General features: G+C 42.6%; 2 protein-coding genes and 1 long non-coding RNA gene across 3 annotated transcripts; 2 read left to right on the forward strand and 1 right to left on the reverse strand.

Moving 5' to 3' along the window:
- Positions 1–47,697: 47,697 nt before the first annotated feature.
- LOC115597890 lies at positions 47,698–48,729 on the reverse strand. The gene is made up of 3 exons (XR_003987232.1): positions 48,636–48,729; positions 48,270–48,352; positions 47,698–48,162 (listed from the first exon to the last, which is right to left on the reverse strand). It is a non-coding gene; the product is annotated as an uncharacterized LOC115597890 (long non-coding RNA).
- A 377-nt stretch (positions 48,730–49,106) lies between these two features.
- Positions 49,107–50,331, forward strand: FOXQ1 (forkhead box Q1). The gene is made up of 2 exons (XM_030444659.1): positions 49,107–49,949; positions 50,047–50,331. Exons 1-2 carry the CDS (start codon positions 49,107–49,109, stop codon positions 50,329–50,331), a joined length of 1,128 nt encoding a protein of 375 aa, XP_030300519.1.
- A 36,503-nt stretch (positions 50,332–86,834) lies between these two features.
- FOXF2 (forkhead box F2) lies at positions 86,835–92,002 on the forward strand. Its single transcript, XM_030445662.1, has 2 exons — positions 86,835–87,858; positions 91,836–92,002. The coding sequence occupies exons 1-2, from the start codon at positions 86,850–86,852 to the stop codon at positions 92,000–92,002; spliced, it is 1,176 nt and encodes a 391-aa protein (XP_030301522.1). The 5' UTR covers positions 86,835–86,849.
- The last annotated feature ends 52,177 nt before the right edge of the window (positions 92,003–144,179 follow it).

The raw sequence follows: 144,179 nt of genomic DNA on the forward strand, positions 1-144,179 counted from the left end.
TTTGGGTATCAAAGGTGGGACCTGGAGGAATTTATGCACCTGAGAAGGGGGAGCCCAGAGATGTGGCCTTGCTCCCCTGATCTTTACATCAAGCAATAAGATACATGAACAAACCTAGAAAGAGGGATCAAAATCCTGGAATCCTACCCCTGACTTCCCTAACTACAAGACTACAAACTTCCCTCTATGGCTCCCTTGAATTATTACCTGCACTAGCAGAATAATTTTCACAGTAGCAGTGGAGAAGCTTCCCACACTTCCCTTGGAGATGAGTCAATGGTAAGAATATTTCAAGCAAAGTAGGGAGCTGAACTTGGATCTGCCAGATCTTAGATGCACCTCAGCCATTAAAGCGTTGTATAAAATGTGAGCATACAGCTCTTCCACTCAGATTTCCAGAGAAGTGAGTCTTACTCAGCACTTCGGGGACCAAAGGGGTAGCAATCTATCACACCTGGAAAAACTTCAGGTCTCTGTACCTAGCTCTTCAGGATACCAGGTGAGTTCATGGAGTAATGTTTGATTGGAATACTGTGTCTGGTTCCCTAGTCCAAGAGAGCTGTAAGTTTTCAGACAAATTCTCGTTTTCAGTATTTGTTTTAGCTGACACCTGGCACTTTTTGAGCCTGATGTCTATTTTGGATCCCATTCTGGCTAATTGTCCTTAATTACTATACAGGGCTCTAAAGCACTAGACAAAGGTCTGGTTTGCACTCAAGGTGGTTCAAGGCACCACAGAGGTCATCACAAAAACTAAGTGAGGACCTACAACTGACTGCACATTATTATTTTTTGTTGTATTCATGTACACTGAAAGCTGTTCAGTAGCATTTCAGACTGGTGAAAAGAAATACTATAACAGAAGCAGCAGACACTGGAATGCTTCTTGAGCACTAAGGTCTCAGCCACAGCCTTGTCCTGATCCCATCCAGGAAAGATCTGCACCACCCAACACCACCTTGGCTGCTTTAAAGGAAATTTGGTTCACATGCTGGACAGTCAGAAGAACAAAGTGCCAGAGCACGTCATGCTGCTCACCCATCTCTTGGCTTAATCTTATCCAGAACAGGTAATAGTATGAAGCCAACCAACGCCCCATTCCAAAGAGCTCTCACCATACTCCACACAGACCCAGTGACTTAGATCTATTAGCAAGGCCCTCACAAAAAACAGACTGCACAGTCAACAAGCAGTACTGCTCAGTTGTCCTACTACTCAGATCACTTTGGGGAAAAAGACTAAAGCCAATTATTTCAGATTAACTGTGGACTTAGTAGCCTAATTTAAGTGGTGTTCACACTGGAAAATGAACTGCAAAGTACAGCTGTAGGAAACAAACCCCTTATAATTGAAGAAGTTAATTTGTTCATTTCAGCTCAGTAGTCATTGAAATGCCTATCTTGTACAAATATGTCTGATATACTGATATACAAATATAATTTCACAATATTAGCTGGAGCACTAATTAGATTAATAGCTATATTTGCTCTGAAAAGGTCTCTCTTGCTGAAATCAATTAAAAGTGCATGATGAAATATTAAGCTCTACAATATGTTTTTCCATCAACTGCAAAGTTACTATCTTCCAGCTATCTTATTATAACAGTGCATGATAGGACTCCCAAATAGATTCAGAAATCACTGTGCCAACACTGTTTTGTACTTCATTATCAGTAGGCATGGATTATTTTTTTCCCCACCTCCTGAAGGAAAATATTTGCGTTGCATGAAAGCAGCACTGAACTTGTAAACGCAGGAGTAAATTTACTGAGGGATATACTGTGGTTAATCTCAACCCTGCACTGCCCAGGAGGGTTCTCTTGTGCAAAGAAGCACACGTTTCATGGTGTAACAGGCTTTCCTGGGTCACAGGATCTCCCTTCAGCTACCTACCCCATGATGGGGTGGATGATAACCACCATCCTCTTTACACCTGGCAAAATGTACTCTATAAACTATGAAACAGAAATAGGACCTTTACAAATGTATATATATTTACACATTGCTCAAGAAGTGCTACCAAAGAACAAAGGAGCAACAGAAGCTAAGGACAGAGGCCTGAGCTAACCTGAGGGGCTCAGAAGCCAAGGAATACACATAGCTCCTTCCCCAGAACAATCATTACATTTCATATGAGGCAGAAGAGCCTTGTGAAAGAATACAAACAGAAAAACAAAGAGAGAAGAGATGGAAAAGCCATTCTTAGACCTAAGGATGGTGCCATCACCTGCACACACAGAGGCAATGATCTGTAGCTGTTTCTCTTCCCAGTGGCCTTTCCATTCTCGCTTCCCCAAGCCTCATTCTAAACAATCCATTTGGTTTGTCATAACCACATGATTTGGGAAACTACGTCACTACTTTGCTTCCAAACTTCCTCCATGTCTTGTCTCTGTTTCTTCACATTGCCAACTAACACATATTGCAGTGGTGAGCACAGAAGAAATTCTTTCATAAGCTAGACCAACCCTGCTGAACAGCAATGGGTTTTATCCTAGGTCCAATACCAGGTATTCTGTGCTTCTCTAAGATTTTTCGTGCTAGCACTCTGACTGCCTCCAATGTTCAAGACTGAAAAGGAAAACAAGAGGATAGAAAAACAAAAAAGAATGCATGTTGAGATGTGGCCCAGAGATACTGAAAGAAGGTAGATCTCTATGCTATGGATCTGTGCTCATCTGGAGAGGGAACTAGAAAGCTCCTGGTAAAAGCAGGATCCTTACAAACATAAAATGGCCAAAACAAGGATGAAAGACAGTTGAATGGTTCTGCAGTCAAGAGTCTGGTCTCACACCACTGAAATCTGGGGAGCTGCTCTTAATGGCAAAACTTAAGCAGGTGCCTAAGTAGTTACCCAGAGAACTGACTCGTGCTGTAATTTTGCAGTTCTTAGCTTGTAAGTGGGACAGAATGGCTTTCTTCACCGAAAGATCCTAAAAAGGACTAAAAAATTACAGATTTTATTAAGGGCACAAATATCTATTTAACATTTTTGCTAACACAAACAAGAACTGGCATATTTATAAAAAGTTTTAAAAACTTTTAGATAGTATGTTTAGGACACAGCGGTGAGAAATATGACACTGCTTGTGAGTTTTATTCCATCAATGGCACTACCACCCACCTAAGTCTGTCCATGTGTTGGTGTGGAAAAGTGCCACATCTTCCTTCAACACTCAGGTCTGAATTAAAATACCTTGCATTGCAGACGCATTAAGGAGGACTTTATCATGCTCAGCTGATGGACACAGTAGCTCATTATGATTGAGTAACTCAGCCATTAAGCTCTACAATAAGCCCATGCTGAATCCTAAAAAGGGACCCATATATTGGCTATGAAGGTGTTGAGTAAGGGAAGATTTACTGCACCATAATTAATTTTGCCTTCAATCTTTCTGGCATTTTTTAGCTAAGCAGCTAGCTGAACACATGGAAAAACATCCCTTCTATAATTTCATTGGTCATCTTCCAGCTTGACTGAGTTCAGACTGTTAATGCCTCTCCCTCAAAGAATTCAAAATCCTTTAGCCTAGGTAGAGAGGAGAAATATAGATTTATTTTTTTTTTTAATGCACTCTTGAGGCTTCTGGTTACTCTGGACCAGGATTAGGCATTGCAACAGACTCAGTTTACTCCAGATCACCTATGTCAGCAGTTGTCTATTTTCTTACTTCCAGGAAGTATGGAAGAAACAGCTTTTGGACAAGAACCACGACAAAATAGAAAACAAAACCAAAGCCACTAAAGGGGAGGGAAAGAAAAAGAAATAGCAAATGAATGAAAGAGAGAGAGACTGGGACCATTTGCACAAAAAGACTGGAGCTGGAAGCCAGAAAAGAAAAAGGCCAGAATTAGGTTAGCTGCTAGAAGGAGTATACTACATCAAACACAAGGGGAGAGCTCACAACCAACTAGCCAGAGGCCAGAAGGAAGAGCCAGGCAGTGGTATTAAAATGGATGAGGTGTGTGACATCAGTTTAGCATTGCTTGGAAACAAGAACGAATGTGGGCCCCAGAGATAAAGGACCGGATATGGGGTTAACCTTGCTTAGCTGCATAGGGATATCATGCTATTTTTGCATTATAGTACCTTGGTTTCTCTATTCTACCTCAAATTACAAAGCAAGGCTTTGCTGTAACCCTTTATGATAAAAAAATAAAAAATAAAAAAAATTGCAGATGGCAAAACTAAGGGTTAATAACTTAAAAAATAGCAGTGCACTGTTAATGTGTCCCTCTTGTGTACCAGGCCTCCTAACACACCTGTATTAAGATGACTGCTCACTGTTGTTTTCCCCTACTTATTCTTGTGCATTTTCTTTCATGGCTGTGGTATGAATCTTTCCAGCATGTGTCTTTAATTCATAAATACTAGGTAGGGCTGTTTCATTCCAAATGATTATAAGTGCAATTAAATGTATTCTTTCAAATGAAGTTCTTAATATTCATCACCAGTGTAATGCATATCTCTAGAATGTGTGCACCTGCTAAAACAGATAATTTTTCAATGGAATCCTCACTGTGTATAAAGATTGGCTAAATATCATGGCAAGCAGATCCATTTACATCCCACCATATTGAATGATATATTGAGTTGCTCACCTGGTAACCCTAGAACAGTTCAAAGAAGTAAAGGAATGAAGAGCAGATGCTCATATGAGGACAGCATGGCTACTGCTATGTTTCTTGCAGTGTGTAATGGGTACTTACAGCTGTTTCTTTTTCCTGAAGCTGAAAACCAAAGATCAGCCTGTATAAACAGAGAATCTTATGAGTGCCATAGTTTTAAGCCTAACTAACCAAAAAGCAAACGAACTCATCACTTGGGAAGAAGAGATGAGAGCGCTAGGAAGCGAAGCATGAAACGCAGTATAAATTGTGTGACCACATGCATTATAAGACAAAATGATACTCTCTGGTAGAGAAGGCACAGTTTATATAAGGGATAGGAGTTGCATTAGCAAGAGGGCTATTCAGACAAATAAGACCCATGGACCTGATCAACTAAAAATACTGAAATGTAGTAGCCTGTATCTCTTACGTTACATAAAACTTGGGCACATATTTAAAGAACAAAAAAACACAAACAAAAACAAAAAACCCAAACAAAACCAACCAAAAAAAAAAACAAACAAAATACCCCACACCAAGCCAACCAGTCAACAAAAATAATGTAAAATAAAAAATAAATTAAAAAAACAAACCAAAACTACAGCCTCTCAGGGACTGGGACATTCTACTGACTTTACCCACTGCCAAGAGGAAATTTTCATCACCACCAGCAGCCCACTGGATACTAAGGGAGGCAGCTGGGGAAGTTTTGGTTGAATTTATCACCAAAATACATCTTCTACAGGGATTAAGCAAGTAAATAGAATGGTCAGGTCTTTCATAAATAAACACCCTCACCATTTGTCATCTCTATTTGTCAGCAGTTTGCACTGTGATTCTTTCACATACTTTTACATAACTTGAATAACTGAAGCATATTAGAAGGGTTGCATCTGTTCTAGACTCATGACCCATTTATTTCTTTTCCAGGCACTAATTTGTCCCAAATGCTCCTTAAACTGAACAGTTTCTGGCAGCTTCTCTATGGATTTTGTTTCAGCATCCGATTACAAAAGGTCAAAGGTGAAATTTGACTTGAGGACGAATCAGAAAGATGAAATTCCCTTTACAAAATTATTTGTAATTAAGACGTATTTAAAACAATAAGGAAAAGAACAGGGTGGAAAAGAAACCCCCGAGGGTATGATTGCCTAGAACTTAAATTGCAGTCCTCTGCTTCTTGGGAGGTTGAAAAGTCTTTGTCTTTGCTCACATTGGGGATCAAAGCAGGGCACACAGCACTACATCAGCAACTAAATCCACCCAGTTAAAGAATCCTTGGGTTACATAGAGGAGAAACTGCTTGGATCCATTAAACCTAATGGACCATGTAAAAGCTGGCCAGTGATATTTCTCAGACAGATATTTGTCATCACAAGTTATCAACAGAAGATGCACCTCTGGCATTTCCTTCACAATCATTTTCAAACAACTCCAATTTTCCTGGCACATCCTCAAATGTTCCTTTCAAAAGCATACCAGGTGCTCAAAAAATATAAAAATAGTTTCTTTGGGTGTCCTCATCACCCAGACTGATGGAGAATGATGAACAGGTAGAAGATGAATACAAATTCACAGTGGAACAGTTGGAAGACTATCCCTCCTGATCTAATCCAGCTAATGTGATCAAGCAAGCAGGGCTCTGCCTCACAGGGTGAAATGCCTGAAGCACAACAGGCAAGATGTGTTTCACCCTCAAATTCCAGGAAAGCATTGTGCAAATACTCTGCGTGGGAAGGATGTCTTTACAGGGCCCATGTGACTGAGTACAGTAAAAATGTCCCAAGTTTCTCCCTGGTCTAACTGCATTGCACCCCGTGGGGTTACACCAGAAACACACTGCCTTACAAACATAATGATCTCTCACAAAGGAATGGTCAATAAGGCAGTCTCAGGAGAGAGATGGGGAGGCAGGAGTCATTCCCAAAACTGAAGTCTAGTAGCTTCTTGTTACTAGATCTGTTCTCTGGACATCTGTGGCCTGGATTCATCTCTTGTACCCATTCACCTCACATCGCTGCAACCCCACTGACTCTGATTAGTAAACTGATCCTGATGAAGGTAAGTGTATGGCCTGTGACAGATGTAACTGACCATCCAGGGCTGGCAATATCCAAGTCTTTTGTTTCTTTCACATAAAGCAATATGAAGGACCTGGTCTGAAGACCAAATAGCCTGTAGAACACAACTGCCAATGACTTGGATAATGGCAGTTCAAAGCAGCAGAGATGTTTTCCACTCTTAACCCTCTCATTCATCTAATGGATTACCTACCTCTGCAAATTGTGCCAAAATATTGCTTCAATACCTATGAGTAACAACTCTATATTTCATATAATACCCTCCTGGGCAAATATTCACAGATGAGCAGTTAAGGCCAGTTGGTCTGTGTCTTCTGTCCTCAAAGATGAATATATTCTATTGCAAACTACTAACATTTCTCACAAACTATCATATAAATCTTCTCAGTTGACTTTCTTAATTGAAAACAGTGTTGAAAGCACTGTTAAGCACCACTAATAGTTCAAAGACTTCCTTCGCTTTTTCCCCATCTTGTAATTCCTGCCACAGGACAGTCAGTATATGTTTATTAGCCTCTTGCTGGATCCAAATGAGATGTCTGGCTCTAGACAAACAGCACAGAAAAAAACAGAAACAATGAAACAAAGACCTTTCAAATATAATCCAGGGAAAAAAGTGCTGAGTAAAAAGTCAACAATATCATTCATTCAAACACTCCCCCAGAGACAAACATGGAGCATAGAACTGGCATTTTTTGGTTTGGGTGTTCTGTTTTGTTCTTTGGGGGTTTGGGGCTTTGTTTGGGTTTTTTTGTTTCGTTGTTTTTTGTTTTGGTTTGGGTTTTTTTTGTTGTTTTTTCTGTTTGGGTTTTAAAAGCACATAGTACAGATGCACACACATTAATGGCAACCGAACTTCGTTTGCTTCCGCACTTGACTGTGTATTTACTGCTCTGTGGACTGGACGCAGGAATAATAAAGACAGATCAAGAAAACAAGCAGTCCTCCAACTTCCACAACTCTTGCTGTAAAAAGAGATCCAAATGTTACTCCACTGAACTGCAGGCTTTAAAGCTCTTATGGCTGCTAGGTAAATCAAAAAGTAAATAATGGAATCCCACTTTAAGCAGTTGTTCAGCCGGGGCTGCTGTCTGGCAATGCTGCACCACCTGACAGAGGCTTTTGTCTTGAAACACATCAAAGAGAGATGAAGCTTCATGGTACTCAAAAGAATAGCTTTACCAAAGGGCATCTCAAAGCTCCGAGTCTATAAGTAAACTGAAGCTTGAATTACAGTTCCCTCTCTTTGGTATGTTATCCCAACCACATTTGGTAAACAAATACCAAAATATCTTGAAATCTCTACCAGTGTGCTAAATGCAGTCCCATAAGCCTGTAAAAGATGGGTTAATGAACTGGCTGAGTGCAAGATGGTGTCTAACTATAATTGCAGAGCAGTCTAACATCTCCACATCTACTGGGCATGTTGATGGTAAACACAAACTTCTCAGTGGGGATACTGATGATTATTTTTTTATTCCCACTAAATTAACAAAGATCCTTGACACGGTTGAATAGTACACTAATTAGACAAGTACAATAGATATGCTGCAGGGGTAAGATGAAGGACTCTAATTACCCTAATTTGGTCAAGATTGTTTGAATATCTTGCCTTTAGAGAGTAAAAAAGCCTAAGGGAATTCGGTCCCAAATCCCACATCTACATTGTTTAGACTTTTTTTAAAATACAGTTCATGAACCCTAAAGTCTCCTAAATGTCTTTTGAGACATCTGCCCAAGTGTCTGAAGGCTTAGTACCCAGCCACTTTGGGGATGTTCAGCACACCTGAGCAAAAATGGCTGCCCAAATAAGGCAAATATGGAGGACACAGTCAGCAGTGATTCACTAGGTTAACATTCTCCCTATTGTTCTTCAGGTTCTCACAGAAAGGAGTGGAGAATTAGAGAACTAATAGGCATAAGGTCAATGATCTACACAGCTGATAGAGCTGAGTTTCCTGCAGATGTGTGGCCCTGTATTTCCCAGTTACAACCACTTTCCTTTGTCACCGTGGAACCCCTCTGTTCCCTTCCAAATGCTCACCTGTTCAGTTGCCTCCATGCAGCACCTGAGTTGGAGCTACACCTCCTGACTGGTCAGCAGGCTTCAGTCTCTGGCTGGGTAAGGGATTGATCATCCATGCCAGTTCTTCACTTTATGAGGAAAGAATAGGGCATTCTAATAGGAATAAAGCATTAACAGGAATTCCTCTTTTTCAACCACCTTTGATAGTCATTAAACTGTGGGCACCTAATAGCTTTTTGTCTTTTATGCCATGACACTACCCGCTGTATAATTTCACCAAGAAACTAAAAATGAAAATAAAGATGTGCCTTTTGTCATAAGGTCTTGATTCCCAGGAACCAGGCATTGTATAAGCCTGAGAAAGACTTATTGTAAGTGGACAAACAGATGATTCATAAAAACAAAAATCAAAGGGACATTCAGAAAAGCACATTTTTCTCTTCTTAAAGCTAAATTGATCAGTTGCCCTAGAAGCATGGTTAACGATCAATAAAAATTATCAAATACTTTTCATTTTTAAGTCTCCCAGTTAATTCAGTGCCATCTGAGCCACCCCCACACAGAACATGGATTCTGGCAACAGAAGTTGCTTGTTGCCAGTTCCCTGCCAAGTGTTACAGAAAAAAAGGAAATTTTTTTTTTTTCTGAATGAGCATCATGCACAGCACATTCCAGATGGTAAGGGAAGAAATGGAGAAGGCCTAGTCAGCAAGGGTTTAGCTAAGGAAAGTTCTTTGCACCCACAGTTTTGACAGGATCCAACAGAAGCTGCACCTCTCAGCATAAACTTCAGAGATCAAATTCCTTTACAAGAAATATGAGTACCTTACTATAATGTCTTCTCTGGAAAGTATAGAAGTGAAAGGTGATAAACCAAAATTCTAGCAATCTACCAATCAGCAGCAGAATGATAATTTAAGGTTTTAATTTGTTACATTCTGTGCTTTCTTTTGTCTGTGCAGCACAATGTGATCCAGAATACTATTCAGTGTTTGTAGATACTATTGTATTAAATACAACATACACATCAGAGAATGGGAAAGAATTACTAACACAGTAAGATCAAAGTATACAGCTACCTCAATATGTAGTACAGTGCTGGCTAGATGGTTTCCACAGATCCCAAAAGATTTCATTAAAAGCCAACAATGAAATGCAGACAACTTTAAGAGAAGTCAACAGAAGGATAGTTTTGATTCTTAGCTGCAGAACACAGGTAAGAAGAGAAAAAAAATATTCTATATTATCATTGCTGCTACCAAATTTTGTGTCTTGACTTCCAACACCAGATTAAGTCACTTGAAGAGCTGGTAAAGTTCCTGCCACTCCAGCAACTTAGCACTATTGGAGTATAAAGGCTGTGACTATCTTCTCTGCATCTCCTGAGATCATCCACACAAACTGAATGTATGTCTATAGCTATCTATGCAGGAATCATTTTTCATTAGCCAACTTTACATTGTCTTTTACAGTGCCATGAGGTAACAAAACTGTAAGAGAGGAGTGCCTAATGCTGTTAATCCCTAGTAAAAGCATCAAGAAGCAAAATCTGATCAGCCTGCTATATTAAATGACTCAAAGATAAGATTAATTCACCATGGAGCTATATGAAACACATGACAGTAACATGAAATAGGCAATTTACCTCAGTCTGTCAGGGCACTCACTACAATCATGGATGTGAAAATAAATGCTACTGATGGATTTAAGAAAGGGAGGAATTTTTAATCCCACCATTCTATGGATGGCACCTGGAGGGAGAATTTAAGCTTCTTATCCAAAGGTGTAAAGTAATCCCCAAAAAATCTTGGGAAGCCATGTTCCTTATGTTCACTGTCATGAACAATGACACTGCATATTCTTCCCCTTTATCCAGCATCATTTGAACCAGCATTGCCCACAAGTTCAGTGAGCAGAGAGGACAGGGAAAGCACAGGACAGAGTACAGGTAAAATTAGCTACAGGAGAGGTGGGAGTGTAAAGGATTAAGCCAGGGGGACTTCAGCCATCTCTGAATCATAGTGCCTTAATTTAACTATAGGCAGCACACCATGCTTGAAACCTTAATGATCTGCATTGACATGGCTAACCTCATGTTACAGAAAACAAAGAGCAGGGCAGAGCCCCTTGAGGCATAATGAGAATTCTCAATAACAACAAATCCATTCTCATCTAAAGGAAAGTTTCCGTGTTGTATGGAGCACCTCACCTTCCCCAGCAGTAGCTGGCCATTGCGCTGGGGACCACAGAGGCACATTGTACATTGTGTAACTGTTGACATTTCATTATACCATTGGAGATGATGACAGAAATCACAATTTATTATAGGGCTAGGAAACCAGTATGAGTTTTCTGTTATGAGCAAAGCTAAAATCAGACTGGAACTTTTCCCAGAGTATGGGATGAACAAGAGGAGCCTGAAGCTGAGTTGTCACCACCTTCAAATACAGATGACTTAATTAAAATAAAAAGAACATATCTGATTTGACTGTTTTTCCCCCTCACCCTAAAGTCAGCACATTGGAAAGTGAACACAATTTATTTTACTGAAGAAGCACATGTCCAGGGTAATCCAAGGGAGGGGCTGGAAAGGCTTGGTAATGAGCCTTGGTGGGACGTGGTAATAAAACCTTCTTTGCACGTCAGAAGCTTAGCTCCTCCTTATTCTCTGACTGCTCTCTGCTACCTTAGTATTGAGTAGAGTCCCTCAGTTGGGAGCAAATAACATTTATTCCCCTCACTGAGATTCCCCTATGCTGCCACAGCAATGCAGGTTGCCTTACTGCTGGTCCGTACCAGTAAAATGGCAGCAATAGAAGTACACCAGCCAGGATGAGGATCAGCCCTCACAAGAATAGTTGCACTAGTATCAGGGCATCTCACCCCAGCAGAACTTATTCCACTCCTTCAAACAGAATAAGATACCCCTGGAGAATCACTTTCATCTCTGGACAGATCTGTCCACCCTGTGTATACTATGCACCTCACAGAGGGCAACCTCAAAGCCCTCTTCAAAACTAGCTTCATGACCATACAAGCAGCAAGGTAGTACACAGAGGTGCTGACACAGCTGAAACACGTAGACCTGAGCATGCCTGGACACATAAAGGAGGTTAGCGGGCTATTAAACATGTCTGACAGGCTGTCCACAAACCAGTCCTGTGGACATGAGGTGAGGAGTAGATACATGCTGCTACAGTTAAGATGGTGCACAGGCAAACGGAGGCAAAACTGTAAAAATCAATAAAGATCAGGCAAGATACACATCATGGATCAGCCCTAAATTTTAAATGCAACTGATTCTGCAAACCACCTTGAACTACACCTTCTTGTGAGAAAAACAATTTCCAAATCACAAAACTTACTTCTTTTGTGTCCCTGAAATTACTTAAGTTCTTTGAGCCCACAGAGCCAGAGCCAGAGGTCTCTTCTTTGAGCTGAAGAGACTTGCGCTGGCCCTAAGCATGGCAAAAGAGACACATGCTATTACAAGTAATAAAGATCCCCTTCGTTTCTCCTCAATGTCCTACTCCTGGATATAGCACAAGCCAGTTTTGAAAAAGTAAATGTGACTGTGCAAAGAACATTGACGCTTCACATTCACAAAAAAAAACCCAAACCCAAACACTCTTTTATTTATAGCATACGGTTGCCATATGAACTGACAGCTAAGACAAAAGCACTCAACAAGTTAATGATTTTTTTCTTTTCTGTGAAGCATCCACAAGATGAAATCCCATCTGAATCTCAGAGTTTCACAGCCTTGCCTTATTTAAACAATTCATCTTCTTTTGTCTCTCATTTGTACTTCACTTGGTGCGTCATTCTGGGTTGTTTCACCGCCTGTTGCACAATTGTGAATGTTCAAACATACAGAAGGCAAGAATAGCTCAGGCCTGTTTCGGTTGCCTTACAATCAATACCTCTGCCTCAGGCACCGAAGAATGTATGAGAAAATGAGTTTTCTGTTTTTATAAACTTTGTCTATCTGCAAGCTCACTTTGATCCATTCTTCTACACAAATGAATAGGGTGGGGCCATTACAGAACAAGTAGAGACAACATCAACGTTCTGTTAGACTGAATCTCAACAGAGGTGACCACACCAAAGGCCACCTTCTTAATGATCGTGCTTTTATTCTCCAATTCATTTGAAATCTTTATTCTCCCTTCCTGCACTGAACAAATGCAGGCTTTGTGATAGCTGTTCCTTTTTACTCTGTGGCAGCAATGTTGGTTTTTTGTTGTCTTTTGGTTGGTTTTTTTTTGCTTTGATCTGATCCAGTGTGCAATGCTCTGAAGGTACTATCTTCTAAAATAGGAAAAAACTATGCAGTTTATGATTGCTGGAAGTTAAAGCTATTTGTGGAGGTGTTTTCTGATAACATGGTAATTCAAACCATATCCTTACCCAAAACAACTGGGAGAGAAACAGTGTATTATTACAATGCCGAAAAACTGAGCAGTTTCACCACAAGACTGTGGTTTACATAAATGAGGATTTACCAGCCTAAGGAAGAATTGCAGACGTTTTAAGAGTAGCACAACATTTTTTATCTCCCTTTCAATTCAGTCAAAAAAGTAGTTGCATCTTCAATGTGCCAACCCTTTTGGAAAGCCAGCATTTTTATGAACTCTGGATATTTGAAAAAAAAAAATCTCCCTTAAGAATCAAAGCTTATTTTGATCACCTTTTGGCTGAGATAACATGAGTTTGCCAGAATATGTACAAAGAGCAAAACATCAAGGAAAACCATAAAGAGGGGGTACAGAATTCCTTTACACCACAAGCTATTTCACATACAGAACTCAGTCTTCAGCCTAGATCTAAACATCAACACAGCAGACTCCCATCTCATCTTCATCCTCCAGTAAAAGGAAGTTTAGATTCTCAAAGGCAGCAATAGCATTAATCCAGTTACAGCTAGCTGAGAAAAATATCTTTTGGTTCAATCTGAACAAGCCCAGCTAAGCACACTGCTGTATATTCCTTCACAGAGACCTCTCCTACAGTTCACTTTGAGATTGATCTTTCTCCCATTGATGTAATGAAAAATCTCCCTCTGATATCAATGTGGCCAGGAGGGGCTGGCATATGCAAAAATTTACTTGTGTGTGGTTGCTCTACCTTTTGTGCTTTGTTAGGTGTTCAGTGGGTATTTTTTGCTCTCTTGCCAGTTTCCAGTTTTCACCAGGGTATGTTGCAATTTTTAATGGGAAATAACCATTGTATTTAATCGTATTTTGAGAAATACCCTCTGGCTTTCATCTACAAGCGTCATATAAAAATGTATCTGTGTTCTATTATTATTATTAATAATGCCACTGAATCAAGAGCAGCCTAGAGTCTACACATGGCCTCAGCTAACTTGAGCCAGTGAAGATGGATGACTTTTGTCTAATGCCAGGAGGTGGTAGTCTCTCCACTGCTAAATCTGAGTTTTGTAGCTGAATATTCCTGACTATGTAGACTGGACAAGAAGGATCACTGAAATTTCCTCTTACCAGTGTGGGGATAATTTAAAGACTTATTTCTAATCCAATATCTTAATCCAAGTGAATGGAAAGCAACCATTGCAAGGACATAAGGCATAATTATAAGCTTGTTACAGTTTAGCACTCATATCTAACTACTGTTAAGCTTGTACCTTATATTATATTAGACAAGATCCAACTTTCAAAAGCAGCCCTTGGGTTAGAAGGAGCAGAACTTGTAGGCTACTTAGTGATGAAGTTATGCTATATTTCAAATGCATTTGTTCATTATAGTTATCAAAGACATATCCAAACACAGACATGTTCTCCAGGAAGCTGTTCATTAATTTGGAAGCGTAAGAATCACTATAAAGGAAACTGAGGCTATATCACAAGCAGATGCAAGGTAGTGTGGTCCAATAGTCTGGGGAGCAGGGGATGTAATTAAATGAAATTCAAAATGCTGACTTCAGCTCATTGATGATTTGTAAGATCACATTTTTTTTTCCTTCCTAAGTGTATTCGGAAAACTGCCAAGTATTTGGAAAAAAGGTATCATGAATTTTAGCACAAATGACAGGTTCTCAGAACATTTCTGAACTGCCTCAATTGCTATTCATTATTATTCTTAATAAAAAAAAAAAAGTTCAGGCATCAGGGCTTTAAGACTGTAGGAAAATGTTGTGACCCAGCAGGTAATGCAAAGAGCAATAGCTGGAACAGGATCTTCAGTAATGGCTTACAGTCTGACAACTAGTAATATGAGCTGAAGCAAGAGGGGCAGAAACAAGGGGGATTTAGGAGTGTTTTGCCAAGAGAAGATGACCTTATACTTTACTGTCTCTTCTGTAATTGCAGCTGACCTGAAAGCTTGGTAAAATAACTCTTCCAACATGGAACCATAGTTTCTCCATCTGACTGGGCAAATGAAGCAATAACAGCACCTACACCACAAGAGAAGTACTTCTCCCTGGCTTTGGGAGAAGAGACAGTATATGAGAGGTAGGATTCTCACAACTCTAGAACAACTACACTTCTAGAGTCTGATTCATCTGACCTATTTATAAGTTTGCTTTAGCCTGAAATAATATCATTCTAGAAATGCTTCTTTCTGTACAGTAACTAAAATGGACCTCGGAGTGACATACTCAGGTGAGGATGTCTACCTCATAAGATGTGACATTTGGTCATCTGGATCACAGACAGATGAATGTGCCGCAACTTCCTTGTGCCATTTCAGACCCTCGGAAAAAAAACCCCACAAACAATAACTTATACCAGCAATGTAAATTTTTCAACTGTAATTTCCTGGATTTTTTTATTCCTTAAGAACTTGAACATTAGTTTTTTTGCCCCAGCTGAGGTTAGATGTAAATTTTCATAATAGAAAAACATTCTTTTTGTTCAGTCTTACTTGTAGAAGATTTTTAAGCCAACCATGCCTCAAAGGCCCTTTAAGGGCTTCACTTTATAAAAGCAGTACGAAGTTCTGATTGCTGCAAATGAAGAAGTATTTCTCAAAGATAGCAATGATACTTTCAATGATACTAAATATCTCTGCTTCCCAAGATCCCATTGTACTCAGTATATACTGTCTGATGACACTAGCATATAATGACATAAAGACAGGGCCAAGAGTGCGAGGTTAGACTTTGTTGTTTGGTTCTGTCTATAACACCCTTTGATATTAAACACAGTGGGTGGCTAATTCTCTTTCAAATATCATTCCCTTCACTTGGGCTGCTTTCAGATACTGGTTTGAAAGAAGTTGTAATGTCTTGAAACAGCCAGATGACTAGAACAGAATGCTAAACTCATAGCACTAGAGTGATACAATTTTCAGAGAACTGTGAGCTGAAAGTTGCTGAACCAACCAAATTGGTAACTGCTACAGACAAACAATCATCTTGCTAAGAATGTCCAAAGGCACATCGATCTAGTAAATCATGACGTGTTTCATACTTAACTTCTGTCAACACTTCCTGCTAGGAGGACTTCAGAGTGTGTGCAAAAACATTCTGTGAACAAACATTAGCTAACACTGCTTTGTGTGCCTGAAATCTTATGGTACATATTCACTCAAGACATAAACATTTTGTTTACACACTCCTAGAGGTGACTTTAATGATTGGATACAAGACAGGAATGTATATCCAAAAAGGACCAAAACACTAAATTACAGCAAAATCCATGACCATGGATCCATAAACCCCTATTCAGCAGCTACTTAATGACTGCATTCTACAGTGCTTCCGTATGTGAACTTCAAGTTGTAAGGACAGCTAAAGCTCTGCTTTTCTGTCTGCCAGGAAGCCTTAATAGCACTGAGTATCTCCTATCTGAACTAAGCAAAACCCAAAAGTTGGTCATTTTCCTCTCTTCCCATTGCCTTGGTTCCTATTCCCTGCATGGAAAATGCATGTTAAAGGAAATGGCCCTTAGAGAGAGAAGTGGCTGTGCTCCTTGGAAGCACTATCTTATTCTTGGTTTCTAGCCCAGTTCGCCTTCAGTTCTCCTTAATTCTTTAATTCCACAGCAGGGTCAGCATCTGCACTGCAGAGAGCAGATAGACACATTATTTAAGAAACTCTCTGGGAGGTGAGTATGAGTTCCCTCAGGCAAAGCAATAACTGAGTGAGATTTCCCACAACCTGGGGGAGTGCTTTAATCACTAGGCTCCTGTTCCAAAGGCCCACCCCCACCTACTTTTCTGCCATGTTTTAAGAGAGAGAGGGAGAGACAAGCTCTGTTTTTGGAATAAAGGGTGTAACAGGTGGCTACGTGCTGGTAAAGCTCCCACAGTACCCTCAGCATTTCCTAAGAGGCAGCTAACTACCTGATCCCAATGTACCTCACTCTTCCCACATACCTGTATGGGGAAGAGAGGTGTCTGCTTACCTTGGGCCAGCCACATAAAAGCTCAGCAATATAACACTCAGTGTTGCAGCATCAAAGTCCCACTTTGGACCAAGCCTGAGGGTGCTACCAGAGGGAATTTACAATGTCAGGACTTAAAACCATATGTGATGCTCATTACTGTAACAACTGGCTCTAGTCTAACAAAAGCAGCAATGCCACAATAGTTATTGTTAAGCAATTTAATTGATCCAGACATTTATGCAGAGCCATTTACCTGTTGGGGCTCAAGGCAGAGGCTAAGCTACCCTTTTTTTAATTCCCACATTAGATGACTTGTAATTGCTTAACTCAGCCTGATGGGATGTCCCCAGGCAGAGGAGCCTTCAGCAGCTCTTCTGGTTGCTCACCTCCAAAACCAACTCTGCATGTATATTGGTATATTGTGCTAGTCACCAGAGGTGACACCCTTTATTTTTGGGTGCAAACACTTTACTTTAATTGTATATGCAAGTCATTGGTCCCTGAGGCTCACCTTACTTCACCTCCAATGATTTAGTGAGGTAATATGGTTTAGTGAACTTCAAAGATTTTTGCAAACTACATTGAAACAGTTTCGTCTTCTGCTTCCCCCTTCTTGTCCCCACCTTCCTGGCCTCCCTCCTACCCTACCTCACCCCTGGCCTCCCCACTATCTATAAAGAAATCCAGTGAATTCATAAGTGTAATAGGAATCTATCAGTAATCCCAGTTGAAATTCTTTACCTTGCTTTTTCATCAGAAGAAATAGATGACAAACAGTAGGCTGGTCTATGGGCCAGGTAGGAAAATCTGATGACTCTCTTGAACAAACTTGAATAAAATTTTATTTTTATACATCACTCCAAAATACTGAATTTGCTTCCTAAAACTAGTCCCCCAAACTACCTACCTGTAACCTACATTAAATGGGAAGAGACAGCAAGCAACTCCAAGGATTGATGTATTTTCAGGTAGAAGTCTGACTCAGCTAGAAGAAATCTTGCTCTGTTTAACACTGATTTTGCCAACAGTCACCACTCCTGTGCACAGAAGAGAAAAGCCAACGCATGCAGTTTTCCAAATAACTTAGCTAGATAGATGAATGGATTTTGAAAAGTTAGGGACAAATCAAAAGCTAGCCACTTCAGATGACAGTCAAGGTGTGAGACTTGATTACTTGAGCTATGGAGTGCACCCAATACTAGAAGAGCTTCAAAAGGCAAAAAGAAGCAAAAGGCATCATTTCGTATTCTGACTATTCACAGAGTTCATGCACCCATTTAATTCTATGTATTTTCCCCTTCTTGACAGCATAAGATTCTACATGTGTACTTTACATGGAAATAATAAAGGGAGAATATACATTGTGGTGATAATAAACAATCTCTTAGACATTAAGTAGCCTGTATAAAATATTCTGACATCAGCTAAGTCTTGGTTGTACAAGTTCCTAGCAACTTAGTGGGTAGAAATTAACATCTTTAGACTCATTCTTCAGATGTCTTGTGAAATCAAACATGAGCAACTTACACTTTTCCTTCACTCTGAAACAAAGTAAACCTTCTAGGTACTTTGAGGCTAAAGAGGAACTCATCTTTTTTACTAATCTAGTTAAACTAGATAAGTATCTTTCTACATTTATACATTTATTTCTTGCTTTTAATAGCTGCTTACACAGACATACTAATAAAAAAAAATATATATAGCACAAAATCTGAAGTCACTTCTTCCCCTTGTCTGTTGATGTAGTGGCAGAAGAACAGATGGCTGAAATTAAAGAAGCACTTGGAGATCTAGCAGAGCATGTCAGAGAAGGAAAGCAGACAGTATTTCTTTTTGAAAAAAAGAAAACCAAGAAAAACCATTCCTTTGAGCAAACCAATGAACATACCTAGGTAACTAAGGTCTTCCTTGAAGAAATTAAATCCAAGCAAGTATCCACTAAAACCAAACCAGGCATTCAACTTACGTGGGTAGAGATTCGTGCTTTCCCTCCCACTACCAGGATCAGGTTGTTGCATTTCTGCAGCACTTAAAAAATAATAGTCTAAAATATACAAATGCTTTCCTTCCAGTAGCTATACTGAAAAAAGTACACCCATGATGTAAATCACTTAATGCCAATAGAAATTTATAGCTCGGGTGAATTTGATCCAGAATGTTTCATTCCCCGTGTTCCTACCAAACAAGATGTACACAAAGATGCGTTGGCGCAAAGTACAGTGAGTGAAAAAACTCTTCCAGCCCTGTTGACTGATACCACACTCATCCTATTGTTAGTAATGACATACCTCAAGAGAAAAACAAAGATACATTACATATATTATTAGAGAAAGTGTGAGATCATCCCTGTGGATGGACAAATTCTTAATTCCCCAGCCTCTTCTCTCTTGGATCTTCACATAAAATACCTCTTCCCATGTTTCTATTTAGAAGTGCTCTCAGCTCTTGAACCTCCTTACCTGTGACTACTCCAATGAATAATAATACCCTGGTTATATCCATCATAACAATATGACATATGTATCTGGTTTTTTGTTTTGTTTTAGCTCATACTAAACATTTCTAAAAATCATACTATACATACACAGAATTGCCTGTGCCAATTTAGAAGTACAAGAAGCTAACCAAAGAAACAATACTTTCCCACTTCCCATTCTCTCACATTACACTTAACTAAATTGCACTTAAAATTTTAATAAAAATCAGGGTAATGTTAATTAAACCTCCTTTCTTCACCCTCTTCTATTTCAAAGAGGAGTACAAACCTATTTGATTCAACTCTCCGTCTGTAGCCTCTTTAACAGGCAATTTCTGAAGTGCTCCAGAAACCAAGGTGTGTGTCAAGTTGATCAAAGAATGTGCTCAAGGGACAAACGAATCCTTGCACAACTAAATACAGGTGAGTGATAGCCAGCACCATGAAAGAAGGACAAAAGGAAAGTCTGGTCATTTTTTGTGAGAAAATGTTGAGATTATTTATGAAACAATCCATACACGTCCTCAGTTTCATCCTTTGAAACACTAAGCCCACACACACTAGACTGAAATTCTACAGTTTTGGCACTTCTGGTAGTTCTGACAAATAAATCCATAAGCAGCAGGAGTGGTGAGAGAAGTCACTTGAAGCACCTCTCATGCTCTGTTTGCTGTAGACAGTGTCTGGGACACAGAAGTAAATCTAACACATGAAAGTCCAATGATTTGCCCTTGATTTCTGTTGGAAGAGGAGCAAGGACAAACTCAACTGAACCTATTTATTCTACCTGTCAGTCCTCTTGGGTGCAGAAAAAGGTGCTGAACCTCAGAAGTATTTGGGAAGTTAAATCACCTTGGTATTGATGAGCACTGGGTGCCTAATAACAAACAACACCAGTTCAATTCACACAGTACACACAAAACAAAGAAATTGTAAAGGAATAGTTGGGGCTACTGAAAAAGCTCCAAGATCCCAAGCAACCCATGCAGCTCAGGACTGACTGAAGCTAATGCTCATTAAAACCTTTTATTAAACTTACAACTGTTTCAGGGCAGACAGCACAGGCAGTTACTAAAAAATATGTTTTTCATCACTTGAGACAGTGACCAAAGAGATATTTCTCTCTCCAGGATAATCACAGTAAAACTACACAGAGGATGTGACATTGCAGAAGGCAAAAGAGATACAGTGAAAGTATTGACTTAGAACCTACAAACCTCTCACAGTTCCAGGTTTTGCAAGCTCCTAAGTAAAATATGTCTGCAAAACTTGTTTGACTAGAATGGACCTTACTTTTGTAACTTAATCCTGTATTTTTTTCAGAGGCGGTTCAATTAAACAGGGAAGAGAAAAAGCAACATTTTTCTACATGAATGAAAGGCATCAAAGTAAATGCAATGAGATGATCTGTTACATCTAGGAGGTAATCTTCCACAATGCATGGTACTCTTCAAAGATGTCTGACACACTCCTTTTTCTTAATCTGCTTGCCCCTTTATTATCTTTCTATGTTTATTCCTCCCTGTGACCAATACCTGTTCCATTTTCCACATATTTTCTCTCTTCTTTTTTTCATTTTCCTGTTTTCCACCTTTTTGCAACCACTTCCCTGTTTCTCTTGGAAAACAATTCAGTAGCAAAATGCCTCAAAACCAACAGCACTCAAAGTCTGTCATATCATTGCTGTTTAAAAGTAGTGCCACTACCACAAAAGAAAGGAAAAGAAGAAAAAAGGAAGGAAAAAAGAAAAAGGAAGGAAAAAAGAAAAAGGAAGGAAAAAAGAAAAAGGAAGGAAAAAAGAAAAAGGAAGGAAAGAAGAAAAAGGAAGGAAAGAAGAAAAAGGAAGGAAAAAAGAAAAAGGAAGGAAAAAGGAAAAAGGAAGGAAAAAAGAAAAAGGAAGGAAAAAAGAAAAGGAAGGAAAAAAGAAAAAGGAAGGAAAAAAGAAAAAGGAAGGAAAAAAGAAAAGGAAAAAAAAAAAGAAAAAGGAAAAAAAAGAAAAGGAAAAAAGAAGAGAAAAAGAAATGCTGATTAATACATAAACACAAAATATCTTTGAGAAAGGAAGAGCTGTGCTATGCCTGTCAGAGCGACCAGAGCTGAGACACCAGTGTATCTCAAAATTACCCCCTAAATTTGCATTCTAGGCTCAAAATCTATTTTTTTTCCCAAAGATTTTTGCAAGGATTTAATGTTTCAAGCTTAGCTCCTACTTACATATGGACTACTCCAGGGCATCATTCAATTGTTGCCGGAACCTCTAAACCTTTTTTCTCATGGTCTAGCTCTGTTCCTGAAGCAATGGACACCCACTCTAAGGATAGTAATCACTATCCTTATCACTACAAACTATTCCTGAATAACCACCCTATTGTATAAGATATTGCATACTGTTCTCTTAGAGTATCTCTCTTATACTCAAATATGCCACACCTTCTTAATACCTAATTTTTCTACTCTCCATCCTTTTAGTGCAGGGTTTTGTGGGTTTTTTCTGGTACCTTCTTCTGTGTATACAGGCTGTGCCTCTTTATACATAAATACAAATTTATAAACTTGTACCACACAGACATTTCCTGTTTCCACAATCTGCAGCACAAACCTTTATATCTTTAAGAGAGAATTTTGGATAGCTGGTTGCTGTCCTCTGCATGGGCTGGTTAAAGGATCATTCATCAGATACATTATACATCTGCCAAAAGATAACAGAGGACTTGCCAAGTTTGGAAGCTCTGAAGTCTAATTTTTAAGAATTTTTCTTTCCATTTCTTACTCTACAGCCTCTTTAACCTTAATGACCAACTACAAGTATTCTTCTACCAGGTCTTCTTGCAGGGTCCACAAAAGGGATGCAGCTAAAATCAGGCCAGCTTGCCAAGTTAAGTTTCAAGCCCTTGCTCAAAAGCAAAAGACAAAGTGAAAACTCAGTATATTTCCTCTTCTAGTTGAATCATTTTTTGCCTAATGTTCCTCAAAAATAACAATAACAACGTACAAATAGCTGACATGGAAAATCTGAGCCTAAGTGGCTTAAGCTTTGGCAATGTTATCAGTAATTGCAACAAAAGTCTTATAATGAAAAAAGTTAGTCAGTCTTAATTGTCTGTGTCATTACCAGGTCTGCCTGTAATAACATGGTAGCTCAGTCTCCTGGCCTCTTCTAGATGACACTTGACTTACAATTCTGTGGGAATTTTTTATGTGTTACTATATATTTATGTATATCTGTCATCGTTTCATTATGAGATTAAAATTATATCCCCATTTATATTCTCATCAGAAATAATGGCCTGAGAATATCCACTGTTATTGCTGCAAATTGTAAATCATGCAATAAGAAGAAGGCCAATTATCAGACTGAAATTGCTTTAAAAGAAGGATCTCATTTTGTCACACAGCTGAGTACACTCTTCAAAACTTTCCACTGTTTAGTTATCTATTTGCAATGTTGCATTTTCATGCAGAGAGGTGGGATTTTCTGGTCAGTACCCCATGAAACATTCATGGTAATGATGACTGTGAGGCAAAGAAAAGCTGTTATCCTATCTACACATGGAGCACAGAGGCACAGGAAAACTGAACTCCCACACAAATGTCACAGGTGAAGTCTGTGACTCTGAAGTCCCACCCTGACTCCTTAAGCATCTACCAACTTCTTTTTCCCTTTTATGTGTAGGTCTCAGATTTTACTGAAAGATGTCCTATTTTGCATTTGATTTTTAAAACCTCTTTATTAAAGCTAACCTGGATGCTTTACATTCGTGGAAATGTTAGGAGAAGAACTGAAAGAAAAACAGGATTTGAAATGTTCTGGTTTTAGCTAAACCTGCCTCTTTGGGAAAAGATGGTTGTTTCTGGTAATTTTTGGCACAATGTGATAAACTGGTTAAACTCAGCCCAGCAGCCAATTCAGTTCAGAAAGGTCACAAGAGTAAATCCTTATATTTATCACCACAACTATTTAATTATAGAGGATAATGTTAATGACAATGCTGGCATATAATGCTGAGTGCACCTCTATTCTGTCATGAGGATTGGAAACATATGTGTTACCTTTCCTCAAATGCTTTTGCTTCCTATTGGATAACTGTCTTTCATCATGTTCACATCTCAAGCAATCTGAAAAGCCAGTAGCTTTACTAGAGAGACTGAGGTTACAAGAAAGCCTCTTCCTCCTTCTGCATGCTGGGAACAGCAAGATGAGTGGCTCCATTAGTTATTTTTATTAAGCAATATCAAATGATTTTTTTAAAAAGTTATGATAGTTTCTGAAGAAAATAAGTTTCAACATCTGGCATTCCCCAACTGCTTATTTAAAGGCCAAGTCCTGCAGCAGTTTTTTTTGTTTTTTTTTTTTTTTGTCTGGCTTTTAATCACATATAGGACTTCCTGCATTTGGCTTTTGTACATGCAACTCTTAGTGTAGCTCTTTAGCACACTTTCAAGGTCTTTCTGCCCAAATCTCTAAAAAAAACCAAGATGAAACCAAAAGGTAGAAGCATGATATCAAGCAGCTGAAACACAGGTGCAAACACTGCAAGGAGCTATGTAGCCACAGGACCAGTACTCTCCCTGGGATCCGTACTGGGTCTTTCTGGGGGGGGGGAGTTACCTTCCTTCAGCTCTGTCAGCGGAGGGTTATGTTGGATATTAGGAAAAGAATTCTTTACAGAGAGGGTGATCAGGCATTGGAATGGGCTGCCCAGGGAGGTGGTGGATTCTCTGCCCCTGGAGGTTTTTAAGAAGAGACTGAATGTGGCACTCAGTGCCATGAGCTGAGAACCACAGTGGTAGTGGATCATGGGTTGGACTTGATGATCTCAGAGGTCCTTTCCAACCTGGATGATTCTGGGATTCACAGCAGCCCCCATGGTGCTGTGCTTTTGCATCTCTGGCTCAAAGGGTTTTGGTCACACACCAATGTTTTGGTTGCTGCTAACCAATGCTTGCACAACATCAAGGTTTTCTCCCTTCCCCATAAGCCAGGAAGCAGGCTGGGAGCGGGCAAGGCACAGCCAAGACAGCTGACCCCAACTGGCCAAAAGGATATCACATACCATATTGCCAACATACTCTGCAATAAAAATTCCAGGGAAAGTAGGAGAGAGGGGAGGAAGTTCATGGTAATGACATTTACCCTCTCAAGCAAGTGTGACCCATGCCCATAGGAACCATTGAATTAACTCCTCTTTTTGCTCTGCTTGCATGCTCAGCTCTTGCTTTTCTTAAGCTGTCAGTATCATGACACACCAGTCTTTTCACCTTTCTTCTTTTTTCCTCCCCATCACACAGAGGAGTGAGAAAAGAGTGAGGGTGTTTGGCTGCTGTTCACAGTCAACCCACCACAGGATCCCATGTAATAGGTGTGACCCACCTGACATTTTTCTAGTAGGCTGGGCAAATGCATCTCTTCAGAACTGCAAAGTAGGGATATAAAGGCGTCATCCAGTCATTTACCACTATACATGGTACAGAACAATTTTAAAACTTAAAATCAGACAACCCACTCATCTCTGTATGCTTTTTGAAGTAAGCAAAACAGTTGATAGCTGCTGTGCAGCATTGTGTTTCATTCTCTTGCAAAAAAAATATAGTTGTTCAGATATGCAGCCTTTTGCCCTACAAACCAGCAACGTCATCTGCACTTTTTCTTCTCAAGAAGAGCTATCAAGAGAATTGTTTTCCTCACAGGAAATAATATCTGTCAATAAAACTTCCACTTTGTGCCAAAGTACTGAAGATTTTCATATATCACCATAGAGCTTTATTACTACATTTTAGGTACTAGTATACATTTTTCTTTATCAGACTGACTGACCAGAATCCCTCTCTTTTAATACCTGATGATCTCACTTTCTGCCAAGATACAGTGCTGTAGAGAAACATCTGGCCAGAAACCTCAACTCCCAAGTATAATAGGGCACATTCCCCAAGGACTCAAAATACAGCCCTGAAATGACATGTTCAATAAACTTATTATTTCCTGCAAACAAAAGCTGTTAGATTTCTGGTATTTATTTTTTATGAAACGTTAAAATTTCCAAAGAAATCCAGCTCTCCCATCTATTTTAATCAAAACCTGCTATCAACTTCCTCCTTATCTTCTTGCCCCTCTTGCATACCAAGCCCCTGTTTCCCTGTCCCTCCGTCCCTCCCTCCCTGCCCCCCCAAAAAAACAGAGGTAAGTTTCCAAAGAATAGTCCTAGCTCACTGCCAAGAAGGTTGCTTAGTTTCAGGTTCTGGTTTTCCCTTATTTGCTGGCACTAAACATATTGATGGTTTCTACACACTTAAGACAAGTTCCTAGTTGCATTTGCAAGTAGCAGTTTATGTACAACATGTAGCCAATACCCAGTCAACTTTTTTTCAACCCATTTCAGCTAAATTTTTATGTGTTTTCTTAAAAAGAAAAAGAAAATCCCATGAATTATTCCACTTCAAGATGCTGTAGACAAAACATTTTGAGATTAATCATACCACATCTCCTAGGCTGTGCAAATACCACCCTGTGACATTCTTCTTTTACCAACCCATACATTATTATGTTACTCAGTTTGGTGCTCCAAGAAAAAAACATTAGCTCATACATCATTCATCAAAGATATTTACCCACCTTTTCTAAAAGATCTCCTCTCACAGAAACTCTGCTACTTCTCCAGGTAATCACTATCCTTATCACTACAAATTTTTCCTGAATAACCACTCTATTGTATAAGATATTGCAGTAAGAGCCAGTTATGTTATATACAATTATATGCTGATATGGATTCTTTGTCAGAGTTTTTTACATATTTGAGGACCCTTATTAAACTGTTTGAAACACTGTTTCTTTGGGCCAAAACACCCCCAATTCATTCAATCTCCCATAAACATTAGGTTTTCCAGCCTTTTGATCATTCCCCTGTTCACTTTGGATTTTCTCCAATAACCACACTCCCTATTAGAAAGGCACAGCCCAAAATGAGATCCAGTGCTCCAGCTGATGCCTTATCAGCATTGAGTGAAGCAGAATTACTTCATGTGCTTGTCAGCTACACTTCTGTTTATATGTCCCAGGTTGGCAAATTTTTTAAACTATTTTTTTTAAACAGCATTCTCAACTCATGTTCACACTTGTGATCTTCTACAACCTGCAAGGCTTTTTTTCTGAAGAAGTATTTCCCAGGTACTTACTCATGTGAACTGATGACTCGGTGATGTTCTTCACCAACAGACAATCCCAATGTAACACCCCTAAAGGGCAAACTATCCCTTTGACCTATCCAGGTAAAAGCCTCAATGCAGAGTTATGGGAGAGATCTCTCATGTTACTTTTGTGTGGCCTGGGTGATGTTCTTTTTTTTCTTGTTTGTTTGGTTTGTTACTTTGCTTTTAGGTGTTTTGTCGCTATTTTTTGCAAAGAAAACTGGTGGACAGGAAGAGGGTAAATACAGAAGACGGATGATCCCATTCAGTAAGTGTTCTTGCTGACTAGAACACGCTTTCATAGCTGCTCTGGGTTCAGTCACTATCACTTCCACGAGGCCACGGGGACTGTGTCTCTCAGCTCACCTTTGGTGCTACATTCCCTGTGTTCTGACAGAGCCACTTTTCCTGACCATCTGTATACAAATTGCACCTCCTTTGTACAACTCACTTGCACTGTATTTGAATGTATGACCCAAAAGTATTATCACATAGGATTTTAAAGTGATAGTCCAGCAGTGCCAAGTTTCCTAGATCTAAAGGGATAGTCCTTTATATTAAGGTTGACCAACATAATTTAGACTGACCAACATGATCTGAAGTGATAGTCCTCTTAATTTATACTGACCAAGATATCCACTGTACACTTCTACTACCACTAACAGACTACTATTGTTTAGGAACCACAGCAGCTGATGACCTGGAGATCGAAGATATAATTTGGTTTGCATGGTCATTCCTGAATTTCAAACCACACGGCCACTGTAGAGGAGAGGCAGAAGCTTAGGGAGAGAGCCCTTATATAAGAAAACAAAGTCTGAACTGCTTCACAGACCAATTACCACTATGACCATAGCTGCTGGACTCACTGAAGTTAACCCAAGGTCATTCCACTCAAGTCTGTAGAGGTTTTAGGCTGAGCCTATGCTTACTAATGCATCTCCAGGGCTCCAGTACTGCCTGTGGCTTTGCTCCCTTTGTAAGACTTGCATCTCTATTACTGGACATTTTAAACACCGATGCTTGAGGTGGAGCCTTTGCAGCATTTCTCAGTTAGAGAAGTTTAAGGTCTCTAGGAGTTATGAGGTTGACCTTTGCAAGGTGTATGCCTTTGGACACCATTAAAGAGGCTTGAGAGGCAACAAATGCCTTCAAGAGACATTCAGAATGGCCCTGTTCATAGATTTAAATTAGATAAAACAGCATAATTCACAAGAATAAGGGTGAGGGGAAAAAATAATCTTTTTCACAACAGGAAAACCTGCTTAGTCTTTGGTGGCCTTCCTGTATCAGAAAGGATACCAACAAGTTTTTTCCTCTTCAAGAGAACTTCCATGAAACCAAAAGAATCCTCCCTGTTTATCAAGCAGCAAAAAATAACCAATGACTTCAAATACTTCTTTAATCTCTACCATACCTACAGAAGACTTTTCTTTTTACATATTTCAGCTCGTTTATTGCATAAATATTATGTTAGCAGTCATTCTTCAGTGTGTAGGTGGGATCGCCAGTAGGCAGAGACAGTGATAAATGAGTCTCCAGGTGTTGCTGCTCTTTTTAGAAAATCCTTTAACAAGCAGTTATGAAGATTGAGGTCATTTTGCAAACTTAAGAGTTACAGTAAGTTGCTTCACAGACACTTTTTCTTATTTATTTTAAGAGATGCTGTCAAAGTTGGCAATACCAAAGTGAATTGTATCTTTCTACTTAGCTCTGTTTACAAAACTAGATAATTATTTATATGTGTTTTGTTTTGTGGATGCACTGAAGAGGTCAGGGCTGGGGATGATTGCAGTGATGCTTTCATTAATTTCTGTTCTGGCTGCAGTAAAGCAAATCTTGCAGTCCTGAACTCTCCAACAACCATTTTGCACACTTGATGACAGCAAGTAGATGATAATCTGATTTGTTAAGGTAATTATTGTAAACACCACGAAGCCAGGAGAGAGACTGCACAGCTCAATAGATAAGAGTCTAAAGTCTTTCACCTTCAGACTGCAGAGCCTACCAAGAGCCAGGCTGAACAGGTTCATTCAAGTATTCAGCCTACACGAAAGCATCCTCACCACCATCAGCATCTATCAAACCTAGTAGTAACTGGCTTGCTGATTGATGAGGCTCCACAGGGAAGGGGAGGACTGAGCCCCATTGCCATGCAAGAAGGAGCAGTGGGGTCTATCAGTCCCCATGCAGGCACTGCTCCCTTCTCACTGTGGTGATTCTGCAGACAGAAGAATGTTGGCAGCTTTCCTGTGTATCAAATGGGTGCAAACTCTTCTGTGAAGCACACCAAAGGAAGAGGAGGAAAAGCAATATTTCAAAGCTTGTTCAAAGCACTGTGCCACTGTCCTTATCAACATCATCCTCTGGCATGAGGAAAAGCACTGAGAGCAGGTAATTCCAGGCAAACACCACCCAAAATACCATCCTGGATTCTGAACGCTCCCGTGCCAGCACTTGGAATCAGGTAGCAAAAAGGAGAGGTGTTGCACAGACAGGATCAGCACTGAAGGCCTCAGCTCTCAGGATGGAATAAACACCATATTGAGGGAGCAGAGCTGTGGAAAACCGTTTGGCATTTCATAACCAAGTCCCCCACCTTCACACTTAAGTAATATTTTATCGTCTAGCATCGTGTCTTGGCAGAGGATTCCACAAGCTGAGACGCTTTTGTAATTCTCGTGCTCTACAATGATGTGTTTTTTTCCCCCCCAAAGACACCTTTGTCCAAAGGTGAAACACAAACAAGCTCCACTCTGAGTCATAAAAACATAACACATGCGTAAGTGCATGCAATAATCTTGGTTTAATTTGCCCCTTAGTCATTGTCTAGTCCTATTATGTAAATTTGAAACATGCATTTTTGAAAATAAAGGGCTTCAGTAAAATAATTACTGTTGTAATCCTGGAACCACACCCAAAAACAGTTTAGCAATCAACTGGCTCCATATATGTGAAAGCTATAAACAGATTAGTAGAAAATTAAAGCAGTAAGGGACAAAATCTCAGCTGCTGGTATGAATTAGTACAGTTAGACTAAATCAAATTAGCAGTTTGATTGACTTCAATTAAGCTGCACTAATTTACAGCAGGCTGTCATCTTTATGTGTATGCATCTCAGAGTATGTGTATATGATTTTTTTTCTGTGTTCTAGAGAGATAGTGATCTTTAGCACAATAATCTCATTTCTCTCTCTGCATATGTAGATTTGCAAAACTTAAGTATGGCTTCAGGCACTGTGGGGTGAGGAATTGAAGCACTACTAGAAAAGAAAGAAGGGATGACTCCAATCTAATAATTTCAATAAACCCCTATTCATTTTCTTAAAAAGAAATTTGCTTGACTACAGAAGACAGACTGAGACTGCCTGTAGCAAGCTTCATTTCAAGCAAACCTAGAAATTATTATCCATTTACAGTTTTTGCACAATTTGGAATAATAGGCAATTTTTCTAAAACCATTTCTGCTAACTTCACAATTTTCCAGGACAGAAGTTCCACCTTTTTACACACCTCCCTACAATTCACAACAGGACTTTGGTCTCACAGTAGAAATAAACCTTATTTCAACAGTTTCTAATGGCATAGAATTGGCCATTGGATACTGCACTTTCATTATAAGCCTTCTGAAATGTGAGTCCTTGCCATTATCCCCAGGCTGCAGGATGAATAACTGGGGCACAGAGTCAAATGATGTGCTTAGGCCAAGGAATGGGACAATAAGAAACCAGATTAGGAAACTAAATCTTGTGCCTTAGCTGTGTACCCGAAGTCAGGCTTTTCCCTTAGACCATCTGAAGTGCATCACACTGCCAAATTAAAAATAATCTCTTCATTACAACTGCTTGTTGGTGTTCTGTGTAGGCTACCCTTTTATGATAGGGGCAGGAACACAGGGGGCATGGGGAACTGGGGAAAAAAAGACTGTGGCCTTGAAACAAACATTGCCTCTGGGTGACAAGAAGGAGAAACTCCTAAATGGCCTTTACACCAAAAGGAACAATATTGCTAATGAAGAAACAACATAAGGTGGAAAAAACAGTCCCACATAGTTCAAAAAAAGCAGAATGAGAAAGTGAGGAAATGAAACCTTGATCTAATTCTTTCCAAGCCATACAGAAAAAAAATACTTTTATATTCTCTCTTCATAACTTATATCCATGTAAGTAACTGTAGCAATTTTGGTACTGAGTGGACATAAAAGGATTAAGGCAGACCTCTCCTCCAGGTCTTGGGACAAGGACAACAGGGACAGAAGAGGTAGAGCAGCCCATAATACTACCACCATGGCCAGGCTTCCACCAGGCACAAAAGAGAGCATTTGCCCATCCTGGATTTCCACTGCACAATTCCCTCCTGAACACACAACTACGTGACAGGAACATGGCATCCAGAAGTAAAGGGAAATGGAGAAAGCAGCTGCTCTGGAGAGTGAGCAGCCATCCTAGTGGAGGAGATCCAGGCCTTGCACTTTTCCCATGTTGGTGGCTGGTGCCAATGGCCATACAGATCCCAGATCCAATTCAGTTTCCATTTTTTGGAAGGTGTAGCTAACCAGACCTATATTCCTTAACAAGATTCACACAGTCAGAGAGAAAGAACCTCTCATATGCCCAAGGGCAGCTGAAAACAGATACTGCCATTTGTGACTGCATTATTATCTACCACACATTGCTGAGTCTAAAGCCCAACAACACATGTCCCTAACACGTCAGCAGATAGGAGCTTGGTTCTGCAGTCTTCATCTTTGCTGGCTCATTTCACCTCTTTGCTCTGCTGTAAACGCACCATGTAGCTGGGCAGTCAGCAAAATGCTTTCCAAGCACCTAGGTTCATCCTTCAAATACTAAGGAGTGCTACATTATTGACTAACAGGGCAGAATATTCACATTAAATAAAAAACAAGCAGTAAGCTGCTGATTATTCTGTTTTCCATATGCTCTTTCACTTGTTTTATGCTATCGGTCACAAATCCCAACAAGTTTAAGGGCAGCAATATTTGTAGAAAGTATGACTGCTCAAGTGAATGCTCAAGGAATTAAATAAAACTCTTAATTCAAATACCTGAAAACACATTCTTGAAACTATGAAGGGTTATTTCCATCTCTCAAGTAACACAGCTGAACCTTAAAACTGCACATAGCTGGTCAAACTGACTGGGTATGTCACATTTAGTTGACACTACAAAGCAGCCTGCCATGCCATAGAGAAAGGATTTTCTAGGATCCTTCAGCATTACACTTGAGGCTAAGATTTTTCTTTCACTTTTTTTCCTCTCCACAGAACTTCAGGCTTTAAAAAGCAATATTTAAAACCTCATTGGCAAGTCTTAGAGTTTTCAGAAAAAAGTTTCACCATTTATCTTTTCTGATCTAAGTTTTAACTGCCATGTACCATGGAAGTGCAGAGTTGGGTTTCAAAAGTCATGTCAATGCCTGAACAGACTGAGAAATATATGTTGGTACTGTCAAAATACCTGGGTACTCCTTCCAAAATCCACAGGTGATGCTTACCTAGGAACTTCTGAAAATCTCTATCAGTATTTCCAAGCTCTTAAATAATTTTGCCAGAAAACTGAGCACTCTTGAGGCTGAGAGCCTCAAGAATCTCAGAGACGAGACTCCAGCACTTGCTCACTGGGTGACAGAGCAAACCCCTTAATTTCTGAGTGTTTCTGTTTGTTCTCTGTAGCAACACTAAGAGTGCTGGCTGCCAGAGCAGATGTGCTTTTCATCAGCTGATCTTGAAGTGCACTAGACGAGCTAGGTATTGGGAAGCTTGCCTTTGCAGGGTAAACTAATTAGGCAGCAAGGGGACCCTTTGAAGTTGCTAGAATGATTTCCATTGGCTTCAGCGGATGCTGAATCAGGTCTAACAAGTTGAGAGAAATGATAGGAGCCTTGAAAATACCTATATACAAAAGTACACAAACATAACTTGCCCATCTGTGTCTCAATTTCCTCATCTCTGAAAAATGGATAACAGATATTTACCCATCTTTACAGAAGGCCTGATAATATTTAAGGCAATTGGTGTCATGACTAATTAGTTAATATTTGAACAGGGATTTGACAATTCAAAGTACTACATAACTGCTAAGTACTATTACTAAATTAAGCCAACTGTCACTAATGGCAGACAGTATGATCTTCGTTGCTTGTTGACACAAGACCAATTAAAAATAATGAGTTCCATAAAGTCTAGAATATGTCATACATTGAAAAATTAATGAACATTAAGAAGAATAAAATGGTCTCTAATCATTCAATATTAAACTTATTTATTGGATTTCAGAATTTTAATCAGCAATGCCTACAGCAATTTCCCTTTCTATATGCGTTGTATAGCTAAATAAAGCGTACACTCTTCTTTCATTGTAAATAAGGTCTGGGTTAACCTTGTGTCATTAGACCATCTCCTGGTACTCTTAGCTCCTGCATCAGTAGCCCTGTTCATCCGTTCATGAAGCTCCAGTTAGATTTACTGATCTTTCTACTCCAGCTGGGAGGTTATTAGAGAACCTCAGTTTTAGTAACCTTCTAATTAAAAACCTAATCCATTAATGACCAGTCTATTTCCATTTGGCTTTTCCCATATTGCACCAGAAGCTCAGAGTTATTCTGTAGCCAATTAGTATATCCATATCTTTCTCCAACAAATTCTTTCCTGCATCATGCTCTATTGGCTTGTAGGGACAAACAATTTCCAGTAAAGGCAGAAGTCCTCAGCTTTTAAACTTTTAGTCTGTTTGCATCATTCCTGCCCTGATATTCGCTGTATGGAAAGAACTGGACATTATCTCTACATTTACAATGCCTCCTCGTCTCATGTCAGCAGAGAATTTCATCAGCCTTTTCAACCTTCTACACCCAAGGCATTAATGAAAATGTTAAGTAAGATCAGTCCCAGGCTGGCCCATGAGGATTTCTACCAATAACCTTCCACTAAACTGGCAGAACCTGTGCCATCTCCCTGGTCCCTGCCCACCTTCTACCAGCTCACAGAGTTTAAGAAGAGAGGTGTAGTTTGCAATCCTATTGTTTCACTCCTGACAAAGCAATTTAGGAGATGAAATCTGAATATTTACTTTATGCAGACATTCTCTGGTATGTTTATAGAAAAAATCTAGTTTTTCAGATTCCAGAGTCATACAAAACAAGTATAGTATTCTGTGCTCATCTTCAGAAACGTAGAGGTAACTATAGGTCTTCATAGACATTCAGTTAAATAATTACCTAAAATTTTTTCAAAAAATTGTGGAGAATTATTCCTTTCCAACTGTTCTAAACAATTACTTTTTGTTAGCTCCATTGTGACAGAACCGGTTTAATACATCTTTTTTAAAAAATACACAACTTATTCTTTTTGATCATCATGAGAGGTCACAAGCCTACCACAAATATTGTAATAAATAACTCTGCACCACAAAGGAACGTGATCCTCTAAACGCTGAAACGACTAAGGAGGTGTGCATCAAACCAAGTCATCTCAGCATATAACTGATCCCCCAGTGTGAAGCAAACAAACAAGAAAAGAGAACATCTTACCTTTGAAATTCCAGTTAATTCAAAATTACCTTTGAAATGCCAGTTAATACAGCTCTGTAGACCCACCTTTTTTCTCTAGTATATACCACCTGCAAGGAAGCTGAGGGAGTCACAGAGCTGCTCAAGCAAATGGCCTGGTCTACAGCTCTCAGCAAGGGTGTTTGCTTGTCACACAGCAATCAGGGACCCTGCACCTCTTCCCACCAAGCCAGGAAGAACCAGGCACTTCCTCCTCTCCTCTTCCTTCTGGTTTTTGAGGCCACACACAACTCTTTTGTCTCCTTCTGGGAAGCTGGATCATTTTGAGATGGCAGCTCCATTCAGCCCAGATACTCCATAACATCAACAGCACACAGGCTCCTGACTCTTGTGTCTCAGAAGAACACAGGTAAAACTACTCTGTTAGGGGAAATTCCCTCCCTGGTTGTAAAAATCTCCTCCCTCAAGAAAAAGAATGTCCCCCCTACACATTTTGCCTGGAGGCAAAAACCAGCATCCTATTTTCTCAGTTTTATCCTTTCCTTCCCAGAAAAAACATTAAATCAGCCAACATTAAATCAGGTCCTTCCACTGGAAAGGGAGAAAGCAACAATTAAGGAGAAAATACAGAAAGAAAAGCATGACTGGCAAAAAAGAAGTGGTAGCGCTGACCTCCTTGCTTGAGGGCAGTGTGGAAAGGAAAGCAGCTCAGAGTGGGAGGGAAGAGGCAGAGGAAAAAATAGTATGCATATGTGCAGACACACAGGGCAGATAGGGATTTACCAAGGACTAGTGAGAAGGCATCAGCCTCCTTCTTGGCACCAGTTTGTGGAGCACACATTCCTGCATCTTGTGGTGCAACCACAGCAGCATGGTTCAGCTGACCTTCACCCTACTCAGGAAAGGGCATCACTTATCCCAAACAAATGCCATCAACATCTACGTGTTCACATGTGAAGGTGCCAGCATTGCAGAAGAACATTAAGTTTACATGTGCTGTTTTCTGTTAAAATGAAGCACTATTTATAAACTGACATAAGGAACGTGATCTTGCATTTTGACCACTGCATGTGTCAGACTCTAAAGCTGAAAGCTTGATTTTTCTGCAATAAAAAAGTCATTCCAAAACCTTTGTATTCTTTGCACTTACAAGGGCAGATCTCCTTGCACCAGATACTGCTCTTTCAGCAGATCTTTTGGGTGGAGATTTCATATCAGCATGTCTGCCAGTTCCTTGCCAGAGTTTCATCCAAGCCACCAACATACAGAGTCAACATTAATTAGCATTAATTTATATTTATAAGAAGCAATACTATCTGCAGTGCTATCACTCACACTTATTTTTTGTGTCTTACATAGGGCTCATGTGCATGGTACCACACTGCCCAAAACAGACAGAACAAGGTCCCATGGAATCTGCAGACTAATGCACAACATTGACATCCTTAGATCATTTTGAATAGATCATTGCAGAAGTTAGGAGAATCCCCTTTTTCTTCATTCCCATGAACTTGCCTTCCAGTTTCTGGACTATAGCTGGGACAAGATTTTTTTTTTTTTTTAACAGACAGGAAGAAATATATATATATCTGCAGATAATATTTTTCTTTCTAATCCGGAAAGCAGAAAAGAACCAACACAAGAACAGCATCCTCCTAAACCACTTGGAAGCATCAAAATACATTGTTTTTAATATAGAACTGTCAAGTGAACCTTTTGGACTTTACCAGAATATATTTGGTTTGTATAAATAGAAAACACGCTGAGTGCATTTGTGTTGACTTCATTCCTCTATCCATTTTGTTGGCTCAAGCAGAACCTTTCTCAACCACTTCTTTACTCTGGTTCAAACCCCGACTTCAAACCCAGAATCATATTCTATGAACCAGAGTTTTGTGTTAGGCACTGAGGCCGCTTTTGTTCAGGTCCAATAAAACTGCAAAAACTTGCAAATATTACAAAATTCAATTCAAAACAGTTAATTAGTCCAGATCACTATTATTACTAGCATTGAAGTTATTAGGATTGTTGATAATAACTGCTCGCAAATAATCATTTGCATACATTAAATTTAGCTGGAGGAACTTGTGAGCATTAGCAAATCCTATAATGAATGCAGTGCATATTCTCTTTTTAATGAAATCTGCCTCACTTCTAGTTTAAACAATATTTTTTGCCACTTTGTTTCTTGCTTATTCTGTTGCTTGATGCAATACAAAATAGCACAGACACAAAGATTAGTGCAATGAATTCAATTTAGAAAGTCACTTTAGCACAGGCCAAGGTTAATGAAACCACTTGAGTATGCTAAAGTGAACTTTCTGAGTCAATCCAGGCTTGTCAGAGAAACTATTAATAATCAGCTGGAACTGCTGAGTCAAAGTTATGAATGAGATGGAAACACTGAGCACATTTTATGCACCCCCATTGTTTGTATCCTATTTGGGACTGTTGCAATCACAAATTATGCATACCTTTGAAATCCTGCATACTTTGACCAATATATTTTGCAACATTTCGTTAGGGAGAGTCACAACACCTTGTGTCACACTGCGTACACCTTTCAGTGAGAAGCATCAACCAGAGTAGGGTAACACCGGTCAGCCATTTGCTCTTAAAAGCCAACTTCCATCTGGAAACCTTTCTAGATAGGTTGATTTCTATCAATAGGTACATTTTATTTGCTTTTCTCAGAGGCCAGACTCACTTCAATTGTCAAATACATAAGAAAAACAACTTTAAAACTGTATGTTGTTGGCATATGTGTAATTTTCTCTTTTATTCACATATGCATTATATTTATCCCATGAATTATCTACTCAGAAAGGAGAAACCATACCTTTTATCTTACAGAACTAGCAAGCCTGAGCATTACAAGGCTCTTTTTGTTGTTCTTTTGGCCAAAATAAGTCATAATTAATTTGGGTAATAGCACACCTGAGAACATTGCTCACAGCTCACAGGCAACTACTATATATGTGACTTTTTTAAGCAATAAAACTTTTTCACATAGGTTCCCAACTTTGAAATGTCATGCTCATGACAGTAGGATTCTCCTCATGAGAAGACAAGAGATGTGCTTCCAGGATAACAAAAGCATTCCACGTGAAAAAAAAAATTGATCTTTTATTGTATCTATAACCAGTAATTGGCTGTCATATTATATTTCTACCAAGAGTCAAGCACCTCACTGGCTTAAACAGATACCTCTTTGGTAATAGAGTTACAAGCACATATGCTAGCAGTTAATCTTCATCCAAAATTCAGAGAGAGAGTTAAATATGAAGAATGTATAAATTACTGTCCAGATCTTTAGCTAATTTATCACAAAAACACTTCACTGAAATTAATACTGCCATACCCTCTGATAACATATCCTATTATTCACCAATCTAATTAAATTTCACAAAAAAGAGCTAAACCAACCAATGCAAAACTCAGTGAGGCAAATTTAAGTTAGCTCTATTAGCAATATATTACTAACATGGAAAGAACATTTTTGGAGGCTCACCATGTCAATAGAAGATATCCTCTTATACTATTGATTAAGCAAGGTAACCATTTAGGACCATAAAAGCCTGTATTAACTCACCTTTTCCTGGAGCAAGCCGGGGTGTTCTATCATTTCATGGAAAGAGATTACAAAACAGTCTAATGTGCAATGTCCTTTTGTGTAAGTCATATCAGAAAGCATGATAAGAAAGTGGTAGCCAAGCAAAAGAAGGGCATAACTACAACAGTTGAGGTGCAACCCAGGGTACAACTTTTAGGCACAAAATGAATTCTGAGGGACAATCCCTCTCTGTAAGAGAATGCTTTTGTCTAGCCCACCACACTTAGAAGTATCATCACATCAGGATAAAGTTTTATCCATGGCAAAAGTAGCTTATCTTTTTCCAATTAATTAACTTCTATAAACAGTGTTAAGCAAAGTATCTTAAACATCAAAACCTGAGGTACTTCCTAAAGAAGACAAGCAGCCTCTAATTCACCTTAAATACTTTTAGAGCTCTGTAATAAATCCCAGGTGATCACCTGGGAAGCCTTAGGCTTCCTTTCAGATAGCAGAAATGGGCACTGCAAGGTGGAAATCACTTCTACTACAAGCCCCTGCTCTGGGCTGAGGTGCTGATAATTCCCTGGTGTGACAGCATGTGCAGGTATTTAGAATTTCAGGCAGCAGCTCTGAGAGCTCAGTGTGTGCAAAGCAGAATCTAGATAGTTAGAAATTGTCAAAGCTACAAATTTTCAGTTCAAACTGACTATTATGTCTTCAGTGCACAGGTTTTATTTTCTTCTTGTCTGTGAATTTCTCCACCTTTTCCTCTATTCAAAATAAAGCCACACCCCTTAGTACTAATACTTTCCAACTCTTTAACACCAACAGTCTTTTTGTGACAGACTGAAGTGGTGTTTATAAAAAAAATATGAAAAAGATTACTTAGGCTGTTATCAGATCTTACATTTGGAAAGGAAGATGCACAACACACTAAAAAGACAGTTTACCTGCAACATTCTTGGGCAAAACCCTTCAGCATCACTGGAACAAACACCCAGCCAACACATCCCCAAAAGTCAACTGCTGAAAATAACAAGAGCGCTGCTGTTTTCTGTAAAGAACAGATGAGATCAATAACACTTAATCAAAGCTTCAAGATCTGACATGAACACAAGTATTCATTTAAGTTACAGCTCGCATTTGCAAACTAACAGGAGCCTGGCTCTGGACTCAAGAGCTGGCATGTTACTATCCACATTGTTTAACTTGCAGCAAGCTTCCCAGCATGGGATTTACCCTGTAACCTCGCACTCTCTCGTGCAACACACAGGCATGATTCAGGAGATAACATGGACAAAGGACAATTCCCTCTAGGCAGAACAGATGAGGCCACTTCTCTGGAAGGAAGAGAATTTAGCCATGTGGACACAAGCCTTCAGGGGCAAAGATTGGGTGCTGACCTGGTTTATTTACTAGTGCTAGGGTAGCCATAAAGACCGGACAGGACATTGTGGGCATCTTTAACTATAAGACCAAGATATTATCTGCAAGACTCACCATACTAAGACCATGATGTTTCAAATACTAATGAATACATTCATGCACAAGAGTAATTTTCTCAAATTAATTAGGATTACTCCTATGTTTAAAATTATACCAGCGTAGGTGTTTGCAGAAGAGGTTTTGGAATGTCAGTCATCATATACCCATCAGTTAAAGTACACTCATAAATGCTTTCACTTGGAAGATTGTATTAACCTTAATATAAAATACATGTTTTCTGGGTCTGATGACTCAGGAAGAACTTGCAAGTCTATACCTCAACCCATTAATCCTATATAAATAAACTTTCCCCTTGTGAAAGGGAGTCCCATAGCATTAATAAATTGGGATCTTTCCCACCATAATCAGATACTGTAAGAAACATTTAGATTAATTATTTGTTGTGAATTATTCACTTAGCGCTGTCTCTTCAATCAAGAAGCATGGCTCTATTTCTTTCAGCAACATGAGCTAGTATAATAGAAGACAGAGTTTCCACATTTAACTCTCACATCCAACACCATTTAATTAAAGTCTCAACTGTGAATAATCAAGAGCCTGGCCAAAGTTTTGAAGGTTTGAATTGAGGCCCACTGGAGTGAAAGCTTCACCTATTCAGTTTGCCTCTTCACTTGACTCCACCTAACTTCATCAAGGGTCCAAACTTTAATAGTACACTTAAAGGCCAAACTAGGGGTAAGAGGGTACAGGGTGTACTGGTTCACATCCTGCCTTCAAAATAAACTGTGTCCTAGTCACCAAGACTGACTTACAGAGAGCTGACAGGTATTTAAAGTAGCATGCTGGGAAGGCATTTTTCCCACACTTTAATAGCTCTTACAAGTTTTAGTATATGTTGGGCTTTGCTATGTTTCTGAGAACTGTCATTTTCCATCTCAAGTGGAGAAAGTAAAAATGGACTGTTTTCCAAACCCTTATGGCATAGATAAAATGAGTTATGATTAAGGACTCTTGTAAGCGATGAGTAAATATCTCCATAGTTTGACCCATCAGCATCAAATGCTGGAGCTTACGCTTTCCTTGATATGAATACTGAAGTCTGCAATTTTTAAAAATGTTAAACCACCTTCTTGAAAATCCCTGTGTGCATCGGTCTTGCTCTGATTCTGTTTCAGAATGTCCTGTTCTTCACAATTGATGGAGATTTTCCACAGAAAAAAATTCATAGCAGTCCCTTTCAGGAATTCTACACTGGTGTTCAACCTTCACTTTTGCATTTTTCAATATTTTTTTTTATATATAATAGTAATAAAAAATAATAACAAATGGTAATAAAAACCCACCAAGCTCCTCAACCACTCCTAGCCATGAAAGACAGGAAAAATATACTCCAAGGGAGAAAATGCAGATGAAAGACAATTGGTTCCAAACGCATCATGGGAAATGAAACCCAGAGAGAACTCCCTAGCCTGAGGAAAGCTGTAGAGGGTGAGCAGTCCAAGAAATTCCACCAGCAGAAGCAGCCAAATCAGAGATCTTTGGGCATCCTGGAAATTTTTCTACAGGCTGAGTGGAACTGCTCTGCAATGTGCTCTCAGTTAGAGCTATCTACTCTGATTTTCTCCACAACTCCATCTCACCTCAGCTGTGCTCTAGTCCCTTTTCCTTTTCCTCTGCTACCTTTACCCTGCTTTCTGCCCTTCCGCACAGGCTTCACTTGCCCTTTTTTTTAGAGTAAAAAGCTCTGAAATGTCATTTCCATCACAAAAAAAAATATCCAAAACCCCTCATGTTTTCAAAAAGGAAAATGACACATGTAAAAAGAAATCCAAACAAGCAGCTGAGTGTCAACAGAAGCAATTACATGCCCCAGGGAAGTGAAGGTACTGTTTTTGCTAGACTGTCCACATGCATGTATCCTAGCTCCCTCCTCATGATCCTGACTGACTTATAGGTAAGTAACCAATGCATTAAAGCAGATTCTGAGATATTTAGTAATACCTGGTCTTAACCAAACAAATCAGAACTACTGACAGATTTACAGGGGAGAAGGCACTGGGTGTGACACGCCAGAAAATCGCTAACAGACATTAAACTGGCTCAAGTCTGTGGACTGTGTTTTACTTCCCAGTCTTGGGCTAACACCCAGGACTTTTCTTTCTTTGCAGAGGTATGATGTCAGGCACATGGCAGTTCTTGAGATTCTGTACAAGCCAGCATTGCCAGAGGCTCTGTGCAGGTGTGGTTAACAGTTATTTAATGATTCTTCACAATTGCATGTATCTGTCTGAACATAAATACAGTGTGATCATAATCTTTCTTTTCACACCATGAATTTGTGCTCTAGTGCTTCCACCTTTACAGGTTCTCAAATGCCTGATCACAGTTACTACAGATGTGAGACTCACTGGATCATTTCAAACCTTTCGAGAGCACTGTGCTGTCCTGTTGGCTTGGTAAGGGGAAGAGACTGAAGGCAGCATATTTAATATGCTGCAGTGAAGAACTGTAGTTTTTCACTTAAATTCTCTAAGTTCGGCTTCCTAATGACTCACAGGACTCTCCTCCCTTCCCTATGTTTGTACACTGATGACAAGTACTGTTAAGTTTCTGAAAGCACAATTATCAAAAAAAACAGAACACTGGCAACTCCTGGTAAAAGCTCTGTCTTTTTCCTTTTCCCAGCAGTTTCACAAGCCTTTATTCAGCATAAGTACTAGCACAGTTCAATTAGTTAAAATAATTTTGAGTGATAATTCAACTGTTTCTTTTCCAAAAGCTAATAGTTTTCCTAATTAGTCACTTGCTTTGATAAGGCACTGACTTTTGCTCTAATCTAAATTAACAAGACTTTATCTACCTGCATCATTTAAACACGCCCTACTTGCAAATCTGGTATGACTAAAAACCAAGACAAGTGTTTGGTTTCATTTTACATTTGCTTCAAAGTGCCCCACTTGGAGGTTAATTATTAATCTACTCAAGTATATGTAAAGGTTCAGGGAAACAACGGGGTTAGTAGGTAGAGCCGTAGTTGAGGAATTAGGAAACCCAGCTCCTATTCCCGTCTTAGAACATGTAAGTTTGCCCAAAACATTTAAACCTGTGTACCTTCACTTAGAGAACAGAAATAGCAACACCCTTTGCACAAAGCACTTTGACATCTTTAGGGAAGAAACTTTATGTGTGTGAAGCAACAGCATGTTTGTTCGCACCTTTAAGAGACTGAAACTCATCTAATCCCTTAAGAACTCAGCTAGGAACTGGAGATTAGATACTCAACCCATGCAACTCAAAAAAAATTAATGATTTTGTCAGATCTGCAGCAGCTGAAGAACCAGCTCCTCAGGCTTCTACCACATTTCTCTGCCATCTGAAAAGTGGTGAAAACACACGTCACTTCTGGAACGTTGTTTGGAGATTATAAACCCCCACACCTCACCACTCCAAGGTACTCTGATAGATGTACCCTTGGTGTAACTATACTACCTTTCCCAGAAGTAAGCAGCCACCATGGATCAGAGAAAAATTACTTGCAGATGATGATTCAGATCCTGAGGCAGGCAAGAAAAATAGAAAACAGCAAAATGGAGGATGGAACACATACAAGAGAGACATAATTTGGAGGCATTACTGCCAATCCTGCCTAGCAGAGGTAGGCCTGGCTGTCAGCAGCCTGCTTCTGAATAGCTCTATTATAATGCAATTTGATGTGATCTCAGAAAAAAAAAATCAAGAAGTTTTTTACACTATTAATCTATTTATATATTTTGGTTAATGTTTACATTAAATCATGCAATTCCATCCAGAAATAGCTATTTTGAAAACAAAGAAACAACAAAAAAAAAACCAACCAAAAACCACCCCCACAAAAAAAAAAAAAAAAAAGGAAAGAAAGAAAAGAAAAACCCAACCCAGAAGTAAGAATGTTGAATACTTATTGCTGTTCAGCTGAAATATTATTGGCAAGGTGATTCATTTGTTAATCCACAGTGCTATAAATAGTACTTTAACCTAGCTGAATGGAAACATATCCTCCGTATCTCTAGTCACTTGTTTACCCATGTAAAATATATGTGTTTTTAAGTTGACATAGTTGTATTGCAGGAAGGGCTAGCAAAGTTCAATGACTCTCCATCACACTTTGAAAGCCCTTCAGCTCTCAGTCAATTTCGCTGTACTTCTCTTACAAAGTTGTTCACTCTGCTCCATCAATGCGTGGACTTGAAGGCAAGAAGAGGCTATTGTAACAGCTCAGCCAGTGTTTCCTCATATCATGGGCCAGTGATAGCAAGCCTCTGGCATCAATACCAAGTTAGGCGCCAACAGATATTTGGTCTGGCACCAGCAATAACAAGCTACGATGGTTTCTTTTTAAGTTTGTTTGGCACCAGTAGCAAGAAACATTCACTATTCCTGGCAGAGAGCCACAGAATTTCACCAAATGGCTTCTGCATCACAACCTCATAACAAACACAACTTCTAATTGCGGTGAAGCCTGTCTCTTAGCAAGCAATTCCATCCTGACAATTACATCCAGACTTATCAATACCTGTGGTGCCTTCCCATACCAACTACTTTCTTTATTACCATAAGAATAATCTCCTTGAAGAGATTCACAAACCTGTAAGTCTATCAGCACTTGGATTTTCTCTCTTTTTATGCAGTTATATGGAAATAGGTAATCATCTACAAGAAAAGCCTATGGGGAAAGCTACAAAATTAAGTCATCACAAAATATGTTGTAAATACAGTGTTGACTTAACCTCACTCCTCACCCTGAACTCTTTTCTGTCATGTACTCTCTCAGACTGCAGACCTGCAATCTATTCCACTGCAGTTCATCGTATGCCTGAGTGGAGCACCATTCAAGCCCCTGAGGCTTAACATAGCACTAGTAAAAGGAGAGGATTGGCTATAAATTACCTGAGTCTCAGGACAGAGCAATCTCCCTTTTGACAGCTCCTTGCTAAATGGTACAACACTTCAGATGAGGCCATGTGGTGGAAACCTCAGTGAACACAGCACAAGTCAAGGACTCCAAAGAGCTCAGTTCTACAGAAAGGGTTGCAACCAACTTGCCCAAAAGTTTTCAGCAGGGACTCTTTTTTCACTTTGCCTGAAAAAAAGGGAGATCTGAGATCTCTGGATGGAAAGGATAGTCTAGGAATGAGGAATTACTTTTCTAGTACTAAGCATTAGTAAAGACAGGAATAATATCCTTCTCTTCACAAGAGAAAAGTTGTCCCTGCCCATCCTGCTACAATCCAGTACAGCAGAGAAAAGAAATTTTGTTTAAAGGTAGACTATTTTTATGGGACATGGAATAGGCACAGGGAGGAAGTGATTACTAAGCTCTAGGCATGGAAAACTTTCATTTGGAGCAAACAGCTTCTGAGAAAATAAAGACAGTACAAAGTTGAAATGGAAGTCCCCATTATAAATTCAGCTCTTAGTACCTGCCAATGACATGAGAAAATCTCTGCCCACAGGGAAGGGTTGTCCTTGTGTAAAAGTACAAATCTGTAGAATTCCCAGTGAGGGAATTCATGCAGACAATAATTCAGTGATCAAACTCTTCCTCTTCAGACCCTCTCCAGACCCTTGAGGGTCTGAAGGAATTTCCACTAACCTCCTTTCTTAAAGCTCAGTCTTTAGTTGGATTTCCTTCAACTATAAAAACATACACAGTTCAATTAGCCAACCTTCACAGACTCTGTAGTTCATTTATGCATGCTAGGGCACGTCTCCTGCTGTGAGCAGTGCATCCAAAGGGAACTCTTTGAACTAGTCTATTGTTGCTCACGTAGTGTATTGCATTGTCCAATTTTCATTCATTCCTGGCAAGGCAGAGCACTCCTGCAGCTTGCTATAAGAGAAGGAGAAGAGATGATGAAGCACTTTGTCCAGCTGGTGTGCTGGACATCTCAGATGTACAAATAAGCTTGCCTACCACTAACTAAAGTATTTACCCAGTCACCACAGACAGACCTTTACTGACCAGTTGTGCTTATATGATCTTACCTGGAAGCCCTCTCTAGTCTAGTTAGCAGTCTGGAGGGACAGAAGACAGAAAAGATGGTAAGAAAGAATTGGGTTAAAAAAAAAAAATAAAAATCTGTATTTTGCTTAAGTGTAAAACCAAATCATAGTTTAAAATACCACGGAGGATCAAGCAAAAAAACCACCCACAATCACCAGACAGCGTAGCATTTTGCTGCATTTAGTAAGGAATATTTTTAGAATCCGTAGCTTGAACAAATTGCAAAGGACTACACTGCCCTACATCCAAATTCCCATTGGCACATTCTTACTATTTCTGAATTAAATGGGTCAAATACTACAGAAAATAGAAAGCAAAGCTGAGCGTGTGTTTTTCAAGCAACCATTCACATATCTCCCCTTTTTCTTTGACTAGGTACTCCTCTGGATAGGAAAAGAGGAGGTCATACCCAAAAAAGTCCTGCTCAGCTGCTCTACAGAGGAGAAGAACAAAGATTCATTTTAGAACAAAGATTTAGATTTATTTTCTTTTACATTGCTTCACTAGAGGTTTTTTGAGAGGTTTTTCTTGGGGTGATGGGGGTGGATTGTTTGGCTTTGCTATAATACTGCACATCAAAGTGCTTTTGATGTGAAGTTTACTTAACAGAATCAGTTTTTCCGATGATTGTGTTAATCTTTATAAACCTGAAGGCGATACCGTGCCTTTTAAAAAACTATAGCAGGAAAAGACTTGAGGTTACATATACTCTCGTTGCTGAGAGATGGGAGTAGTTGGATTATTTTGCCACTTCTTACAACTTCACTCGTTGGTGCATGGGCAGCACTAACAATAGGCTTGACATTTCTCTCACTTAGGCCAGGATGGCTCTATTTAAATCATGCACAGTCCTTCACATAAGCACCTTCATGTTTTCACAGGTAAGAGCCACCAGATTTGAAGGGCCAGTTTACAACAGGCACTTGCTCAGAGGCAGTGAAGGGGCCTTGAGCTGCAATAAGAATGAGCACTGATCTTAGAAATGCTCCCTGCTCCCAGCTGTTAATAGCTATCTTTGTAATTGTATTATTTTGAGCACAAGCTTCAGTCCCCTCTTCAATCTTGCAAAACCAGCTTTGCCATCCACTCCTAGTCTTGAAGTATGGCTGTAAAAATGCTTCTGTTATGTCTGACGTGTTTACCTACAGCATCTGAATGACTTTTTAAGTCCTTTGAATAAAGATAAGAGACAATGTGTACATTTTCCACACAAATAGTGGAACTGTAATAAAATAAACATCAAAGGTAAGCTCGCAAATCATCGCTACTTCACTGCTATTTACAACAAAAACAGGAAGAGGAAAAAAACCTACCCTCACCATTGGCATCATCTTAGAAAATACAAGTTTTGGAAGGAATGATAGCTTTTTCCCATACCCTTAAACACAAACATTGGCACCTACAGGTAATGCAATGTTTTACTGAAAGATATGAGTTTACATCAGATGGAGACAACAACAAGGAACCAAGAGAGGTCTCCCTCCTCTTATTTTTGTCTTTCTGAATTACCAGCTTTTCTGAGCTTACGAGCTTACCAGCTCTAGTGGGAACAGGAAGATATCAACCCTTTTTCTATTAAAGTCAGCAAGAGTACAACCAGAAGGACAGGAGAACCTCTCATTGTTCAGTATTTACTCTTTAAGACTTACACAGACTGGAGAAACTGCAAAGCTTTGAAATAAAACGCAGGTGTGTCTAGGAACGTATATTCTATTCAAGGCAGACCAAGTCGGAAAGTAGTGCTGTTTGTTTATTCTGTTGGTCTTTCAAACTTTGTGTTTTTCTCATGTTCATCTCCAACACTCCTTCAAAATCAGACTGCAACAGCATAGTCCTGACCAGAGTGACTTTGCCATTTCTAAAATAAGGTCTGATTTAGAAAGACCGCTCTGGGAAAATATGGATCAATCTAACTCTTACTCCAGGACACAAAATTCAAAGTGTACCTATGAGAAATAAAATGTAAGCACCATACTAGATTTCTGCTGATGTCTTTGTTTTGTTATTGTTTTGCAGACACGAGCGCTACTGCCTAATGAAACTGGCATTTTGCAATTGACTTTGAACAGCAGGCAGGATAGGACTGAACAGGGAGCTTCCAGAGAAGCTACTGCCATATAACTATCTTCATTGAGTTGTTCTGTCCAGCACACCACTGAATGAGGCAAAGCCTCTGAAGAAGCACGTGATTCTGACAATTTAAACCTAAAACCAAACCACAAAACACAACTAACTTTTCTTGAAATGAAACGGTCCAGGTAAAATTACAGAAAAAAATTTTGTCCCAGGTTTTATGGAAAATGCATAGATCTACAATGCCCAAAATCATGGTAAAGGCACTATTAAAAAAAAGAAAAAAAAAAATTTAAAACGCACAATAAAAGATTGTATTGGAGAGTGACAGGAGAGTGACATTTACAACAGAGATGTTATAAACACACCATCTGAAAAAGATCAAGCCATGCACATTAACACACTTTCAGCTAAGATTAAGGCTTTTGGACTAATTCTCTCGTAGCAAAAGTCCACAGCATTGCTTACTTGTTCCCATTTTCCCCCTGCACCAGGTGTGGTTATGACAGAAGGAAAGAGGGGCCAGGACTGAAACGATTTTGTTAGGCTACATAAATCATTAGGAATTCACAACTCGTGAAGCCGTGTATCATTTTCCAACAGGTTGTTGAGCTGTCACATTACAACTATTTGCTATATACGGCGCTATTAAAATAAATCACTGCATGTAACAGGTTCTGCTCTGCCACCTATACGTCATTCTGCATTTTACACCTGGGAGGCGGGCCCGGCTCTGCGAAGTCGCGCCGAACTGCGGCTTCATTCGAAATACCTAGGAAGGGGAAGGACCTGGCAGGAGAAAATAAAAACAAGTTTCGTAAAATAACTTTCCAACAAGACCTCGCTGTCATCTTAGCTAATTACGGCTCTGATACGGCTTATTAGCGAGTACCCACCTTTGCTACCTTGCTTCTCCACCCACCACCCTTTCAGATCTTCGTCCTGGCTCCGCCTCTCGCCGGCGTTATAATGGGCTGGTCTGAAAGTAGTGGAGAGACACAGAACCACAGGGGAAGAGAGAGATAATGACAATAACGCTAATAACCCTAATAACCCGGCTGCTGCCCGCGCCGCAGCGAGGAGCCAGCCCGGCGTCCCGGCACTGACGGGAGCCGAAGACGGAGAGAGAGGAGTAACCCCCGACGTCCCTCGACAGCTTCTCCCCGCGTCCGGGGAGCGTCGGACGGTAACAGCGGCAGCATCCCCAAGGAGAGCCGGGCTCGGGGGGACGCGGAGAAGAGCCGGGTCCAGTAGCCACCTACCCACTTACACCAGCTCTGCGGGGTGTCATCGCCCCTGTCCTCCGGCCCCATGGAGCGGCGAGAGTAAAGAGCGAGAAGGACTCGCCGGGGGTGGGGGGGGGCGGGAAGAGACCGAGAGCCCCAGTGGGGGAGAAGGAGGTGGAAGCCGGAGGAAGCGCCCCGTTCCCCACCTCGCCGTCTAGGGCGACTGGGCACTGCTGCCTGTCTTCGGCGTCCCCCGGTGGGGAAGGGCCAAGACCTCTGCCACCGAAACCCAGGGAGCGGAGGCCGGGTGAGGCGGGCGTGGAGCCCCCCTGCCCTCCCCTGCCTGCCCTGCCTGTCGCTCCGGGAGCTGTCCAAGCCAGCGCGGGGGCAGACACCCCCCCGAACACCTCGCCGCCCCCCGTCGCCTTTCAGGCTGCGCTGAGGGGCGGGGGTCGCGCCCGCCCAGCGGAGCCGCGGGAAGCGCGGGGGGCTACCGGAGCCGTCGCCATGAAGCTGGAGGTATTCTCGCAGCACTACGAGGACAAGCTGAGCGCCGGCAGCGACCAAGAAGGCAGCGGCTCCCTTTCCCCGGCGCCGGCTGAGAGCGAGCTGGGCTCGGACGGCGACTGCGCCGCCAACAGCCCAGGCGGCGGGGCCGGGCGGCCGGGACACCCTCCGCCGCCTCCCCCCGCCCCGCAGCCGCCGCCGGCGCCGCCGGCCGAGAGCGCAAAGGGCAAGCCGTATACGCGGCGGCCGAAGCCGCCCTATTCCTATATCGCGCTGATCGCCATGGCCATCCGCGACTCTGCCGGCGGCCGCCTGACCCTGGCCGAGATCAACGACTACCTGATGAGCCGCTTCCCCTTCTTCCGCGGCGCCTACACGGGCTGGCGCAACTCCGTGCGCCACAACCTCTCCCTCAACGACTGCTTCGTCAAGGTGCTGCGCGACCCGGCGCGGCCCTGGGGCAAGGACAACTACTGGATGCTCAACCCCAGCAGCGAGTACACCTTCGCCGACGGTGTCTTCCGCCGCCGCCGCAAGCGCCTCAGCCGCGCCGCCCCGCCGCCACAGCCCGCCCGCCCCGCCGCCGCAGCCCCGCCGCCGCCGCTGCAGGAGGCGGCCGGAGCGGGCGCCGCGTCCCCCGGCGGTTCCCCCGCGCTGCTGCTGCGCTTCCTCGCCCTGCAACTGTGCGCCGGGCCCTGCCGCCAAGGAGGCGGCGGAGGGGGGCGGCGGGGCGGCGGCGGCTGCAACGGGCAGCGGCGGTGCCAAGTTCTCCAGCTCCTTTGCCATCGAGAGCCTCCTCCGGCGGCCGGCGGGGCCCCGCGCCTCCCCGCAGCCGCCTCCGCCGCAAGCCCGAGGCCTTCTCTGGCCGGCGCCGTCCGCGCCCCCGCACCTGCTGCCCGGTCCCTACCCGATGCTCCCCTACCCACCTGCCGCCCCGCAGCCCCCGCCCGCCGCCGCCCTCTACGGCGGAGGTCTCCTGCAGCTCTGCGCCTACGGGCTGGGCGAGCCGCTGCTGCTGGCGGGCGGGCGGCAAGCTCTGGCCCACGGCGAGCCGGCGGAGCGGCCGCGGGCTCCGCTCTTCCCCGCCGCCCTCCCCAAAGGCGGGCGGGGGCCGGCACCCGGCTCCCCGCTCTACGGATCCCTTCGGCTGGCCGGGCCGCTGCAGCCGGCGGCGGGGGGCTCGGCCTCGTTCCAGCCGTACGCCGTGGAGACCCCCCTGGCTTAATGGAGCCCCCCCTCCTCCCCTACAAGGGGCTGGCCTGCCTGCCCGGGGAGGCGGGGAGGGGGAAAGGAGGAGGCTCTGGATCCCGCACTTTACTCCAGAGGCGACCAAAGCCTCCAAGCAAAAGCCTTGGTGACTGTGCCTTAGTGAAATGACAGTGGGTTTAACTTAAACCAAAAAAAAAAAAAAAAAAAAAAAAAAAAAGAAAAAAACAAAAAAGAAAAAAAAAAAAAAAAAAGATTTAAAAAATAAAGGAAAAAAAAGAAAAGGGAAAAAGTAAAAAGAAAAGAAAAGAGAAAAAAGAAACAGCTGTCGTTTTGGACATAGCCATGAGCCTCAAGTGCTTCTTACTCTTCGTTGAGACTACTTGACTTCAGCCATTCCCTCGCCGCCTCCTTTCTTCCCCCCCTTTCGTCCTCACCTCTTCTGCCACCAAAGCCTGAGGCAGAGGATGCCCCTGCGGCAGCGGCAGGCTGGGGATGCGCTGTGCACTTGGGAGGGCGGGGAGGAGGGGGGCGGGGGGCCCGGGAGGAGCAGGGAGAGAGAGAAAGGGAGGGGGCTGGGGGCTGCTGTCGAGCCGTAGGTCTGTACTGCAAAGCAATGCATCACTGTGCCAAAAGAAACCTTTTCTCCTGTCCGGCAACTAGCATTTCGTGGGAAGGGAGGACATTAAATTATTTATAAAGTAGTGTTTTTAACACAAAGAGAGTGCAGCTTTTTAAATTAATTATTGTTCGGGAGGTCGGAGGGACGGAAGAGGGGCTCAAAAAATATCAGGCGTTGTCTCCTGTACTTGGTTGGTGTTTGTACATTTAAGGCCGAGGCCACTGCTACTGGAAAGAGAAGAGTAATTTTTTTTCGTATTTTATTTTTGTGTTTGTATATAATATATATGTGCAAGTGCATTTTATTGATGCTCAGCCACCATGGGTTTTTTTCCCTTTTTTTTGTGTTTTTTGTTTGTTTTTTTTGTTTTGTTGTTTCTCTTTTTCCTCTTCCTCGAATAAAAGCTGCCCCCTAAATAAAGACGGTAATAAGGCGATGAGCGTGATGTCTGTGCAGGAGAGGAGGGAGGGGCCCTGCCGTGGGGCAGCCTTGGCCGAGGAGAGCTCGGGTTGCGGGGGCAGCCAGGCTGCCCGCCCTTTCCTACCCACCCTTCCCAGCGGGTTAGGGGTGCCACGTACTGATCGGCCTTATTTTGACCAAGGAAGGTGAGAGATGTTCTCTTGGGCAGCCGCCAGGTTTAGAACTCTTCAATTCCTCGAGTCAAATCAGGTTTCCCCGACGATGCTCAGCCCCGCAAAAAGGCTGGCGATTTGTGGTCAGGCAGATCTGCATGCTGCCTGCCTTACTTGGGGGCAGCCTGCGGAAGTTCTGCCCATCTGCCCTTTTTTAAATAATTTTTTCTATTTTTCCCCTTCTTTCCCACCGAAGGCCAGCAGACGAAATATAATCCTGTTGTCATCTCTCAGTCCAAAGACAACTCTCTTCAGGAAGGCTGTTGGCACGGCCGGGCTCCAACTGCTTCTGGTGGAGGCAGACCCGCTGGCAACTGTGGAGGGGGAAACCTCTGCAGAGTGAACGCTATTCAGTATTTGCTGGTAATAAAAAGTTTACATACCTTGCCTTCTCCCGACGCGTGTTTTGTTAAGGCTGTTTCGGATTGTCAGAAGGTTAGAGTCGGAAAAGGGAAAGGATGTGATTTTAACTGCTCCTGGTACTAAATTATAATTTAGTGGCGTCCCGGACCTCCTTGAGCTTTAAACAAACGCCGAAATGGTAATTCGGCGCTTGTATGTTCGTTCGTTTGTTTTAATTTTTAAAAGGATGAAAATAGGCAAGTTTTTTTCCCCCTCCAAGTCTCCTGTAAGCACAGATCACCTAAACAAACGGTGGCAAGCAGAATTTTGGGCGCTGGTTGTTCTTTTATCTGATTATTCTTATTTCAGACCTTGCACTTTCTCCTTCATCTCCTTTTCCCTCAGCCACCGGGGTTCAGCCTCTGAATAGCTTCTATCCTCCTCGCAAAAATGTTGCCGAATAGGGAAGGTGTGTTGGGAAAGAAAAGCTTCAAACAGAAAAATATGCGGGCAAATACACCGACTTGTTTCAATAAAGCTCAAGCAGATTTCACGGTGTGTTTAGCTCAGACCATAACATTCATCAGAACATTGCGAGAGATTAGTGACTAATGTATGAAGTAATCCAGCCCTTGAAGGAATTGGTTTTTATGTACACACACGCATACACACATACACGCACACACACAATTTCGACATCGTTCTGCCTTCAAGGCTCTGCTCAGATAGTAATCCACCCTTCTATAATCTACCCTTTCCTCTGCCTTGTATTTTAACATCTCTTTCTTTATTGGAGTCCACATGAGCCGTCAGTATGCATTTGCTAATATCTTTTGGTTTTGTCAATCCCTAATCTTCGAATTTCAGGTTTTGTTAAGAGCACCTTGACAGAACGTAGAATGTGTTATTATAGCCACAAGCACGTATTTAATCGGATGTACTAAAGAATGACTACGGATGAATGTGTGTATGTAAAAGTATGCATAATAGGATGGCATTCGGCTTTTACTTTTAGAGAAGTCCCTTTTTATTAAAAATAATTTAACATTAAAAAAGAAAATCCGCTCATAGAATTCGACACGTGCCTCATTAATAAGTACTTATCTTCTTTGAATCTCGATTTTTCGATACGTCGGGAAATGTACGTCAGCAGGACAGATAAAGGTTATCCGTGTCCTCCAGGTCCTTTCCCAGTGACTGCTCGGGTTTCCCAGAGGGTCGAGATCAGAATTTGAGGGGACCCCATGGCATCCGGGCTGCAGGGGGAGGCGATGGGGAGGAGGGCAGGGCGGGCAGTGACTGCTCTCTGTCCGCAGCCTGTTGGGGGTCTGTCTCTTGCTGAAGGGTCGCATCCTCACCGCCTTTCTGCGGGACAGCATCGGTTACTGTTCCCATCCCCTGAAAAGGATACCTGGGACGATTTTTCCCTCGTTGACCTTTGCATGGAAATCTCCCCATCGCTAAACTGCTCAGACCACGCCTGCGTTTCTAAACAAGGGAGCTGTGACAGCAGCTTCACACGCAGGTGAATCTACGGGGGGGGGGGGAACAATTTTTTAACCAACCGGCTGCGTCTCGGTTGTCATCCTGCCCGGCGTACAAGAGCAGAGGCATCCACACGGCAGCACCGCGGTGCCGGTGAGGAGGCGGGAGAGCGCTGCCCGCTGCCCCCGCACGGGGCACCCGGCTGGCCGGGGCCCGGAGCCGGACCGGAGCCGGCGGAGGCTGGGGGGCGGCTCTGGCGTACAGCTATAAATCCGGGCTGTCAGCTGTGACAGACGGCTGGTGAAATACAGCACCTGTCCAAACACTTTCCAGCAGCAGGTAATCAGAGAACCGACACTTTACATTTTTGTGTGGAACAAGCACATTAACCATTTCACAGACCTTCCCGAAACAGCGACGTTTGTATGTCTGGGTACTTTGTCTTTCTTAACGTCTAATAAATCAGGATGACAGAAGAGAGACAAAGCCTTTCTCCTTTTGATATTTGACACATTAGCAGTAAACTGATACTATTGTACCCTGTTCTTTCAGCCTGTAGCGGGTCTACATCACCCAGAGTATCTGAGTGCTTGTTGGATGGGTGAACTTTTGAGATACTTGAAGAATTTTTACATGCCATAGATGCCAAACTGATGCCAGTGGCACAGGAAGCCTGGCTGGAACAAAGTGTGTAACAGTCTGTTCATCAGCGTGTGAGAGGATCTGCAAACATCCCATGTTGGCTGCACCATGCTCTCCAGACTTTCTTTGAGCAGCACTTGGTGAAAATCCCAGCTTGAGCAGAATTGCACATTAATTCTGGTCCAGCTGGGCTCTAGTTTTAACTGTATTTTTTTAAAAGAGACTTCACTTCTCAAATAAAAGTATTTTGTTTCAGAGACCGTTTGTTCTATAACTGTTTCAACCCTTGCAGGTTCTGAATGTCTTAGTATGCTTTGAAGAGGAAAAAAAAATATATTCCTGTCAAATTATTTTCATCAAACTTCTTTTACAATCCGCCCCTCCCTCCACTGAACATTGATAAAACATTGAATAATGGTAGTCCTAACTACTTTCTTAAATCTCTTAAGAACGTAGCCTATGGAGCAACAGAACTGCTTAAACTCCTCCTTTGGGGATTAGGATCAAATTCATACAAAGGAGAAGTTTAAGTAGTTTGGGAGTTAATGGTTGCTGAATATGAACTCGCAAAAGAAACAAGCTTGCAAAAGTGACATTTGGATAATTGCTTGAATATATTACATGGATCTCATGCAACCGGAGAAAAGAGTAATATCGTTCCTGTTCTTCTACTGGAGTCAAAAAGTTTTAGATTAGTGGAGAGATTTGATTGTGTTATCTTCCTATCACAGTAATTAATAGTATTTTTCACCACCCAGATCTGATGGAGCTTGAAACCTTCTCAGCTGTTGCAGTCCTAGAAACCCATAAGACAGGATAAGTAGCCCTTCAGTATCCCTAACCCTTACTTGGGAAGAAGTCCACTGGCATCAGTCACTTCACCCAAGAACCATCTCAGCACAGCAGTGTGAGCTATGAGGCTCAGTTGAACACAGATCCTCAGTGAAAGCTCCTGAGCAAAAGTGAAGCCCTGGATAACAGCTTAATTTCAGACTAGATGGTGAGAGGGTTGGAAGAGGAATGGTGTAATTTCTCCTCAGGACATTGTTCATTTTTTTCTGACCCACATTCTTTTTCAAAAGATTGACTCTTAAGTACCTTGAGAAGGTATATAGACACTGAAGACCCTTAACAAAAAGAAATTTCACCCCAGAAAAAGGCACATACAAAGGACTCAGATTCACAGACAGCATCATCTTTTGCACCTTGCCTTAAAGCAGCCCAAGGTGCAACTTCCTACACAAGAGCAAGGAGAATGACACAGCCCCACACAGAAGGGTAGAGCTTCTGAACCAAAGTCTAGATTTTTCACAATTCTTCATTAAGCTGGGGGAGGTGTTTCATTTAATAACAGACAAGATATTCCCTTAATTGTGCCAGGTTTTTCGACTTTTAAGTCTGGAGTAGGCACAAAAACAAAGTTGAAATCCACCTCGAGAGGAATTCAAACAGCTAAAGAGTAGTTGCATCCTGTTGCAACTTTTCCTAATACTGCTGTAACTCTTTAATAAGGGGGTAAACATGGCTTCATTTTTCATTTATGCTCTGGAGAGGAAACATTTTGCTCTCTAATAAACTTCCCTGTCTTCACTGACACTTTTAGAAGTCGAAATCAGCTTCAGAAAAACCATCTATGAAGCCCATCATAAAATCAAACAGATACCTAGAGAAAGCCTGCTCCACTCTAGACATTCAACCTGTATTAACGCATCATTATTTAGGTTACAAAGATTGCCAGCTCCAGAAAAGCTAGTAATTTATGTAGTCTGCAGCCCTGCATAGGACCTAAACATTGTTATTGCCTTCAGGAAGTTTTACCTCCCTACATCTGGGTGGACTAGGCCTGTGTCCTCTTTTCCAGAACCAGAGGGGGGATGTATGAGGAAGGACAGAGAGAACACACTGTCATAATATTTGTGATCTTGCACCATGGTATTGTTTTCTTTGTTATGACATGTTTCGAAATTTCAGAACTCTTTCAAGCAGGAGTGCAGACTAATAGTCTTCTTTGCTATGGGGAAAAGCAATGCCTCTGTGGGTTCTGTCCTTAATAGCAGAGCAGAAAAAATTCAGGATGGAGCAATACACCTTTACTCTTCAGTATAATGTCTTGAGCAGAGTATATTGGACCTAGAAACAAGGACTACTGGGTAGAAAAACATGTGAGAGATAAAAAAAGGTAAAATGGGGGGGATTAGGGGGAGTGTCCTATTTTTTTTCCTTTAATTTTCAAATTTCTACTGTAGCTGCTTCCTGATCATAGCTATTAATCAAGTCCATGTTTGCAAGCAGAATGCAAGTGTTCATAAATATTTTAATAAGTATAATTGAGCTGGTTTAGGGTCTAGTGGGTTTATTTTAGCTGTGTGTGAACTGCTGTTATTTAAAATAATAATAATTTAGTACTGGAGTAATACTAAATACTCCAATCATATATGACAGCCAACTTGTAAACCTTCACGTAAATAGTGCGTTTCTGTTATCCTTACCACTACTGAAGTAGTTTTAGTCTGCTGTAGAGAAACAATGTTAATATCATGCCAAACCGGGCTTACCTACTTGTATTTTGTGGCTCCATGGTGCATCCCAGGCTACCTCACTGGAAAAAATGTCTCAAGCAAGATTGCTTCTGAGAAATTCATATTACTTTGGCAGAACTTTTCGGCACTTGACTTAGAGATCTTAATTTTTCAGAAGAAATGTGATAGTCTGATTTTCTAAACTTTTATTTTTTACCAGTAGCTGTTGCAAATGGCCAGATAAAAATCAATAATCTAAATAGAAGCTGTCAATCTTACTCCAAGGTTTTGTACAGATAGTTTTCTGTAAGACCTCAAAGGTTACCTATAGGATTTCAAAACAGACATGTGACGCCAAACTTTTTCTTTCAATTCATTCCACAGCACTTGCTGTTGAAAACTGTGGCATCTCACTAGAGATGTAGTTTTCCCTAGATTTCCAGTAAGTATCTATGGAATTGCAGGCATGAGATACTTCTAGACTTGCTTAATTCACTTTCCTTCCTGTGCAGTTTTTTCCAGTTTATTTTTAATAACTTATGAAGCAAGGCAGTATCGAGTAGCCTCATTTAAAACATCCTAAGCTATGAAGAAAAAACATCACAGAAAATATGGGTTTACTTCTAAGAAAAGTTGCATCACTAGGTAATAACAGTTTTTAGTATTTTATATTTGCAAAACAACTGCCTAATGCAATTCTCTTTCACCATCAAGCAAGTGTTATTACTCTGGGTACTTCATCCAGCCATCTTCAATACAGTAGTATGCACTCATTACTCATCCTCATCATACAAACACCAAAGTAATTCCCCTCTCTTTGGCATATACAGTCCTCAATTAGTCGTGTGTTATCATCACATTCCCCATTAATCACTTAGCAGAACCATAAAGAAGCACAGCAACAGCTTTCTCACTTCTGTCTCATAAGTCAGTCCAGGCCTCCCCCTAGTAATTTCTGTTTTTTTCTGAACTTCTCCAGAGTATCTCTTTCTGACTTATCTTAAGACATAGTGAAGGCATATCAGGTTCTTCCCACACCCCCCAGCTCCAGAAGAAGCAGGTTAAAAAAGGACAAAAGTCATAAGGTGTATTCCAAGAGCCAGACTAACACATGACAAGAGTACAGACTGCCGTTACCCAACCTTCTAGCAAGAGCCATCCCCAAGACCCCCTTCGGCGTAACATTTCAACAAAGCCTTGTTCAAGCAGAGAAACAACCTTCCCCTTTCACCTCCTTCAGCTCCTTTATCTTACTTGCCCTTATCCAAGGCTACCCTTGAGGAAGCAGAAGCAATTTCTCCCTTGAGCCCACAAAGTATCAGGCACAGAAAGACAGAATTTGACATAGACTCTTCTGATACCAGCATCTCTTCCTGAGACAGCTTTGCCACAAGTCTCCTGCAGGCACCTTTCCTCACAAACCCTGGTTCAAGAAGATAAGGAAGGCATAGAAACAGCATTCATCCTGGTCAGACTCCCTAGCTCAGCTCAATGCACGCATGCTGTCACAAAGTCAGTGCTGAGACTTATGGCAAAGCAAAATAAATGTATCTCACTGCTACTGCCAGTTCCCAAGGAGGTGGTGGGCAATCTCTGGGTCTTCTACAGCTAGCAAAATGAAACATTTGTCAGAGCTCTACAGGAACACTCAGTTTTAACTTTTCCTGTTCCCCGTTGGCTAGGAACTGCTCCCCATTATTTTACTTTGTATAAAAGACATTGGTTTTAGCCATTGCTGGGAATAAGTTTCTCCCACTCCACACTGTTCTCAGTGACTGCAAGAGAGAACATGTCCTGTGCATTATTGTGTCACAACAAATGAAGGGCTCAAATCTGACCAGTTGACTCGACAAGCTCAGCACGTTATCTTGTTACCATTTCTTCTTCTCCAGCAAAACCAAGTAGAGCAAGGATAATAAGGCTACCCAAATTATCTTTAATTAAAAATCAGTAAAAATTGAATTAGGCACTTTTTTTTTCTTGTATAGTTGAAATCTCAAGACCAAAGGATCCTGTAACTAGCTTAAAGAGAACTGAGAGACATATACTTTCATAGTTTGATTTAAATGTTGGGGAATTATATCAGGTTTTCCTGGAGGGCAGAGATGATTCCTCAGACTCAGAAACAACATCTGAAGTAGCTAGAAACTGATCAGTTCACGTGCAGGTTTGTGGATTCTGAAATGGTGCTAAAAGCCTGTTAGTTGGATACGTAGGTTGGTCTAGCAGAGAGTATGGGATAAATAGTACCAGAACGAGTGCTTGTGGTAATTAATAGACATTACTGTTTACTGTCTTAGTTAGAGATACCATACAGACCTTTCTATTTTCAGCTCATGTGGTGGAACCAGCAATTAGTATATATTTTCATTCTATATATATTAGTGTTACATAAAAAACAAACTCTACAATAAAGGATCTTAAAGCTAATAATTCAATAACTAGGACCATTGTTCTCATACTCCATAATTTTAGCCCCTTTTAATTCAGTACACATACCATTGTAGCACAGTGTTTAAATTGCAGGATGACACCATTTTTCTTCCTATAGAATTCCTGAATAATCCAATAACTATTGTGGGAAGGAAATAGTCTTGTGCCATTAGAAGGAATATTGTTCTCAGGGCCCTGACTCAATTGAAGTTAGTAGGTTTAGTCCAAGTGATATAAACGATCTCTGGAAAATAATGGATTTTTAAAATATTTAAGTCATAGGATTCTGGATGTCAAAATCTTTTCAGCTAGCTTGATAAAAATCTGTTTAAACTAAGAGGTATTTTTTGCATTTGGAGTACTTGTGGTAGGTAGCATTATTAGGAACACAGTCATTACATTACCAGAATCTGCCCTAGTACGGGGACATCACAATGAAGAAGACAGACTCTGTGATATTCTGCATACTCTGTCACAGTATCTTTTTAGAAAGGAGGTTTTGCAATTTCTGAGCAGTCACATGTATCTGACATGGAGTCTAACTCAGATAATAATCTAAGCCTTGGGACCCTTCCCTTTGGCACAGTTCTGCCCTTTCTCACCAAGGCAAGAAGCCCAGCTATACACGCTGGTGCCTACAGGTCTCCCATATGTGATGAGGTCTGACAAAACTGTACCCTCATACTCATTCTTATTTAATTGCTTGCAAAACTGGATTGAACACTGCTTGAGTTCAATTTATTTTGGTTGGTGTCCTGGTTTTGGCTGGCTTCCTAGAAACCAGCATAGTACTGTGGCTTGGATTTAGGATGAGAATAATGTTGATAACAGTGAATTTTTAGTTGTTGCTATGCAGTGTTTGTACTAAATTACAGATTTTTCAGCTTCTCATTCTGCCCTTCCTGCCAGCAGGGACTGGGAAGGCACATGAGGCTGGGAGAGGACACAGCAAGGACATTTCTCCTCAAATAGTTATTCCTTACAATATGACAACATGTCCCGTATAATCTGGGGGACTTTTCCAGGAGGCACCACAGCCTGGGGACTGGCTTGGCATCAGTTGGTGGGTGGTGAGAAATTGCATAGTATTGTGCATTGCATATTTTGTATTTTCTTTTATCATTATCGTTGTTATTATTTCCCCTTTCTTTTCAGTCCTATTAAACTGTCTCTATCTCAACCCACAAGTCTGGTTTTGTTTTGTTTTCCAGATCTGCCTCTCATCCCCCTGGGAGCCTAGGAGTGAGCCAGGGGCTGTGTGGTGCTTAATTGCTGGGTAGAGTTAAACCATGACAGTTGCTTTCACAAGCACCATCCAGCTATGTCCTCTGATGAAAAACCAGCAAGCAGTATCCTACAACCAGAGATTAGGCCTATAACCTGGATCTATCAGCCACCACCATACCAAGTGCAGCACAGGAGCATCACAGGGATTTATGACACCAGGAGGAGGACTTGGTACCTATCACATCACAAGAGTATGGATGTATAACTACCACCTCCCAAAAAGACTGAGAATCTGAGAATGGATGCATGTAATGATGAGCTCACTTCTATTTCCTTATTAAGTTTCCTATTCTGTCGCAAACAGAGAAACACTGAAGATATACTTCCATGCATTAACTGGAAGGTATATTATCAGTTTAGTTTCAGCCTCACAGTTTAATGTCACAACAGCAAAAAAAAAAGTTAATGATACCAAAAAAAAAAAAAAAGACCCATTTGTTTTCTGGGTATACACATCTACATGACAGACAGCTCCAGCTGATTTCAGCAGGAGTTCTCATAGACACTGAATATCTCTCTCATCCAGCTCTCACTGGGAGTGGCTCAAAACACACCAGAGCCAGGTACTAAATGGGAGCAGCTTTACATACAATCTTAATTGCTGTTCTATAAATAGTCTGGGAAAGGAGGCAATGGGAAACCCCAGCCAAATTGAGCAACCAGAGTCATCAAGGGGCATTTTTGTGTCCACTGCACTATTAAAAGGCCAAATAAGTATTCAAATTGGCTCAAACACCATCATGAAACTTTGAATAAGAGGCTCATTTTGGCACAAAGCCAAAAAAAAAAAAAAAAAAACCCAACCATAAAACTAATTTTACCTTTCTCCACACCATATCTTTAACTCTCCTATATAAGCCAGATTTGAAGCCTTCAGATGCTGAACAAGATGTGAGGGACTTGTAGGATTTCAGGGTGCTAGGCTTACCATTTGCCAGGCTGCAGCCAGTTTCTCCAATGTTTTCAGCACGTAGCAAAGAGCAGGTTAAACCACCAAGTATTCTTGCTTTTATGCATATACAGCCCATCCTAAACTCTGCAAAGTTCTGCCCCAGACAGGCAGAAAGAGTCTTTGTCTCATGAAATCCCATTCCTACCATAAACAGAAGTAGGTAGCCCTTTTACTTCAGTGTAAGGCAAAACAAATGAGCAACATCTGGAAGATCTAATAGACCAGGTCTCCCCAAAAAGCACATCCTGTTGATGGGCATAACCCCAACAACCTAAGATTTAAAAATACTGAGTCATCATTCAGGAGGATTCATTATCATTAGGAGTTACTCAGGTGCCCATCGACAGTGCCTGACTCATCATTCTCTAGCAAAGCAGAGGAAAGTCATTCTCTTATATATGAGGACAGATTTAATCAACAGTCCTGAGGTCCAGAGTGATGAATTCACATTTCTCTAACCAAAGCAGCTCCACAGACTGCCTGGAGTGATACCAGCTTTGCCCAGGCCACTGCTGCCTCTCAGGATGATCAATTATTATCCACAGCAGCAACTGCAAAAAGCCTGAAAAAGGAGAACAGCTCAGACTCTCCCAAAGGTCTTGCTGCAGCTCTGACAGTCCTAAGTCAAAAGGTTTAGAAGTTTCCAACTTAAACACTCTTATCAGCTCTGAGAGCACCGCCCCGAAGGTTCCTGTCTGCCCATCAATGGACAGATACATTATCATCATTTTCTATCATGTAAACTCAACTACTGTTCAAGCTACACTGATATCTGATAATGTGTTGATCATCCCTATCAAGGTTAAAACATACCTGAGCTCTTCACTGTCTACATGTACAGACTGGTAGAGAAGTTTGACTGGAAGGCCTGTTTGCATAAGGATCTCTCGCCTTACTCTTAGTTGTAGAGATTGGGCACGCAGAAAAAAAATATAATACATAGATAGAATTTACATAGTTTCATTAAAATATAATTATAGTGGGGACATAAGACAGATGATAGATATAAATTAGTTTGCTATTAGGATGAAAAAACCCTATTTTAAATTATCCACGTATTTTTTTTTTCCATTTTTTATTTTTCAGACTTGATTGACAATGACAAACATACTGCTGCTTTCCATTTGCTTTATTTCCTGCAGTATATATTATTTTATATACCTTTACTTATATACACCTGCTTTACCTTCCAAAAAAACAGGGAGAAAAATTGCAAAACCTTAATTCTTATAAATACGAGCAAAGAAATATCAAAGGGGGTCACTCATTTCATCAATACACACAATCTGAAAAATGCATCAATATTTTACCTACAAATAAGTCTCCTTTTACTAACAACTCATCATTCACACTTACATGACAAAAAACCTGAATAGTGTAGTTTTCTGGCTGCATAGTAAACACATATGTGTATTCACTGAAATAACAGGTTTGTCCTGGTTAAAAACAATACAACACTACTAAAAAGAAATGTAGTTTAAACTGAACACAAGGCTCATAGCAAAAACAACAACAAAATCTTAAACCTGCAAGTACTGTTTCACTGGTGTAAGTGGGACCATGGAGAATAAAGGTTCTCCATGAAAAAAAATTTGCAGAACAAGTTTCTTGCTCTACAATCAAACAAAGATCTACATACTACAAGAGGGAAGGAACAGAGCCTAATAATGTAGGAAAGAGAAGGAGCAATTTCTTTCTGGACATTAACATGCACCAGCACTGGTGACCACACCATTCATCACCCCAGGGGCCCACACTATTAAGGGAGAAGCCCCTGCCTGAGCATCCATGTGCCGTTCAGAGTTCCACACTAGCCACTCAGGACTGTAACTATGGGGACCACAGTCCCTTTGCAGTGGGCAACTCCAGCAAGCTGAGAGCTGCCCTTTTCAGCTTCTTGCTAACACACACGCAAACTCCCAGGTGCTTCCTCCTCCTTCAGGTTCAAGCCTAGGTTTCCTGGAGCAGAGCCCCAGATATCAAATTTTATATATATAAAAAAAAATATTATTCAAATGGTAGAATTCAAAAAAACAGCTCAACTAGTTGCCTCCTGGGAGAAACTCCAGATGAAGAAAACCAAGAGCAACTATACCTTTACAATTTATGCACCCACTCCTCACACTCACTTCACGCTCTGTTTTGGTCCTGCATTGATTTCTCATTTGGGGTCTTCTAACACTTTATTTGACTCTGTCTCTGGCCAGGCCATTAACTATTCTTATCTGAGTCTCAGCTTCTGCTGACAGCTGAAGCCTCCTTATCTCCTGGTTTGCACTTCTGGTGCACCTGCTCACTGGCAGAGCATGGAAAGCTCAAAAGTACTAGACTTAGGATAAGCACTACTTGGCAACAACTAAAACATCAGTGTGCTATCAACATTAGTCTCATACTAAATCCAAAACACAGCTCTGTACCACCTACTAGGTAGAAAATAACTCTGTCGCAGCTGAAAACATACCTGGATGAAAGTGTGCACAGCTTGCACCCTGTGGTGTCAGCAGATCTAGCTTATGCTAAATGATTGATTCTGAGTGATTCATTCTGTTTAGAACTTAATGACTTAAGCTAATCAACTAGTATTTCTTAAGAACATGTTTCACTTAAACCTGGGAGCTCTGGCAACATCACCTCTCAGCCTGTACTTGTACAGGATGCTGAAAGAACTAAGCTGGGCAGACTGGTTTGCTGGACTATGACCAGCACGCCCTGCCAAGAGCATTAGATCTTCCCTGGCGGCTCCATCCAAGAGGGCTCCGGCACATATTAAATAAGATGTATTTGATGTGCATAAAGTCCAAGTTTACATCCCACCCACATAGATTTTTCCAAGAGTGGACACATAATTAGTGAAAATACAACTTAGAAATACCAAATTAGATCTTGTGAATTGTTATGCATCTTTTCGTAGGAAGTAATTGATTCCCAAATCCCCTTAGATATGTCCAATTTAAAATTCTACCTCCCCCATGTCAAAGCAAGAGTCTAATTAGCCTACTGTCCTGTCTCCAGCACACTTACTCTCCATAGCTTAAACAATGTACAACAGCAGGTAAGCACATTCACAGAATCATAGAATGGTTTGGGCTGGAAAAGATCTTAAAGATCATCTAGTTCCAACCTCCCTGCCATGGGCAGAAGCATGTCCTGCTATTTTGCTCTGCATGTGCCACCTGATAACAAAGCACAGATCAACAGACATCATCTGGGAAAGATGTGAAGGAAAAGTCATCAGGGGAATGGTTACCTTTGTCATACCCCCTTTCAAGTAATCTAATGGTTATAGCAAGCTCTTGATGTCTCTCTTCTATCTTTACTGTGACTTCTTTTGTAAGGTAGAGGCGGCAAATGCACAGGGGTGAGAGGCCTGCAACCACCTGCAGGATTTGAGAGCCAAGTATACTAGGGACCAACATTATCCAAATACAAATGAGCTGATATTCATGAACAAGTTCTCTTTACTTGATACTATTGTGTTTTTTCCAACTACAGCTAATTATGGATCTTTGGTTTTTATTAGAAAAATTGAAGCCTCACTCCTGTGTAGTAAATGTTGTTTCAAAGCTTACCTGCAGCTATTTATTTTTTGGTTGGTTTTCTTTTGTTTTTAAAGTTTCAGGTGCTATATTTCAAAAATCCAGACATACCCCAGCTTTGGTAGGTCAGCTCGGACCTGTGTATGTCATTTGTAATAGGTGTGTAGCTTTGTTCCTTTAAGTAAGAGGCATGAGGTCATGAAAGCTACTGGAAAAAGATGAGGTTAACACTGAGCCACACTTAAAACCCTTACAGGTGACACACCCCACAACCTCATCTTTACCAGCATCATTTGTAGTTGTATGTACCATTTTTGGAGCCTTGTCTATCACCTCTGAAAGCAGAAGCAATGGCCCAGCTGAAGACTAACTTCAATTTTACACACATACACACAAAAATCTGCTTTGGATCTGTTCTCCTGACCCTGAAATGATATCACAGATGTTTTTAATAGGTAAGAAGAAAAATCTTTATTTTTAATTAGAGCAGGCAGATAAATATTTCATGATTTAGCATCATGGGACAAAACCATCAGGAACAAGAACTATCTTGTCCACCTTGATTATTGCAGAGAGGCTGAATTCTTCAGATCTTCTATATTGGCCTAGATGCTTTCTATAGGCAGAAGACCTTCTTTGCTTTAAGAAGATTTTGTCTAAATCTTTAGTCTTACTAGGCAAACCTACTATCTATAGGAGTTATCTACATAATATACAAGAGCAATCTTCCTAGCAAACTTGCACACTCACCATTGCCCAATCTGGGAAATGTGTTGTGTTCCTGATCAGCCAGAAAAGCACATAAATAAAGGCTTTGGAAGAAATGTCTATTTCATATTTGTATTTTCAAACCAGCTGAAAGTTATTGAAGCAAGGAAAAATCACTTTCAGAAGTGCTAAACATCTGTCACACCTCTTCCTCTTTCCCCATCATCTTTTGTTTAATACTAACTTCAGTAACAAAAGTCATTACAACTTACCCAAGCTACAAGGTAGCTTAAATATTAACAAGGATGTAAAGCCACTGGAGTTAAGAGCCCGGAGCTGTATAATAATAAGGCAACACTCAGCAAGATTTCATAATTATTTGTTACACAACCAAAGAAACTATCTAGAGCATTCTAAGATTATACACCTCTTGTATATGATGTCTAGCCATGCCAGAAATTACATAACACTTTTAACTTAATTTGTCATTAAAAAGACAGAACAAAGGGCCTTTATGACCAGAGGTGACAATCCAGCAATTAGTTTACTTAGGGCCTGATTAAAACCCATCCTTGTGATTTGCATACATTTCAGTGTGTTTTGGATATGACATTCAGTATTCTCCATGTTTGAGTTTAATTTTTGATTTTTGTAGAGCTAGAGGACTTGAGCAGTAGAGATCATAAAAGCAGGAATTTGTTCTTGTCAGAGCTGAGAACTCAAAACTGGCACTGATTTTGATAGTAGGAGCATCTGCTTTACATCCTTTAAATAAAAGAAACAGAAACAAAACAAACAGATAAAACCAACTACAATAACAACAAAAAAACCCCAAATCTGGCCACCGATTGAGATTCTCAAATAGGGGTTCAAATGCTTTCTAAGTATTTCAGTTCTGGAAATTTTGACCTATACAGCCAGCCCTAGCAGGATTTGCAGACAATATCTCAAGCAGTTCTGCTGGGTATATCTATCCCTATGCATTTATACGTCAAGAAAAATTCAACACGCTTAACTAGCTGTGAAGTTACAACAGGAAAATGACATCTATGGCATGGAAACAGTTGTCAGCTGTGAACCTAGCCCTATCCATCAGGAAGCCCCTTTGTAAAAGATTGGACACCTTAGTGAGGCACTTCATTGCAGGTGAGGACTCTACATTACATTTTCCCCCTCCTTCAGGCATGGTAAAAGCTGTGGAGAAGACACAGATCAGTGGGGAAACACTATAGCCAGGAAGAAAAAAGAAAGTATTATTGAATACATAATCATGCATGTTGACCTGGTAAGCACAGAACTCCTACAGAAGAAGCAAAACAACGGCTTCAGGTTGACTTGGCAGGGAGAAATCTGCAAGACCTAATTTTAAAAATTTCACTGCAGAAGCACTGCTCTCAACAGTTAACCATAATATACCCAGAATCAACATACTTTATAGGCAAGGGAGAAAAAACACCACAAAAAATTATAGAAATCTATAGAGTCTTGAGTATAGTGATGAATATGAACTGAATCCAGTTGTTAATTGCCTTTTCCTAATAACCCAAGGGCCATTAGATGAAGCTTGTATGATACAGGTGTTTTGTTTTGTTCCAGAAAAGAAAGTTTCATAGCTCCCATCATGGAGGTCACCTTGTAACTCAGCAGGGCATCCCCACTGGGCAGACTTCCATGGGATTTAGCTTGGCTTCTGGACCTCTAACTTTGTTGCAACATCCACACCTCCATGCCCAGCTCTGACATTCATGCCACTTGGGACTGATAGAGTATACTTTGGTCTCTCCACATTCATAAATTTCTCCTTTAGCACACAATCCAGTCACTGTTCTTCATAAGCCTCAAGCCTGACTTTATCCAAGGGCTGCACAGTGCTTTTCCAACATGCACTCTATTTTCCAAACACAGAAACAATACCTGGCAAATACTTCAGGTCAGCAGTCACAGGGACCACCTTTCAGCAAAGCATCATTTTTCTTGCTCAACTTTTTTCTAGGTAGAAGGACTTGGAATAGCATGGGCTAGTCCAGCATCCTGCCAAGGTGTTTAAATTAGAATTGTATATTGTTGGTTCCCAACTTCAGGGATCAGCAGAGCAGAGACCAGAGGCACAATAAGGTGCTGGTCTGCATGCCTTGATTCGTGACTGTACCAGCCCTGGGGGCTGGATCTACCAAAGACCTGCCCAGGAATTTGCCTCCACAGGGACACTGTACATTCCCCATCTTATGATGCTGTGACTTCCAAGTAGGACCCAGCAAGTGTGATACTCTTGCCCTGAGCCAGGCAAAATCCCAGCGCCATCAAGAACCAGGAGAAAAAACCCCACACACCAATTAAGAGGACATTCTTTTCTTCCCCCTACCCAAATAAGTAGCATGTCACTTTGCTTTTCCTGGGATACTCAGTTTTCTGTGTTCTTTAGGAGCAGCCTGCGGTCACGTTAATGCTTCTCTACACACACTAGGGAGCTCAAATTCAATGATCTCTTTTCCATCATGCACCATTTCAAAAGGAGAAAATTCCTACAGAAAATGCCTGGCCCTCAATCTATTCTTTAGACAATACACACACACTTTCAAAGGAAATGATAAGAAAGAATTTGATATAACTTCTTCAGCTTTCTTGACACAAACCTGAAAATCTTTTGTATTAAAGGGAATTTCTCAGATACTTGTAGGAAAAGTCACTTTTGAAGCCAAGGTGGTTTTATTTTCAAATAGGAATATCACCACCCCTTACACACCTGGTAGACGTACAGTGTAGGAACAAACACACTACTATTAGAACTGACAAAACACCAATATTGTATTTGCTCCCCCATTAGCTTGAACACTGATCAAAACATCTAACGTGTCTCTTCTTCAAAGAATTTGCTCAACTACTGACTTTCCCTTGACTCAGGTTTCTACAGCTAGCGTTGGCACACCCAACAAGAACAAAAACTAAGTGGTGTTTGTAGAGGTGTGCAGATAATCAAGGCAACACTGCAGCCTGCAGGTGCTTTTTAAGATAACACCAGGACACACCTGGGTACTCATGGAGGAGGACACGCTACCAGTGGGAGACTGGAAGATCTTTTGAAGTAATTTTTGAGGGCTAACACTGTTAAGCCAAAATAAATTATTTAGGCTGGATTTGTAAGCAGAAGGAAATGGTGCCTTACCCCTCCTTCTCAAGAGTTGAATGCCTTTTTAAAGCTTACTCGTAGAAATCTTTTTTTAACTTTGAATGTTTGTGTTTATTTGCATGGGAAATGAAAAAAAAAAATCACTATGACAAACAATACATGCAATTGTACACAGAATTGAGAGAGTAAGAGGGAAAGGAAGAAAGATTTAGAATTTAAAATTAACTAGTACTCTTCTTACCTCCTTTGATATAGATGCCAAATATCTTCTCAACACAGTTCCACTCACCAGACTGTTGTCCCCTTCCTTTACTTTAACATATTCTTCTTCTTGGAGGTCAGGTACTCTACCACCATTTCCAAGCTACTTCAAGTGACCCTCCTCACTTAAATTACTTGAGAACTTCAGATCCCTTGTCAGTTCCTCCAAAGAGTAAGAGCCAGAAATATAAAAGTATGTTATTTTACTGCTTTTTCCACATTCCTACACCATTAAATATTCTCATCACATTTCAGGAATTTGATTAGTTTTGTCCTGTTATATTTTTAATAAAACTCCTCCATGGCCTGCCTTTTAAATTCTTTCAGTAGTTATTCAGAACCAGATTTTGCTCCACCTCCTCCACTCAGTTTTATAACCTCCAGGAGACTTCTGAATCTTTACTTTTATTACCCAGAATCATGCAATAAACTTACCACTCATCCTGTCTTTTCTGGAGAAAGTCTGCGTATTCCTGGAACACAGTGCAATCCTTCCCTTCTGTTTCCCCATCTCTTTTCCAAGGCAAGTCACTCTGATACAGCAGTCATGCAATCCATCTGCCAGGTCTCTGTGATGCCTCTTATAACTTTGACTGTGGACCAAAGCTTTGAATGCTTCTTGTTTATTGCCATACCCTTGGCTTTAGTGTAGAGAGATCCCAAGTGCTCAGCTCGCTGTCCTGATATTGTCAGTCCTGTTTCTCTGATGGCTTTCATACAGCTCCCTCTTCCCTCCTCCAGAGGTGCCAGGATTGTCATTTATCTGCAGACTCTTACTACTTGTCCCTTCAAGACTAGTTCTGTAGTCTTCTGCCTAGAATTGCTTTTTCTTTGCTTAGCTAATTAGTTGTCAGCTTTATTTCTTCTTTCTCAAAGCACTAGTTCACAACCAGCAAACACAGAGCAGCTCTGTCAGGCCCTTTCCTCAGCTACATATTCCCCTCCGCCACCAACCTGCCTCTCCATTTAGGGCAATGTGGGTGCCCCAAGTCCCAAATTTGTCTCATATAGACAGAAACACACCTGGCTGTGGTACCTCTGAATTGACATTAAAAAAAGCAGTCAGAGAAACACCATCACAGTTCATCTTCCTGTGATATCTCTGGCTGTGGCCTAAGCATCTGTTCTACTACCCAGAATAGCAGGAGAAGCAGCCTGGGAGCTAATTCTGTGCCCTTCAGAAGGCAGTCACTGACCACCATCAACACCTCCTCTCTCAGTCTTTTACACACTGCACTCATGATGCTTCCTCTTCCCTTTCTTCTGGAAGAAGTCCTACACAGGTTCACATACAAAATCACAAGTTGCTTTATCCACACCCTCTGTGTCATCTACTTTTAATTAACAACATATTGAAGAAGAATCACTCCCCTTTAACTTCAAAGATACCAAAAATAACACACACTACCAAAGCCAAACAGCAACAAGATTTAGACATTCATCAGATGATCTGCTAGAGATTGCAGCTCCTTCTTTCTCTCCCAGATTATCCAGAGGAATAGACACAAATCACACTACACCAGCTATTTAGTAGTTCCAAAAACCATGCACGCAAGCTGTAATAATTCTTCCATTTGCAAAACATAGAGAACCCCCAAAGATAATATCAAGCCTAGGCTGTGGTCTAGCCTCATTTTTATGGTTGCCTTAATCAATAGCATATTGAAAAGAGCTGTGCTGCTCAGGCTCAGAGCACCCACCCCATTCCCAGCCTTTTATTCCCTCAGGCCAATCTCTTCATGGCAGACAGGTGGTTGTTCTTCAGGTGGTATCTCATGTTTATACAAGTGTATATTTGGGGCGGATGCTAGGTTCTTTATCCTTAGTGTAGTTCCTCATGTCAGACCATATCTCCTGCTTCCTCCTGACATAGACACAATTAAAAAGGATGTTCTTAGCTAGGGGAATGGCTTCTGCTTTGTCCTGCTGTCTGTTTCTTCTGCTTAGGGACTGAGTCCTTGCACTTCTTGGTGCTCACCACAGTGATGGTGGATGGTTCCCAGCTGGATGCCAGGCATACAAGAAAGGAAGGAAAAAATGTGAAACCATGACAAAAGGAGAGAATTATGACAAAAAAGACAGAACTCTGTAAGTTCAATTTAGTATGCATTTTCCAATATTCCAGCAAGAATTCCTGAATTTTCTGCACTCTGTGGCTAACGTGGAAATTTTAAAAATTCCTGTGATTTTTCAGCATCTCCAAAGCTCTTCTGCCCCAAAATTTCCCCAGGCACCTGCAGTCTTTCTTACATGTAATTTCAGTCAAAATGTGTAAGAGGACTTGTAATGTGTGATTACTAATGTTATCCTTATGGCAAAAATGGGCAAGAAAACATACTAGAAGTATTATGTGTTCACATTATACTGTATTTTCAAGATGGAACAGGAGCTGAAATTGAGTTTGAATGTTGGATTTAAGAAGAGCACAATGCCATAGAAATGTCACTCATTGTAGCTAGGGCTTTTTTATTATTATTATTACTTTAGAAGTTAAAAATTATTTTTGGAATAGGCTCTTTTATTTCTAGTACCCAGTCCTATGCCAGTGACATTAGCAGAAAGTTTCCAGTTTAGGATATGATTTAGGCCAGTCTTTCATGAGTATATTTTTTTTGAGAAAACACTGAAGGAAAAAAACAAAACAAAACAGAAACAAGCAAAAAAAAAAAAAAAAAAAAAAAAAAAAACAACAAAAAAACCAGCAAAACCAGGGGAAATATGTGAGTGGAAATATATGGAGGTAAATAGGACTAAACGAGTTCTTAACTGAGCCCTGAAAGTGCCCTCACATGAGCTCTTGCAAAGGGTCTCTGATGCAAGTCCAGAAGGAAAAGCACAATTTAACACCCATTCCTGTACTTGATGATGAAACCCCCTTGAATCCAGGAGCAGCAGAAGAGGATAGAGATGCTGCCTTGCTTCTGACTGAGTAATGATTGTACCTTAAGCAATCATCCAAATGTCCAGCGTTAGCTAGAGACAGGACCTGTGCAGAGGAACTCACAGTTCAAATAGGTAAGATAAAAGACAACAAAAGAAAAACAATCTTACTATCCCTGTTTTATAGGTAGGAAATGGAGCTCTGCAGAAATTAAGTGCCTTGCTCAAAGCCATGCAGGAAATCAGTGTCAGAGGAAACAAATGCAAACCTGAGTGTCACGGTAGTTCCTTCCTTTTGATACCATTTTGACCATCGGGGCTGCTTTCAATTATGACTTTTACTGGGGACATCTCTTTCTAGCTATGAGGTTTTGTGGCTTTTGTTTTTGGTTTTTTATTATGTGTCCCACGTGGTGGACCTGTAGAATTACGAGTGTCTCCAGCCAGCTTCTTTACTGTGTTTTATGAACCTTAATGAGCCCCCACAGAAAGCTGAAATGCCTACACCAAGGGGGAAGGGAGCAGCAGAGCAGAAATAGCAGCATTGTGTGCAGCTTTTAGTGTGCGGTCCAGGTTCATGCAGCGGTGTGTAAACAATCCGATTTGCCACATTTAAGGACAGGCACAATTTTAGGAAATCCAAACACCCTGTTAGCCTACTGACCTCTAGATAACCTACTTCAACAACAATGAAACTTACAGTATGCTGGGGAGGTGGAGGGGCAACTCTGGGAAGATGCTTTGCTGCCGTAGGAAATGGGCCAAGCAAAACTCTCTCATCATTTTTGATGTTTGCTTGATGAGTCTGTAAAAAGAGAAGAGTATCAGCTTGCTAGAAAAGCTGTTTTCTGATAGGCATTTGCAGTGAATTGTGCCTCATAAGAGTCCAGCCACTAGCACTGAGACCTGGTACTGCCTTTGCTTGCCTAGATCTTTTCACCTGAGAGTTCTGCTTTTCCACTGACCCGAATGAAACAGAATCCAAAGAGAAAGTGGCTCTTCATTGTCCACAGTTTGTCATCCTAAAGGCATAATAGAAGTGATCAAATCAATCTCTTTTGTCTTAAGTACATTCTCTCACTATAGAATACAGCAATTCAGACAAAAGAAGACCCAGGAACAGAGAAGCACATACAGAACTGAAGATGAAGGGGAAATTAGTGTTAAAAACACGAACTGGGACTGCTTGCATGGCTGCTTGACAGCATTATACATTCAGTAAGCAGCTATCTGTGTAAATACTCTCAAAGGCAACCAGCAGCAGCAAACCCATTCACCTTGTCTGGGTTTCTTATTCTGGTACTTGTCAGGCTGACATTAAATCCTCTCAGCACAGGAAGAGCTGTGAGGATGTGCTACCATTTGCATTTTTCACCTAGGCATGCATTCTGCATCTGAAAATACTTACAGCCAGTAACTAGAAACCAGTGTGAAGTGCTTTCTTGACTGATTTAAGTGTTCCCATCACCTTAGCTAGTCTACTGTCCAAAAATCTATACTGGTCTGTCCAGTGGCAATGCAGAGCACAGGAGGATGGTCTCTTTTTCGGCACTAGTCATCAAAAGGAAAGCACATGTAAAACAGCATTCTATATAGCCCCAAATGTTTGTGTTCTCATAAGCCTGGTCTTGCTGTGCACCACATTGTAGTAGGGCAGAGCAGAATAGAACATTACAGCTGCAACAGCTTTGTGTTATTGTACCTTAGAACCTAGAACAACCCAGTTAGCTGGTTTAGCCACAACAGACAGTGACAAGAAACATAGATAGACTGCAAGGAACAGTTTCACACAAGCCTGCCTCTGCCTGTATCTCTTCAATCTTTTGAAAAACTACTTGACTTTCTCCCCCCAGCCTGGTAGTAACATGCTGGAGTTTCATTATACCCAGCACTTGAATGTAGCCAGCACGCAGGCACCATGCAGAAGCAGCCATGAGTACAGCATTGTAAGAGCAAGAAGTCTTGTTCTTTATCACCTTGTTACATTGGTCCTGCAAGCCTAGCCATAAAAAAACACCTTGTAACAATACCTAATATCCACTGTGGCTGCAGCAAAACACATTTTCCATGTAATCTGACTGTATCAAATCCGTATAGGCTGCAAAAAGAATTACTTGGAACAGGAAGAAAGAAGGAACGCTGAGCTCTCGGAAAACTCAAAGGAACATTTTATTGTAACATTCATAATAGAAAGTTGGGGGGTTTAGTTTTGCCTTAAGGTGTAACTTGCTAATAAAAGTTCTGGAAAACCTGCTGTGTATAAGAACCTTGGCCTATGATGTCAGAATTCATTATGCACACAGGGGCTATTTACAGCCTTGTAAAGTTGTAGACAAGGAAATTGTTGCTGAAATATACTTTCAAAAGTTTAAAGGTAATCATTCAACTGATGTATACACCTCAGCTATAGAACAGATCTTTTAAACAGTTCCGTGTAAACTGAAAAATATCACATGGCTTGAGCTGTAAACATCCACCCATGTTTCTTCATACATATTGGGTATAGATTTATAAATATGTACTGGCGTGACTGGGGGGGTCTTTATTTTTATTCAAGAGTTATCTGGGTATAGCTATAAATTAAGCATATGCATAAGGTATTCAGAAAAACTGGAAACAATCTCCACTGCCTTCGATTCATTCTTCTTTATCTACCTGAATTAAAAAAAAAAAAAAAAATAGAAACTAGCAAATGTATTTTCAGCTTTCTAAATCTAAATATGTTTTATTAAAAATACTGGAATGCTAATCGAAATGTGTGGTTTTCCTCAGAGCAGCAGCTACTGAGGCACAAAGCTTCAGCCTGGTTTAACCTGAATTTGAGGCAAAAGAGCTGCTGAATTTGATGGGTCTGAAAGGTCTGTGAGAACCCCTTGAGAAAGCAGTTGCTCTGGTTAGTACAGCTGAGACTAGCACTGCTGTATTATTTTAAAATGTGAGGGGAAAACTGTTGACTGTAGTGTGTTCTGCTTCACTTGATTGCTGCATACAAGTTTCATTCTTCATCTCCAAGCATTTTTATCACTGCTATAGTAATTTTTTCATCACTCTGAAAAGGCTCCGTGGCCAGATGTTGTTTGTCATTTGTCCCACAGTAGCTGGCACTAATAGAATTACAGAAATACAGAAAAATGTGCTCAGCACTGGGGATTACTACCCAATCCAAGCATTTTCCTACTGAATCATTTTTTCAAATATTCCTTCTCACAGCAGTCCAAATGATTTTCTAGCTCTGGCTGAGCTAACTTCCCAAGCATTCCAGTTATATTTATTTTTCCTAATGCACTTGTCAGCTACTTCAAACTCCACCCCAACTCCTGACAGCAAGGCCAATCGAACACCCTCTCATTGTGGTTTCATAGGGAACCAGCTCACGGCCACAGAAATGGACTGCACCCAATGGCAGGAGACCAAAAATAACTGTACCACTTCCACTTTTTTCAATGTGTCTGCATTGTTCCAAGAGCTCTGAGATATTACTACTGATTAATGCCACTATATAAATAACATGCAAAAATGGGAGAAAGCTTTAAGGTTTTTTTTTTTTTCCTGCTTTTTCTTTTGTTCACAGTAAGATTTCCATTGGCTTCCATAGGCTCTGTATACCAGAGTAGCACTAACACAATTTCATTAACTTAGCTGACTAACTCCTTGTTTTTAGCAGTGGAAGTGAGTGGAAAATCAAAGGGATAAAAAATAATCCTATTATTCTGCCCAGCAAGGTTGTTCTGAGTTTAGAGCTGAGCTTTGGTTTTAGCACTGCCTTCTTTGAACACAGAAGGTTTTACATCCACCTTTAGTCTAAACAGCCATTTTGGTGAGTTTACTCTTTTTTCAGTCTTTCATCTCTCCTCCCTCCCTCTGCTGCTGAGCTTTTTTCCTCTAACAAGGGTCAGCAGACAACTTGTCAGCAGTTCAGGGTGCTTAGTGAATCATTCACATGGCAACTGACAAGAAATGTCAAGTTCACTAAAGTCCTTCAAAATTGAGAATTTCTCTTTGCCACCACAAAAAGTTGTTAAAATCCCAAAAGGTATGTGTGGGGAAGGTGAGTAACTTCACAGGCAAGTTTCTCTTACATCCCTTCAACCTTGTAAATCAAAGGCATCACCCATTCACCTATTTGAAAAATATTTACCCTGTCATATCCTCTTTGCCTGTAGTAGAGATCACCAATGCAGCCAGTCTGCCAACACAAATACAGTTACATCAGGACCTACCTCATGCGTAGCTACAATTTTCAAAATGTGTTGGCTGAGATTTCACCTCTGTGTTGGTCACCCTGATGTCATTTGGTGGCCCACGGGATGCTGCAAATGCAACTAGATTGCCACTGAAGGAAAGACAAGTTTTATGTGCTCTGATGGAATTGGAGCAATCTTCAGGTGAGGAAAATACTGGGGCAAGAAAGTAACTTTACCTGGCACTCATTCCTTTAACACAGAGCTAGTCAGTCTGGACCATGCCTACTAGTGAGCTTGTAGAAAAGTTTTGCATATATGCTAGATGAATTAACATATGTAAGATATGTAAAAATATACATTTACATCAATAAATATACAATAGCTTATGGCTTTCCATTTAGGTTCTAAGTAATTGATGAAGAGCCTGTTATCCTTAATTTTTATCTGGGAATGTGTCACTTTGCAGGACTATGTCCAGTCTCTGAGAAGAAATAACTGTAGAATAAAACTAGGGACAGGTTGAAAATAAAGACAATCATTGAGATGTGACATGGATGTGCAAAAATATCAGTGGTAATTATTTTTACACCACAATATCCCAGTGAGATGAATGGGCTGGGGTGCTACAAGAGCTATGACTTTTAAAAGCAAGGACATGTCTCCAGCAAATGACTCACACCTCTCTGTGAAGCTCAGAGACTAAATGTGCTACCTCCTCTGAACCAAATTTCCCCTTGGATCCACACTACAGATTTTGGGATCTAGAATAGCTTATCCTTTGGAGAATAGATTATTTACCAACAGGGCAAATTTGGTAGCAGCTTAATCTTCCAATCAGTTGCTTCACCAGCATTCTTCTATGTCGGAGTAAAGAACACATCCTCTTGGATCCAGCACTTCTCATAATGAGTGTGCAAAAAGACTGAATATAGAGTGAATATAGAGTGCACAGAAAGGGCAGTGTCCTTTGAGTGGGAAGAATGTAGAAATCTTTTTTAGTGGAGAGGAACAGGGACAAAGATGTGATATTTTCTGATTTTTCAGATATGTAACTTCTCCACTAAGACCCACAGGTGTGGGGGATTTTTTGTTTTTTATTGATTGTTGGGTTTTTTTTGAGAACAGGAGTAAAAGGAGAGAAAGAGGACTTATTTAAATAACATCAGGATTTTAATAACTGCAAACAGTTGTTAAAACTGTTGTCTTCTGTACCATGTGGAACAGTGAAGCTGCACTACGTTCCCCATGGAAAGTCTGCCTCTCATCCACTCTATGGCTGTTGTTTCATTTCTTTTTCTGCTCGCTCTCAGATGTTTTCAGAGCCTTCAAACCACAGTGCCTGATCCGTTGAGGTAATCAGATGCATGGGTGGCCCTAAGAGCTGCAGGCTACCCATTAGGTAGGGTTCTGACACATTAGCTAATGCCTTACCAAAACACAGGAAATGAAGCCTCCACTCTGTGAAGGTGCACACTGTGGTTCCCATGTAGAGCCTCTGGTAAAGGGATGTGTTTTCATGGGCAACCTAGATCAGAGACTCCACAAAATGTCCCCCACTGGGCAGTATTTGTTGTACTCCACCAGCATTTGCAGATCCTTGCTACACACCATAGCCTCATTACCCTGCGGCTGGACACGCACATAGGAGAAGAATCCTTCTACACAGTAATTACAATGTGCATCTTCTTAGATACAGCTCGGGAAGTGCTGGGGTAAGATCAAGAGCCCGGTAAAAACCTGTGAGCTCCCAGAACATTATTATGCCATTTCAGCATCCTTTTTGCATGATACTGTATTTCAGAGCCAGGTGTAGGATGACAGCTGGAGGTGGAGCCATGTTCTGGCCATGAGAGCAGTCACCCCAGACCTCCTGCTCTTTAACCACCTCCAGTGTCACTCAGCCTGACACATTCCATCAACCAGAATGCCTAGGGGTGCCCACCTTACTGTCCTTGCCTGACTCCTCAGCAGCTCTCTTCCTATGCAGACCCTGCTTTGCTTCTGAATGAAGCAACCATTCAACTAGTCATAGGAGGAGATACCAACAGAGAGGACTTCACATCTAGCCCAGATCCACATACTGGGAACTCCCTCTTGCACCCACACAGCATTGCTCCCCATCCCAGAAACTGTGCCCGGAGTGTGCAGGGCTCCCCTTCCCTCTCATGGACCCCTTTTTTGACTAGCAGCCTAAAAGCCCAGCCCACAGCAGGAGTGCCTCAATGCTCACTTACACCAGCTTTGCTGCAAGTGGTGAGCAGGGACAGGTCTCGGAAAAGTAGTGTTCGAGGCCACCTAATGATGAGCTATTTCAGCGGGTAAGTACATCGCTGTTGTGTGCAGTGGCTGCAGAATAGATGCATATCTTCACAACTAAAAGGACAGAAAGGGCAGTGTCCTTTGAATGGGAAGAATGTGGAAATCTTTTTTAGTAGAGAGGAACGGGGACAAAGGAAAACAAAAAGGAAAGGGAAAGAAAAAACTCTCATATTTTAATTTACATTTTGGATTTTCTGGAAACGAAAAAACAAGGAAGCAAAACTGATTTAACAATATCTAGCGCTCCAAGAGATCTGTTGCTTTGGTTGTACCATACAGCTTAAAGGCTGTTTGGTTTTGCAGAAGAGGAGGGATAAAACTCCTCAATGACTGATGACTCAATTTCTCTCTCTTCCCTGGTGCTTTTTAAATGTCTTTTCGCACCCGAGCAGCCGAAGGCGCTTTGCCCTTCAGTGCCAGGCTTCACCGAGAAGGCTTCGGACGACCTCTTCGTGTGGGAAGCAGTCTATGCCCTGGTGGTCGCCCCGCCCCGGGGAGCCCCGCCGCCCCAGCAAGGTTGGCAGCCGTGTTGTCCCTGTGGCGGTGGCAGAAGGAAACCTTGACTCAAGGAGACCCTATTCACCGCCCGGCCCCAGAGCACGGGGTTTGTTTAAGGCCATGTGACCTAAATCCCTCCAACAAATCTCAGCCTCCCTCTGCCCTCGGTCCGAACAAAATAAAACCTTTCCTCAAAGTTTTAATAGAGATGAACACATAAAGCGGAATGTGATATCGGCCTCGTGTTTTAAAGGAATCGCAGGTCTTAATAAGCAGAGGATATTATTCTGCCCTGAGACAAACCCGAGGCAAGAGTTTTTGCTTCTGGAGAGATGAGGGGGTGTTTAAACCCAGATTGGGCCGGGCCGGCTTTCCCAGGGTCTCTACGCCGCTGAGCGCTGCGCTTCTCTGCCTCGTAGCCTGTGAAACATTTTGGGTGTTAAGAAACAGGCATGGCTGGTGTAACAGGCAGGGATAGCAGGGGAACCTTCGAGATCGCCAGGGTTGGAGTGGTCCCTACTCTTCCTCTTCATCCAGTGTCATGATTCATCTGAGTAGCCGGCGAAAAGATCAAAACGATACGGATGCATTTTTAAAATCGACCGTCTCAGACACTATTGGGTAAAGGCTCACGCTAGGAGGGAGGCGGGGTCAGTGTCTCGGGGTGCGGTTGGGGTGTCCGGGCAGGTGGGGCGGTACCGGACCCCCATTCCCAGGAGCCCAGCGCCACCCAGCGGAACGGCCGGGCGGACGCCGCAGGGGGGGGTGATGGGGGTCTCCCACTGCGGGAGATCAGAGACCCTGTAGGTCCCAGGTGTGGCCCCCACCTGGAGACAGTGAAGTTCCGAGAGTCAACCCTATCCCATTCTCGAAGGGGAGGGGAGTAGCCTGAAACGGGAATCGTTTTGAAACCTCACTTTGTTTATTTCTTTTTTGCTGCTCTCCCCCCCCCCCCTCTCCCGACCCTCTCACCCCACTTCTGCTGCTGTGGGAGAGATGGCACTGCCTTGCCGCAAAGCCTTAGTGAATTTGGGAACCCAAGCAACCTTGGGGCATAGGGGCATATATTGTAGCAATGAAGGTAAAAAAAAAACAAAAAAACAACAAAAAAAAAAAAACCAGCTAAATCATGTGGAGGGAGGTTTGGCCCGGACTCCATGTTTCTGAAAGGTCAGTGGTATAATTTTGACGTTGATTATGTAGCTGTTCTGGTCTCAAGTATGCTTCCCTCCCCTCCTAGCGTGGTGTGCGAGGATTGTATTTGAAAGGGAGGAAGCAGATACCGAAAGTGATGGCTGATGAATTGTCTAAACCCTTCACGGACATTTCGTGCGGGGGCTCGGAAGCAGCTCATCAATAAAAGCCTCCCGGATGGAGGAGGGAAAGAGAGAAAGGGTGATGGGAATTGGGGGGAGGGAGGGACGGACCCCGGAGGTACTATCGCGCCCCCGCCTCCCCCCTCTTTCTTTTCTCCTTTGATCCCGTGGGGAATCGTGGCAGACCCTGGACTTTGGAGGTACCGGTATAAAAAGGTGTGTATGCAGTGAGGGGAGACGGGGAAATGGCAGATGCAGCACGTAAACACACACACACAAAAGAAATGTAATACCAGCGTATGGTTTCCTGTCCCCGTCACTTCGAACTGGCCCTAGCAAGTGTCACCGAGGCTGGAGGTGGCAGGGCCGTGGCCGCAGTCGCCGTGCCCAGCTTTGGCAGGCTCGTTCCTGAGGTGCGATCTTGGGTTATTACTTTTTTCCAAACTATGTTCGTAAATCATGTAATAATCCGGCACTCAGTAACTCGGCCCTACCTTTGAGTGGGTCGTTATGTTTTATGGGCTTTACTTAAAAATTAATGAAAACCTCTCACGAAAGGAGAGGGGGGTGCTGGAGGGGGAAAGGGCTGGAGGGACAGGGGGAGGTGGGGGAAGGAAGGAGGGAGCGTGCAAACCTGCTCCTGATTAGTGCCTTGCCAGGCAGCGGGGCCGGTGCTGCGGGTGAGCCACGCTCCGCGGCCCGCGGGCACGGCCGCGACTAGAGTGGGGAGGGCGCAGGGCTGCCCGGCAGGGCCGAGCTGGTGGCTGTACCCTTCTTCTTTCGAAATTCAAACAAACCCCCACACCATCCGATTATGCCTATTATACCAGTCACCCACTCCCACCTCCCCGATGGCTCCTGCCTCGCTGTCCACCGGGCGATACACTCTGTCTGGGGCTGCGGGGGGTCCCGCGGAGCTTTTCACGCGGGTTTCTGCGGGAAGGGGGTATCGAACCGCCAGGAACTTTTGGGACTGGGCTCTGAGGCGGCTGCCGGAGAGTCCTGAGAGGCGGGCGGGGGGAGACGGAAGAAAAGTGTGGCCCTCCACCAGAGCCAGGGGCACAGCTGGCTCCCTCACCCCGCCGAAACTATTTGTCTGCTGCAAATAATATGGAAAGTAATTAAGGTTGGAGCATGTATGAAAATTATTGACAATGTGTAAAGTCAGAAATCTCATTTGATCGGAATGTAAACTTGGGCGGGGGAGAAGCCAATCAAAAAGGTACCGCATGTTCAGATCTCGGGCCAAACCCTGTTTGCCCTTCTTCGCGGCTGTCAGTGGGATATGCGGAGTGGGATTAGGGGGTGACATTTCCTACTGCCTTGCAGAGACACAATGAAGCCCACGGCATTGGCGGCCGCTAATATTTTTGCCCCGCTGACTCTTGCGCGACCTTCACCGAGACCCGATAGAGATATTCGAGGGCGGCGGGAGGAATCCGATCCGACACCTATCTCTTTTGCAGAGGGCCTCTTATTTGGAACCGTTGCCCTGGACAGCAGCCTTCCTCGGTGTCGGGATATCGGGAGAACCCTCCACCTGGCCGGAGCTGCCCGCTCCGCTGCCGCCCGTGCTGAGCGGGGACCTCGCCTATGCTCTGATCTCGAAACATCCCGCTTCTTATTTTACCCCGCGCCTGTCACGTTTTATTTACACCGACAGAGGATGCTCAGAGACAAAAGAGGGTGTTGTTTTTGTTGTTTTGGGTTGTGACTTTTTTTTTTTTTTTTTTTTAACGTCAAAGATGTTTTATATTTTTGGAAGAGTTGTGCTTCCTTTTAGAGAGGTGACCTATATCCTGACCGCTGTAGGGGGTTTATTTTGATGCTCCGGGAAGTTCAGTTGGAGCTGTGCAGAGTTGGGAGGGGATAAAATCTTTAGCATTGTCATCTGGCATAGGAAAAGCAAAATCTGCCCACATAAACACTTGGTGGAAGTAGCCGGGGGAGGGGGCGGCGGGGGGGGGGGGGGGTAACACACAAAAAACGAAGCTATTATTAGAGTTTTGTGCAGGTTTAATTGCGCAGCTCCGCTGTTGCAGCACCCACGGTATCTGCAGGGCGGCCAGGTCTCCTCCATCCGTCGCAGTCCCTGTATTACCCCACGTCTGGGGACCCCCTTTCCTCTCTGTCCCACCAGTTTGGGACCTCGGGGAAAGCAAGGGGACGGGCAGCCCGGAGAGTCCTGGCAGACCACCCTCGACACCTTCAGGAGAGCTCGGGGCTGGTTGGAAGTCAGGTTTGGTAAATCCTGGGCTTAGACAGCTCGGACGGCGAATAGGCACCTCGGGCTGGCAGAATGTCTTTGTGCTACGGCTCCCGTGCAGTGATGGGGACGGAATAGGATGTAGGGGATGGAGGCGGTCTTGGAGAAAACTGGGAGGGATGGGGCGGTCAACAAGGCAACAAAATCTTAGGTTGTGGGTGCCCTGCCGGAGTCTAAAAGCCGAGAAAGATTTTTTCCTTTTTTTTTTTTTTTTTTTTTTTTTTTTTTTTTTTTTTTTTTTCCCGCCAGCTGAGGAGACAAACCACCTGGGAAAGTAGAACCTGTCCAAAGGCGGGGGGTTACTTCTTCACTCCCCGGGTGTTCAGTGTTCAGTTCTCCGCGGCATTATCCGGCCCTTAGGGTTTGCGGAGTCCCATCTCCCAGCGGGACTCTGCCGGAAGCCAGGGTCCTGCGTGTCCAGGGTGGGAGGGTCTGGTAATGCCTCTTCTCCCACCTGATGAGGCCGATTCCCCCCTACTTTCCTAAAGACCAGTATGTTCTGCTTCTCGGCTGGCTTCTCGCCCAAACTTTGTTTCTCTCTTGGTCTTTCCATCCTCGGGAACAGAACAAAGCTATTCGGAACGGGAGGGTTGTGTAGCAAGGAGGAAAGGGAAAGGTTCGGCCCTAATAATTCACGATCACTACCTGACCCAGGCTTAGCTCCTGCTACATCTAAGCACAGCTTAAAAATTTCTCAGGGTATCTTCAAGGGAAGCCAGACAGAGCCATGAAGTGGGTAGCAGAATTGCTACGAGAAAGGTGCCCGTTCTGTGCAAGAAACTGTCTGGTGATGCTTATGGGGTCGGAATGATGGAGGTTATTCTGTTTTGGTTTATTTTCTTTTCTTTTTTTTCTTTTCTTTTTTTCTCTCTTTTTTTTCCCCACAAAGAAGGGTAGGTCCCTGGATTTGCGCTGAATGTCCTTGTCTGCCCTTGAGATAGGAGGTGCGTGAACCCTTTGGATGCTGTGATATCTCCCCTTTTCTTCTGTCTCGGGAGAAGAGAGAGACCGACTCTTCAGCAAGAGCTGGGAAGAAGGGTCCTGGTGGAGGCCTGCAGGGAGCCGTCTATAAAAAGAATTACACCCGCTGCAAAGGGAAATAAATAAATAATTTAAAAAAAAATAAAAGGGGGGGGGGAGGGGAAAAAAAAACCTACAAAAAAACCGGAAAAACCTCTCCAAACAAACATCGGGATCGCACGGCTTCTGCCAGAGGTCCCGAGAAGTCAAGAGGTCCCGGGATCAGCACAAAGGACGGGGCAGGGCGGCTGCGAGTCCCTTCCCATCTTGGCCTTTCTGCTCCCTCCGCCGCTGCGGGGATGCCTCCCCTTCGTCCCGTCCCGTTCCTTCCTCCCGCCCCGGGCGGTCGCCCTGGGCCGCCAAGTGCCGGGCGCTGCTCTGCGGCTCTTCGGTTCTTCCAGCTCCTTAAGATGCCCGCATGCCTCTCATGTGGAAAGGGATCCCTGTCAGCCGCTGGAGATCGAGATCTACATCCAGGCACCCTGAAACTGACAGTTGGAGGAAAATCCTCCGGGGCTTAAGGAAACGCACTTTTAAAATACTGAAGGGATTTGTTTAAGTTTCAGTCTCGGGTTTAATTGGAAAAACGCTTCTCCTCTGCAGGACCTCAGAAAGGAAAGAGCCTGGAGCACGCAGTTTAATATATATATATATATATATATATAAAAGGAGGAAAAGGACAGAAAAAGACTAAAAAAGACACGGGAGGGAGTGGAGAGTACGGGGGGAGGAGGAAGAAAAAGGGCTCCAAGATAACTGTAAACATTTATCTTTCATATTTGTCTCCCATTTTCTTAAACCAGTTTAGACTAAGTTATTACATTTAGCACAAGAAGCAGAGAGGACTATGTTATGAACGTGAAACTGAAACCGCAATAATGAAGAGATTTCCTAGAATAAAAACGATCATTATAGAACAACATCTGAGTAACCAAATCTGCCAAAAAGTTTAATTTCCGTATACTCTGGTAAAACAAACCAGTTGTGCTCCAAAGCTGGGATCAGCTCAGAAATGGCTACAGCAACCAAAATAAACATCTCCACCAAACAGCAAATACACTTCTGCTTAATCATAGGCACTTCAAAACGTCCTTTAAAATCTCAGGGCCATGTATTGGAGACTTCTAATGCCATGTTTCAAACAAGTGTCTGCTGCGAAGAAGAGACATTGCTAACAGGTAGAAGGCGGCTGACCGAACGTGCTACCCGCGGTTCTTGTACCAGAGCTGTGTTAAGTCGTGATTGAAGCAGCATCTGACTCCATGCCACCCTGCTCAGCTTTGCTTCGTTATCCGTCTTGTTTTGTGAAGAAAGCAACGACACCTTCATATATCGTGACATATGTGTTGGAAATAATGGTTCCTCCCTCTTGGTTAGTACTAAATATCAAAACGACTTGTCTGAAACGGGAATAGGTTAGAGTGATTTTCAGGCAACGACTCCCCCCTTCCACTTGCTTTTAATGCTTTCAGGTTCCAGAAATTACTTGGGGATATCATCCGAAGGTGACATTTAGGCAGGCGTCCCACCGCGGAAGGGGAAGAAGGATGCTACCTCGCAGGTCTAGAGCAGGAAAGGATGTTTATATACAAAAACACGGACATTTTTTATAATTCGGCCTCCCTGCCTCTCCAGGGGAAAAAAATACCGATAGATAGACAAACATTTATATATTATTTTAATTTAATTTTATTTTTATGATGGGAACAATTTTAATCGATACCTTAGTAAAGGTAAACATGGTTTATCAACCGGGCAATTATTTTTTTTCTATTAAAAATGTGTAGTAAACATTGCCGGCCTTGGTAGTGTTTTTCTTAGTTGATCCTCAGATACAATCAAGCCATTTTCGGACACATTCCCATGTATGTAGCAGTGGTGATCTGGAGGAAGCTGTCGACGCCTGTTCAGTTAATTTAGGTTTTCTTTGTCTAATTACTGTGGAGCTTAGGGAAAAGGAGCCGGGCTCAGGGCAGTAAACTGACACTTGGGCTCTGTGTGTGGTATCCAGGCAGAGTTTGATGGAAAAAGCCTGCTTCCACTCAACTGCAGGTCACTGTCTGGGACCAGCCCCACCCCCTCCCTCCCCGTACCCACCAGCGAGTTCTCAGCACGGAGCTGCTCTGGAGACAAACGGACACACAGACACAGACACACAGAGCTCTGCAGGCACACTGACACGGCATTCTGCTCTGCCCGCGTCCTTTCCACCCCCGTGCCTTTGGTCCAGCATCCCTGTGTGCTCTGCCTGCCGCCCTCCTCCTTCCATCTCCAGTTCGATCCTCCATAGCCTGGGAGCAGGCCTGTGCCTCTGCCGGCCCCTCTCCTCCCTGCCCCCTCCGGCGCCCCGTTTCCTTCGACAAATGGCTTCGGGCAGGACCCGCTTCACCGGCGGGACATCCCCGGGGGGCGGAGGAGGGGCGCATTCCCGGTCCTCGGACTCGAGTCCTATAAAATTAATTGTGGTTTATAAAGGGGTGGTAGGTGGCAAAGGGTAGCGTGGGATATTAAAGACTGAAGGTTTAGCAGGCTTGAGGGGCAGCAGATACTGCTGCCTGGGGCTTCGCAGGGTGGGCGACCCCCTCCACACTCTCCGGTTCCTGGACGAGGCGGTATGGGTGCCTATATGCCCCTTGGCGCAAGTGGCCTGCAGCCGCTCCCCTCGCTTCGGGGCCATGGCGGGCAGAGCGATGCCTGCGGGGCCAGGGGAGCCCGGAGGAGGAGGTGAACGGTGTCGCTGGGTCTTACGGAGCCGGCAGCGAGAGCCAGCCGAGGATGGTGTTGCAGCAGCGCAGCAGCAGCAGCAGCGGCAGCGGCAGCAGCGGCAGCGCCTCCCGCTCAGATGACGGGTGGACAGAGGCCAGCTGGAAAAGGGGTGGTCTCTCTCTCCCTCCCCCTCCCTCTTCCCTTCTCCCTCTCTATCTCTACTGATTTCTCGGCCGGATTCCGGGGGGTCTGCGGGGAAAAAAAAAACCAACAAAAAAACCCAAACAAAAAACCCAGGAAAGATTGAAGGAACTGATAGGCGCCATGCTGTGCCTTTTACGCAAGAAAAAAAAAGTATATATGAAAGAATAACAGCGCGGAAGAGATTGCAGGAGGGTGGGGGGCTCTTGCCCTTCCTCCTCTTGCCGGATTAGGCAGCGGGATGGTCCCCAGGTGGGGGGCAGAAGAGGAAGCGGATCGGCGCTGAGCGGAGCCTCGGCGGGCGGTGCGGCGCAGAGAGGGCGGGGGCCGGGCTGGGGCCGGTCCATCTCGCCAGTGCCTGGCTCTGGAGGAAAGCAGAGGAGCCATTGCGCAAGGGACCACGGGGAGGGATGCGCAGGGCACTGCCACCACCCGGCCGCCGCCCGCTGCGCTGAGAAGGTGCCCGGAGGACAGCAGATCCCACCACCCCCCCCTCTCTCCCCCTCAGGGGCACCCCCCGCCCCGGCTCCCACCCCGCCCGGCTCCCCCCCCTTCCCTCCCAGCCTCACCCCACCCTGCCCCATTCCCCTCCCTCCGCCAGATGACCACCGAGAGCGGCCAGCAGCGGCTGGAGCCCCCCGTCCCTCTCCGCTCCTGCAGCCCGGCTCCCGGAGCTCTCCAGATGAGCCGGCCGCCCTCCTCCGCCCTGGAGACCTCCACCTCCTCTTCCTCCACCTCCACCTCATCCTCCACCTCCTCGGCGGCAGCGTCCTCCAAGAGCAAGAAGGCCAGCTCGGGGCTTCGGCGGCCGGAGAAGCCCCCCTACTCCTACATCGCTCTCATCGTCATGGCCATCCAGAGCTCTCCCTCCAAGCGCCTGACCCTCAGCGAGATTTACCAGTTCCTGCAGGCCCGCTTCCCCTTCTTCCGCGGCTCCTACCAGGGTTGGAAGAACTCCGTGCGCCACAACCTCTCCCTCAACGAGTGCTTCATCAAGCTGCCCAAAGGCCTGGGCCGCCCGGGCAAGGGCCACTACTGGACCATCGACCCGGCCAGCGAGTTCATGTTTGAGGAGGGCTCCTTCCGACGGCGGCCCCGCGGCTTCAGGAGGAAATGCCAGGCGCTGAAGCCCATGTACCGCATGATGAACGGGCTGGGCTTCGGAGCCTCCATCCTCCCGCAGGGCTTCGACTTCCAGGCGCCTCCCGCCTCCCTCGCCTGCCACTCCAATGGCTACAACCTCGACATGATGCCCAACGCCATGGCCAGCGGCTACGAGGGACTCAGCGGCGGCCACCACGTCCCGCACATGTCGCCCAACCCCGGCTCGACCTACATGGCCAGCTGCCCGGTGACTGCCAACGGGGACTACGGCCCCGACAGCAGCAGCAGCCCCGTGCCCTCCTCGCCGGCCATGGCGAGCGCCATAGAGTGCCACTCGCCCTACACGAGCCCTTCGGCTCACTGGACAGCCTCGGGGGCCTCGTCCTACATAAAGCAGCAGGGCCTCCCCGCCGCCAACGCCGCCTCCTCCGGCATCCACTCCAGTGTGCCTTCCTACTCTTTGGAGCAGGGATACCTGCACCAGAGCCCTCGCGACGACCTCTCAGGTAAGGACCTGGCGGGGAGAGGAGGGTGGAGGGTGACGGGGGCGGCGGGGAGCGCGGCGCCGGCGGGGCTTTCTCCGGCGACGAGGGTTTCGAGCGGGGAAACCCCGACCTCCAAGGCGTCAGAAAAAGAGGGGCATTGTCTGCAAGAGGGAGGAAAATACGCGTGGGTTGGAGCTTTCTGGTTCGGGACAAGGGGGGGGCTGTCTGGGAGGGATGTGGGTACGGTTGCGAGCATCCCTCCTTCCTGCCCAGCACCAAGAAAGAACTCTCCGAGGAAAGCTCGGTTCCGTCTCGGCTCCGGGACTCGCAAGTCTGCCCGGTGCTGGAGATACGTGCGCGGCGGGAAGCGGGAGCCCCGGCGCCCCGGGTTGCGGCTTCACTTAGCGGGGATCGCCGCCGGGCATCGCCACCGCCTCGATAAACGGCGTTTCGCGAGTAATCAAAAAAAAGGAGTTAAATATTATGCCTTAAGCCCTGCGAAGTGAAAATAATAATAAAAAAAAAGAAATAAAAATAAAAAACCAACCCAAACTATAAAAAAAACCAAACAATAACAAAAAAACCCAAACCAACAAACTCCAACACCGCTCATCTTGAAAAACGTGAGAGTCTAAAGCCAGTGTATTTCTGCAATCGGAGAGAAAGAGTTTTCTGGTCTCTGTCTCCCACCCCCTGCCCGTGATTACAGACAATGTCTGCTCAGAAAAATCCGAGAGCGAGAGCAAAAATGGGTAAAAGATGTTGGGCTCTTACGGGGAAATTTTCCAAATAGCCCTTTTAAACGTAGGTCCCGGAGGTTAAGCAAACAAAGACAGTCTGGGCTGGACCACACCGAAGAGGATTTTAGCCTGACTTAACCCCTATGAGAGCGGGGTCTTGTTCAATTTTATGGGAATTTCAACAAGTAACAAATACAGGCGACCCTCAGCTCTGGGTCCCCTCCCGCCCCCTCCTTGGTCGCCTGTCAATCACTCTCCTGTCTTTCTGCTAGCCCCGCAGCCTGCCCCTGCCTCCTCAAAGCCTGCTGCCGCCCTAGGGAGGATGAACTGGAACCCAGCTTTGCTATCACCGCTGAAGGGACGTGCGGTGTCGGGGGAGAGCAAATGGTTGCAATTCTTTTTCGCTTAAAAAAACAAAATCAAAACCAAATACAAACCCCAAACCAAAACCCCAGCCCCTTAATAGTTCCGGTGTGGCTCCTGAAGAGAGGAGGCTGCAGAGCGGGTCGCCGTTTTATCGACGCTTTGGTGCAGAGGGATGCGAGAACGCGGTGTATCCCCAGATGGGCTCCTCTGCACCCACGGGGCTCTGCTTCTGAGCTCTATACCCCTTTTTTCGGAGATTCAGGTCATCATCTCATGTGGGTTTGAGGGCTAGAGCGAGAGGCTGGAGGGTTGACAGGGACATTCCTCACCAAAATACATACCTTTACCTTTAGGAAATTCTGCTTTGCTTTGTTGTTGTTACCCGCCTTATTTTTTATTATTATTATTTGTTTTCTTTTCCTTCATTTGGGATTTTTTTTCTCTGTTTATTTAATTCCTTGAGATCCCGCGGGCCGCCACGCAGGCCCCCCGGGGCCATGCGTGATACAGTAGTGGGAATGGCCCCAGAAAAGGGACTGGGAAGCAGCTGCCCCCTCCTCTCGCCAGACACCCGAGGTGGGAGAGGCGAATTTTTCATTCCGCAGCAGCCCAAGAACAACTCTTCAAAACAAAAAATGGAGGCAGATACAGTAAAGGTTCTGGTCCTGAAGCCTCAAACTACGCTTTGCGAGGCTGTGAAGTTTTAAATTCGGATTGATTCTTTTCAAGGACGGATATATATACCTATCAGACAGACCAATGGACACTTTCTTAATGACAACGACGAGCGTCTGTTTCCAGTAGCACAGATTGAATCTTACCACTTGGCAAAACGGCATTTCTCCCCTTGTTTCTTACAACTTCAGTATCTGGGCCCATTAATTTAGTGGAAGCCATCCCCATCCCTTGATTTACTAAAAAAGAAAAAAAAACTTCACTTTTTTTTTTTTTTTTTTTTTTTTTTTTTTTTTTTTTTTGTGGCTCTGATCCTTATTCATGTGTACTACTCAAAAACTTTGTGGCACAAACATTTTAGTAGAATGAAAGGAGATGGGGAAAAACGGATCCATCTCCTTTAGTCACAATTACCAGCAATAACTTTTCTCTTCCTCACCCCACAAAGGCAGTAGCAAGTGAATTTCTCCTTTCCCTTTCTTTTAGTTAAATGCAAAGCAAATTCGGTGGCAACCACTGTTGATGGATCAATAATCCTCTACTCAAAACAGCGACAGAGAGGGCTTAAAACCTTGAATTTGCATCAGACTTAAGAATAAGAGAGGAAAAAATTGGAAACAGGAGGCTCAGTTCTGCTAAAAGGATTTTGAAGCTGGGGGGCGGGAGGGGAGCCGGATTTTTTTCGCACACTATTAAATCCTGCTAAATGATTGAATCAGGATTGTAATAAAGTGCCCCGGTTTATGGTGAGCATACCAGCAGGGTTATTAGAAAGCCGAGGAAATCCAGCGAAATAATCACTTTTACAAAGTGAGCTCTGCGGGGTGAAGGAGGGGACAGTGCCGGAGGAGACGGGCTGTGCGTGCTACAACCGGAGGGGTCGGCTCCGCCACCCTGGGGAAAACCGGGGACATCTCCTTTGTTTAGTTTTGTTTTTTAATTTTAGTTTTTATTGTTACTTGTTTTCTTTTTCCCTCATCCTCCTACTCCTTTTTGTATGTGAGTGTGTTTTGTGGGGCTTTTTTTTTCTTTGTTCTTTTTTCTTTTTTTTTTCCTACCTCGACCCTCGGTCATATTTGACAGGATCCCGCTAGCCGAGTTTGACATCCACACGCCAAATCAAAATTCATCCCTGGCTCTACCCTGCAGGCCTCGCTCAGGCAGTGCTCCCCTCCCTGCCTGATTCAGTAGGAACCCTGCCAGACTGAAGATCCCAGCACGGCCCTACAGCACGGGCCGGGGAGTTGAGGGGGTGTGTAGGGTGTGTGGAGGGGTGGATCGCCCACGTGACCCTTGGATTTTGTCCCCCGAAAGATCGCCCTAGGCTATGCGAAATGAAAATGGGAATTTGCAAGGTCATTTACATTTCTGTGACGCGCGAGTACTTTGGTAGTTGCTGATGAACTGTGGTAGGGTGTCCTCGTTTCGTATCTTACGTTTATAAAAGTACACACACCTACAGGCATGCACGTTCCTCTACACACAGGCACATAAATACACTATAAACACACAAACGGATCGTAATTGGAATTCAACCTGCAGCCATACAAGTCAAAAACAAAAACCTCCCAGGGACGGAATGAGGTGAGGGGAGATGAAGCAAACATGAGAATCAGGTTCTAATGGCTGTGGCGTATCCAGAAAAACACGCAAATCGCATCCTCTCCTAGCACTCACGCACTCCCTCATGCACCCCACACGCAGAGGATGACTTAAACCTCCCCGCTGATAAATACGCAGTCAGAAGGGCTGACAGACAGCAGTGCCTGTGCACCCGCACGGGGGGGATGCTCGGAAACGTGCGTGAGACATAGGCACTCACCTCCACCCGCCTTCCTCTCCTCAGCCGCTGTGCCACAGGGTTGTGGTTGTAGTTTATAACCTCCCCGTAGGCCGGGCACGGTGTACGAGCACGGGTGCAGCCCCAAGCCCACCTGCGAGCGATGGGGAACTGTGGGGGATCCGCGTCCTGGGTCAGGGAGATGACACCCGCAGCTCGTTCTGCCCTGCAAGCTGGGAAGCCCCCAGTCCTCTTCCAGAAAAGACAAAGGAGAGCTCCCAAACCTTGCAGGAGGCAACCCAGACCGGGGCAAACGAAGCAGTGTCAGCCCTCCTGTATGCAGCCTCCTCCCCAACAGTAAGGGAGAAAGGGCTGCTCCACCCGAGTTACCAGAGGTACCCGACTTCTGAGCAGCTTTTTCTCTCCTTCTCTTGCAGTGGGATTGCCTCGCTACCAGCATCACCCCTCCCCGGTGTGTGACAGGAAAGATTTTGTCCTGAATTTTAATGGCATTTCTTCGTTTCACCCATCTGCTAGTGGATCTTACTACCACCATCACCACCACCAAAGCGTCTGCCAAGACATCAAACCCTGCGTGATGTGAAGGCAGCGCCCCAACAGAGACAATGAGGTGGCATTGAACAGAGCAAGGTATAGACGGACCCACGCAGATTAACTATAATGTGCACTCTGATAGCATTGATAGTACACGAGTCACTTAGAGAAATTACCTAAGGAAGCAGTGGTTTTGGTCCCCCTCCATCCCTCGAAGGACATGTACAGCTGGTAAAATACTCCAAAGCTCTTTAAAAAAAAAAAAACAAAAAAACAAAACAACAAAAAAACCAACCTTGTAAGATGTGTGTTAGGTTGGATGGGACTTTAGTGTCCTTACACTGAGTCTGACCACCTTAATTATAAATCACCTCCTTTTTTTGGGAAAGGGAACAATTTGATAACTTCTTATACCAAGAAGTGTCTTTGAATAGGAAAAAATAATTCTCTCAGCTCAGCACCTGCAAGGACTTCCCCTTCTGTTGCTGTGTTAGTGGGAAATTTACTTCTTTTTATTCTCTATCCAGGACATTTTGCATGGACTTCAGCACCGACCGATCAATATTATTAAAAGTATTGTTTAGCCCTTTTGTGTATAGACTTTAAGAAAAGTTCAGTTTTTTCCCAGTATTGCAGCAATACAATGTTTTGTTTTTATTTTTTACAAAATTTGTTTTCTACCACAATATTTTTTTAAAAAACTATTTTAAATAAATCTCGTGTATACTCACACACTATTGCTTTAAATGAAGAATATATTTGCACTTATGTATACTTTTTACAGTTTGCCAAAATATTTTGATGTACAAATTTATTATTTTTTTTCCAATAAAATGTATATAAACGACTATATGCTGGACAGGCATTTATTTTCTCTGGGTTCTTTCTGAGAAAACTCTTACACCCGGCAGCCGGGATGGTTAAAGCTGCAACCCCAAATCCTCCAGCCGCTGACGGTGGAGGAGTGGAGTGAGTGAGTGACTCGAGGGGACAGAGCCATGGCCTCTGGGCTGCAGCTCCCGCCCTCACCCACTTCCTACCCTGATTTCCCCGCTGCTGGATCGGCTTTGAAATAACGGGGGCAGCGCACACAAAAGCAGCAGGAGCCGGACTGCCTGCTTCTCTCTCTTAGCGGGCTCTCCAGAGCCCGAAACGCCCTCCCCGATGTTCAGGGCTGTGTCCCGTTGTCTTCGTGTCCCGATGTCCCCATCCTGCCTGTTCAAGCAGCCCTATCGGAGATCAGTTGTGGCCCGACGGGGCTTTCTCAAGTGTGGGAACAGCAACCCCTCTGTAACTTAGGGTTGCACTCAGGATGACGACGAGAGGGGTCGGCTCTAAAACGGTGGCTTGATCACTGCTTTGGGGGGAGGCACCGAGAATGGCGTGGCCAGTAAACTGGGTGGGAGGGCATAAGAAAAGAGAAGAAAAAGGGAAACGAGACAAAACAAAACAAGAGAAGGGCCCTGAAGCGCCCCAAGCCAACCAAACGCTCTCCCCGAGGTGCCGCCGTGCCCTGCGGAAGGTTGGTTGCCGCTTGCCCTCGCACTCCTCAGGCTCTCCCGGGCACACCGACCCTCCCGGCCCCGCGGCTTCCATGGTCGGGGGATGTTCGCCGAGCCCACCCGTCCTCGGACCGGGGCCACGGCCCGAAGCGAGCCCTACGCGGCCTGTCCAGAGGGCGCAGCTCGCCGCCGCCCCGTCCTGCGCCACAGAGGGGAGAGAGGCTCCCCCGTACCCCAAGAAGCCCCGCAAACCGAGGCAGCCCTGCCACGCATCGCCCCGGCTCAGCGCCCAAAGGCTGAAAAGCGTGAGAGTTTCAGCAAAATGGTGTACGTTTATGTGTGTGTATATATACATGTATATATATACACACACATGCATGCATACACATATACATGTAAAATTATATCTACGTAATTACATCTAGAGATAAAACTCTTCATCTTTTTAAATACATATTTATGCTCCAGCATGCCCTTTTCTTCCCCGAGCTTCTCAGGGCCTGTGATAAATTATAAAGTCAGTTTCAGAGTTTGCTCCGACCACAGTGCTGTGTTTACATTCTTTCCGAGGCAAGCCTGCATGGTCGTAATTTATATCCTAAACACTTGAACGTAACTTGTTTATACAGGAATGACAGGACCTCAAAGAGAAAAAAACTGCCCGTGGCCGGACCGCCGCCGGGGCGCGGACCGACACTGCCCTCCAGCGGCATCGGCCGGGCAGCGGCAGACCCCAAACCATCGTCCCATCTCCGCAGCTTCACCGGCATGACGATTTTTTTGCTGTTTTTTTCCCCCCCCTACTTTCTGACTACCGTTCTATCCCAGAAAACGTAATACGCCTATGAAATGGGAAAGATTTGCTAGGGCATTCCAGTTTTGGGTTTCTCTCTTCTTCTGTAGTGGTTTCAGACTATACTCCCTTAACAGAATAAAGTTCCCTTTTCTCCCTTGAAGCTTCCTAAAACAAAGGGCATTTCATAAGCAGTTCTCCTTAGATATCAGCATGTTTCTGAAAGCTGTCAGGAAAATGAACCCAGCCTTTTTCTTCTGAATGTAAGGTGACCAGCAAATGATGGGGAGGAAAAAGGCCTGATTTTTAAAGTTAACTTGATCTGATTTTGTTTTGATATTGGATTTATTGAAGTACCCTCTACCCTAGGAATTCCACTCTTGTTTAGTCTAAAGAACTCCAGTGGCCACAGAGCCAGTGAGAGTCAAGACCGAGTGCTATGCCACCGAGAAGACAAGTGTTTATGTCTTAAACACACAATTTAAAAATATTTGCATCTTTTTATATTCATTAACAGCCACCAAGCACGCCCAAATGCTTCATATTTTGGAAAAATAAATTATTTGTTACAGATCCAGAAAATGAGACTTCTCGTTGTAGCAGCAGTGATACCATACCCGCTTCTGAGGATCCTGAAGGCTTTCAGCATCAGAGAAAGTTGAAATCCTTAGTGTTAAACCCAGAAATTTAGATATGCCTATTTGGTCTGAGCATTGTGAAAGAGCCTGGGAGGGCACAGGTGTATTTGAGAGTGTATTTGCTAGTCACCCTGTAGGGAAAACTGTAATTATTAAGCTAAAATGAGCATCATTTGGTATAAGGTCTGTGTTACTGTAGCTTTCTTATCCCTCTTTTCTACAACTTTTTTAGCCCATTCTTTTCCTCTTAATACTTTTTTTCATTCCTTGACTGCTGACATAGCTTTGATTGCTTTGTCCTCTGTGTGTGTATTGCAAGATGCTCAAAGCAACACCTCACTTTTCTTTAACAGAGCACCAGCCCAAATAGTACTTAACAACAGTCGCCTACTCCACTGAGTCTGAAAATTGCTCATCACTAACTCTCAGCCTCAGACTTCAGCCTGTACAACCACCCTGTCCTTAGAGGTGAGTACAAAGGAGGATGAGAGCAGATAGCTTCTAGGTACACTTCTCATGTATCCAGATGCCGAGCTAGTGTAGCCAAAAAGCTGCATTATTTTTTTTCCAAGCAGATCATTTGGCCTCATGCATTAGTAATGCGTCTCCTCCAAACTTTGCCTCCCTAATGACCTCAGACCGCCACAGCTACAAGAAAGCTAGAAGTAAATTACAAATAGTTAGTCATCTAGACTGATGGTGTAGCTCACATTTGGTGAGGCTCTGAGGCAAATGGATTGAATGTAGACTAATCCAAACATTTCCATTATTAGAGCACACTCGGCAGAGTTTCCGCAGGATGGGAAGAAATCACACTGGAGCACCTCAGACGTTTTGCGTGTGATCCACTATAATCTTATATATATCTTTTCTCCATTCTCTGGTTTCATCACAGTCTTACTGCCTCAGTGGAGGGATTTTGCTTGTGAGGGTGTTTATGTTACAGAGAACAAAATCACTCAACCACTCCAAAGCTGGGATCATTTGAACAATCAATTTTACTTTGGCAAAATTAGCCAAATGCAGAGATAGCTTATGTGAGATGTTGAATTTCTAGCTGGTAGTTGACCAAAGAATTCTTTAAAACAGTCAGTTTATTAATCCTGCTAAATCCCCTTTTCCATTATTCTATTAAGACCAACATCAGATTAATATCTTACTGTGTTTTGGCTCAACTGGCAAAGTTCTTTCAGCCAACACAATATTAGTGTGAAAGTTTTAGCCTACTTTAGAGGCAAAGAAAAGTTTTATTTCTTTTCTTTTTTTACTCAATAACAATAAGCCTGATTTTATTGAACTAGAAAGATTTACTCATAACATATGCATGAGGTAATATTTAAATAAGCCTGTTCAGTATAATGCTAGGCATGTTACTTTGGTCCTGGGAAAGCAAGGTGCTGCTTTCAATTATAACTTTAATGTACCTGAGCACGTGAGTTCTCCCATTAAAGTCAATGGGATTATGCAGACGCTTAGGGTTAAAAGTGCTTTGCTGAAGAAAGATGATGGGACAAGAAATAAACACTACAGGTTCCTCCCATATGCTTCAGCTGAGCCCTGTATAAGAACTGGAGTAGAATATACCTGACTCATTTACAGAATGAAAATTAATTCAAAACATACTCCAGCTTTGAATAGAGATGTATTTTACAAAACCTGCTGGCATTAATCTGCATGAAATCTGCCTCAGCTAATAAGAACACCCGGGCTTTATTTATATATTGAGCCATTTGATAGATATAAATGAAGAAAGAGGTAAATAGAAGCCAACATATTTTTGAATAAAAGCCCAGAGGTTCTCTCAGAGTTCAATGATCTTTGTGTCTAGATTACAAAGAATTCAGAGAAGCTTCATGTGACTTGCCAACTACTGAATAGAGCTCCAAAACATCTGTAGTATTAAACAACTTCAAGCCTCCTTTTTGTGCTTGTTTTCATCCAGCACTGATTTATAGAAATCTATCAGCTTCAACATTGGTCATTTCTAAAAAGAAATATGCTGGGAGAAGGAGGTTTTAAAATTTGTTGGGACACCACTACCAAACTGCAGCTGGAATCAGAGGTATTTTAACAGTGGATTTAGATTTAGTTAGGAGATTACAAAGAAAAGTTAAGTGCATTACATTGGTTATTTTAACAATTGAAAAATTAATTTCCAGCACTTTGCAAGGAACCATTGGACTCACAGGTAATATAATGTTTTCAGGGTAATTCAAAGAGACAAAGATGCTTTTGAGGAACTGATAAAGGACAGATGTCTTGGACTAGATCCCCACTGGTAACATTTTCCTTACAGTAGAGTTGCAGCCCATTAATTCTTACTGTCCAAATATAGGTAGCATTAGTTTAAATTAGAAGTTTTATATCTGATTTAGCTGAGCTACTGAAATCCTTTGTGTCCACAATTTTATCTCATTTTTAGAGATCCTCTTTGGATTGGTTTATACCTGTCATGATTAACATATACCAAACACATTTTACTTGATGAAAACTCTCTCCTTTTAATTTTGTATCAGCTCAAACTAGTTTAAATTTACTCTCTGAGACTGGCTCTCATGCACGGCAGTTTTCTGATATGATGAAAGGTGTGATTTAGTTCAAACTGCATAACTGTTCTTTATGGACACTTTATCACTGTAATCCCTCGTTTATACACGTACAGCTGCAAGCTACATGAGCTGCACAGCTATGACCAACCTTCAAGTGGTATCAACTCCCCAGAGCTGAAACTAAACAGGTCAGTGCCTGTGACTAGGCAATCCTTTAGTTAAAGGGCTGCAGCTTTTCCTTGTGTGATAGCTCAATGTTAGAAACTGGATCTAAAGCATGATTAAACTGGAAGGTCCTGGACAATTTTACTTGTTTAATCAAGGTTTTAAAACCAGGCCTTATATTTCCATTTGTTTTTCATCTGGGGGTTTCCCTGCCAGAGATTTGTTGACCAGTGGTGGCTTGCAGAGTATTTGCTGGTGGCTTAGAGACAGCTATTTTGTTACAGGACAGTGCCTCTCATCCTTTGTGGTGGAGAGAATACAAACAGATGGGAGAAGGAAGATGCAGGGAAGACTGAAGTCAGCAGTATGATTCATTCTTTTTTGAAAGGAATAAAATGCTTTTAACATTAAAACTGCCAAAACAAGGAAATGTTTCCAGCCCCTGCCACATCTCCTTTGACACATGGTCTCTTAGTGCAAGTAAAGCTAGATGTTTGCCTGTCCATTCATGAAGGGAGAACAGAGCTGCTCACTGGAGAGGAAAAGAAGTACTAGCAAAGCTGTGGAGAAAGTGTACTTTGATCCTAGGTGACTTAGCAGGCAAAGCAGTAATACAGAGGGTGCAGATATTGGGGAGCAATGTAAATATTATCAAGTCAGGGTAATCACCAATGAAATAGCTGCAAGAACAGGGGTAACTTCTGCAGCCACCATGGGAAGCTCCACTAAGTAACTATGAAAGGCAGAATTAAGTCTTAAAAGTGGACACCAAGTTCAACTCCTGATATCATGCATTAAATCCTGTTTTCACACATGAGAAAGAAGTTCCCTCACTTTTGTGCAATCCTTTTTCCCTTCTGAGGCAGAAATAGTGATTTCTGCAACGATTCATAAGTACTTCCATGTTTTGGGAGGTCTGGGAACTGTGGCACCTGAATACATTAATATGTACTGGCTTGTATCAGGAATAGAGTGGCCAGCAGGACTAGGGCTGTAATTCTCCCCCTGTACTCAGCACTCACATCGAGTACTGTGCACAATTCTGGGCACCCTCAATTCAAGAATACTGAGTTCTGGAGAGGGTTCCAGAGGAGAGCAATGTGGCTGCTGAAGGGACTAGGGGGAAACTTATAGGGAGAGGCAAAGGGAGCTGGAGCTGTTTATCTTGGACAAGAGGAGACTCAGGGGGGACCTTATGACTCTACAACTATCTGAAGAGAAGCTGTAGTCAGGTGGGGGTCAGGCTTTTCTCCCAGGCAGTGAGTCACAGGGCAAGAGGGCATGGCCTGAAGCTGCAGCAGGGAAGGCTTAGGTTGGATGTCAGGAAGCACTTCCTCAGAGACAGTGATCAGACATTGAAATGGACTGCCCAGGGAAGTGGTGGAGTCATCATCCCTGGAGGTGTTTAAGGAAAGTCTGGATGTAGCACTTAGTGCCACAGTCTAGCAGATGTAATAGTGTTAGGTCATAGGCTGGGCTTGATGCTCACAGAGGTCTTTTCCAACCTCAATATTTCTGTGATTCTGTGTGATTTGTAATATAATGGTTTTGCTTAGTCCAAGGCAACAAGGAGAAATGGAAAGGGAAAAAGCAACAGTTCAAGATAAGCAGACTCCAATAAACAACAGACGCTTGTCCCAGGACAGCAGAGGAGCATGGAGTAAGAGGAATCTGGTTTGACTCACCAATGAAAGCGTCCAAAGTAGTATGAACAAGAAGAATCAAGGCTCAGGACTCAGCCAAATGACTCAGCAAGCTCAGGGGTACTGTCAAGGAAGCAGAAGGAGCTGTTTAGGGGAACCTACCTGAGACATAGGCATGTGTGAGGCAGCCCAGATTTTCTCAAGCTCCTGCCAGTGGAGCTCCAGGAAATGTGGAGAGATGGGCAGAGAGTTTTTCAAATATCTTTTCTTTCTAAAAGCATTGTTTCTTCTAGGAAAACCAACCATTTTGATTGAAGACTAATTTATCTCTGGGTGCTTGCAAGTGCAGGCTTCCCAAAAGCTGCAGCAGTGCTGCCTGATGTCAGTGTGTTTGTGATGGCAACAGTGAATATTGAGGAAGGTGATGACAGCAGCAAGACCCTAATCTGCCAACAGAGTGCAGAGTGGTCTTTCCTCAGTATACTTTAGCCCTAGACCTCAGATATTTCCAGCCTTCTTTTGCTGTCCTCTCTCACCTTTCCAGGCCTGTTGATTACTCCAGACTATTTCTCTGCCAAGGGAGTTTTCTTCCAGCTTCAGGACATCAGCCTTGCTCCCATACGACATCACACACCCATGAGGGCAAGGAATGGCCATAAACGGTTCATACATTGCTGTTTCTGTTCTAATATAACACAAGATATGCAGATATCCAAAAATCCTTGACATTTCCTCTGTATTTTCCCACCAATTTCCTCCTTACTGTTACAGGCTGACTGCTTACACTGCAGCCCTGTTATATTACCAGGTCCCTCAGCAAAAGAAAATATACCCACATGCACTTCTTTCCCAAATCCAGAGAGAACTATGATTCCTTAACTTTTTCTTTTACTGTAACCAAATGATTCTCTCCTCCTAAATTCCTGCTCCTTGGAAGAAACACTGGAACTCTCCAACTCATTTTCTAAAGGAAGAGGTTAAAAGAGAAGATAGGCAAAATAAATGAGGGCAAACTCAAAGTAAGTCAGCAAATCAGGTCCACAAGAGGCATAAGGGAAGAGCAAAAGAAGAACAAACCTGGTATTTAGCCCTGCAGGGGTGGGCAAGGTCTTCTATGAGATAGTATTGTATTTGATTAGCTCTTTGTTGGTTCTATTCTTCAGTCTTAGAGAGAAAAGTGATCAAAAGGCCATGCTTTCATTAAGTATAAAAGGATCTAAAGAAAGTAGCAGACATTTGTCCATCCCAGGAGTTTTCTATCTTCCTTTTCATCCACCAGTGCCCATCACCTAGGGGCTGGCTGCCTCCCCAGGGATGGCTCAAAGAGCCGTACAGAAAGGCATAAGGTGTCTGAGCAGTTCCCACCTGCTCATAGCTGGTTCTGGCTCTAAGCACCGCAGGGAACCACAGTCCAAAGGCGAAAACCAGAAAAAACAGTATTCATATGAAACAGACCATCCCATTCAGGGCCACCTCAGGACATATTTATTAACCAGGGGCATGCACCACAGCAAATCAGGGCTCCCCTTTGATACAGAAAAGCCTTTGGTTGTTGGCTACTAATGGCTAAAAATGAGGCAAATCCATAGTCCAGACAGGCTTTAGATATGCCAAGAAAGATTGTGCTGGCAAACACACTATTCTGCCAGTTCATTTCCTGTATGCTGTTTGAAACAGCCAAAGCCCTTTCTCACTATTTAGTCCTCTGTATGCAGAGTAAAATAAAAGCAGAAGAAGAAATGCACAGCTAATAAAAGTCTCAAGCTTAGCACTTCAGCAGGGACTTGAACAGAGAGCAGACAGAGGACACCCCAGAGCTGGGAAAGCCCCCACTTATAGCATAAGTTCTGAATAGCTTGATCTGTGGAGATAATAATAAATTCCTCTCTTGTCTGTACAGCTGTCATTCACAAGGTCAGTTCCTGCCACCAGGAGGACCTGACAGAGCTCTTTCATACCCTTACAGATACAGGCAGTAGGCAGAAGCCTAGAAAAACTCATCTGCCCCATAAAGTGCATATATATTCATATTCTTTCAGGTGTACTCATGTCATTAAGGGAGTGTAGCAAGCTCATCATCAGTCCAGACTCAAAGGTCCAGGACCCTGTGTTCGCAAGGGAGACAGAAAATTTGGGGACTTAATAAAAACAGGCAAGAGGTCTATCAACCCCCTGCTTGCTTGTGGTGAAGTGTCTCTGAAGGATGTGATCTACATCCTGAACATCATTCATTGTTTCAGGAAGAACACCTTATTTTGCTAGGATTTCTATTTTTCAAGATACCCACTTGGCAGTCTAAGAACAGCATACCAAATTCAACATTAATTTATTTTCCAAGCCCGTAGGTGAATGCTGCACTCATTTAAGATATTCTTTCAACTTATTCAGCCCCTTTTCACCAGCACCAGGTGCTTTAGATGCTGCTAGAAATTTTGCAGCAGGCAGGTATGAGATAACCCTCAGAGTAGTGGGTGAGGATGCAGTTTAAGATTGCACTCAGCTTTCAGCTTAACTCTTGGCCTCTCTGGGAACCTGTGCTGGGGATACCAGAGGCTGTTTAAGTGGTATTTAAAAAACTGGTTTATTTCTGTCCATTTTGTCTGTTTCTTTTAACTATAATGCCAAGACAGAAAAACCTGATTAATCTTAACTAGGTTTTAATTATTTTTAAGTGGTTTTACCACATTACTCTTTTTTTCCTTCTTGAAGCAGCTAACCACCATCTTCAGATGTTCTGGCCCCTGCCATCTTTTTGTGACTTCGCACATTCTTCACCTTACAAGAAGTAAAACCCAATTAGGGTAGTAGACTGGAGCTTTCTATAGCATAAGCATCAAAACTAGTTGTCAAAACACCTTCCACAGAAAAAGTAGTCAAAATAGACATCAGAAGAAAAGCTATCTGACCTCTTGGAGATTCTACTTTAGAAGAGCATGAATCTTAACCTTAGCATGCAGATTTCTCTCCATTGGCTGTAAAAGTGTTCAGGCGATGGGCTCAGGTGACTACTCTGTAGCTAGATGAAATTAATCAAGGCCACAATGCCAGGTTCTGAACAACACAAATACTAGACAAGGCTGCACTGCTGACTTATAGCATGATGCTGTGTAGTCCCCGTTCCTTTCAATATTCAGCTCACAGCTGCACAGCAAACAGAAGTTTCTATTAAGCTGCCTTCAATATGACCCCAGTCTTTTTCCAGATTTAATTTCAAATGCTCCCAATACACAAGAATATTTCACCTCTCCCTCCAGCACACCCTATTTTGCACACGCGACCAATTTAGCTCTATTTCCCATTGCTGCAAGACGAACCTCTCTTAGGGCACAGCGCCCTGAGGTCCAACAGGTGTTCCAGCAGAAGTGCACAAATAGTGCTCTGAGTCTGTTACCCTCAGGACTGGTTAGCCTGGCTCGGTGCTACTGCTCCAGATTCAACCAACCTCTCTGCTCAGGAATGAGCTGAGCCTGTGTCTCAGGCCTCACCTTTTATTGGCCCCCTAATCCTGCTCATGTTCAGTTGGGGCCCGCCCTAATCAGGCACAGGTGGGCTTAACACAAGCTCATGCCCACTACCTGGTAATTAGTGGCACCTGGTTGCCTCATTTCACTACACCCATCATATTGGTTCTTTGCCTGCTTTGGCCAAGACCCACTGACATGTTTCCCCCAGTGAAGTAAACTGAAGGTTTTAACTAACATAACTTTGTTGGTATTTAGACATTCCACTTCCTTATTCCCATTCCCCTTTACAGGCTGCCAATATAGATGTTAAACAATATCAGACCTTGGCATTTCTCTGCCAGCCTTTCCTCAGGGTCAAAAAATTGCCATTTATTCTTGTAATCAGCTTTTGGTTTGTAGCTCCTCACATGTAATGGCCTTATTTTCTTTAGCAAATGCTTAACCAAGACCTTTTTCAAAGGCCTTTCATAGAAGGATGGTGGGTGCTGGAGTTCAAAGGATTGTTTCCTTTTTTTACAGAAATCAGGTTGGAAATATTTAGATACAAATGGAAGATTAGTGCATTCATAGCATTTCAAGCCCACAAATAAACTTTTTATCTTCGTTACACTGGTGCAAACATGCAAGAATTTTGGTAGTTTTCATTGATTGCTTGGGAGAGTTAGCATGACTGAAAGGAAAACCTACAAGAGTTTTGAGAAGTTTACAGTCTGATCAAATACTGTATTGTAAATATACTAAGCTGCTGCAGTCAGTAACAATTTTATTTATAAAATCACCTTGTCCAATGCACAGGGAAGACTATATGCTTGCCAACATCAAGATTTTGTTGTTAAATGCACCCCCTAATAACAAGATCTAACAGTGATATGGACAACTTGGTAAGAAAAGGTGAGAATAAGAAAGAAAAAGAGTAAAAATGAAGACCCTAAAGAAAAAAAAAAACTGGTATCAAATCTGCCACAGTTATTTTCTGTACAGGGTAAACCAAAAGAGGCTGGTAAGAGGAAGTATGCAGGAAATTAAATAATGGTTGTTGCAAGATACCCCCAGAAATGACGAGCGGTGCCCTGGGGACTGGAAAGCAGCTGCTCCTCCAAGTGCTGGACCGTTTGGCAAGCAAGCTGGTGTGTCACCAGCCCTATCCAGACCCAGAGCTGTCAGTCACTCCCATCTAACACTGTTTCTGACTGAAGGACAGAGAGCTGTGTCCTGCCTCTCCCAGTCTGAGCACGGAGGTGCCAAAACTCCATGGAACTTGCCCAGAATTTGCAAGGGAAGAATGAAGCTTAAGTCATATTCGCACGTGCAGGCCTTCTTTTGTTATTTTAACCCAGTTATCAGAGCAATGAGTTCCTGTTGGTTTTTAAACCCTATTTTGTTTTGAAAAGGCCAAACTGTGTTGCTGGATACATTGTCTGGTTAGAGACCTCCCAAGAGGGGTGACTTTCAGCTGAGATCCAAGCCAAACCAGCCCAGCAAAATGAGTCATGGGGAGACACAGGGATGTGAAGCCAGGGATACAGTCTGAAAGGGATGCTGTCTGTCTGGAAGGATGGGGAGCACAGGGCAGGGGCACCCATGGAAAGGAATGCAGATGGCAGCAGGCACATTGATCATGAAGGGGTCAAGCTGACACAGGCAGATCCGGGCCCTTCTCATAGCTTAGTGCTGTGCCATGTGGATGTGACCAGGTCTATCACAGCTGACAGAGCTTTCCCCTTTTTTCCTTTGTGGTTCTACCACAAAGTAGAGCCTGAAGACCCAAAATCACCCGGGTGGCTGGAAAGCATGACATCCACTTGCACCTGTGAACTCACACCTATGGGGTGTGTCACTGATAATGTGTCTTCTTGCATAAGAAGTAGATTAAAAAAAAAAGAGAGAGGTGGTTGGTTTTACACTAATGATGAAAGAACGTAGAGATAATAAAGAAAATAAAGTGTTAGGCAAAGGGCAGGCTAGGACAGAGGGAAGTCAAAGAGGCTGGAAGAGCTGAATAAAGGGTGATGCTTGGAAGACCTTTCTGAACAAAAAATGGAAGCAAAGATGGCTGATTTGTAGGGTGGGAAGTCCTCCCCATTTGGAACACTACAGGAGGGAAGAGCAGTCAATCCCTGAAAGCTCAAAACAAGAAAAGAATTGTAGAAATGCATGAAGTGGAAATGCAGTAAGGGATGGGGAAAAAGAGAAATCTCCATGGGAATGAAAGTGATCTTCCTTTATTCTCAACAGGCAATTTGCTGTTTATCCCCTTTTTTTCCTTTTTCTAAAATATTTCTAGGTAGATAAAATAATTTCTGTAAGTATACCAGATCCTTCCTGAAGTTCACACAATTTCTTTGTACAGAGGGAAGATGGGGATCTCACTACATGGTATCTCCTAGCAAAACCATTTTTAGTTATCAGATGAAAATGCATTTCGCTCACACATGGGTAATATCTGCAGATGCCTTCAAAGACGGATTTAGATGTCCTAACTACCTCACTAACCCTGTTTCCCTTATACCTGTAGTCTGTCTGAAGAGATAAGTCACTGAGAAAGAATATAGATTTGCTGCTTCAGAAAATACATTTTTTTTGTCTTATCAGTGAAGTAAGTACATCCTGTGCACAGAGACTAAAAAAGAATAGAAAAAATAAAAGTTCCCTGGGACCTCCCCATTGGACTAGATTGCCAGAGTATTATAAAAGGCTTAAGTAAATAAATAACATTGCATTGTCAAAAAACTCCTTTCTTGGAAAGGTTTGTGTCCAGGCTCTTTTTGTGGTGAAGGCAACATTACATCTTCCTGGTCCTTTAAAATGTAGTCTGTTACATTGTCATAAAAATGTGGAGAAAAGATACTTCAGTTTTTTTCCAAATAAGGAAAATATGAAGCATAATTTATTACAGCCATAAATTTTCATGTAAGTGTCAGAAGCCAGTAGATCCTGGATTTCAAGGGTGGCAGCTCTCCTAGTAGGAAAGACTCAGTGTTTAGTTTGAGGCTGTAAAACTGCTCATCTGTAGCCTTTGGACAGCCGGTACCCAGAAACTGCCATAAAAAGAGACTTAGATGTGAATGTTTCCCCATTAGGGTTTAGTGCCACAGCAACAACCATAAAGAGCATGAGCAGTGGCACAAGCAGTGTGGTTGGAGCAGGGCACTTCTTGTGTTGTCTTTCAAGGTGAGCCTCAGCATTCGTTTGAGTACTTTTGCTGTGGGGATTGAGTGCAATTCTTCAGCAAGATAGGCTTTTTCTCGGGTCAGAAGCTTGTTGCTAAAAATTGAAGGTTGTCTGTCACCTATTACTCCTGAAGCCTTGGGGATCTAGAATATCTCGAGGCACCCAGTTTGAAGAAGAGGGATGCTTTGAACTCAAGGCAGCTGTTGGGAGCAGATGCACTAGAGGAACAGCAGGGTGAAGGCAAGCAGGGTTTGAAGCAAGGAGCCAGTTTCTGCCCTTGTGTGTTTTTCATTCAGTTAGGTCAACATTTTCCACCCTTGCTCCCTTCAACACAGGGGAACACAGTGCTTATGGCCATGGCCACTTGCATGCCTTACACCTTAGTTTTGCTCTGCCCTTACCTCACACTGTTCCCTGGCGTGCCTCAAGCAGCCTTTGCCTCTGCAGCAGGGTTATTCAAATGCAAGACAGGAGGTGATTTATGACATAAAGCAACACCAAAGCTTGTCCTCAGTGCTTGTACTCCATTCAGCTGTGACACAAACTGCCCAAAATCCTACCTTGGCTGACTCATTTACACATGTCTAACAACGAAGGAAGTGGTATTACAGCATTAAGAGCTGCTCAAGGTTTTGCTAAGGCAAATACTTACAGATGTGTCATAGTTAGAGATGCTGTTTATGTTTAAAAATAAAAACAATTTATTTACAGAATGACCACATGCTCAATGTGAAAAAACAGAGCATGTACCCAGTAGGAGGAGAGCTGCTGAACATGGCTGGGGCAAAGAACAAGGATAGTATTCTTGCCCTCCTTTTCCCATTTCCCATCACCTTTGCTTTGGGTTTCTTCTCTTTCTCTCTCCACCACACTGTCAGCTAGCTGTGGATCCCTTCCCTCATGCCTGCCCTGTTTCCTCCCTTGCCAAGCCCCATACCCAATCCCAACCTTACAGCTTGCCAGCAGTGGTGGGAAGGTGCAGCCCACATCTCTTTCCAGGAGGTGATGCTGGTGGTGGCTTTGCCAGCTCAGCTGCCTCAGCTCACTTTTTGTGGCTAACCTGTTTTATAAGTGAGAGGTATCTTTAGAGCCATTGTCTTGGAGACACTGCATCAGCAACCTCTCCAGGGCTACTCAGCAGGCATGGGAGAATGCAGCCTGACCACACAGTATCATACCGTTGACTTTGAATCCAAATTCCTTGCTGATTACTTTTTCTTCCCCAAAGCTGAATGTTTACAGGCAGTAAGTCTGCAATGCTTAGTCACTGTTGTATTTCCTTCCATACACAATGAAAAAGACTGGGAATTTTTCAGCAGGTAACTTTTCATGTTAGTACGTGCACAAGACCATCAGTGAGAACTGGGAAGGCTGTATTTTTATTTGGTGTAAAGATGCCCCAAACTGAAACAAAGATCCAGGGAGGATTACAGACAAGAAGAGACACTAAAAGTAGGTAAAGAGCACCCTTCAGAAGGTTCTCCTCAGGCTTGGATGGGGCTCAGATGATGTTTGGCACTCACTGAAGAAGGTTTTGTCTGAACCAGAGGATTACTCATGTCAACAGAACCTTGTTTGTCATCTCATCCTCAGGCCCTGCTGGCCCCTCAGGGTCTTACAAGCTGAGGAGTTGTGCCTTGAATCTTCCTACTAGAAAGCAAATACAGAGGTGCAGCTTCAGGGAAGAACTGGCCCCTAAACTCTTGAGGAATAATCATGTACTTATGAATGGGTCTTATCAGTGTTTGCAGGATTAGCTTTCCTATACATTTAAAAGTTATACAGTTAAGCATGATACCTTAGAAAATAAAAGTGCTCTGGTTTAATGATTATTCTAATTCCTGACCATCATATATTTTAAAACCATTCTTCTCTGAAAGTGAGGGTAGCCTGAGGTAAAACACTAAACTTTTTCACCTTTCTTTTCCACTTCCTCTTTCTGCTCCTGTCTAGGGTGTCTCTGCCTGCTCCTGCCTTTCTTTTGATTTTTAAAAACACAGATGTAGGCAGATAACGAGGCCACAGGAGGAGAATCTTTCAGGATGTCTTGTTTGGTTTGGAAATATTTAAATGTCTGCTGCATTTCCTCTGAGCACAAGGCAGGAGTCTGTGAAAGTGCACTGCTCCTCCTGCTACCCACAGTACTGCTAAGGGTGGGAGAATGTGCATGCATGGAAGTGTATGCGTGCATAGGGTGGTTTCTAATCTTTTCAGCATGGCTCTTTTTTCCTGGGATAATGGGAAACATTTCTCTAGGTTTCATTTCCCTGGAGGAAAAGATTTTAACTCTAGTAAATCAGGTGAAGTTTGTTCTTTCTGAATATCCTGTCAGTATCACAGGAATGGGGCAAATTCATAACTTTCTAATCAACAATGGTTTGAAGAGTGATTTTGTTGTTGTTGTTTGGCTAGGTATAAATGTTCTTTGCCATTGTGGGTGATGGTTGGTTGATTGAGCTCAAGAGATCATAATCAAGATGAAAATTTTATTGTTGCATCATATATAAAGCCGTGAAAGGCTGTTGGATGAGTGACACAAAGGGTCTGAGGGTGGGAGTCAATCAGCTTTACTGCAAGGGTGGTACAAAGCAGTTGCCCAGGAGACCCTGACACAAAAAGTGAAACCTTCCTCATTCTATTCCATGAAGTTAAAACTCCATGCTGCTGACTGCTCTTGACTTTCCACTGGCAAACACCTCGTGGCCTAGCTACCACAGATGGGACTGGAAGGAGGGTGGATGTAGCTCTGATTGAAAGGCAAGGATCAGAAAAGGACAATTCATGGCAATCAAATGTGCACAGAAGAACAAGGGCTTATACCACAGATGAATAAATAATATCTGGGGGCTTTTCATAAGATATGAAAAGTCAGTCACATACTACCCATGCTTTTCCTGGCTTAATCTAAAGAGGAGCCTGAGGTCTAGAGAGAATATTAAAAATAAAGAGCTGCAAATATTCAAGAAAAGTGGCAGTATTCATGCCAGAAAGAGCTGTGCCATTGCAAAATATGAAAGATCATTTGCTGGCTTCACTGATCATATTTGGACCTTACAGTTCAAATTTAGAATTTACTTATCAGTGCAAAGAATGACAAATCTATTTTGTAATAAATAAATAAGAGGAAATTACAGTCTGATCCAACAAATCTAATGAACTTGAAAGTACTCTAACCATGACAAATGATTGTGAAATTTTGAGGCAATTTGTTTGGATTTTCAGAAACAAGATCGTTTCAAAGAAGCAAATACTGCCAGTACTCTGGCACTGCCCCACATACTCTGTGCCAACGTGTGCATTTGTCTCATCTGAGCCATGATTTTTTCATGTGCACTTGAAAACAACTGTGTTTTATTGCCTATACCTTTGTATGTAGTTTTGTGGATCACACAATGACATATCATTGCTTTTTAAGAGTCATAAAAAGCCCTCAGCTTTCTTTTTTTAGCTATTATAACGACAAGGTTTTCAAAGCAAACTTGTGGAAGGATGAAAACCTTTCAAATGTTTTAATTTAATTTATAAGGAGACAATAAATGTGAGGAAATGTTTGTAATGTAACTTATTGTATCAGTGGAGACTGTAGTGTAAAGAGCATTTTTTTTGTATTTCAGTTCATTGTGCCACCAGTTGAGTGATGCAGCTACACTGATGTCAAAAATAGAATTATTAATACAAGTTTAAAGTAGGATACCATGCAATCCACTCTACAACCACAAATGCATTCCAGAGTATTGTTTCTAGTAAATATGTGTCCTGGGCTAGTCTGGTGAGCCAAAGAGTAGGATAAAACCATTTACTACAGACAGACATTAGATGTGATCACAGTGAACACACACACGTGCAAGCATACACATGCACACACACACACACACATATATAAAAGTAAATATTTATTAAATGGATGTCTCAGTGTCAGCCCTGCTCTGTATGTTGACATGATCCAAGTCTGGAAGTCACAGCTTGAAACAAAACAACCTATGAATACTTGACCTGGAAACAGTGAGAAATTCTTGTGCAGTTCACTGATCTTCTAACATTTAACCCTTACTAGTTCTACTTCTGGCTTCTGGGTGAATGTCTGAGACAGACCTTATGTGGCAGAAAGTCAGATATGATATAATTATGTATCTCCAATTGATTAACTACCTTAGAGGAACAGGGCCAGACAAAGCAGGACATATTCTGAAAAAGTGGAGAAAAACTTCACACTGCATATGCTGCTCCCAGAAGGGAAAAACGAAAGAAAACCTTTGAAACTGCAAAGATTCTTACATTCAAACTACTCCTTTCCAAGTCTGTAATTTCTCAGCTAGGTCAAAACAGAAAATGAGTGATTACTGTTACAACTGGCATACACTCTGCACTTTGGCTGCATTTAAGATACACAACATTTTCCAGAGAATCATGTCGGATAATTTGTCTTGCGTATTTTAAGGCTTTTTCATATATCCTGAGAGACACAAGCAATAAAATACCTTAAGGAGTGCAGTGGCTGAAGAGGAGAGGCAGCGTGGGCCCGGTGTCAGGGTACCCGGGTGCTTTCCCTGGCAGAGCTGCCCATTTATCATACAACTCCAGATGGGTTGCTTACACCAGTACTCCCCAACCCAGCTGCATAAAGGTCAAAATCTCTTTGGCAAGAGGAATTCCCTGTGTCAATAGTACTGTTTATCTTCCCGCAGGAAAAAAAAAAGTAACTGCAGCTAGACACCTTGTTCAGATAGATATGCAGAAATAAGCACTCTGATTTGCAGATTTAAGATCCCATGGGGTGGGTGCATGGCACTGTACCTGCTTGTATATTTGTGCTGCCCAACTTATATGTTTTTAGAGGGTCAGTGTAAGGAGGGAGGGGCCGTGAAGGAGTTTCACAGCAGGAACCACACTTAGCTTCTTGGAGTACCCCGTGTTCCCAGTGCCCCACATGTCATCTGCTGTAAAGGGCTTTCACTTCTCCTTGCCCAGGCTACTCTCTTATGGAAAACAGATAGTGAGATGAAAGTTCTGAGGTTTAAGGGGATCTCCCATCTTGTTTTGAATCTGTGTTATCACACACACCCTACAGGAAACTGAGTTTCCCAGAGGAGACACAAGCCTGGCTTCTCCAAGGGGCATCCTGTCTCTCCACATTGTCTCTATTCACAGCGTATAAAAAGTGGGCTCCCACCTTTGACACCTACCCAACCTAGGCAATGTAAATATTTATTGTCTCCATGTACCTTACCTACATTCTAAAGGGCAAACCAATTAGGCCAACATTTTCCTTGCACTCAAATACATGGTATATTCTACAAATTTTTTTGAACTGCATGCCCTTCATTTCTTGTTATATTAGAAAACTCAGAATTATTTCCGATAATTCTTGGTTTAATTTGTATGATGACATTTATAGAAGAAACCATATACCATTTGGCCTTCTTATAAGAGCATTTTAATGCACTTGTAAACTTCAAACACATGCTCTGGTATTATTAAGTTCAGCACCCTTCTGCTCTCTCATAAATCCATTACTTTTCTCAGAATAATTTCTCCTTAAATTCAGTGTCACAGGTATTCAGCTCCTTTGTTCCAACTTAGTTACTGTTATTAACACTGAAGAGGGAAAATTTAAATTCTGCTTTGAGAAACAGAATTACTTCTTCTAGTCAGAGGAATTAATGTAAAAGTAAATTTCTGGGTTTTACTGTCATTGTTCTCCCCTGAACTCTCATCCACTTACCAGCAGACATCTTTTCACCTCATTCTAATATGGAAAATTCAGACCAATACTGAAAATCTGTTTCCCTGTTCAGATAGTCATGAATCTTTAAGGTCAGAAAGGACATCCTGATAGAAGTGATCAAGGGTCCAGTTAATGGAGATCCTCTGTTGGACCTGTTACTTGGAAGCAGGCAAAAACAGGTCATGAATGTGAAAGTCAAGGGAAGCTTTGGCCACAGTGAACAAGGAATGATGCAGTTCAGGATCCTGAAAGAAAGGAACAAAGCAAAAAACAGCATCATAGCATTAAACTTCAGGAGAAGTTTACCCCCACCAGGGGTCTGGAGGAAGCCCACAAGAGACAGTCTGGGAGAGAGTAGTAGTCCAGAAGAGCTGTTTGATTTTCAAGGATCACCTATTCTAAACTCAAGAATGTTCTATCCCAACAAGTCAGGAATCAACCAAAAGCATGGATGAACCAGAAGCTCATGTCTAAACACAGACATAAGAATTAAGTGTAATAGAAGTGGCAGGTAACTCAGGAAGAACACAAACAACATGGTTCTAGTGTGCTGGGGTGAGCTTAGGAAAGCCAAAGCCCATCTGTAGTCGAACCTAGTGAGGGACAAGAAGGGCAGCAGCAAGGGCCTCTGTAAGTATATTGAGCAGCAAAAGAAAGTCTAGAGAAAACGAGGGACTGCTGTGTTGCAAGACAAACCTCTCTTAGGGCACAGCGCTCTGAGGTCCAACAGGCATTCCAGCAGAAGCACATAGACAGTGCTCTGAGTCTGTTGCCCTCAGGACTGGTTAGCCTGGCTCGGTGCTACTGCTCCAGATCCAACTAACCTCTCTGCTGGCTTGCTCAGGACTGAACTGAGCCTGTGCTTCAAGCCTCACCTTTTATTGCCCCCCCAGTCCTGCTCATGTGCAGTTGGGGCCCGCCCTAATCAGGCACAGGTGGGCTTAACACAAGCTCATACCCACTGCCTGGTAATTAGTGGCACCTGGTTGCCTCATTTCACTACACTGCTGCAGAGCAGGCCAGTGGACCTGGTGACAAAAGACATGGAAAAGGCCAAGGCACTGAGTGCCTCTGTTGCCTCAGCCTTTACCAGTATGACTGGTCTTCAGCAATCCTAGAAAGATGTCAGTAAGACTGATGGAAAGTCTGGAGTAAGGAAAACTTACCCTCAATGGAGGAAGGACCACTGAAGAAATATTTAAGCAAACTGGATCCACACATCTTTGAGTTCTAATGGGATGCACCCAAAAGTGGTGAGGGATCTGGCAGATATCATTGTGAGGTCAGTCTTGATAATCTTTGAAAGGTCATGGCAAATGGGGGAAGTTCCTCAGGACTGAAATAAAGGGCTAGCTTCTAGAAGGGTCAATAAGGATGATTTGGGGAATTACCATCCCGTCAGCCTCATCTCAATCCCTAAACATGATGAAGCAAATTATCCTGGAAAGCATTTCCAAACACATTAAAGACAAGAAGGTGATTGAGAGTATTTAGTGTGGATTTATGAAGGGAAAACATGCCTGAATGACCTGATGGCTTTCTACAACAAAGTGACTAGCTCAATGGATGAGGGGAGAACAGTGGGTTTTGTTTATCTTGACTTACACAAAGCTTTTGGCACTGTCTCCTGTAACATCCTCAGTGACAAACTGATGAAGTATGGGCTAGATAAGTGGACAGTGAGATGGAGTGAAAACTTACTGAACTGCCAGGCTCAAAGGGTTGTAATCAGCAGCACAAAGGCCATCTGGAGTCCAGTGTCTAGTGGTGTGCCCCAGGGGTAAATGCTGGGTCCAATACTGTCAAACATCTTCATTAATAACCTTGACAATGGAAGGCAGAGGGCACCTTAGCAAGCCTACTGATGATCTAAAGCCAATACACCATGTGGCTGGGTGGGTGCCATTCAGAGGAACCTCAACAGACTCAAAAATGGGTCAAGAGGACCCCAGCAAAGTTCTATGAAGGGAAGCGCCCAGTCCTGCATGTGGAAAGGAATAACTCCATGCACCAGTAAAGGTTGGGGGCTGACCAGCTGGAAACCAGCTTTGTAGAAGAGGATCCAGTTGTCCATGACCCAGCAATGAACCCATGTGGCTAGAAAGGTCAACACCACTTTGGGTTTGCACTAAGAAGAGCATTAGTTCCCTTCTACTGAGCACTGGTGAGGTGCATAGGGAGTGCTGGGTCCAGATTTGGGCTCCCCGGTACTAGAGACACATGGTCATACTGGAACAGGTTCATCTGAAGGCCACAAAGAGAAGAAGAGAGGTGGGACTCTCATCCTAGAGTTGAGAAGACTCAGGGGAATCTCAGCAGTCACTATTAATATGTGAAGGCAGTGATTATTGAAGATGGAGCAAGGCCACCACCACCCTGCTCAGTGGTAGCCAGTGGGAGGACAAGAGGAAAAAGGCACAAACTGAAATGCAGAGAATTCTGTTTAAACATGAGACATAAATACATCTTTTTTCACTATGAGGATGGTCAGACACAGGTTGCCTGGAGAAGTAGTGGAGTCTCCATCCTCAGAGACATTCAAAACCCAAAAAAGATTCAACCCTGAGAAATCTGCTGTAGCTGACTGCTTCGAATGTGCAGGCTTGAACTAGACACTCTACAGAGCTGCCTTCCAACGTCAGCTCTTCTGTGATCCTGTGACTCCTGCAATAATTTTGTCTAATCTCTTGCACTACACAGGCCACAGAATTTCAGTCATGGCTTACACACACACAAGTCAGAAATGTTAACCGAGCAAAGCATCACTTCTTGACAGGCATCTGGGCAGGGGTATAAGATTTCAACTGATGGTAAATCTGCTATACTCTCAGTGAATTAATCTTTCCATTAATTAGCTTTGCTATTAAGAAACCCCCCTTCTCCTTATCTAATCATCTTCCACTATTAATAATAAACATCTAATAATTGAAAATTTCCATGAGCTAAATTAAGCCCTTATTTCTGCTTGTGCAAAAATACTATATTTGCAGACCTCAGACAGTATAGGTGAATTAAACTTTCCAGACATCTCTTAGGACAAAGAATTGGGGCCAGATTGCTGTTTCAGTCTGGGGTAAGATAAGAAGGGGTCAACAGATTGCCAGGTGTGAAATCTCTCAGAGAGAAGTGGATCAGCTGAGTAAGAAGTTACTATTTTTAAGATGCTTTTCAAAGTAAAATTATCCTCTCACTAATAAAATGACTACTTAGAGGTGATTTAAGCTTGTTCTTTTAAATTGCACCTCAAGGGTCAATGGCTGAAATGCCCTCCACTTTCCCCTGCAAATCCTTCTTCCCTCACTTTTAATGCCATCTAAAAGTTTCCTCTACTCAGTTATTGAAGACCTGGAGCCTCTTGCAGAGAGTGAAATGCCAGCTAGACTCTGTTCTGTGATAATCTACCTAAAGTTAGAAAATAGCTGTATAGGTTGTGTAATTCACAAGCCATTTTACTTGCCTTGTGAGCTATATATAGTTTCCTACTCATCAGAAAGTGGGACACCTCTGCTATTTGGAAGTATGGTATTTCAACATATTTCTGTGACACAAAGACACACCCCAATACACTGCTGAAATTATCACCTTACATTTTCACTTTTGATAGTGCACTTTAAAACCAAGACTTCATATTTCTAGTACTCTGCCATCCTGGTTTGACAGGTCTCTAATCCCTACCACTATACTAATTTTAGATAATCTTCATCATAATCATTTTTCTTTAAATAAGCCCACACCAATCAAAGCAGCCAGGGAATAAAGTATGTAATTTCTTTTGTAGCCCAATATCTCCATCTTATGGTCATAGCATGTATAAGTGCTAAGCTTCTCAGTATTCCTTTTATCATGACTTTGTTAACAAAGAAGCCTGGGTAACTGTTAAAAACACAGCTTAATATTTTATCTGAAATAGGTAGGGTGCTTTTTCCGGAATTTTTAGTATTTTGAACAGGATGCTACTGCTGAATCTTTCTGATGGGAGAGGGTGGTTTAAATTACTGGTGACGGATACAATCCCAACCTATGCTCTTCAACACCAGTTTTGCACCTTATAAGAAAACAGAAGCTATACAGGCAATACCTGTCCATCTATGTGTGAGCAAACCATGGATTTTCACTTCTGTGATTCCACCCCCACTTCCCTGATTCCTAAGGGAAAATGCAACCGTGCAATATTAAGGGTATATTTTCATTAATGCTTGGAATTAAGGTCTTAGGTGACCAGACAAATTCAGAACCAGATACATTGCTAAACTCTGCCTAGTGTATAGAGTGCATGCTTTACAGCTGTCACAGGTTGGCTGCTCGTGATCTGCACAGCCTAGAAAAATCCAGCTGAGCAGACAACAGCAGAGACCTGCAGGCAACGAGCTTGGCAGGAAACAGCTGCTGGTAGAAAGACGTGATAGACAGCAGCACTGATTGCTCTCCCAGAAATGTGCTCCAGATGGTGATGCTGTGGTTCACAGAGAGCAACTTTGTTCACAGGAGCCTAGAATATCTACTTCTGCCTTCACTGGCAAAAAAAGAGTTTGAATATGCTGAGGCCTTATGATCAGATGGGAGTAACAAAATCAGATTAGCATACTAGCCAGACTCGGTTCTGGGAGAGACACACTACACATTAAGCATACCTATGTTAATGATGGAGTTCATAGTACATCTTCTGTCACACAATATCCCCATTCTGGCACTGAAAGGCAGCATCATTTGATTTCCAGCAGAGGAGAAAAAAACAGTCAGATATTGAGCCTAGTTAGTCCCAAAACACAAAGTGTTGTGTGTACCCTTCTGTGCCAGTCTTGGCACAGCATGGGTAAGAGAATGTGCAGCTAAATTAATCTTTCAGGAATGTCAAAGAAAACCAATTTCTGCCTCAAAGATTTCCTCTAATCAGCAAACCGGGGAAGCAGCAAACTCTCCTTTCCTTACATTGTCCACTTTGGACTTCTCTGTCTTCACGTGATTCTGAACAGCAAAATCTGCTAAACATACGACTTCATTTCCCAAGATCAAACAGCTCCTCACAGGCTAGAAAAGTTAACCCAGAAGTCCTTATTTATCAATACCACCTGGCAAAAGTTGCAACAACAACAAATTTTGGTGTGGGAAAACTAATAATTTTGACAGATATGCTCAGCATTTTTTGTCAGTCCTATTACAGCCTTATGATAACAGTAAATAAAGCATAGTCCATCCAGCCTGCCTACCCACCACGGCTCTTTTATTTGAACAAATGAGTCTGTCACCAAGCATATCATCAGTTCTGCCTCTAATAATTTAGGATAGATATGATGATCCTATAACACTCAGCTACTGTGTTTTAAAAGAAGGTCTAAATTTTTTTAGCAGGGTGTTCTGGTTAAATTGAATACCACTTCACTGAGGGAAATCTCATCATAAGGGAGCACACAGATTTGTGCTCTCATTCAGTGACTACATGGGCTCAGGAATAGAAAAGGCTTTGTAAGTGGGCTGTAAGACAAGTTCTTGTTTATTTAGAATAGCACTCAGCTACAGAAAATCTATGCAGTATGAATCACATTGAATTGAAACCTGCCCAATCCAATGTAAGCAGGAAAGACTGCAGAATGATCAGGTCCCATAAGATGTACATGGAATGAGGTACCACAGCCAAAAGATGCAAATGGAGTATGCCTGCTAACAGCAATGCAGGTTTTCCTCAAAAATGAGGCATCACTACCCCAGGTATGTAAGCAGAGTGATGGCAAAGGGCAGGAACAGGAAGCTGTTACTTCATGCTTTTGTATGTATTTTATCCTGTATTTTTCAAGTAAAATTAAATCCTAATTTGGTCCAATACTTAGCAAGAAATCTGCTTTGGATTCATCAGCTACAGCAAACTCAGAGTGGGTGCCAGAATTTGCTGTTTTCCCAGTTCTCTGCACAGTAGCCTGGCTTCTCACTGCTCTGAATGCAAGTGTGGGACCATGCAGTCAGGGCAGCATGGCAGCCCAGATGGAACCTCTTCACTCAAGCCACTCTTCATCATGTACACATGGCTGAGAAATAATTTAAACCCTCTATGAGTTATTTCTGTGTCTAAAACTGCACTTGGCAACAGTCAAGAGCGGAGCGGAACCATTGCATGAATCCCTTTTAAATGAAAACAGAACAAGAGACTCAAATATCATCAAGTGGAATAGAAATAAAGAAAACTGGGTCTAAAAAAATGGGAGCTGTGAGGGAAAGATAGCTGCCTTTACTGGTGTTCCTCAGTTGTAACGCTGTCAAGTCATAACTGGGTGGTAAGTTCCCAAATCAGCCCACTTCTTTCTGTAATTCATACATGTACCACAATCACAAAATATATCATAGCTGCTACACCAACACAACTAAACAAAATGCTTCTGCTTATTTTCCAGTATATCAGTTATGGAAAGTAGGCAGTAGCCATTTATCAGTGACAGAAAGGATGAAGCATTAACTCTCTTTTGCCTAGGAACATGCTTTGAACCAAGGCAATAACCACCTTTCTTCCATTTCATCAGTAAAAAAAGGTAGTTGAACTTCCTAATAGAGGGTGAGGACCATTATCCCTTTCCCAAATGAAATCTGATTTTCTTAATTCACTATCCAGAAGTCTCATATGGATCCTATAACACTCAGTTCTGCTCAGTTCTGCATTCTTGTGAGCTCAGCAAAGATGTTGCAGTTTGTAAGTGATGGTTCACACAGGTAAACTGCACTGCAAGACAAAGCCCAGTTTTAAGCTTACAGCAGCATAATGCCTGCATTTAATCACTGCACTTTTCCTTCTGAGCCCCCAGAAATTGTTCATAGAATTCCTGATCTGAATTGAAAGGCCATTAAATAAAGGCCAGTTTCCAGTTTCTTGAGGTTCTTCATTCTTGGTCTGTCTGTGGCATCCCCACAGAAACACTCATGAGTGCTACCTTCAGAGGTTAAAGGGGATTAAGAATGCTGCTTCCAGGAATGATTAATGGATGATTAAATATCACTGTGGAGATAACAGAACTGGGTAACTGCTTCATCCACTAATACTTGTGGTGGCATAATTAAATCCTTTCCCAAGAGATAGAGCTACAGCCTGTGGGTGTTACACTTTGCATATCTACTCACACTTGTCAGAATGATACTACCATTGCACATACATCCTCCAGTAGAAATAGGCATATGGTCACTCTTTATCCATAGGATATTGAAAAAAGTTATATCAGGAAAACAAACAAACAAATGCAAAAATACTTTCATACAGAATAAACATCCCTGCACCTGCTCTGGCATCGGTGGCCATGGGATTCTTGAGAGAAGCTGCTTTGCTCAGGAGAGTCAAAATGTGTTTGAGTGCTGCTTGTGATTTCAAAGACTTAACCTCACATATTATCATTGAACTTTCTGGGTATTTCACAGGAGATTCTGAACTTTGTCTTGCCATGCTAAAAAACCCCAGTTATATAAATAATATAGAAAAGGCCCATTTTAAAGTAGGTGTGTAACAAGATTCCAAACACTCATAAACTCTTGCTGTTGCAGAAAAATACAGCTTCTGTTCTACTGAATATATAAGGGATTTAGGGAAAGTGCAGGAGAATTGTTGAAGAGGTCTTACAGACTCAGTAAAACATATTCAGGGCATGAAATTAAAACTACTCCTTCAGTTCACAGCACATTTTAGAGAATACTACGTGTGCATCATCTTTCAAGAAAATGTGAAGGATGAAAAACAAGAGTAACTCTAAGAATCATAGAATCATAGAATGTTGTAAGGGACTTCATGACTCATCTGGTCCAATCTTTCTAGGTAGAAATATGGTTTAGTTGAGAAGAAACATAATTTAGATGAAATAAAAAGCATGCGCATGTTCAAGGAGCAATCTCCATCATGTCAGTCATAATGCGAGAAGTCATTGCTTTAACAACTGCTGAATCAACATTTACATAAAAACCTTTCCCCAAGGAAAAGCAAGCTCACCAGGTAACTCTGAAGGGCATGGGGCCATGGCCAGACATTAAATCAGCAGGGGCATCCAGCTCAGTGTTCACAGGTTTCTCAGCACCTTCAATCCAGCAGTGAGTGCAAAGGGGGACCTACATTCCAAAGGGAAGTTTTCCTGAGCATTGGTATATAGGGGCTCAATCTGCTCAGCTTTTCACATTACAATTAGAATCATAGAATCATAGATTTGGCTGGGTTGGAAGGGACCTCAGAGATCATCAGTTCCAACCCTTGATCCACTACCGCTGCAGTTGCTAGACCATGGCACTGAGTGCCACATCCAGTCTTTTTAAATATCTCCAGGGACGAAGAATCCACTACTTCCCTGGGCAGCCCATTCCAATGCTTGATCACCCTCTCCTTAAAGAAATTCTTTCTAATGCCCAACCTAAACCTCCCCCAACTGTGTCCTCTTGTCTTGCTAATTGTTTCTGAAGTCTCAGCATTGCAATAGCCCTGGGTGAGAGGGGATTCACTGGTTGCTCTGAGCATTTCTGAAGCCTGTCTCCCAGAAGCATGACCAGGCCATTATACAAGCCCCAGTGCAGAAGGTCCAGTGAAGGGCCACCTTCTTGAGGGGCCCTTGGGAACAGCAGGAAGAAGATCCTGAAGAACTAGGATCCATAAGTCCCTGTCTGCAGCAGAGAAATAGGACGCTTGGTCCTGCCACTTGTGCAAATCCCTTTGTGTCCCATGGGCTAGCGGGAGCTGTCAGCAAGGTACAGGCTCTTCTCTTTGCTCCTACTGTTACCATCCCCACATTTCCTTGCCCAAGGGTGACTGACTCAAAGGCTGGAAAGTGGGTAAAAAGGAAGAGTGCTTGGCACTGGGAGACTTACAACAAACAAGCAGTAAAGCAGCAGAAATAGCTCGGTATACAAAATATAGCAAGAAATAGCAAGGTATACAAAGGAACTTTCAGGAATATTGTTAAATGCAGATTTTGAGGTTCTTTAACAGGACCTAAAGCAACTGGCATGCTGTTTCCACGCACCTTGTGTGTGCTTTGCATTAAGCATTAATCATGATCCTTGAATATTTAGGTACAAAGAATTCATGTGTACTCTGACACGTGTGTTGATGTTAGATTTATGGTTAAGATATTCTAAAGATTAAGTGCTCCCCTTAGTGTTAGTAATTTAGAAGGCACATAGCTATTTCCTCTTGTCTAAATATGTGATGATGCAACAGCCAAAATAAATAGCCCTAAACACAGTCAGGTTGAAGTGCTCATAACATCAATGAGACATAGCTCTAATATAAGTAAAATACTGTTTATAACAGTTTGGCTGGATTAGAGAGGAAAAAAAAAATTAGATCAGATCCAATATATACTCATAATCTATTGCATAGGAAAAGGGATAATTGCCATTTCATTTGAGAAGTTTTGCAAAGAAATTCTTTAAATCAGAATTATTAAATAAAAGCAGCATAATTATACTCATAAAACCAAAGTAATCCAAAGAAGCATTATTATTACTGAGTGACTAGCTATAAACATATTTATAAAGCACTAAAACCTTGCCTGCTTCCCCTAGAGAAACACAATACTAAGCAAAAGTCTGAAGCCATGCCTTGGCCCAAAGACCCACTCCCCAGCTTGGACCATCTGAGCCTTCTCTTCCATGTGAGGGAAAAGCCTGCTTGGCTCAGGGCCTGTGTGGTGGGAAGAATTCACACTCTTTAAAATTTTCTGCCCCGGAATGTGGCTGGTGTATGTAATAGAGAAGTAGGGAGGATGGGATGAGATGATGGCATCTGGACTGACAGCCCATGTGTGCAAAACCTCAGTGACCCAGCTGCAGCCACTCTTGTCCAGGCAAACCCAGAAAATTAGTGAAGTGCAGAAGCCATCAAGCAATTTTTTCTGCCTTGCTTCTCACTTTCTTCAGAGGTGTCTATGGCACAGGCGAAAAATCATCACCTAAGAGCTCGGTATTGCAGCAAAAGGGGTAACAGTGGCAATACCAAAATGTGAAAGCAATGGTTGTACTGGTTTTGTACTGGCCTCATGCCATCAAATAAGGTGGAATTGCTCCTTGCCAGCCCCAAAGAGCAACTTGCAAATGGTTGCATTTTATAGAATAGGTGGCCTTTCAAGAAGTGATTTGGAGAAGGAAATGGAGGGCACTGACACACATTAATCAGAAGGCAGCATGGAAGGGGCCCTGAGGCAGAAGTGGGGAAAGCAGACAAAAGGAACAGTCATGGCAGATCACCGAAGGCAGGAAAGAAATAAAAGCACTATTTTAGGTAAGGTTTGAAATGCGGAGGGCTTAAGGAGTTCAAACACCTCTGGATGGAAAAGAAGAGATGAAGACAGCAGAGAAACACAGAATCAGGGAGACAAGGAATGAATAGTAAGAGGTGGTGAGCTTGATGGTGGAATTTGGAACAGGCTGAGGGACTGGAGGCAAAATGGGCTGAGCCCAGAGACTAGGATGTGGTAACTGGAGTAAGAAATGACCAGAGAAAGCTTTAAGTGCTGTCAGTGAGGACAATAGGAAACTATTCCTGTTGGAGCACTAGGGAGGGAAAGGGAATACAATTTACAGCAGTCCAGGAGGCAGCAGGAGAAAGCTCCCACTGATCAAGGTCTCTTAGCCATTTAGAAAGGTTCCTACTCCATTTAAAGGGAAGGAAAAGTGAGGGAGCAGGAATGTCAAGGAGAGACAAGGAAATAATTCAAGATTAGAAAATCACAAATCAACTACAGAAAGGGGATAAGAGAATAAAAAGATGCACATCTATGTGGAAAAATACATAGAAAAGAGAAATACGGCAGGAACAGAGTAACTCGAGAAGTCTCAACAGACATATAAGATTCTTTTCCCATGTCTGCCACTAGATGCAGCCCATGCTCTTGGCTGCATGGGCTTGGTACAGTTGAATGGTTGCAGACACATACGTATCCCCTTCCCATTCCTGTTTCTGTAGATGGTGGCTGAGCCCAGCTCCAATTAGGATATGAGCTGTGGCAGAGGCTGTGTCCTGAATGCCCACTGAGGTTACCCAAGCCTGCTTCTAAGCACTGGGAAAAACAAAACAAAACAAAACCAAAACACAAACAAAGAAGCAAAACCAAAAATCCAAACCCTACAACAGAAAGAGCAAACCAAAATGTATTCCAGTACAGCCCCTCAGTTGGCTGGAATCTCTAGCTAGGCCAGATCCTCAGTTCATATAAGGTGGCCTAGCTCCACAGATATCACTGGAGACACTTGGACTTTAAGCAGTGCTGAGGAGCTGCCCCTGTGTGCCCATAATTCACAGAAGGAGTGTGTGTATTTCTTTCCTGTGAACAGACCCTGAGCTCAGACCCCCACCCTTCTCTGGACTTGCTCCAAGAGCTCTATGTCCTTCCTGTGTTGGGGGGTCCAGAGCTGGACACAGTATTCCATGTGAGATCTCACAAGAGAGGAGCAGAGAGGGTAAATCACCTCCTTTGACCTGCTGGCCGTGCTTATTTAATGCAGCCCAAAATACACTTGGCTCTCTGGGCTGTAAGTGCACACGGACAGCTCAGGCTGAGCTTCTTACCAACCAACACCCACATCCCACTGGATTTCTCTCTATCTCTACTTTGTATTTTCCTGCTCAATCAGCAATGAGGTCTTGATGTGCTTAATTTTTTATTTCCTGTTTTCTGATTTCAGGAATATGTTTGTAGAAGTAACCTTTTTTCAGCCTTCTCCTATAGCCAGTTTTAATGGCCCGTTTACATTTTCATTTAAAACATTTCTCTACTTTAAATGAGCAAGACAAATAGCTCTGTTTTACAATGGCTTTCATTTTATAGTGGTTGTGTCACTTTATATCTGTGGAAATGCAGACGTGCTCTTCCTTCTTGAGTTTGAAACTAAATAGCCAGTGAACATCTGTTTGAATTTAATTTGAACCTGTAGGTTCCAAATCAAAAACAAAATGGAAAAAAAATATTTTGTGTTTTTAAAGGAAGTAGAATAAAAAATTCTCTTATATTTCTTACTCCCTTATGTAACTTTAAATTCTCTCAGACTTTGGTGAAATTATTTCTGATAACAATTACTTTCATTTCAGTATTTCAGTTTCTTTTATCTTTCTCTCTGTGGCTCCTTAGAGCTCTGTTATGCCATATATTCTTCTCCTAGTGTGTATTATATTAATCCCTCCACCCAATGAACACCTGTAAAATGTAATACCCCACTCCTCACAAAAAAAAAAAAAAAGAAAAAAAAAAAAAAAAAAGAGAGAGAGAGAGAGGGTTTAAAAGTCAAAATCCAGCCTACTAAACAGAAAACCTCATTTTTTCAACTTGGTGACTTAGAAGCAACCTATTACAGGTAGACATTGGAGGATACATTAGAGGTAGCCCCTGCAGGTCCATACATTAGTGTAGTAGTTCTATACATCAGAGGTAGTTCTTGTGGCCTCGGCTGTGACTGGGAGCTCCACTGGGTTTGGGAGCAATGGGAAGACAAGACACCCTCTCAAGCCCTTGCAAAAGACACCTACATGACCAGAAGCAGCAGAGCTGAGGGTGCAGGTGCAGGTCTCTGGGGAGCCTCCGGAAAGCAAGCGGGAGAGGTTCATAGGTGAAGCCTGAATTCCTGCCTCTCACCTGATCTGCTGAGAAAAGATCAGGTGTACAGCAAGGTATTTTATTCCCCAGGAGGAGCTGCTCCTTCTTGCTCACTAAGTCAGGATAAATGAGCAACCTGAAACATTATTAGGAACACTAATCAGCAACAACCCTTGATTCGACTGTTAAGGAGCTGAAGAAACCCAAGGGGTTTTCCTGTGTAGCACCTTAAAACCGAAGGGGGGTTTGTTTAGGAGGGGTTGCTTTCCCAGGTTGAGGCTGTTCAGCTTTGTGTGTGTGAACAATCAAGAATTGATTGTGTGAATAAGAACAATCAAGTTTCAGACAGCCTTAATATCCTCCTGAAGAAATGAACACCCTACAGGGACAGGCAGAACAAAGTTTCATGACCCCTTTCTAACAAAACCAGCCTCTGACTCAGTTTTTGGCAGGAGAGGGAGAAAGGAGGGATCCTTCTGAGACACGCTCAGTGGGGGACCTTCAGTGGGGGAACATCAGAAGGATCCACCAGATGGACACTTGGACTACATCTAAAGCTTTCTCACATTTCTTTTCCTTCCTCCCCACCCTCCCCCTTGGCCCTGCCACATACTCAATTTACCTCTTCCCAGCTCATCTACAAAGTGCCTGTTCAAAGTGCTGGGGACAGTGATGGGTGCCCACAGGAGCACAGAGGCTGACATTCCACACGTGCCAAAAGCTCCTTTGAGCCCACAGACTGGCTGCAAGGCACACAGGTGGGCACAGAAAGCAGGAGGGAGGTCTTTCTCCTGCAGCCTGGGTCCACGCTGTTTCCTAAGGGCCGCCTTTTGGACCAGACTCACCCGAGTCGCCTACAGCCAAGTCTCCTCCAAAGCCTCTTCAGGGCACAAGCTGCATGAATGTTCTCCTGACAACCAGCAAGGCATCACACAGGCAGGACACAGAGTATGATGCTCATTGAGACCTCCTAATGACACCCTTTTAATGAAGTGAAAGTACTAGAGGGTAAGGAGAAAGGAGGAGAGGAAGAAAGGCTCTGTGTAGATTTTAGTGGGATTTAGAGGTGATGCAATGAGGAAAATTATTCCCCTCATTTCAATTGCTGTAGTTTCCTCTTTGGTTGAGTGATGGTATTCCTTTAAGCTTTCAAAGGAACAAATATAATCGCAATATGCATTTTGTTTTGTGTATTTCTAGTTATTTTGTTTGTAATTTACCTCATTAATTAACCCTTATTTTGTCTCAAATCAAATACTGATTTGACTCTCCCTCATTTTGAGCAGATCTATTTTCCTCAAGTTCTCAGTAAGAAAAAGAACTCTTGCTTTTAAATACAGCATAGTGTCCTGTCTTGTCTTCTAATTCCACTGGGGACAAAATATTCTTTTATGTGTGCTTTGATGTTGAAATAAAAGGTACTCTTAATACTATTTCACTGTGCTGGTTATAAAAATGCTGTAATTTCCTTGTTATTTGTCTTATTGGAAGTAAGTCAGCGACAAAAATACAAATATCATATACACAGAAACTTCCTAAATACCCCTTTTATCCACAGTGCTCTGTTCTATTGAAAGGCTCTGAACCTATTGTCTGTGACTGAAACTCCATCATTATTGTCTAAATTTTGTTATTCTCACTCCAAATCTGAGTACAGATATACACATTAACATGTCCACCATTCAATAAATCACATTCTCGCTCAGGCATGGGTTTAATAGGAAAGGCTGGATGTTGTGTGGAGCATGTTTCCAGCCATGTGTTGCACATGCACAAGTGTCCGTACATGGTTTCTGTATTTGGCCCAGCAGTCTTAGAGAGCACCTTGACTCAAAGATACTAATGTCCTATTTGTGACTCCCACATCAGTTATGCAGCAGAGGTCAGTGGATACACATGTGAACATCTGCAAGTTTTGCGTTAGATGCCACCTGGATGAAACCTACACACAGCATAAACTCAGCCCACAGTGTTAATCTTGAGTCATGAATACAGTTCATGCCAAGAAAACTGAAGACTATTAAAAACACCTTTTATGCAAAATTCAGAAGACCAAGTCTTTTGATTTGCTTGCACTTATATAACTGCATTGACTCCAACAAAGCTTCTCCTCACTTAGCCCAACAGCAGCAAGAGAAGGAGCAGGCCTTTCTTCATTACAGGTTGTAAAGAGATGTGTTCAGACCTGACTTAAAAAATCAACAGTATAACAGAAAGCACGTTGTCCAATTACCTCTATGACACCATTCCTGGAATGTGTTAGCACTACCACTGCCAAAAGTCAGCATGCCTCCTCACTGAGCCATAAAATACATGACATTATATGAAGAAAAGCAATCAGACTGCTAATTCTTAAATAGATCTTAATGAAAGGCAACAAAAAGTCAGTGTCAGGAAGAACAATAGGTACCAAAGGAAGAAGAAGAGACACTTTTTATTAACTTCTGTTCACAAGCACAACAGGCTCCTTTGCTATAATCTGTTGCTATTCCTATCAAATGAGTTAATTCCTCAGGCATTCTCTAAACAACATGATATAGTTGTATTGTTGACAGTAAAAATCAGTAAATGTTGGACAAGATGCGTGGTGAAATCTCTTATAAATTATGGGTGAGAATCATTGACATCCATATTGATCATAAGCATAAAACAGTGGCTGAAAGAAGTGACAACCTCAAAGCATGGAACCAGGCCTGCATGAGCTGCTGCAAGACCAAACTGTGAGAAATTCAAACAATTCTTTGCTTTGTTTCATGGTTAAACTTGTTTCAGAATTATCTTGTAATTAACTGAAACAGTCAAGATTATCTCATATTATCTCTCCACAGAAAGGCCAGAAAGGTAAGGCTGTAAGTATCCATAGGGGAGTAATAGAGGAGGTAAAGTGACAGATAAGAAGTATCTCTAAACACTTTGCTTTATTACATGCTTGGAAATCATATCCTGAAAAGAAAACCTACAGACATATCCTACAGGCTGTAGGGGGCTGTCATGAAGCAAACTGTCACGTAGGGTGGAAGAGTTTTACTCTCATCTGCATTTGTGATCAGTAGTCACAAGATCAGTGTATCAAGAAGAAAAGACATTTTATCTAGACTTTTCAAATAGTTCTGGATGAAAGAACAAATAATAAAAGCTTAGCTATATAACAGGTAACTTCGCATTTTACAGGTCTTTAAAAAACACTTCATAATGTTTAACTAGTAACAGAAGGCTGGTTTGGGTATTAAGAGTACAAGGGTGAAAACCTTTCCACAGCCAATTCTAAATACAAGAACCTGAAATACAAAAGATCCCCAACATATTTCAGCCTGAGAACAATGTTACATTGTCAGGGACTAGTTTTAAAAGGTGTCTTTAGCATTCAGTATCCCAGTATCTAAATGTCTCTTGGCTTCCTGAAAATCTGGGCTGCATCTGGGGCATATAGAGGCTTCCAAGTTTGTGGTAGAACATAAAAATTCTAGATTTCCAAGTACTTTAGCTCACGGAACAATACTGACTCTTCTAGCTTAAGCCAAAGTTCTGAAGGCAGAAACAATTTGTCTGGCCTCTGGACTTCTGGTTGACTTTGCCTCAGCCTTGCTCTCTGATTTCCTAATATCCCATCTACAAAGGAAAGCACAATATTCTAGTGGGCAGCTGCTGTTATACCACTGACAATGTACAGATTGGTACTTGGCAACATGTAGTGTCTGCAAAGTTGCAGCATGAGATGGAGCTGAGGCAGCTCGTCTTCAGTACAGTCCTTTCTGCTTTGGTGATGTTTCTCAGTTGACTGACACTTACATACCATAAATACCTTGCACTGGTCTTATACATAGATTAATACAGAAATAAATGTTCCCATGGAGAGCTTGAGGTATCTTCTGGAACCTCTGCAGGCCTTGCTGACTTCTTCCAGAACACGTGCAGTTTGCAAGGATGTGAAAAGCAGAACAGGATCTGCAGGCAGCATGAACTGATGCAGCTTCCCTTAAAAGTGAGGATCAGGACCAGGAAAGCAGTGCATTTCCTCTGGAAAGGATAGTCCCCCACCTCTTTTGCTATAAATACACCAGACTTGCCTGCTTTGTTTTGAGCCCAGTTTCCTAAGGAAATAAGGTCTCTGCAGTCATGCTGTGTCTGTCTGTTTCTGTTCCCCATTCCTAACTCTTGTTAGTTGCCTTGACCAGATTTGAGAGTGGGGATGGCAGTCTCCAGCACATTAAGGCTTTTTTGCACCTCAGTGACAGAGGTGCAGATGACCAGAAAAGTGTTTGTTGTTTTTTATGTCTCCCCTAAGAGGAAAGCTTTATCATATGCTCTTTCTGCCTGAGACAGACAATCCAGAGAGGGAGAGACCTTGTGAGACAGGTAAGCAGGAAACCAGGTTGTGTTAGCTCCTCTGCTCCAGGAACTAGTTGTTTAGTTTAATCTCTGCAGGAAGTATCCAGCAAGACAGATACCATGCAGGTGGTGCCCTGTTATACCTTTTTGAAGCTAGCCATTTCAGTTTTCAAAAGTTAGAGATCTTTTCAGGGCTCTGAGAGGGCAACATGTTAGTCTTCGAAGGCTGAAGAAATTCTGATACTTCCTTGCTACCCATCTCCCTGTCTTCACAATGTCCTTACCTTCTTTGGGCAGAACTGGGGTGCACTGGGGAAGCTCCCTTTCCCAGGTCCCCACCTTCCAGCACAAACCAGGCTTAATTCCCATGGCCTTGCAGATCATGCAGTCATTTGCACTTCTCTGAATTCAGTGGATGGCGGGGGCCCAGTCATGGTAATGATTTCTATTCGCCTGCTCAAGTGCATTCTGCACAAATTAGAGGAAAATCAAACCTTAAGGATCCAATAAGAGAGCATTTTATAGCCACTCAGCATAGCAGTGGAAAATGCACATAGCATGAGGCAGAAAGTCTACTCTCCAGAGGCTATTTGTGTTACAGCTCTCTATTAATCACAGCAAAAGTATTCTCCCATAATGTATATGCATAAAATCATCACTTTTTATGTGTGTGTGTGTGTAATGATGATGCTTTATCTACTACCTACTCAGCTACATATAAGCACAAAATTTGTGCTTAAAGAATAAAACATATTAACAAGAAAATAAGTTAGTTTAATTAAGATTAACATTGCAGGTTCCATATAGGAACTTATTTCCTCCTCTTTACTTAATAAACGTATCATGTGGGCATATCTATCTTAAGGCAGGCATGCTTATTCACTGCAAAAATGACAGCTATTTTTATGGAAAGCAGAAACTAATGAAGTAAGAAAATGTATTGAGAGATTTTTGGCTACACTTTTTTGGGTTTTGAGCATGGTGTTCACATGGCAGCTGTTTTGCTGGATACTGCCTTCCTGATGGCTTGTGGCATTGATTTATTGACATGCCTGAACTAGAAATTAAGGCAGCCTCAGGGGAGGATATCAACTGACCTACAAATTGGAACATGTGTTTCAGGTTTTTTGTTGTGCTTTTTGTTTGTTTGCTTGTTTTGTTTTGTTTTTAACAAGACTTCTGCCACTGACTTCAACATTTCTTCCATATATCAGATATATTCAGGCCACAACAATAAATAAGGACAAAGGGCTCAAGCTGGCTTCTGCCAGCGGAAGATCTAGCTCCTGTGGTTGAATTACTTTTTCCTATACGGCATTAGAAAAATTAAATACCTTTTTTTTTTTTTTCCACCAAGTAACAAACTATGAGGTCAGTGAATATGGAATTCTAGCCAGAGTATTAGCAAGCTGGTGAAAGAGCATTCTCATGAAGCTGTCTGCCATGTCTGCTGATGTTCAACAACAAAAGAGATTCCCAAAGTTCTGTCTTGAATTATCCCTACATCAGGTATCTACCTGTCAGTCAAATTTTATCTGTGCCATTTATACACCCACTCAGGCAGCAGCGTGGGAGCAGTGAACAAAGGGCAGGCATCCATCAGGAGCCTGGCCAGAGCGAAAACTGACAAACCATGCTGGGCCCAGATGGTTAGATACTACATTTTCATAACCAAATTACCAGGCAAGGATGCTGCCTGTCTCTACACTGGCAGAGTGCCTCCCATGACAAAGCCTGATACTGCAGGGAAAGATAATGATGATAATTCTGTCATACAGGGTACTTATGAATCATTTGCTTGGCATTTTTGAGGAAGAAACAATGTCTGTGAAGCAGCAGAAGACTTAAACCAGGAGAAAGCTTAGGGGAACAGTCCACACTTCAGAGCACAGTTTTCAGTGGATATCAGCACCTGACTATCAAAATCCAACCAAACTTCATCCGGTGCCCAGAGGAGGTAGCAAAGGTGTTTCAGTTCATGACCATCCTAGATCCCAGCACTGGCTAGCAGGCTCTCTCCAGCTCCTTTCCATGACTGATCTGGTGTCCTTCTACCAGAGCCATCACATCCATGCCTGTACCATGGCTTTTGGCTTATTCAGGGTACAGACAGCTCACCATCAATGTGGAGGCTGGCAGGAGGCGCCTGAGGCCTAGCCAAGAAGGACACATACTCTGTGGAAAAACACAGTTTTATGGCAGTCGTGATCCCAAGAAAGCACTTTGCAGTACCCACACTCCAGTTTCCATCTTTGTTGTGGCCTCATCAGCTGGGTCATTTCTTCATACCCACAGGAGGACACCGGAGAAAACCACCATTTAGTTTCATTGTTCCTTTCTAACAGAAAGGCAAACCAAATCCTAGCAACCTTATTTTCCTTACAGTTTTTTTACTAAACCATTGGCACACACTGCTATGCTGCATGACTACTCTCAGTTACTTTAATCCAATTTTCAATAGCTGTAATGCATGACAATAGTAGCAAGTGTTACTTTACAGAAAAGCCAAGTCCCAGTGTCAGTTTACCATTTCAGTGCTGGCAGACAATCTACTTTTTCCTCATTCCTCCCCAGTTCTTCAAGATCTGAAGGAAAGTGCTCTCCCTTTTGGAATCCACTGCCTTTGCACCAGCTGCAGTGCAACACAGAAGGAACGTGAATTGCTTTGAACAATGGATTTGTCATGTTGTGCAGTCTAGCTCCATGGAAAATACCTCACTGCCCTTCAGTTTCTCTTCCCACTGTAGATTTACCATGTGTATGTGACAAGGAAATTACAATCGCTTTTAGGCAATGTGCAAAATCACGTTTTGAAAATTAAGGGGTTTCTTATTTCTTTTTCCTTCAGCTTTGCAGATGTTTAGAACTGGGTATTTTTTGCTCCACTGGTGCAGATTGCTCTGAAATGCATCCTTTTGAACAAGCACTAGAGAAGAAAACTTTCTGTTTACTCAGTAAGTGTCTGGATGCATTTGTGCTGAAACTAGGGTGAAAGGAAAGTAACAGCCTTGATCTCTCCCTCAGCAACCAACACCAGAAGGCAGAGGAAATTCACAACTTGTCCCTAGATCTCCACCTCCAACATCAGACAGAGGAAAACAATTGCTTTCCTTGGAGACCTTGCAGAGAATAAAGCTGCAGCAAAATAAAATTCTCATGCCAGCAGCTTTGGGAATTACTCTGTTGTTATTGTTACAGCAAAATCTCCCTTGACTCCAAAGAACTTTCATGTGAACGGAAAAGAGTCTGGAAAAGAAACTGAGATGACAGCAGGACACAATTCCTATGTTGCTTCCGCTGCTGCAGATCCAGGCCCTGGTGGTTCAATCCATGCTTTCTCCAGCCTGAGGACACTGGGCTTTCCTCTTGTTTGCTCGTGATTTTCATAAGTGACTACAGCTCAGAGCCTACAAGGATGGGCATGGCACAAACCCTGGTAATACAGTAGCCATGACTGAGTGGATGCAGGATGTCGGGGTCTGAAGAAATGCTTGTGGTGAGCATCACATGTCAGCAGTTATTTGGTTATTACACATCACTAGGAAGCAAAGAAAAGGTCAATTTCACAACTATCCAGATCTTGTTATTTTAATAGCAGTGACATTTTTACTCAAATAAACATCGTGGCTCAGACAAAAGCCATAACTCTAAGTCTGGCCTTCATATGCAGGATTCCTAAATATCTATATGAACTCAATACCTACATTTTTGGGCTCACAAAACCAGCCACTGGGGCCCCTTGCGAAAACCTGTACCCTCTTCAGCTCTCTTTCAAGCCAGGCAGGTTTTGTCAACTCCAACCCAAGCTGTCCTGAGCTTGCATGAATACCGCCTGCCTGTCCTAAATGGTCTGTGGATGGATCCATACTGACTCATGGGGAGAACATGAAGGAAGCCAGTGTAACTTCATCTTTGTAGAAACAAGACTACAGAGATTTATTATAAACTGATGTAAGTGAGAGAGTATTGGCCTCACAGAGAAGACCATGCTTCTAGGTGGAAGGCAAAAGGCGCTAAAAAGATGTGAGGGGGAACGTTCTAATTGAACCATTTATAATTTGTAGGTCAACAATAAAGGCATTTTACTACTTTAGAGTGTCAGCAAGAGTCAAGAGACTGATACTCTACCCATGATTTGCTATGTAACCTAGAAATGTTTAACTTCTTCAGTCAGATTGCTCACTTGAAAAGGAAAAAAAAAAAAGAATTAAGAGCAGTAGGAGAAACAATACACTAATGCTTGTAAAGTTCCTTCAGATATTGGCTCTACAGTAAATGAAAATGTAACTTTTAATGATCTCTTACTTATTGTGAGTGAGATAGATGGAAGCAAGGCCTCTGGGTAACCTCAAGGTATTGCTTTCATTACATACTAGCAATTTATTAAAGTTCTTTCATTTCCCAAATCCATCATAATTAACTCTTAAACTTTTCGGAATACACGCAATCTTTTATTGAAAGAAAGGTGTCCTCTCCCCAGCAGACCCAGAAACACTGGCTTGTGATTGGAGGGCTGGGTTCTTAACGATTTCTAAAGCATTTCTCTACAGTTTTTAAGAGATTTCTCAGCCACCTCTACTTAGAAATTTTTCCCCACTTCAGCAGCAGAAGGTCCCTGGCTGTACCCCCCAGCAGAGGGCTGGCAGGTGTGTTTTTATATGCTCAGCCTCCACCACTGAGCAGAGACTGCCAATTGTGCTGTGCTGTACTTCATTAAGTAGTAGTTTTATGAGGTGGACTGCAGCACACAGGGGACAGGCACGAGACCACCGGATTTATGGCATTTCGGTGTCAACCTGACAGCACAGCAGTATTCACACAACAAAAAACATATTATGAGAATGTTAACGTTGCGAGACAGATTAAAATAAACAACAACAGGGGGGAAAAAAACCCACCAAAACCAACCAACCAAACAAAAAAAACCCCAACAGCCAAGTGAGGTAGGAAATTCAGAGGTAGGCATCAAAACTCCCCTACCCAGCATGTCAACATTAAGAGGGTGTGCACCCCTCTGCCTAGTTGCTGGGGTTTTTAATACTCAGCCATGAGTCTAAAGGGGTTTTTTTTAAGGGTTTTAGGGCAGTGTAGGTGTTGGGCTCAACTACCCGTGATCAGGAGGCAGGTACCCATTGTGCTGGCACCAGCTCCTTGACCTCCCCTGTGGGACAGTCAGACTGACCTCTTGGAGCAACAGCCCCAGGAAGTTAGGATGCATTTGGGAGCCAGATGGACATCTATCAAACAGAAAGGGAAATATGGAATGTCTTTAAACCTATTTTTTAAAAATGCTTGTCTCTCTTGCCTGTAACCTCCTCTAATGAATGAGCTCTTGTTTGTCTCAGTGGCAAACTACCCATCAGAGGTATTTTCCAGAAAAAAGCCCGGAATTTTTAAGACAAGCAGGAATGAAATGTCTACAGTAGAAATGAACGGATAATGAAAGTTTTGTGTAGAGTCAAACTTCAAAAAGCCTGGATCATGGTGAAACTCAACCATTCCCCCTGGTAATTTTTTAGACCAGTTACAGAGATTAGTTTGGCTTTAATTTTAGACCAATTACAGGGATTACAGGCTTACTTTGGCCCAATATGAGATTAATTCTGACAGTTACAGGCTAGTGGTGTGATCTCCATGTGTTCATAACTGATTCTCAGCCTCACAGAAGACACAGGAGTAGGAACAGACATCTTGAGAGCATTTCTCTACAGGGTTTTTTCAGGAGGAATTGGTCAGGAATCCCTTTTGAGAGTGGATCATGCTAACCAAAACAAGGAACCTTCGCCCAAAATTGAAGTGCGTATTTAACAGATGTTGCACTTTAGGCTGGTATCTTTACATTAATTCTTAATGCAGATGAACTCAAAATACTGATGGACACAAGGGCTGGGATTGCCCAGTGCAATCTCTGTGAATCCTCACAGGCCAGAGGTACGTACATATAATTTTATCCTGTCTGCCAGCGCAGTTTTCTGATTTTAAAAAAGATTTGCTCAGACCACACTACCAGGGAAGGTTTCCTGGGGGCAAGGGAAATCTTGACTCTGGCTTCCAGGACCATGCTTTCGTGTAATTACTTTTGCATGTCTGCAACATGGCAGAAAGGGGCATCAAGAAAACCCTAAAGTAGGTAGCTTTATAGTGCAAAGAGTCTTCTGGCTACTTTGACACTGACAAAAGTTACCCTATGCTACCAAAGGGACTGGACCCACTAAAAGGGGCCTTAGCTTCATAGTCCCAAATTGCAACAGTGCTGTGGCTTGGCAGCAGGTAGCTTTGTTTCAGCAGCACAAACTTGATCATCTCACCCAAGAAGTGCAAAAGGCTATTGTAATTTGATGAGGAAACACTTTGCATTGACACTGTGACTTGATCTTGTTTGCTATAATCAGGGCTAATGCTGTCCCAGGGCAATCTTGAAAAACTCAGACTTATGCGCCAGCAAGAAATCCGGGACTCTGGCTGTATTTCCATTCTGGGACCTCTTGCTAGGCAAAATTAGCTCCACCTTATACCTTTTCCTTGTCTGTCCTCTGCCAACCTGGGAGCTCTAAAAGGCAAGGCGAGGAGCTCACACATGTCTACAGCATACCTGGCTCCCTCGTCAAACATGCATTTCATCCCTGTGAGGTGCCACACAAAAAGCTCACCCAGAGCATCTCAAAAGGCCAATAAGCTCAGGAGAGACTTGCCCTCCTGACTCTATCTCTTGTGTCTCTGTGTGTAAATTTTTAAACCTACTCTTAGCTAGCTCAGATCCCTCCAACAAGTCACTGCATCCAGGTGCAGCTCAAGGACTCATCCAAACAGGCAGCTGTTTCATGGTAAGACCATGAAGATACTGCCAGTGCCAGAACACCCCCATGGCAAGAAGTTATGGTACATGTTGCTCCCCATCATGCCTGTGTTGAAATGCAGCACCTCTGGCCAGGGGGAGAGTGTCAAGGTGGTGCCACAGAGTACAGTGAGAGAGCCAGGGCTGCTGGCTTAAGTTGGAGTCACTGTGAACGATGTCTGTGTGCACACCCTACAACCAATGGCGCTTCTATCACTCACTCAAAGCAGAGCTTGAAGCTGTTCTCCAGCTCACAAAAAAATTTACAAGTACCCTCCTTTGAAAATTCAGTATGGTGATGGCAGAGACAGGTGTCACATGTAAAAGAGTTCATTGGCAGAATCTGACCAAACCACAACCAGAGCAACTTGTGTTCTGGGAGACAAATTGACAGAAGAGGACTTCAGTGAGCTTACAGCTGAAATCCACAATTCAAAATATTTTTACCAAATACCAAAAGTGTCTTTTACCGAAAAAATTGCTTTCAGGAGAAACAGCTCAATAATTCTGGTTTCCTCAAAAAATTGAGGATAGAAACTTCTTGAAAGGATTGAAAAGATATGTGCTTTTTGTACTTGTGGTGTGGGTCAGGCTCATGTACAGTGAAATGAAGTCCACTCATGAAATCTGTGAGCAGATCAGGATGTGGATCTGATCAGCCTAGAAGTATGATTGGGCCATTTGTTTCACATCACAGGTCTGAGAATTTACAAGTCAAGCCCACCCCAAGGTGTTTTAGGTACCTAACTTATATCAGTGACTCTTTCCATATTTTCATTGCATGAAAAACAAAGGGTAATTATGTTCAGCCTGGAGAAGAGGATGCACAGGGTAATCTCATCATTGTAGATAAATACCTGAAGGGAGGGTGCCAAGGGGATGGAGAAGCCAGGCTCATTTCAGTGGTGCTCAGTGACACAACCAGAAGTAAGGGGCACAAACTGGTTCACTCTGAGCATCAAGAAACTTTCTTACTGTGAAGGTGACTGAGCACCTCAACAGCAAGCCATGGAATCTCCATCCTTGGAGATACTAAAAAGCCATCTGGACATAGCCCCGGGCAACTGGTTCTATAAGGCTCTGCTTGAGCAGAAGGGTTGGAATAGGTTGGACCTCCAGAGATCCCTTGCAACCTCAATCAGTCTGATTCTATGAAGAGTTATGACCTGGAAAATAAAATTCACCTGAGGCATGGGGTACAGTGGGTTCAAACCAGTCACACAGTGCAAGTGCCCATAATTAAACCAGTCCTGCAAAACAGCTGAACTTCTTCCTAAACACAGACAGGGGCAAGGCAGACATCTGCACACCTCAGGCTGCAAAACGACACAGAGAAAAAAAACAAAACAGTAGCACCACGAAGAAAAATGAAAACTTAAGATTATTAGCACGCAGGATTTTCTCTTCTCCCGGTTCTGCCCCAAAGCGTGCAGATACAGCTCAGAAATCTTTCACGGGCAGCATTCGGTAGAAGCCCTGCAAACCCCGAGCCCGGCGGCTGCAGGCAGGGAGCGGAGCACTAGAGGGCAGCAGCAGGACGGGGCCTCTCCTCCAGCTGATGGAGCTTCCCCCCCCAGGACCGTTTAAGGCTTCGATCCTCGTTTTTCCTTCCCCCCACCCGCCCACCGTTTTTAAGGAGGTTTAGCTCATTCCCAGAAAGCAACAGACACCTTTGTCCTTCTCGAAAAGGGGCAACAGGCATTTTGCAACTCCTCACCGCCTTATGAAGTGGCACAAGATACCCCAAGCGAGGAGTGTGAGAGGGACGTCAGGCAGCCTGGGCATTATATCTGCCCTCCAAAGTAGTAGAACTGCTTATTTAGAAGAATTTGAAGCTCATCATGTTCAGAACTTGGTGTCAAGAAAGACAAACAAGGAAACAAAAGATTCAAGATGGAGCTCTGTTAACCAGTCTCTCTATTCTCCTACAACCCTTACTCCTCTAAGGACACTTCAGCATCTGCTGCAGGTGCTGCCCTGACACCCTGGGGACCTACGGCTGCCCTCTTCTTTGGGCAGGACCTGCAGGCAGGCATCAGGACCAACCACCCCAGAAAGTTCACCACAGGCATCCTCTGAGTCTCTGCAGGGTCCTCCTGAGCTGTTGTCACCTGTGCAAGGCTGCTCCTCACCACTCAGGCTTTCCCCAGCAGGTCCCTCCAGATCATGGATGGCCAGCACAAAGTAACTCGTGTTTGTCATTGCCAGCCAACATATGTCTCTAGCCAAGCCACCTTCATCAGGTCACTACTGTTCCTTTCTTTAAATACTTGTGCTCCCAGGCCTTATCATCACCAGGAACATCAAGCTCCCTCATCCTCACAGGAAGGCAGGAGGGTTGTGCTGGCAGTCAGAGCCATCCCCCACCTCTCCGTCACATCCATCCTCCACCTTCAGGGACCAGGGAGTGGGTTTATATGCTCAGTGCTAGGCCTCGGCTGAGCAGAGACTGCCAATTGTACTGCACTGTACTTAATTATGTAGTAGTTTTATGAGGTGGGCTGCAGTACACCGGGGACCAACGTGAGACCACTAGATTTATTGCACTTTAACTCTGAGCTGACAGTATAACAGGCTCTAAGAGGTAAGTACTCCGTGCTTTATTCATTGATCTTTTGCCTTCTCTCTACTTTTTTGTACAAGGCTACAGAGCCTGTCTGGGATGATAGGAAGAATCTTGAACAGTGAACAAGGGTATGCAAAGAGAGAAAGAGAGGCAAACAGAGAAAAAAACCCAAAGAATAGGAAAGAGGTGGTGAAAAAGACAGACAAGAAGCAGCTTCTTGGTTCCAACTCAGCATCAGGTGCTTCAGACCCCATGTCCCTGGGTTTTTATTTTAGTTCTTGTGAAATCACAAAGTGAAGACTTGTCAGGAGAAGTAATTCCACTGGAGATGCTAATGGCCACATCCTTGTGGGATCCTTACCTTAGCAACAATTTCATGAGCAGCAGTGCTCATATTTTAACTAAATAACAAGAGTAACATCTTGTGGGGGTTCACATGGGAACAACTGACCATCATCCCCATCCATCCCTCTGAAAAGAGACTGAGGGAGTTGCTTCAGTAGGAGGTCTTCAGCCATATCCTTTGACAACATGGGCTGGACTTAGCCCTCTGGGCTCAGGGTTTGAGGGAAAGTAATACTGCCTGGGTTTGCAACATAGTTGGCTATATACAGCAGGAGGATGGAAAAACCATCACAGAGTTGTGGGGTTTTTTTTGTTTTTTTTTTTTAATCTGCACTGGTGCGATATTTAAAATATTGCTTTGAATCTATACAGATTTTCAGTAATTGGACCTCTTGGATTTTTAAACCTTGCTGACTCTCAGCCAGACTGCCTCCATCTGCATTGAAAGGAGCCATTCTTTTCCCCCTTTTTTTTTTTTTTTTCCCTTTTTTCTTTTCCTTCAGTGAAACTGGAGCGCTTCCCTTCCCATAACTTTCAGCTGGCTGAGCCATTCCTAGATCTCTGCATGTTTTACTTTGCAGCCTGACCTCCAGGACTTTGGGATATTCATAAGAGAAGCTATGTGACACATTCTCTGCGGTGAAAAGCTTGCATAGATGAAGGGGAAATGCTACACATGTCAAGATAAAATAAAATAAAATAAAATAAATTTTATGATCACGAGGAAAAAGGGTGAAAATACTCACTAACAAATAGTATTACCTACAAACTAGTGAAAAAGCAACAAAAATATAGCAAGGTTGTACAGTGTAAGACAATAAAGTACGTATACTCTTTTTCATTATACATATTTTTTCCAGAAAATCACTAGGATTACTGCTTTAACTGTTACAAATCTTCTTTCAAATAAAATTATACAGAAAATATGAGAACAGAAGATCAGCTTATATACCACAGAATCAAAGAATCATAGAATTGCTAGGGTTGGAAGGGACCTTAAAGATCAGATAGTTCCAACTCTCCTCCATGGTAAAACTCTGACTTTAAACTTGTTCAAATTAACAGATTTAAATTGTTACAGACACTCTAGAGGCAACAGCACATTTCTCTTGGAAAAATAAATATATAATTATTGAAATGGGGTTAAAATTATTAGACTGCTGTAGTGGCCTTAAAAAAATCCCAGAGCATGCTATCAAATACAAGACCACACAATCCAGTAAATTTTTCATGAGACTTAATATTTGAGAAAGTGTAGTAAAAGCCCCAGGATGGCCTATGATTTTTATTAGTGATTCACTGCAAAAATACTGTCCCAAAAAAGGAGCTCTTCGTTTATATGTTACTATGCTTAAAATATTCTCAAAATAATTTCTTGGCCCAACACAGTGAATAGTTTTGAACCCTACACAGCCTGAATGTGGAAACTCACATTTTTCTCTCTACTTTTTAAAGAGCAGAGGCTCTTAAATGCTATTCCATCTAGAAAACAGATAAATCTCATCATACACTTATAGTAAAAAATAGTAATACTACTGGGATGCTCTTTAGCTTACACTTCTCTGGCAAAACAACAGTAGACCAATACTGTAATTTTACTTCTGGAATTATCCAGAGAAGGATCATCACTGAACCCACCAAAAGGAAAATATTAGGTGCTTTAATATTAGAAAACTTACTAATGGGGCATCAGAGAACTGATGCCCAACTATTGTCAGGATATTTATAGTGCAATGTGTTTGTTCCTGAAGGTGCCTCTTGCTATGCATTTATAACATTTGTAGCACGAAAGAATACTGGTTTGTGTGGGACACCTGGATCAAAGAGGAATAAGATTGATAAATAGTCAAAATAAACTTAATGCCTTGACAGGTGGTTCTATTTCACCACAAAGTTTTATGGCAAAACTGCATATTTAGCAGTCTGCTGTCCTGTCTGAAAGCATAGAGTCACGGTTTTCTTTCTTTTTTTTCCCCACAGATCTACTAATAATGATTTTTAAAAAAATCTTCATGGGATTCTTATTTTATACAAGTCTGCACAGACCACATTCACAGACACAGTTTAAAAAGCAAAAGCACCAGTAATAAAGAGAAGACAAGGAAGACTCTAACAGTTAAGCAGGAAAAAGGATTTTAACCAAAGATCAGTAATGGAGTCTTATTTAACCATCAGCATGCAACAGATGAGAAGGAAGATCTCCTCAATGGCAGTGAGAAATCTCAAAACTTCCATTCAGCACCTTCATGTTTGAAAATGTCTGGGATGTGCCTTGGTGTTAAACCCTTCTGTCATGAATGCACATTAACATTGCCTGAGCACACAGAGCTCTTGTTGTATCAGCTCTGCATACCAACCCACATACGTAGGACTTTATAGTGGAAGATTTTACCTATCCATCAATGGCTAGGGAATGTAAGATAAATGGACAATTAGGTAATCTCTTTCCTTTACAAAATGGTTTCATGAGCTGAGAAGAATAATGGGGACTCCAAAAAACAAGTGCCCTCTCCTGCCTGTGGCAAAACATTTTTTCTTCCAAAAGCAGATGTCCCACTGCTTTCAAGTTCCTGGGCACAGGGGATGTTCTACCCACTGAGAGAATCGTGTTGATGGCCATCCATATCATCATCCCACCACTACTTTGTGCCCCTCCTATGTCTGTCTGCTACAGCAACGTGTTGTTTCTCATCTTTCACTTGTCCTGTTGCACTTGTCAGGGCATTTGTGAACTATTTGGATCTGCTCCTCAATGAGATCTTTCAGCACCACCTACGAAAATTAATTGGATGAATCACGCACACAGGCTATGTATTTAAGGCTTGGGCGTCTGTGTCTCCCTAGTAATTTTTCAACCTGTTTTCCATTTTCAACCAGGTTTGACAGAGGGGCAAATAGCTCTTGAGACATAAAATTCCCACAGGTCTGTGAAAACAGACATCCAGACGGAGGGAACTGGCAACGCAACTGTAGGAAAGGCAGCAGGATTGGCTTTGCTTTAATGAGATTACACCCTGTAATCACTTGTAATGGAGTACACCCTACAGACACAAATCTGCAGGAAACCAGGTTTCTTTCACTAGGTCTGCAGCTCATGGAGATACTTATTTCAATGATAAAAAGTGTGGGTGCATAGTGGAGAGGGGGACCTGCACTGTGGTTTTCCAATGGCTCATGAACAATAAGGTCAAGTGCTTGCTTTCTGTTCCCAGAGGTACCCTGCACTGTTCAGCACAGGAAAATATGAAAATATCTACTCCCACAAATGGAATGTCAACACATCCCTGTTAGTGTGTTCTGGAGGAGCCCCAAGGTAAAATGAAGACATGCACCCCTTCCTCCTCCCACCTTCATGTGGTCTGACTTGCACTGCTGCCCAGCTTAGCCCACCAGGACTACAAGTTTAGGTTGCTCCTCCTTAAATCCCTCTCTCTCTGCATCATGGCCAGGCCCCAAAGCTCTATCCTAACAAAAGTAAAAACATTTTAAAGGCTCTTAGAGATGCAAATATTCCTGTGAATATCTATTATAACCAGACCCTCTTTCAAGTGATCCATCCCCAGGAATATCTCCTGTAGGAAGAAAATGAAGCAGGCATCCAAGAATGTTCTCCAAAAGGAGGATACACAGCAAGCATCATACAGGCCAAGGCAACAAAGTGCAAGTCTCTTGGTGACATCCTGTAATTCTGCCTGCACACTAATACACCCAAGCATTTCCCATACTGGAAATTAAACACAAGTATGTGGATTGTCACTGAAAAATTCAGGCCCATTTCAGGCCAAATTGTTGCTCAGAGCTCTTCTTCCCCATTTTTCGCAGGGCTATTAAAACATTAATCTCTTCCTAGGTCCTTGTTTCTTCTGTCCACACTCCTGAGGAGCTCTCTCCTGTTCCTCTGCTTGAGAAATGCAAATGGCTGCAAACTAATCAAGTAGCAAAAGTCCTCTGCATGTTGAAGCCAGCTCATTCCTTTATTATGGACAATGTGTGTTTTGGGGAAGAGGATGGCTATTATTTCAGCCAGTTAATTTTGTAGCACAGCCTAACTCTTTTGTGTTTCCACTTTTTCAAATAGCTGTGGAGGAGCAATCGTGCCTGAGCCACCAGACCACACTGTGTGTTCTCTTTGTAAATGCCCTCAGCTTCACAGCTGTCCAGCTAATTGTTTGCACAGTCCAAGACATTTTAGTACACAGCCACAGTGAGGAAGAGCTCATCAGCTACACAATTACATGCATGTTTTTCTTCTTCTTCAGCACTGTCCAGAAAGAAGCTTTCTATTTCTGTGCCAGTGGTTCTGTGATGGCACACGAAGACAAGCTCACATTACAGACAAAACTCACATGTTGCATGTATCTCCATAACTGTTAGAATCACATGTGCCTTGGGACGAACAATTCTCTGGGTATTCACCTTCAAATCCACACATTTTCCATCCCTTACCTAAAGGCGAATCTCTGCTACCAGTTCAGGTTTTTTGGATAAGCCAGTTACCAGAGAGACGCAGAAGGGAGCAGATCTCACATTCCACTGAGCAGGAGGCAGCAGTGACCTATATCCCCTTGTCAATACATTTCACAAGAAACTGCAAGTTGCTTCAGCAAAATACGACTCCTTTGATACCTTCCTGTTTAATTTAATGCAGGCTTTTAGTATCCAGAGAACCCCACTGCTTTGAAATGAGAAAACTCTGTCAAAGACCTAGGCAGTCAGCCCACAGCTGGCAAGCATAGTTCAGGGGCCTAAACTACAACTGCTCACTAGGCTCACACTCAGAGACAATGGAGCATTTAAAATAAAGGCTTGTGTACACAGGCAAATTTATCAGCCTAATTATACTGGCATAATTAGGCTGATAAATTTCCCTGTGTAGACAAGTCCTGAGACTCAAACTCATAACCAGGCAGGTCTTTCAGAGACAGAGAGGGAAAAAAAGAAGGTGGAAAAGCAACTCCTGGAATACCCAAACAATAATTTTTTCTCTCTCTCTTTTTTCTTCTACTTCTTTTTTAAGATTTTTTTTTTCCTGCCAAGCTAAAGGTGTATTTCATTTCTGAATTGAGATATGGATGAACTGCTGATATGACATGGTTTTAGTCAAATTAGAAACAACAATCACACAACAATCCCTCAACAGAGCAGTGTCTCTTTCGAGTGCCAGATAAACCCCTGGGCATCAACAGAGCCCAGCTAGGAAGATCATTCTTCAGATTACATTTTAGAATATAGACTGAAGATACTTGTTCCCTTCTTAGGACTGCACATCTGATGTCAGACTCTCAGACACCCCTGTCCCTCCACAAGAGCTTCAAGAAGCCTGTGTGCTATTGGGAACAGCAGCCCAGACATGCTGAGAGCAGCTCTATTGTTAACTCTCTTCCTTTCCATCCCTCCCTCGCCAATCTTTCTGCACAAGAGTATCACGTAACTCCCCATCAAAACTGCCAACTCCACAGCACATAGATCAAGCCTAATCTGGAAACGGCGTGATACACCTGACCAGGACAAGTCCTTTCTGGTCTGGAGATGGATAGGAGGAATGTCTCTTCCCAGGCATCTCCTGCGCTTCACTCTGCCTCTCCATCCTGGTGCCCTAAAGCACTACTTCTGTGAAAAGAAGAGTCACATCAGAGGGAGGATTCATGGCAGGACAGCTGCACTGAACCTAGACCCAAACCCCTTCCTAATGGAGAGCACTGTCTGCACTCTATTTGCTTCCCATGTTGTGAAATTACATCCCTGCTATTGCTAATATTAAATGACCTGATATTTACAAGAATTTTGCCAGCACAGCTATTGCCAAGGTTTGTTGGCAAGTGCTGACTGCTAATTCTCATAATCTGGCTCAAAACAACCCCTCAGAAACCTCAGAAGATTCAGCCTTCAGTTTCAGTAACCTCCCTATCCCATCCTTTTATCTTTTCCCTATCTTCAACTTCCATCTTCTGTACTTCTCCCT

This window comes from Calypte anna, chromosome 2 (genome assembly GCF_003957555.1).
Source record: "Calypte anna isolate BGI_N300 chromosome 2, bCalAnn1_v1.p, whole genome shotgun sequence".
Lineage (NCBI taxonomy): Eukaryota > Metazoa > Chordata > Aves > Apodiformes > Trochilidae > Calypte > Calypte anna.

Excerpts from the sequence above, each read along its gene's own strand:
- FOXQ1 (XM_030444659.1), top strand. The coding sequence starts at position 49,107 with ATGAAGCTGGAGGTATTCTCGCAGCACTACGAGGACAAGCTGAGCGCC. Across the intron at positions 49,950-50,046 it reads TCCCCGCAGCCGCCTCCGCC|CCCCCGCCCGCCGCCGCCCT; the intron begins GCAAGCCCGAGG and ends GCCGCCCCGCAG.
- FOXF2 (XM_030445662.1), top strand. The coding sequence starts at position 86,850 with ATGACCACCGAGAGCGGCCAGCAGCGGCTGGAGCCCCCCGTCCCTCTC. Across the intron at positions 87,859-91,835 it reads CCCTCGCGACGACCTCTCAG|TGGGATTGCCTCGCTACCAG; the intron begins GTAAGGACCTGG and ends CTTCTCTTGCAG.